The 144,179-nt window shown below is 38.8% G+C and overlaps 1 protein-coding gene and 2 non-coding genes across 3 annotated transcripts; 1 reads left to right on the top strand and 2 right to left on the bottom strand.

The window, feature by feature from the left end:
* Positions 1-23,831: 23,831 nt before the first annotated feature.
* LOC150016555 (U1 spliceosomal RNA) lies at positions 23,832-23,995 on the bottom strand. The gene has a single exon (XR_016510374.1). It is a non-coding gene; the product is annotated as a U1 spliceosomal RNA (small nuclear RNA).
* Positions 23,996-55,384: 31,389 nt separating this feature from the next.
* ALDH1A2 (aldehyde dehydrogenase 1 family member A2) lies at positions 55,385-142,491 on the top strand. Its single transcript, XM_090270664.1, has 13 exons — positions 55,385-56,260; positions 91,871-91,975; positions 92,116-92,256; positions 95,070-95,199; positions 105,530-105,591; positions 107,597-107,725; positions 107,852-107,965; positions 129,441-129,543; positions 131,426-131,610; positions 133,018-133,182; positions 133,788-133,945; positions 134,246-134,320; positions 140,664-142,491. Exons 1-13 carry the CDS (start codon positions 56,144-56,146, stop codon positions 140,734-140,736), a joined length of 1,557 nt encoding a protein of 518 aa, XP_090126790.1. The 5' UTR covers positions 55,385-56,143; the 3' UTR covers positions 140,737-142,491.
* On the bottom strand, positions 103,616-103,721 carry LOC150016554 (U6 spliceosomal RNA). The gene has a single exon (XR_016510232.1). It is a non-coding gene; the product is annotated as a U6 spliceosomal RNA (small nuclear RNA).
* Positions 142,492-144,179: the final 1,688 nt, after the last annotated feature.

Below are 144,179 nucleotides of genomic sequence, written 5' to 3'. Positions count from 1 at the left end.
TTAATGTACAGTACTCCACTTTCATGAATTCAGAAAACCTAAAGCTGTCTTTACCAAACACACAGGTCATTTCGCAATAAAATTATCATCATAGAGGTACAATTTAATAAATATTTATGGAGAATCAAGTATGGGCAAAATGTTGGACCTGTTTTTATAGTTCTTTACAACTTATCAAATATTAATTATTTCATTTTTATTTACATAAATTATTTGTATGTCCAAACAGTGTTGTAAAATCAAAGGGGCAGATATAATTTACAATTTCTAATTATTTGGCTCTCTCTCACTGTGAAGTCCTAGAGGGTTAGAAACTGTTGATTGTTAGATACCTAGTAACTGGCGTGTCCATGACACACAATCTTTGAGCAAACACAGGTGGTGTTAGGGAGTGAAGAGAGCCCTCCCTTTACAGTTGAGAAAACTGAAGCCCAAGAAAGCAATGACTTGTCCAAAATCATGCAGTTAATAGGAGAATGAGGATTCAAGTTGGGACCTTGGACTCTGGATCCACTATACCTTCTACCATTGCTCAGGCACAATGGAGAAATCCCATTTTGTCACAGACTGAAAGGAGATTTTGGCTTATGGATTGATTTTTGTTCAACCTTTCCTAGTTCCTTTATGAGTATGCTATTTCACATAATGAATACATTATAACTGGGAAAAGGTTCCTTTGGTAGAATTTCAGGTCTCTGTGAGAGTGAGGCAAAGGCCAAGGGCTTGGTCCTGCAAATGATACTCAGCCCGGATGGACTTCACAGCCCCAGCCATATGTTCCCCAACTACAGTCAGCTGATCATGCAAGTTGGGAGCGATCTTGTGCAAACTCATCTCTGGAGCTGAAAAAAACAAAACAGAACACAAAAAGCACGTGCCCTGCTGATAGTGCATTAATAACAACAGCTGTGTATAGAGCAGTTAGTATTACATAACCACAATTTGGTATTTCAGAAGGCTAAATTATTCACCAGATTAGAAAATCAGTGTGAGGAGTGTACGATCCACACATTTATAGTGGACTAAAAATTTTGGATGTCCCTTCCCCTGGCAGTCCATGCTTCATCCCACTAGCAAGGATGCTGGACACAATACACTGAGAAAGTCATTGAAGGTGCCCCAACTATCACAGCAGCTGACATAAGAGTTCATTGCTTGCTTTTTTAGCTCTGCTAGGAGAGTGTCCCAAACACCCACTGATTACTGTATAATAGTCCAGCATGCTTTCCGTATAGTCCTGAGAAGCTGGGCATTCCTGCTTGTTCTGGTAAGTAACTATTATTCTTTCAGTTGGTTATATTGTCAGTGATGTCTACAAAAGTGCTAGAGCAGAAGGCTTTTCTTCAAAAGCTACTCCACAAATCACAAGTGTTTTGTTTTGTTTTGTTTTTGGCTAACACAATAGAAATTTATTTCCTATGTTTCTAGAGGCTGGGAAGTCCAAAATCAAGGTGACAGTATGAGGGCTTTTGTCCTGGTTTGCAGATTGCTACCTTCTCACTGGGCCCTCACATGGCAGAGAAAGACAGAGAGCCCACAAATCACAATCCCAACTGCTCCATCAAGTGCAGAGCAGACAAGAATCTGGTTTTAGAGCTCTTTTCAAGGTAACCCTCTTCTCCTAACATCATATATGTTGTAGCACAAGGGGGAGCGACAACAGTGGTCACTAATTCATTTCTCCATGAAGGAAAAAATAAAAGGTGATCTTAACTTTATTCTTAGAGAAAACATGGCATCCTAACCTAAAGAACATCCTGGAACTCTCCATAAACTTCCCATGAGACAAAAGGCACACATGCAAGGTAAGTTTCTCTTATCTGTGAATCTACCACAGGTTTTATTACTACAATTAAAATTAACTTACTAGTTGGTGAAAAATATATTATAATCAGCTCTAGAAATTGTAAAACAAAATCATATATTTTATTATGGAGTTAACTTTATGAGAATTTTTTAACTGATTTTAGAAAGAGGGGAAAGAAGAGAGAGAGAGAAAAAGAGACAGAGAGACAGAGAGAGAGAGAGAGAGAGAGAGAGAGAGAGAGAGAGAGAGAGAGAGAGAGAGAGAAGTGAATTGCTGTTCTATTCATTCACACATTCATTGGTTGATGAGGTATATGCCCTGTCCAGAGATCAAACCCACAACCTTGGTGTATTGAGACCATGATGTTGTAACCAACTGAGCTACCCAGTCAGGGCTATATATTTTCAAATAGACCATTATCTAGAAACTCACTACAGAATATGACACTGGTAACAAAACCTTCATCCTTGGTCGTGAATTAAAAGGTGTTTTGAAATGACATATTTATCAATGGACGTACACTCTCAAAACTCCATATAGATCCTACTCATACAGATCATCTTTGCAGATTAATGTCTGAATAATTGATCAAATTCCTACATAGCTGAGTGGCTTTGACAGTTGAATTGATCAAAGTAAACAATCAACTAATGATCACATAAACAGCAGAGGAAAAAAACTTTTTGGATGGATAATTCTATTTTATTATTAAAATCCTAAAGCTGACACTTTGAACAAACACATGGTTTAAAAACATGTAGTAACAAAAAATACATAATAATAAGTTTCCCCACCTCCCATCTATGTTCTGTGTATAACACCAACAAGATTTGAGCAGTTTGTCTATTTAGATTTGGGTCTTGACGAATATTGTAACATTTCGAAATTCAGACAGGCAGTATACGCATATACCAAACTTCTCTGAAGATAACAGTGTTAATAATGATAAATACTTTCAACTAAGCAACAACTTAAGACTTGCTATTTACATCTGTTATATTTTTTATCCCTTATAATGACTGGATGAGGTGGTGTTATTATCTTTCCTAGGAAAAAAAACTGAGATTCAGAGAGGGTTGATAATATTTCCAAGGAAATGAAAAACATGCTCACAGTTCTTTTTATTTCCAAAAAGAAAGGGAAGGAAACAATTAAGTACCAGATACCTAGTACATGCCTGGACCTTTTGTGTAACTATGTTGTTTAATCAAAAGTAGGAGTTATGAAACATTATAATGTGAACCTTCATGCTTAGCACTTTGTATTATTACAAGAGTACAATTCTGAGTGGCATTTTAAATCAGATAAATTTTCAGTGTGTTATAATGACTTTTCCCCATTGTGGTATTGCATTTTATAGATAATGCTTTAGTCCTCGACCCTATAAAGAGCTAAAGGAATTGTTATTTCACATCAAGATGATTTCCCTCTCATTTAATGACTGCTGAAGCATTTCTTCTCTGCAAATCAGCTTGTAAAACTGTTGGCCTTCACTTTAAAGAAGAGAGTTTCCGGGAGTTAGGTTCTTGACCTGTGTACATTTGTTGTGATCATAGTATTAGCCTTCCTTATTTTAGCATCCAGGCATAAGCAAGGGCCGGACATGTTGAACTTGCTTAATGGTAGCTTCTCTAGAGAGCCTCACTCCCATTTGTCGGTTAAAAGTTGGTGAGCAAGTTTTGTTTCTTTTTGTGGTCAAGCACATTGATGTGACTACCTTGAGGTGAGTGCCTCTGAAGTCCTTAGAGAAGAATCCTTCCTGGCCTCTTCTGAGTTTCTGGTGTATGCTAGCAATCCTTGGCATTCCTTGGCTTGCAGCTGCATCACTCCAATCTGTGCCTCTCTCATTACATGACCTTCTTTCACAGCAGAGAAAACATTTAAAATCAGTTCCGGTTTGACTGAATGGTCTGAATGAAACACAGTCATGAACAGTGTGTGCTTGCTAAAGGGGTTTTTTACTCCATGCGTTTCATGTCCTCTCTGATCTGAGTTCACTGATTCATTGATCTTCTGGGTACAAAGATGAAAAACATTTGTTTACCCAGAGAGAATTTGTTTAAGGGAAATGTGTTGACTAAATGAAGCAAGGTCACTTTTGTTTTTTGTTTGCTCTATGATAGCAAAGGGTTTTGACTGTTGAAATGTGTGGTATGCTATTAAAGGACACAGTCAATTATATTTATCAAGTGAGCATTTAATCTGTAATTTTTAAACATCTATTATATTAGGTACATGGAGAAAAGTAAAGTGATATCTTAAAAGTGGTATAATCCACTATCTGAAAACATTTTGTGGCATATTGCCTGTGTTATCTGTAGTACGATGTATTGTTCTTACCCACATGGATTTGGTGCAGTGCAGCAAACATTTTTTGAGTGTGTAAGTGCTTGGCACTGTGGTAGGTCCTGGGAACCTGAAGGTTCATAAAAGTAGTGTGGGTCTTCAAAATGATCTCAGTCCAATTAAGAACCACATAGATTGTTGATATGAATGATAGAGCTGAGTAAACTCTTAGTACATAGAATTCCTGAAACTTCTTGCCCCTAAAAAGATGTTAAAGAGGCTGAGTAACTCTCCTGTGAAAGGAGAGTGTCCTTTGAATGGAATCAGCTAAGACCCAGGATGTTTTCTTCAGCTTCACAGCTGTCAAACTTAATTTTATTGTGTCATCCAACTGTGACTAAGCCCTGGAGGACTGAGTCAGTTATGAAATTCACTGAATGCTGACTAATAAGTGAGATGCCTGCTTATTAATTTACAACGTGAAAAACAATGTTACTCCTCTTGGCTGATTAGCACACACCTCTTCAGTAGTAAAATCTTCATAGAAGCCAAATTACTCTTGCAAGTTTTGCTAACTGGAGCAGAATAAAGGAAATGGGCTGCCTTAAAATCTGCTCCTTCCATCCACAGGCTGGCTTACTTCAAGAAATTATTTACTTCACTTTCCACACTCAGGGATTCTCTCTCTTGGCCTCATATCCTTCTAAATCTGATGACTGCACCTTGTTGGCTCTGTTTCACACTCTCTTTTCTTCAAACTGGCTTCACCTTTAAGTTCATTTGCTTTGGGACAGATATTTCCTTAGATGGTCCCTGGTTCTCAACCTGACTTTCACTCCCCGCTTCTGTCCTACAGATAACTCTTGGCATTGACTTTGCTCATTTGCACAGCTATCCCAGTAACCAGAATCTTTCTCCAATCAATAGTTTAGTACCCCCAACTGATCGCTTTATCCTGGAGGGGATTCAGAAAGTTATGTGATTCTTGTATTTATTTCCACTATGAAGATCTATCCATGGAAAGAACAGAACATTGTCTCCATTGGTCACAACTTTGTCTGGAGGTCATTCCTTTTTTTTGAGAGAGAGTGGAGTATGGAGTTGAACTTACAGACACTGGAGTTAGCCTGGGTTTCTAATTCCCCTTCACTGCTTTGTACGGTAACTGTGGGAACTTGGGCAAGTTATTAACTGCTTTGCACCTCAGTTATTAGCTGCCTTGCACCTCAGAAACTAAAGTGAGTTTCCTCACTTGTAGAAGGTCGATTGTAATAAAATATTTCAGACTTCAGAGCATTGTTCTGAGGAGTAAATGAATATTTTTGAGTAACAGCCTATATAGTAAATAGTAAGCTCACAGTACTTGTTGCTGCTCTTTGTACCTTTTTCTAGATCCCAAGCAGTTCCTCTCCTTTACGACAGCACAATGACTTCAGATGTTTCACAACTCAGTTGAGTAGGTTCTAGTTTCAGAGTAACACCCTCTTGATTTGATGCAGGATTTGATTAAATTAGCACATTCATATTGCATACTATTTCCAGGGCATACAATTTAGCAGCTGTCTAATCACAATGACAACAACCATCACTTATTAAACACTTTATATGCCAGACACCACACAAATTGCTTCATGACTATTACCACAGGTGATTCTAGCAATATCCTTGTAAAGGAAGGTATTGTTTTTGCAGTTCTAAAGATTAGGAAACTGGGCTTCCGGCATTAGGACATTTGCCTGGGGTGGGCAGCAACTGGGAGTAGCCCTGATTTGAATTGTGATCTTCCTAATTGCAGAATCCATGCTTTTCCCCAGAATTCTCTCATCTTTCCCTCATAAATTTCAGAGTGACCCTTTCCTTAAGTTGTCTGCATATTGTAGGGGCACCTTCTTATAGCCTCCCCAAATGATGACATATACCTCATTGTCTATAATCAATTCAGGCCAGATGCCCAGAATTTCTTAGGACAGCCTTGGTTGTACCTTTTGGCACTGGGCTGTTCTGCTTTTTGCTTATTTGTTTTGCTTCTATTGTTATTTTGGCACCAATTCAGGATTCCTTATTCCAAACAAAAACCAGTTAATCAAACTTTTCTGTCTCAATAGCCCTCTGACTGAAGACCAATTTATTAATCTTTGAATTAAGTTCTTGACCTAGAGTTCCTAAAATCCCTTCCTCCTAGGAACAAAATTGGTCCTGGGTAAACTCCCCCATAGGAGTCAATCCATCATGTTGTTTAAAATTAATTAATCCATTATTAATTTTTTATTTTATTAATTTATTTATTGATTTTGAGAGAGAGAAAGAGAGAGAGATTCATTGCTGTTCTGTTTAGTTATGCATTCATTGGTTGCTCTTGTATGTGCCCTGACTGGAGATTGAACCCACAACCTTGGCATATCAGGATGATGCTTTAACCAACAGTGCTACTCAGCCAGCACTAAAAATTTTATTTTTCAGTTATGACTTACATTCAATTATAATTTTGTATTAGTTTCAGATGTACAGCATAGTGGTTAGACAATCATATATTTTACAAAGTCACAATCCTCATTATCACCGTTGTGGCTCCATGGTGATCAATTTCCCATCCTTTCTCCAGCTCCATCAATTCCTGGCTGGGGAGACAATCCCCAGAGAGTCTGTTCTTGGCCACTCCCTAGAGCCTGAGTCTTTCATCTGGGTTTTCAGCACATACTTGGAGATCCTAAGTCCTGAGATGAACTGGGAACTTTGATTCTGGCCCCACATGGCAGGCTCTGTAACGCTGGCTTTATCCTCATCTTTCCCTGGCAAAAGTTCTTGTCTTCTCACCCTCTCCGTTTCTTGTTAGCATATCTTTATGCTCTTGGTCTTCCAGGTTTACAATCTTAGAGTCACCTTTTATGTATCTCTGTGCTTCTGCTGCATATTTCGCCTTCTACCAAAATATCTCTTTCATTTATACTATCTTTTCCTACTTCATGGACAGCCCTCAACTTTTTCATTATATGTATGAAGTATTAAAATAACTCCAGAGTTTTAAACCTGGGAACCCAACGCTCCCTAAAGCAGTGGTTCTCAACCTTCCTAATGCTGCGACCCTTTAATATAGTTCCTCATGTTGTGGTGACCCCCAACCATAAAATTATTTTTGTTGCTATTTTATAACTGTAATTTTGCTACTGTTATGAATCATAATGTAAATATCTGATATGCAGGATGTATTTTCATTGTTACAGATTGAACATAATTAAAGCATAGTGATTAATCACAAAAACAATATATGCGTTTTCCAATGGTCTTAGGCGGCCCCTGTGAAAGGGTCGTTCAACCCCCAAAAGGGTCGCAACCCACAGGTTGAGAACCACTGCCCTAGAGGGTTCAGAGATAAATTTTAATGGGTCTGTAAAACTCATGAAGTTAGTTTTAAAAATATTGGTACACTAATGTGCATACATTCATTTTTTTCTATCAGTCTCTCAAAGGGAATTATAGGAGTTGTATCAGTTTCCTATTATCTCTGAAACAAATTGCCAAAAATTTAGTGGGTTAAATCAATAGAAATATTTTCTCTAACTGTTCTGGAAGTCAAAAGTCTGACTTCCAGGGCTACATTCCTTCCGTAGGCTCCTTTTTCTCTGACTTAATCAGTTTCTAGGGGCCACCTGCATTCTCTGGTTTGTGGTTTCTTCCTTGCAGTACTCCCAACTCTTGCTTCTGTTATCTTGTCTCTTACCATTCACTGTGGTTTCCTGCCTCTCTCTTTTAAGTACTCTTGTGATTATGTTGGGCCCACTCAAATAACCCAGGAAATCCTCCCCTTTGAAGATCTTTAACTTAGTCACACTTTTGCCATATAAGGCAACAGTCACAGGTTTCAGGGATTAGAATATTGGACATGTTTGGGGGCCATTTTCAACCTACCACAGGAGCCTATACCCCAAATATGCTACCTTGACTGGCTTCTTTTATTTTTCAAACATCACTCTCATCTTGCCATCTCCATTATAAATTTATAATGACTTCCTCTTACCTATCAGATCAATGCATTCTCTGACCCCAACATTCAAGGCCATTAGCCAACAGGCCCCAACTGATCTTTCCAATATCGTCCCAAACATTCCCCAGCTGGGACACTCTTTCTTGGAGACTACATTATTATTCCCAGCTGAACCCCTGTTTCCACTGTTGGCCTGCCAAGAATAACTTCCCAACTCACTCCCTACCATCACTCTAATTTTCTTGGTTTCATCAGACTTTCCTCCGTATCATTTATCATGATGTTTTCCTTTATGAAGCCTTGAGTCATTGTTGACCAATACTATAATCATCCATTATTTTCACTCATTCTTTAGCTGAGGATGAGTGAATATTCTATGGAAAAAAAGTTTCTTTTTTTTAATACATAAAACAAGGTTATATATTTATCAGTTGATGAAAATGTGAGAAAAATAATTTTAAGGAACTTAATTTTAAGGTGCTTTCTTACATAAATAACCAAAATCATGAGTAAATAAAAAGAACAGGATATAAATGTACATGTTTGTCAAAACCGGTCTAACTGCATATTTAAACACGGTATATAAACTGTACTTCAACTAGTTGATCTAAAAAATGGGAATACATGGACTCTAGAAAGTATAAACTTAATAACACAAAACTATCAAGGTTAAATCCCACACAGAATTACTATAAGAAAAAAGGTGCCCATTTATTAAAAAGGAGAAGCTAGTAACTCTACAATGGAAAATCTAATAAACCACCTGAATCAAGTGATCAAAGTGAACATCACCAGTAATAAAACATATCAACAGCATGTATCCCTGATATGATACACTGGGAAGAACACAATATTACTTCTCTGTTATTCTTACCAAAAATGTATAATTTCAGTCTAAGTTGAAAAAACATTAGGTGAACCCAAATTGAAGGGTATTCTAAATATAGCTAACCAGTTTTCTTTGAAAGTGTCAAGGTCATGAAAAACAAACGAAAAGAGTGATGAACCATCCTAACTTAGAAAAGACACAGGATATCAGACAACTAAATGCAATGTGTGATCCTTAATTAGCTCATTGACCAGAAAAAGGCATTAGAGAGAAAGCAACGAAATTCAAATAAGGACTTTAGTTAAAAGTATTGTAAATGTGTCAATTTTCTGGTTTCTATGAGTTATAATATGTTCTCTAAGATGTTAACATCTGAGGAAGCTAAATAAATGGCGTATAAGAAATCTCTGTACTATTGATGTAACTTTTCCGTAAATCTAAAATTATTCCCCCCAATTAAAAAAATACAATGTTACTTATAAGGGTAATAAAATAAAAATTAGACTTTTCAACTGCAGTGCTTAATGCCAGGAAAAATAGAATAATATTTAAGATAGTGAAAAAAAGCAAATGTGAACCAAGGATTTTATATCTTCAGTAAAACTGACCACAAAGTATAAAGAGCACATTATAATACATAAGAAGTCAGGAAATATTGCTCTCATGAGCCCTTCCTGAGCAATGTACTCAAGAACAAGCTTCAGAAAATCAAAGTAATCATGGAGATATCAACATAAGGACTGATGATAAACATTAAATATATAGTTCTTATATATCTAAGATTAACACAGATTAAAAGAAAGAGATTATAGTTTGCAATGGCTATGTTATATTACAACATAGTCTTAGAACATAAATACGGTATACCCCTAAAAAATAAGGGAAGACTCACCCTTTCCCTGCTTCTCTTTCTTCCCACCATTTTGGAAAACAGAAGAATGCAGTCTACAAGCCAGGAAGAGAGAGCGCTCTCACCAGAACCTGACCCTGGTGGCACCCTGATCTTGAACTACCAGCCTCCAGAACTGTGAGAAAATAAATGTCTGTTGTTTAAGCCAAAAAGGGGGTTGGGGGATTGAGGATAGCATATGCCTACCATTTTTTACTTTTAAATTTTATTTTTCAGTTACAATTGACATTCAGTATTATTTGATATTAGTTTCAGGTGCACATCATAGTGGTTAGACAATTACATAATTTACAAAGTGATCTCCAATAATTCAAATACCTACGTGGCACCATGCAGAGTTACTATAATATTGTTGTCTATATTCCCTTTGACTGACTTTATATCTCCATGACTATTTTATAACTACCCTCTTGCACATTTTAATTCCTTCATCTTTTTCACTCAGTCTCCCAACCCCTCTCCCCTCTGGCAACCATCAGTTTGTTTTCTGCATCTGTGAGTCTCTCTTTTGTTCATTTATTTTGTTCATTAGATTCTGCATATACATGAAGTCTAATGGTATTTGTCTTTTGCTGTCTGACTAATTTCACTTAGCGTAACACTCTCTATGTCCATCTATGTTGTTGCAAATGGTAAGATTTTATTCTTTTTATGGCTGAGTAATATTCCATTGCATATATGTATCACAACTTCTTTATCCACTTCTCTGTTGATGGGCACTTGGGTTGCTTTCCTATCTTGGCTATTGTAAATAACACTGCAATAAACATAGTGTTGCATATATTCTTTCAAATTAGTGTTTTGGGTTTCTTTGGATACATACCCAGAAGTGGAAGTGCTGGGTCATAAAACAGTTTCGCTTTTAATTTTTTGAGGAACCTCCACACTTTTCCACAGTGGCTGCGTCAATCTGCATTCTCACCAACAGTGCACAAGGGTTCCCTTTTCTCCACACCCTCACCACCACTTGTGGTTTGTTGATTTATTGATGATAGCCATTCAGACAAGTTTGGTGTGGTATCTCATTGTGGTTTTAATTTGCATTTTGCTAATGATTAGTGACATTGAGTGTCGTTTTATATGTCTATTGGCCACCTGTATGTCCTCTTTGGAAAAGTGTCTGTTCAGGTCCTCTGCCTATTTTTTAACTGAATTATTTTGTTTTTTTGTTTTTTGGTTTTTGTTTGGTGTTGAGCTATATCAGTTCTTTATAAATTTTGGGTATTTACCCCTTAGCAGATGTATCTTTGGCAAATACATTCTACCATTCAGCAGATTGTCTCCTCGTTTTGTTGATGGTTTCCTTTGCTGTGTAAAAACTTTTTAGTTTGATGTAGTCCCATCTATTTATTTTTTTCCTTTGTTTCCCTTGCCCAAGGAGGTATGTCAGAAAAAAAAATATTGCTAAGAGAATGTCAGAGGTTTACTGTATGTGTTCTTTCCAGATTTTTATCATTTCAAGTTTTAAGTTTAAGTCTTTAAGCCATTTTTAGTTTATTCTTATATATGCTGTAAGAAGGTGGTTTGGTTTCATTTTTGCATGTATCTGTCCAATTCTCCCAATATTATTTTTTTGAATAGACTGTCTTTACCCCATTGTATATTCTTCCTTTGTCATATATTAATTGACCATATAAACATGAGTTTATTTCTGGGATTGCTATGCTGTGCCATTGATCTATGTATCTGTTTTAATGCCATAGCCTTGTAGTACAGTTTGATGTCAGGTAGCATGATACCTCTAACTTTGTTCTTCTTTCTCAAAATTGCTATGGCTATTTGGAGTATTTTGTGGTCCCATGTAAATTTTTGGATTATTTGTTCTAATTCTGTGAGAAATGCCATTGGTAATTTTATAGAAATTGCATTGAATCTATAGATTGCTTTGGATATTATAAGCATTTTTAAGGATGTTAATTCCTTCTATCCATGAACATGGTATATACTTCCATTTATTTGTATCTTCTTCAATGCCTTATAATTTTCCCAGTACAGCTGTTTTACCTCCTTGGTTAAATTTATTCCTAAGATTCCTGATGTAATTATAAATTGGTTTGTTTTCTTAATTTCTCTTTCTGACAGTTCATTATTGGTTTATATAAATGCAACCAAATTTTGAATATTTATTTTGTATTCTGCTACTTTACTGAATTTATCAGTTCTAGTAATTTTTTTGGTGGAATCTTCAGGGTTCTCTCTCTATAGTATTATGTCATCTGCAATTTGGATGCCTTTTTTTTTTTTTTAGCTAAATTTTATGTTTTAATCATTTTTTATTGTTATTCTATTACAGTTGTCCCTATTTTTCCCCCTTTGCTCTCCTCTGCCATTCCACCCCCTGCTCCCACAGTCAATTCCCACCCTGTTGTCCATGTCCATGGGTCATTCATACATGTCCTTTATCTAGTCCCTTCCCCTTCCCACCTCCACTCTGGTCACTTTCAGTCTGTTCCATGTTTCCAAGCCTGTGGTTCTATTTTGTTCATTAGTTTATTTTGTTCATTAGATTCCTCTTATAGGTGAGACTTTTCTTTCACTGGCTGGCTTATTTCACTTAACATAATACTCTCCAGTTCCATCCGTGCTGTCACAAAATGTAAGAGTTCCTTTATTCCATTGTGTAAATGTACCACAGTTTTTGATCCACTCATTTCCTGATAGGCACTTAGGCTGTTTCCAGCACCTGGCTATTGTAAATAGTGCTGCTATGAACATAGGGGTGCATAACTTCTTTTGAATTGGTGATTTGGGATTCTCAGGGTATATTTCCAGCAGCAGAATTGCTGAGTCAAAAGACAGTTCCATTTTTAGTTTTTTGAAGAAATTCCATACTGTTTTCCACAGTGCCTGCACCAGTCTGCATTCCCACCAACAGTGCACTAGGGTTCCTTTTTCTCCAAATCCTTGCCAGCACTTCTTGTTTGTTGATTTATTAATGTTGGCCATTCTGACAGGTGTGAGGTGATATCTCATTGTGGTTTTAATTTGCATCTCTTTGATGACTAGTGATGTTGAGCGTTTTTTCATATGTCTATGAGCCATCTGTATGTCCTCCTTGGAGAAGTGCCTATTCAGGTCCTTAGCCAATTTTTTAATTGGATTGTTTGTCTGCCTGATGGTGATTCATATGAGGTCTTTATATATTTTGGAGATCAAACCCTTGTCCTGTGTGTCATTGGCAAATATATTCTCCCATATGGTTGGTTCCCTTTTCATTTTGATGATGCTTTCTTTAGCTGTGAAGAGGTTTTTTAGTTTGTTGTAGTCCCATTTGTTTATTTTTTCCCTTATTTTCCTTGCCCTAGGAGCTATATCAGCAAACATATTGCTATGTGGAATGTCTGAAATATTCCTGCCTATGTTTTCCTCTAGGACTTCTATGTGTCACGACTTATATAGTATTTTATCCACTTTGGGTTTATTCTAGTGTATGGTGTAAATTAGTTATCTAGTTTTTTGTTTTTTGGTTTTTTGCATGTACCAGTCCAGTTCTCCCAGCACTATTTATTGAAGAGGTTACTTTTACTCCATTTTAATCTCATGCACACTTTGTCAAATATTAATTGACCCTAGAGACTTGGGTTTATTTCTGAGTTCTCTATTCTGTTCCATTGATCTATGTTTCTGTTCTTATGCCAGTACCAGACTGCTTTGATTACAGTGGCCTTGTAGTATAGTTTGATATTAGGTATCATGATCCCTCCTACTTTGTTCTTCTTTCTCAAGACTGCTGAGACTATTTGGGGTCTTTTTTGGTTCCATGTACATTTTTGAAATATTTGCTCTAGATCTGTGAAATATGCCACTTGTATTTTAATAGGAGTTGCATTGAATCTATAGATTGCTTTGGGTTGTATGGACATTTTAATGATGTTAATTCTCCCAATCCATGGGCATGGTATATGCTTCCATTTATGTGTATCTTCCTGAATTTCTCTCTTCAGTGTTCTATAGTATTCCAAGTACAGGTCTTTTACCTCCTTGGTTAAATTTATTCCTAGGTACTTTCTTTTTATTATTGCTATAGTAAGTGGGCTTTTTCCTAGTTTTTGTTTCTGATATTTTATTGCTGGTGTTCGAAAATGCCATTGATTTCTCAGTATTGACTTTGCATCCCACTATTTTGCCAAATTTACTTATTAATTCAAGTAGTTTTTTGGTGGAAACTGTAGGGCTTTCTATGTACACTATCATGTCATCTGCAAATAATGACGGTTTTACTTCCTCCTTTCCAATTTGGAAGCCTTCTATTTCTTTTTCTTGTCTGATTGCTGTGGCCAGAACTTCCAGTACTATATTGAATAAGAATGGTGAAAGCAGACACCCCTGTCTTATTTTTGCTCTTAAGGAGAAAGTTTTCATTTTTGCCCATTGAGTATAATGTTGGCTGTAGGTTTCTTGTATGCTCCCTCTATTCCCACCTTACTGAGTTTATTTATCATAAATAGATGCTAGATTTTTTCAAATGCTTTTTCAGTATTTATTGATATAATCATGTGATTTTTTTTGTCCTTCATTTTGTTTATGTGGTATATTACATATATTGACTTGTGAATATTGTACCGTCTTTGCATCCCTGGAATGAATCCCACTTGATCATGGTGTATAATCTTTTTAATGCATTTCTGAATCTAGAGCACCAATATTTTGTTGAGGATTTTAGCATCTATGTTCATCAGACATATTGGCCTGTCATTTTCTTTCTTTGTTGTGTCTTTACCTGGTTTTGGAATTAGGATGATACTGACTTTGTGAAAAGAGTTTGGGAGCCTTCCCTCTTCTTGAATTTTTCTGGAATAGTTTGAGAATAGGAGTTAGTTCTTTCTTAAATGTTTGATAAAATTCACCTGTGAAGCTATCTCATCCAGGGTTTTTGTGTACCTGGAGTTTTTTTTAGTGCTGCTTCAATTTCACTAGTTGTTATCTGTCTAGTCAGGTTTTCTGCATCTTCTTGATTTACTTTTGGAAGATTGTACAATTCTAGAATATTGTCCATTTCACCCAGTTTGTCTAATTTCTTGACATATAGTTGTTCATAGTAATTTCTTAAAATCCTTTATATTTCTGTGGTATTGATTGTAACTTCTCCTCTTTCATTTCTGATTTTGTTTTCCTGGGTCCTCTCTCTTTCTTTCTTGATGAGTCTGGTTATCTTTGCAAAGAACCAGCTCCTGCATTTATTGATCCTTTGAATTGTTCTTTTAATTTCTATGTCACTTAATTTTGCCCTGATCTTGATTATTTCCTTCCTTCTACATGCTCTAAGCTTTGTTCATTGTTGTTCTTCTAGTTCTTGTAGGTGTAGGGTTAGGTTGTTTATTTGAAATTTTTCTCTCTTCTTTAGGTGGGCTTGAATTGCTATGAACTTCCCTCTCAATACTGCCTTCACTGTGTCCCATAGATTTTTGAGTTGTTGTGTGTTCATTTTCATTTGTTTCATTTTTGATTTCTTTCTTGATTTCATTGTTGACCCATTCATTATTTAATAACATTATTCAGTCTCCATGTATTTAAATGTTTTTTAGTTTTTTCATTGAGGTTGGTTTCTAGTTTCAATTCATCGTAATCTGAGCACATGCTTGGTATGATTTCAATTTTCTTGAATTTGTTGAGGCATATTTTGTGTTCTATCATGTGCCGTACATTGGAAAATATTCCACGTGCATTTGAAAAGAATGTGTATTTTGCTTCTCTGGAGTGAAAAGTTCAGTATATATCAGTTGAGTCCTTTTGATCTAGAGTGCTGTTCAGTGCCACAATATCCTTCTTGATTCTTTATTTGGAAGGTCTACGCATTGTTGACAGTGGGTTGTTAAAATTCCCTATGATGACTGTGTTGTTATCAATATTTGGGCTTTGATTATTGATGGCTCATTTGTTGGTGGGTTCTCCCCTCCAACTGGCTGACTGGGAGTCACAATCCCTGCCACATCTTGTATGTTGTTGTACAGGTGCTGGTTAACAAAGTCATACTACTCATAAAACCAGACCCATGCCAACAAAAATATCCCCTATCACATCAGCTATATCAACAGCAATTGAGTAATGACTAATAAAGATGGAGAGAGATTAAGAATAGTATTAGGTAGGAAAAAGAAAATATGAGATGACTAAAGGAGAGGAAAATGATTTTGGATGGGAAGAGGCAGGAGAAATAATGAGAATAGGGAATAGAAACAAAGCAAAGAAAGAAAGAAAATAAAATTTAAAATGTAAGTAGACCAGGGAAGGGCAATGAAAAAATGGAGTAAGTAAAGGGAAGAGTGTAATACAAAGTTTGAAATAAAATTTAAAAAGTAGTGAACCAAAGGGAACAAAATTACAGAAAAACTGCAACAGGGCCAATAACAATGACAGCTGAACAAAGATTAATAAAAGTGCAAAGAAAACAAGAATATTATACAAAAGAGAAAAGAGAATATGAGATGTCTACAGTAAAGAAAAATGACTTTGAGAGGATAGAGGGAGGAGAAATAGTAAGAGTGAGGAACAGGAACAAGGCATAGCATGGAGGAAAATAAAATTTACAACAAAAATTAGAAAGGGCAGGAAGAAGGCACAATGGAGTAAGACAAGGGAAGGGTACCATGAGAGATTTGAAATAAAAATAATATAAAAATCTAAATAAAAATGAATAAACTAAAAAACAAAGAATGGTGAATTAGTTGGACTACAATTGGAGCAAAAGAAGTATTTAAAAGGCTATATGAAAGAGAAATAAACACAAGTTCTGAAGAAAAGTGAGGTGGAATTTGTCTCAGCAGAGTTTAGTGTTTGCCTTCTGTTTTCTCTTTCTGGGTCTGCCTCTGGCTTTTTATCAGCTCAAGGTCTGGGGTGTGTTGTGCAACTTCTGGCTGCATCGCCTGCATCACCTTCACCTTCACCTGCCTCAAGAGGGGGCTTCTGTTGCAACCAGAAAGGTGGGACCCCTAGCTCTCCCCTGGGAGGCACTGTTTAGTCTTCTGGGAAAATCGTGGGTGTGTTACCCTGCCCCTGCACCACCCTTCTTGGTCTGTCCCAGCTGATTTCCAATAACATACAGTTTCTGATGAACTAGCTGTCCATTTCAAGGGAGGGGCCAATCTGTGTAAGAGGGTCAGCTTTTTCCTGCTTGGTGCTGATGACAGCTCTGTGCATGAGCTGAGGCTGGGTGGGGCCCTGATGCCCCCCTTGCTGCACAAATTTCAGATCTCCTTGCTTTGCTGGCCTCAGTGGAATAGGGCCCAGGACAGAGATGAAAGAATGCTGCAGCTTTTATCTGATCAATGCTTTCCCTGAATTCCAAACCCCTTACATACAGTTTTCTTCTTATAAAAAGGGTTCGTTTAAAATGGAAATTAAGACAGTCTGTTAGGGTACAAATCAGCTGTTTTCTCAGATCGCTGACCATCTGAATAAAGTGCCTATAAAGATTCAATCCCTGTTTCTGCTTATTGGGTCTGGTAGGTGACAGGCAGCACTGACACTGGCTTTTCCAGTTTCATGGCCTTTTTAATGTATTGCTGAATTCGGTTTGATAATATTTTGTTGAGGAGTTTTGCGTCCATGTTCATCAGGAATATTGACCTATAATTATTTTTGGTAATGTCTTTATATGGTTTTGAAATCAAGATAATGCTGGCCTCGTTAAAGGAGCTTGGAAGTCTCCCCCCTGTTGAATTTTTGGAACAGTTTGAGAAGGATAGTTTTTAGTTATTCTTTGAGTGTTTGGTAAAATTCACCTGTGAAGCTTTATGGTCCAGGGCTTTTGTTTGTTGGGAGCTTTTTGATTTTGTTAGTAGATCCAGTCTGTTCTAATTTTCTGTTGTTTTTTTTTTCCTGATTCAGTCTTGCAAGATTATATGTTTCTAGGAATTTATGCATTTTTTCCAGGTTGTCCAATTTGTTGGCATATCATTTTCCATAGTATTTTCTTGCAACCCTTTGTATTTCCGTGGTGTCAGTTGTTGCTTCTCCTCTTTCATTTCTAATTTTATCTATTTGAGTCCTCTCTTTTTTCTTGATTCTGATAAAGGCTTATCAATCTTGTTTGCCTTTTCAAAGCACTAGATATTGTTTTCATTTATTTTTGTCTTATTTATTACTTCCTTCTTTCTATTCACTTTGGGGTTTTTTTTGTTGTCCTTGTAGCTCCTTTAGGTGTAAGGTTAGATTGTTTACTTGAGATTTTTCTTGTTTCTTGAGGTAGGCCTGTAATGCTATGAATTTCCCTCTTAGAACTGCTTTCACTGTGTCCCATAGATTTTAAGTTATTTTGCTTTCATTTTCATTTTTCTCAAGGTATCTTTGATTTCTTTCTTGAGCTCACTCATTGTTAACTGATTCATTGTTTAGTAACATGTTATTTATCCTCCATGTGTTTGTGGGATATTTTTTTTCTTGTAATAGATTTCTAGTTTCATACCATTGTGATCAGAGATGCTTGATATGGTTTCAGTCTTCACAAGTTCATTGAGACTTGTTTTGTGGCCTAACGTGTAATCCATTCTGAAAAATAATCCATGTGCACTTAAATAGAATGTATATTTTGCTGTTTTGGGTGAAAATATCAGTTTAGTCCATTTGGTGTTGTGTGTCATTTAATGCCACTGTTTCCTTGTTGATTTTTTCTCTGGAAGATCTATCCATTGGGTGTCACTGCAGTGTTAAGATCCTCTACTATGACTGTATTACAGTCAGTCTCTCCCTTTAGGTCCATCAGTATTTGCTTCATACATTTAGGTACTTCTGTGTTAGGTGTGTAAATATTTACAAGGGTTATATCCTCTTGCTACAGTGTGCTGCTTGTGGAGCTAAGTGGGTGGTGCTCTGTTGTTGTCTGAAGGCAGCCATTTGGTGTGTTGGTTCTGGAACCTCTTGGAAAAGACTCTAGTGCAGGTCAACAACAGATGCTTCCTATGATTGACCAATACCTACATGTTAGGAGCTACAAAGCTGTCTGTGCTGGGTCTAATGTGTAAGAGAAGGGCCAAGTTGGAATCTGAGATGGGCCACCACCAGTACGAGGCCTGGGGTAGGTCAGCAAAAGTCTCAAGGTCCTCTGAAATTCACGACTGCTTGCCAGCTGCCCATAAGGCTCAGTCACTAAACAGCCTTGGTGGTACATGAGTTGGGTGAAGTAGGGTTTCAAGGAATCACACAGGGTGGGGTCAGGTGTTTACAGGTTAGTAATAGATTCAAACTTCGCAACAGCACTGATCAGCAGTCTTTCAGCAGAAGTCTCAGGGTACACTGAGGCCAGCTGCCATGTCCTGAGGCCTGCAAATCTTTGTGGTGAGGAGGGTTCTCAGGGGGTCATCAGGGTGGAACTGGTAGACTTCACTAGGCTAGTGCAGGTTAAGAATTGGTTGTATGTGGTAAGGACTCAACACAGGAAAGGTAGTGCCTGTTGGCTATGCAGAAGGCAGCCCTTACCCTGATACCCCCAACCCAGTTTTCTCCTATATGTCTTTGGCACCCCAGAGCTTGACCAGAATTTTTATCACAGACTGCAATTTGGGCCCAGGCTGGTTGCTACCAACAGCCTTAGGCTATATGCGAATTGAGTAGGGTGGGCCTTAGGGAGTCATCAGGGTAGAGTAGCTCAGGTGGCTAATGCCTTGTGGGAAAGGGTTTACCCTTGAGAAGAATTCACCTGTAGGCCTTGTGGGAGGAGGACTCAACTCAGGAATATTGATGGCTGTCCCTTCAGCTCTCACCTCAAAGCCACTAAACTCAGTCTCTCCCTGTGTGACTCCAGTGCCTGTGGACCCACTGTCCCTCCCCTAGAACCCAGGGTGAGTGCCTGCAAGTGAGAGTTTGTGCATTTTCCCTTTAAAAGGATACCTGAGTTTCCACCAGTTTTCTGTCTCACCTGAGGAATCCCTACTGATTTTCACAGGCAGATGTTATGTGGGCTCCTCAAGCCAACACTGACATTCAGCTCAGAGTAGGGCTGAAACCCCTTGCTCTTCAGGGGGCACCTCTGCAACTGAAATATCCCTCTGGATACTCAGCCCCCACATGTGGGTGCAGGGCCAGTCCATGTGCAGCTTCACCCCTCCTACCAGTTTTGATATGGCTTCTTCTGTGTATCCTTAGTTGTAAAGCTTCGGTTCAGCTAGTCTTCAGATGGTTATACAGGTTGATTGTTCTATAATTTAGCTGTAATTTTGATGTGTTCATGCGAGGAGGTGAGTGCAGCTTCCACCTACTCTGCCATCTTGTGGAAGGAATCTCTTGCTTCTCATTTTTTTTGTAACTATTTTCAGTAATCATAATTGGTAGTGAGAGTAATAGACTATAGTATTGTAAATCAGGATAAAGCAAATGAGTGGTTATGGGATATTGTAATTCTAATTTTATCGCCCCTTATGTTCTTGAAAAGCAAGATTCTCGTAGTGAAAATGTATACAGATTCACCCTGACTGGTATAGCTTAGTCAGTTGGTTGTCATCCCACAGATCAGAATGTCATCAGTTTGATTCCCAGTCAGGGCACATGTCTGGGTTTTGGGCTCTGTTCCTGGTTGGGGGCTGCCAATGTTTCTATCCTTCTCGTTCTCTGTCCCTTCCACTCTCTCTAAAAATAAATAAATAAAATATTACTAAAAAAGAGTATACAGATTTAATATAAAAGAATTAGCCCTGGCTGGTGTGGCTCAGTGGACTGAGCTCTGGCCTATGAACCAAGGAGTGGCTGGTTCGATTCCCAGTCAGGGCACATGCCTGGGTTGTGGACCAGGTCCCCAGTTGGACACGTGCAAGAGGCAGCTGATTGATGTTTCTCTCATATGTCCTGGTTTCTCTCCCTTTCTTTCTCTTTCCCTTCTTCTCTCTCTAAAATATAAATAAAGCCTTAAAAAAAAAGAATTAAGTAAAAATTCTGTAGTCCTGAATATGACCTGGAAATATCAATATGTATGTGTTCATGTATATGTATATATGTATACTTTCTGCTCACTGAAAGGTCCTAGAAATAATGACCAACTTATTAAAGATGAGGTTTTGAAAAATCTACTTTCCATTAAAAGGAATAAATGCTTCTTGGAGAAGTGGCTGATTTCAGATCTGGGACAGGAAGTGTACCTGAGAAGCAAAGGCCATCTTGACATACCAGATAGTAAGCATGCTATTGAAGAGTACTAGAATTTGTCAGAAGGACTTAGGAGTAAACTTGAGGGGTTCCCACTGGCAAAGATTAGACTACTTGAGCCTCAGTAAAAATAAGAATTGCAATGGATTAAACTCCATCTAATATGTTTAAATCCATGAGATCAAAATGATTTAAAAAATAAATTTATTACCTGAATTCACTTACTTTAAACCTTTACATCTGGGTAAATAAAAGAAAAAAAAGTCAAGCATTTGTTCCCCTCACTTATATAAACTATATCACTGAGTAAATAATAAATAAAGCAAGGTGTCTTCCTATAAACCTATTCCAGTTGATTCGTGAAATCAAAATTATAGAATTAGAATATCAACGACTTGCAACCCCCAATGACTTAATGGATCTAGGCATTGAGGGACAAAGGCTGCTAACGTGAAAAAAAATTAGACATTATATGACTTGATGAAAGAACACAATGTTGTATATAGCTTCTTCTTCTTCTTCTTCTTTTTTTTTTTTAGTATGGTAGTAATTCATTTTCCTACAAAGTAATTGTAACAGTAAATTAAAATCTTTCATCAACATCTTTCAGTATGAACAGTGTCTAAGCTAATCTGATTTCAGAATTTTGTTATTTTTAAACAATTTACAACAGGACCAATTTCAGTTATGCATGTTGATATAATATGTTGCAGGAAGAAAATTAAACTTATGACAAAGAGGAAGAGTGAAATATACCAAAGAAATTGAACTTCAGTCTGGTTCAGTCTCTGGATCCAGCTCCCAATTCACAGAAAACACAAAGGACAGAAAAACAAGCTGAACAGCACTGTAAGGATGTGATTAGTAAAATCCAGACTTTGAGAAAATATACGTTGAATGACCAGGTTCTTCAACAGATAAATTATAAGGAAAAGAAAGGAATTGAGAGGGAATCTATGGATTAGAAGAGACATCAAAAGTTTTTTATTTTTTTAAAAAAAGGAAGATTAAACAACTGGATCTGGGAATGTACACTTGGTTCACAAAGTCAAGCAAATGCCAGGAAGGAAAATCAGGACAGAGAGAGGGGCAGGGTATTTAAAGGATGGAGCACCAGGGTGGGGCCCTGAGGGGGGGTGCAAAGGTTCTATTTATAGAGCTGGGTAATTGTTAAAAACGTGTTCCTCACTTTCCTTCTTTGTCTGGTTTTCTGAACCTGTGATTTTATTGTTTTTAAAGTTTAAAAAAAATGTTTCTTTTATTTTTATATCCCACATATGAGTGAAATCATATGGTTCTTAACATTTTCTCTCTGACTTATTTCACTTAGTATGATAGTCTCAAGAACCATTCAGGTTGTTGCAGATGGCAGTATTTCATCTTTTCTTATGGCTGAGAAGTATTCAATTGTGTGCATGTACCACACCTTCTTTATCCAGTCATCTATCGAAGGATACTTTGGTTGTCTTCATGTCTTGGCCACCATGAATAATGCTGCTCTGAATGTAAGGGTTAGCCCTGGCTGGTTTGGCTCAGTGGATAGAGCGTCGGCCTGTGAGCTGAGTGTCGCTGGTTTGATCTTCCAGTCAGGGCACATCAGAGAAGGAAAACTCTGACTCCAAAAAACCTCCGCTGCCTTGCGGCATACCTCTTCAGGGGAAAGGCTAAGGGAGTAAACCCTGACAGAAAATCCGGAGCCGGAGTCCCTAAGGCGGTTTGACATTGTAGTCAACACCGGCAACTCCTGCGGCGCACCTGAAGCCAAGCTGTATTGACTCCTTCTTTCCCTTGGACCCTTCAGCTGCGAAGAGGGGGGGGGTCTGCTGCATGGGCAACAGCAGACCCTCCATATCACCCTGCCCAGGCTCTGTAGCTTCAGCTTCACTGGAGAGGACACTCCAGTATCATCCCAAGATGTCGATTTAACACGGGAGGAGACAGATACCGTGTCACTCCCGAGTTGGACTGCACAGCCATTCTCGGCGGTGCAGATAGACTCTTAAGAAGCTACACCATCGTCTCTCGAGACGGATGGCTGCCGAGAATGTAAGGGTGCAAATATCTTTGTGAATAAATACACAGAGGCTGTATCATAGAATTGTACACTTGAAACCCATATAATTTTGTTAACTGATGCCACCTCAATAAATTTAATTTATGAAGTTAAAAAATAAATTTTACCATGTGTTCATTCAATAAGCGAATGTAAGAATGCCTGTGTGAAGAAACAAATGAGAAGCCTAACAAACTATGAGGCCTTAAGAATAGCTCTCATCTCTTGAGCTTGAATTCCCACATTTGTGAAATGCTTAGATCAAATACTTGAGGCCATTCCAGTTCTGCCACTCTAACAGCTAACACTTCTTATAGCAAACATTCATTGATTACTTACCTCTGCTAAGTGCTTTGTATATGTAATTGAATCTTTTGAGGGAGGTTTTATATATATGTATATATTATATGTATGTATGTATATATTTGTTATTGAATTTATTGGAGTGACACTGGTTAATAACATTATATAGGTTTCAGGTATACAATTCTATATATATCAGCTGTGTATTGAATTGTGTGTTGACCACCCCAATAAGTCACCTTCCATCATCATTTATCTCCCTTACCCTCTTCTACCTGTCTCCACCCCTGTTCCCTCTGGTGATCACCACACTGTTGTTTGTGTCTATGAGGTTTTTTTTTTTTTTTTAATAGTTTAACTATTCATTTATACAGAGAGGGGAAGGGAGGAAGAGAGAGAGGGAGAGAACACGGATGTGCGAGAGCTACATCTATCAGTTGCCTATCGCATGCCCCCAACCAGGTACTTGGGCCGCAACCTAGGCATGTGCCCTGACTGGGAATTGAACTGGTGACCTTTTGGTTTACTGGCCGGCACTCAATCCACTGAGCCACTCAGGGAAACTTTTTCTCTTTTTTTTTTTTTTTTTACGGGAAACCACGAACGCAGTCCCCCACTACCACAAATATTGCAGCCGTGTTTCCCACATTTGGGGAAATCGTGGGGGTCAGCACATCTGGAGTGCAATGGATAAGCCTTGCCCTGGGAAAACAACCTGCGTAATCATGGTTTCTCCCCTGCCAGGGAAGTTTTTGTTTTGTTTTGTTTTGTTTTGTTTTGTTTTGTTTTGTTTTGTTTTGCTTTATCCCTTCACCTTTTTCACCCAGCCCCCTTTCCCTCTGACAGCTGTCTTCACAAGAGCCAAGATTTAGAGAGTTTGTGTAAGTTGACCAAACACACTGAACGAGTAAGTGCTTTGGATTCAGGGCCAGAGTTCCCCAAACGTATCTTGCTATGCTGAAATGCTGTTGTGCTGATGGTGGTGGTTGTTTTTGTAATAGGGTCATTCTTCCTGGACAGCAAATTAAAAGTGAAATAATGAAGAGATAAGTTAGATTCTAAACATCAACCTTGTGAGTTCAAATGTCTCCACCACTCAGCATTTGTGTGAATTTGGGCAAGTAATTTATACTTGCTTTGCCTCAGTTTCTTTGTCTATAAAATGGATATAATAATTGTATGTACCCCACAGGGATGTTGTAATGATTATACATTTAAAGTGCCTGGCACATAGTAAACATTAATTGTTTACTATTATCATCAAGCAATTTGTTGCTTTTAACTGGGCTCATATATAATCGCTGTTAAGTGTGTCAAATTAGCCCAGGGCTAAACTTTTAACTTTTTAAAATACCTAATAATTTTCATTCTTTACCCAAATTCAAAGATATTCACAAATTTTTGAAGTGCTAAGCTTTGTTTTAGACAGGGTGACTTTAACAGCAACTAGATATTACTTTCAGTTCCACTAGCTGTTTTTCTATGGAAAAAGTCTTCAAGTGGCCACCTAATTGCATAAGTTGTCCTTTTGCCCTTTCGTTTAATTCTGAACCATGTATTTCTGGTAATGCTACTTTGATGGTGAGTATTAGCATAATTTACTTAGGCTCTGATCCATTTTGCCTTGTACCTAGATAAGACTTCAGATTGCCTGAGAAATTTTTCAAAATTCCTATTCAATATAGGCTCACGTTTGTTCTGCTTTTATTATTTTTTTGCTTTCTTCCCTTTAGTTACATAAATATACTGAGTTCTTTCCTGCCACAGGGCCTTGACACATGCTGTTCTTCCTGAAACACTCTTCCCCTATCCTGCTTTCTTCTCATTTTTCAGCTCTCAGTTCAAATGTGACCTTTTCAGAGATACCTTCCCCAAGAGCCCAGTTTAAGAAGTTTATTCCCCCAACCAATCTCTATTAATCTGAATCATATACTTATATTTCTATATGGCATGTAATCACAACATGTAATATATATAAAATTTTTATATGTATAAAATTGGAGATAACATATACTTACATGTATGTATTCTATGTATCTGTGTATTTATAAAGAATTCTATTGAGATATTTTGTAATTATATAAGTATATATAAAAATTAATATCTATAGTAATGTATGATTATGGCTACTTTAATATTCACTTACATAAATAATATAATTATATTTATGCAATTTATAATATACATATTTTATATAAATACCATGTTAACTATATATTTATACATACTGTATACGTAAGTATAGCTCTCTTTTTCTTTTTTTTATTTTTTATTTTTTTAAGTATATTTTATTGATTATATTGTTACAATAGTTCTAATTTTTTCCCCTTTGCTCCCCTCCACCCAACACCCCCCTTCCCCGACAATCCCCTCCCCAAGTCCATGCCCATGGCTCACCCTTTCATATATTCTTCTTCTTTTTTTAAAAAATAATTAATTAATTAGTTAAATATTTTAACAATAAAAAATAACAATCCCTCCCTCTCAGACTTAAGACCCTTTACAATCTTATAAAGGACAATGGACGAAGGTCTCAAGCTCCTCTAGTTGCTTCAAGCTGGACATGGTCGTCGTCCTACCTACCCTTGGGTCAAGAAATCCCTAATAAGAGTGGGGGTGTGGAGGGGAGGGTGGCCTTCCCACAAGGGGAAGGATCGTGCAGACTCCAGGTTGGTTGGCTGTCTCTGGACAATGGCATGCTTGGTTTAACAGGCTGGCATCCTTGTTGTATTCTGGGGGCAACAGGGTTAAAGGACATCATTCAATCCGTAACCACTAGATGACAAAAGACAGGTATTAATTTTTCAATGTCCCACATTAGGGAAAAGAAGGGCTTCTTTGGAGGAAGGTATGCCAGGTACATCTCACCTGTCCAAAACCCTTTTGCCCATTATACTTAGTTTGGACTGAGGGAAATATTTTAGGTTTCCCCCCTCTCAAACCTCTGGGCTCTTTCTGTCCAAGCCATTAGGATAGAAAAGAGAAACCAGTTTTAAAGTGAAGCCCACAGACCACACCGTTCTTCACCAACCCAGCCACTTAGTTCAGCCAAACCATTGAGTTTCAGGAGGCAGCAATGCAGACAGGATTAAGTGAGGCCTATACGTACAGACAATCACTCAGGTAATGAGATCGTAGCCTTATGCCCTTTGAAAACAGAAAACACATGTTAATTTATGTAACATAACCCACACACAAGTTTATAGATCTGTAGGACTGTCTTATCGGAAAGACATCCAGTTGCAAGGCATTTGACATTCTTCTTGCCTGTAAATTAAACATCTTTGATAATGCCACAGACATAGTTTAACTTCCAAATGAAAACAAATTTTAAATGAAAAGAAACTTTAAAGACAGTTAGCTGCACTACTTTATAGTCTACCACTAGGCATTGTGATCTTCCTTGAATCTTGATTTTTCTCCCTAAGATTACCCTCCTTGTCATTAAAGGGACTGCATTAAGTTCATTTTTAATTTATCCTGTTCATTTGCATAAACACAACAAGAGCAGCAAATGATCACTTATGATCTTTAGTTCTGCTTTGCTGGAAGTTACGCAAGGAACATTTAGGGTCACCTTCAGTCTGCCCTTCAGGGCACAGAAGCTGAGCCACATACCTGCCATTCAGCCTTGCTTGTAAACACCTGTCTTTTCCAGGTCCTCCTGGTTTTCCATTGTGCCTTAAGGTCCCTTCTAGCCATCTTTCAGGAAAACAACCTTCGTTCCTTCCCTGGAAAGATTGCTATGGACCGCTCATCCATCCAAGGTACCAGGCATTTTATCTCATGGACTTTTATTACCTTTGAAAGTCAGTCCCAGTTGCTCAGGGCTTTTTGGTAACAACCAAAGCCCAAGCATGTCTCCTTTAGGCATGACATTCCAGTCAAAGTCTTAGTCAAAAAATCGTTATTAACAACGGTCTTCTTAGTTTTATGCAAAGAAACTTAGGTCATTACTTACTCCTTTAGAATGCCAAATTCTGGAGGGATCAGATAGGGAGAAAATATATACAGTGTGAAGGAAAATCCTTGTCCTTCTAATATTCACTGAACTTGCATTTCTATTCTTTATATTTTTATTTTTCCCCCCCACTAAATATTTTTCTGTTTGTTTGTTTTTCCATTACAGTTGTCTCACTTTTTTCCCCCTCTTGCTTCTCTGCACCCTGTCCCTCCCTTCTCCCCCATTCAGTCCCCACCCAGCTGTCCATGTCCATGGATCATTTATACTTGTTCTTTGACTAGACCCTTCCCCTTCTTACCACTTCTCTCCCTCCCATCTCCCCCTTTGTTACTGTTAGTTTATTCCTCGTTTACATACCTCTGGTTCAATTTTGCTCATTTGTTTGTGTTGTTCATTAGTTTCCTTTAACAGGTGATAGCATAAGGTAATTTTCTTTTGTTGCCTGGCTTATTTTGCTAAGCATAATTCTCTCTAGTTCCAATCATGTTGTTGCAAATGGTAGAAGTTCCTTCTTTCTTTCAGTACTTATTCATTGTCATTTTCCCCCTTTGTACTCGTGTTCCTCTCTGTCTCTCTCTGTTTCTTCATCTTCTTAAAGCAGACCCTTTAGCATCACTTGCAATACTGGTTTGGTGGAGATGTATTCTTTTAACCTTCTTTTGTCTTGGAAACTCCTTATTTCACCTTCCATTTTGAATGAGAGCCTTGCTGGGTAGAGTATTCTTGGTTGTAGGCCTTTGTTTTTCATTACTTGGAATATATTTTGTCATTCCCTTCTGGCTTGTAGTGTTTCTGCTGAGAAATCTGATGATAGCCTTATTGGTGCTCCCTTGTATGTTATTAGTTGTTTCTCTCTTGCTGCTTTTAGGATTCTCTCTTTGTCTTTGAATGTTGGCATTTTAATTATGATGTGTCTTGAAGTGGGCCTGTTGGGGTTCATCTTCATTGGGACCCTCTGTGCTTCCTGGACTTGCATGATTCTTTCTCTCTTCATGTTAGGGAAGTTTTCTGTCATTAGTTTTTCAAAGAGGTTTTCTATCCCTTGCTCTTCTTCTTCTCCTTCTGGAATTCCTATGATATGGATATTATTACGTTTCATGTTGTCCTGCAACTGTCTTAGAGCGTCTTCAGTCTTGTTCAGCCTTTTTTCATTTTGTTGCACTGTCTGTGAGTTTTTGTCTACATTGTCCTCCAGCTCGCTGATCCGATTTTCTGCTTCCTCTAGCCTGTTTTTAATTCCTTCTACTGTGTTCTTCAATTCAAAGATCGTATTCTTCATTTCCTCCTGGCTCTTATTGATAGCTTCCATGTCCTTTTTGATGCTGGTATAATTCTCAGTAAGTTCCTTATAGGTCTTCTGGAGTTCACTGTAGTTTTTCTGGAGTTCTTTGTAGTTTCCACTGAGCTCATTGAGCTTCTCCATAATCCATGCTTTCAATTCCATATCTGATAGTTTGCTCCCCTCTATTTCATTTAGCACTCTTTCTGGGGACTCAACCTTTCCTTTCGATGGGGGGTTGTTTCTCTGTCTCCCCATTTTTGTGACTCCTATTGTTTGTTGGTGCTTCTTAGAATGATCTGCACTTCCTGGATCTGCCCCTGGTGGCGTCAGATCCCGAGAAGAGACTTTTTAAATGTCATCTCCAAAAACTTCTTTCTGTCTTACTTTTGAGGCTTTCTAAAATAGAGAAAGCAATTACCTTTGTCTTTTCTGTTTCGTTTTCTCTAATTGCTTTAATCTCTTTTCTTTCATTTTTTTTTTTCTTTTTGATTTACTCTGAGTAGTTCAAGATTTTTCATTTCCAGAACTGCAATATAATGAATTTATGTTTTTTTAAGCCATAAGTTTGTGGTAATTTGTTGTAGCTGCTATGGAAATGAATACATACATCCTCTCTTGGGGCTCATCCTCCTGGCCAGGGTGAACCCTGCTTCTGTGGGTGCCAGCTGATTCTCCGAAACTCAGCAACCTGCCCTGGAAGATGGCCACTCCTGCGGTCCTTCCAACTTCTGCTAAGGTTTCATAGTGACATATATAGAGCGTCTGCTTTTTGGGCTTTTGCTTAGTGTCTACAAAGGCTACTGACTTGTTGCTACTGTAGACTTCTTACAAATAGGAGAATATTCGTGAGTATCCTCAGGACTGGGTTCCCTCACCTTCTCCGTTCAGTAGGTCTCTGAGCAGTGAGGGCAGGGTTAGGGGCCATTCTGGACTGCCTCAGACTCAAAGCTTCTCCATGATTTCTTCTGCACCATGATTTGAAGGTTGTGCCCTGTTCCTTGATCAGTTGCTGTTAACAAATCCCTTTCCCCTGTATATTTAATTTCCAAAAAATTAAAATCAAGTTGAATTTAGATTTGTCCTCTGCAATTCTTAACACCAGTATATAGAGTAATAAATACTTTTTTTTTTTTTTTTAAAGAAAGGATAATTTATGACTGAATGCGAAGTGTGGCCCTTTGGTCTGCTTTCTTGTGGTGAGCTCAGGCAGCTGGGTTCCACTCCATCAAGAAACAGGCCTACAGTCTGGAACCATTCAGTTCAGAAAAGATGTATTAGAATACTATTGTGACTACAAATTTAAACCACATGCCCCAGTTTATTATAAAGCTAAATTAAAAAAAATTTTGTCTAAAAAACTCCTGTGTCTCATTCCTTAATTGTTTCTGAAATTAGCCTTCTAAAATTTTTGGTTTCTTAAATAGATTCTTTGGATCTCAAATAAATAGGCAAGGACTGATAGGCACTATGGAGTCCAAAATATTGGGTTGGCCAAAAAGCTTGTTTAGTTTTTTCCATAAAATAAAAGACACCTTTTTAATTTTCACCAATTAATTTATTGATTTAGATATTTTTGAGTATGTAAGCTATCTTGTGCTTTTGGTTTCTAGTGAGTAGAGGCCAGGGGTACTGTTAAATATCTTCCAATGCAAAAGACAGTCCCACAGCAAAGAATTATTTGGCCAAGATGTCAATAGTACCAAGAAACTTCACAAACCACTTTGGACATGTTTGATAAGTCACAGCACCTTCTCCATACACTGCACAAATCTTTTTTTTTTTTGTATTTCCATTGCATTTTTACATTTCTTGCAGTAATAAAGCATAACATGCTGAAAATGTTGCATATTTCCTCCCATCTTCAATATTGAAATGGCTGCACAAAAATTCAGCAATTTTGATAATTTTTAAAAAATACTTGCTGATACGATAGCTATCAAATAATACCTAACAAAATTGTTTCGAATGAAGTTAAAGACAACTAAGCACTACTAGAGCCATTGTATGGAAAAAACGAAACAAATTTTTTGACCAACCTAATATCAGGTAACAGGCTTTTGGGGCCCTAAGACTCTAGTGTTTGAGGTCACATGCTTTTTACCTGTGACAGTTTGAGAGAATTTGTCACTTGGCAAATGATCCTAGCTGTGCAGCTATTTAAATCTGGAGCGGGCCAGCACAGGCTTTATGAGTACATGTAGTATGTGGTCCTTTGTGCTGGACCTTGATATGACCTAGGCAGGCATAACATAACTTTGGCCTAAGCATTCAGTTTAGCTTCATCCTGGTTGAAGCAGGGATCAGATTATTGGGAAATATGTCATAACCCTAGGAAAAGTCACCTCAGAGTAGGCAGAGCTTCAAGATCCAGGTGTTTTAGGCACTGGTTTATAGACCAATTTTCATTACCTTTTCTTGGTTTATCAGTGAGGTTAGAAACCATGACTTTACACTGTAAAGATACCTATGTCAGTTCTACTAGGACTTCAGTGCACTAATATGTGAGCTTCTCATCAGGCCTAGTTAGGGAGAGCCAGATAAACGCCTTTGTGTTTGAGCTATTACTAGGGCCAAGAGAGGTAGTCCCATTTATTAATCTTTTCTTTATGGATAATGTTTTTTGCCCATGTTTAAATAATCTTTCCCAACACTAAGGTCATGAAGACATGAAGATACTCTTCTATATTATCTTCCAAAAGCTTTATTGATTTATCTTATATATTTAAATATGAAAATCACCTAGAATTGATTTTATGTTTAATGTGAGAACTTTTTTTTTTTGGCTCATATGGATATTCATTTGATCCAGCATCATTTATTTTTATTTTTTCAGCACCATTTATTTTTAAAAAGTGTCTTTTCTCTCCCTGCTTTGTCATAAACCAAATATATCCAGCTGTGTATGGGTAGATCATTCTCTTTAACTGATCTCTTTGTCTGTCATTGCACTGAGACCACAATATCTTAATTACAATAGTTTAAAAAAAAGTCTCAATAACTGCTGGAGTAAAAAAATTAAAGTCATAAGTTTTAGCTTCACCCAGAAATTCTTGGTAAGGTCTATTTTTTGTTCTATTATTTCTATTTTCCATTATGAGTTTTTAAAGTTCATCCACTAGTAGTCTAGAGAGGTCTTTTAAATTTTGAAATGTAAGGAATTTTATAAATACCTTTTGTGTTAATTACAGAAATTAATTACACTATGGTCAAAAAACATGATATTTCCCTGGCTGATGTGGCTCAATGAATTATGCACTGGCCTGCAAACCAAAGGGTCACTGGTTCAATTCCCAGTCAGGGCACATGCCTGGGTTACAGACCAAGTCTCTGGTTGGGCGCATGCAAGAAACAACCATACATTGATGTTTCTCTCCCTCTCTTTCCCTCTCCCTACCCCTCTATCTAAAAACAAATAAAGTATTAAAAATCAAAAACAAAAAACAACAACAAAAAAACCCCCATGATATTAATGTGATCTCAAATTTAAATTTGTTAAAATTTAATGTGTATTCTTCAAATGGTTAATGGACATTTGGTCCAGTCCAAAACATCCATGGAAGCCCCCAAATTAAGGACTTTTTGGCATGGACCAAGTGTCTCAGTGAACATTTTGGACAGCAGCAAGTGTCCTGAAAGGAACACTGATATTTCTGCTTGATATAGCAACCTGAGAGACTGAGAGTTATGAGAGGCTTGAGCCAAAAAATTCTCAGCGTGATGGTGAATTTGTCAATTTCTTGTGGTTTGCCAATTTTTACTTGATATACTTTGAGACCTTATTAGTATATATAATTTTAGAAATGTTATTTTCTCTAGTAATTCTTTTTTTCTTTTGCCTTAAAATGTATTTTGTGTGATACTAAATCAAATAAAAACCAGCTTCATAATTTTTATTTGACTTTTTTTCAAGTTGCTTGGTTGTTTGTATAGTTTCCTATATATATTCAAGTCTCTTTTTTACTTCTTATAACATTTTAGATTATTTGGTAATTTAAATATTTGAAGTCTTTATGATTCTAATTCTGCTATGTATTGTTTCTGCTGGCTCACCTTCATGATAATGTATTTTCTTGTGTTTTATAATTTTAATTGGAAATTCATAAGTGGGAATTCTTTGAGACTCAGGCTAAATTTGTGTTCCTTCAGAAAAGATTTTTGCTAGCTTCTGCAGGTTGCTGGGAGGGTCACCTTCCCAGGATCACCATATTTTTATTTCAAAAATAATATTTATATTTATATTTTTGAAACAATCTCAAACTTATTGAAAAGTTGAAAGGATTGTGCAAAATACTTTCTTTTCTAATTATTTGAGAGTAAGTTGTGGAAATGATGCTCAATTACTTCTATTTACTCTAGTGTTTTCACAGACAAGGACATTCTCACACACAGACACAACATGGCCGTAAAAATCAGGAAGTTAACATTCATATATTATCTAATATTCAGACTCCATTCAAGTTTCAGCAGTTGACCCAGTAACATCCTTTATAACAAAAGAAGCCAGTCTAGAATCATGTGTTATATTTAGTTACCATGCTAATTCTTTAGACTCCATCAATCAGGAAGAGTTCCTCAGTTTTTCTGGACTATCTTGATCTTGACACTTTTAAGCATTATAAACAAATGATTTTATAGAATGTACCTTAATTTGGGTTTTTCTGATGTTTCTTCATGACTCAACTAAGAAATAACACAATAAATCAGGCAAGATTCTGGGACTAAGAGTAGAAAGTGAGCTCAACAACTCAGGTGGACAGGCAAACCCTAGATCAAAAGAATGGTTTTCTTCGGAAATAATAAATATTACTGAGAAGATTTTTAATGCAAAATGTTTCTTTATGAATGTGAAAATCACTGTGCCTTCTTTTTTCTTTCCTTCCTTCAGTAACTACATGTCCTATCATAGGCACTATGGAGGGACTCCATGGTGAGTAAGACAAGACTCCTGCTCTCTATAGGTTTGTAAATTCAATGGATAAATCTAAAGATTATTTATGTTTTTAACTCTTCCTTTGTTTACAGTAACCTAGCACATTCCAAACTGGTGATGTTTGCCCAGACAGAAATGAGTGGAAAGTTGTCCTCATTAATAATTGAAGCAATTATGCCTTCCAACTTAGTGAGCTTTATCCTCAATGCAAAAGATGGAATACAGACACACAGAACTCCGTCAGGATGTGGATGTGATCGTAGTTGTCATTCACCATTCCCTGTGGTTTCAGCCGGGCCAGGCAGAGAAATGACCTTCCATCCCACTTCATCCGTGTCCCATAGAAGCATGTGGTGGTGGTCCTCTGACACCTCTACCTGTGGTGTTGGCCAGCTTGAGCAAGAAGCTAATTTTCCATCTTATTTGGAAAAAGGAGCTTTGCCAATCGATGAGAACACTTGAAAAATAAATGTTCAGGCTGAGTAGGGAGAAGTTGAAAGAGCTCGTGTCCTGTGACCTCACCCTTCACTGCCAAACTTCTCAAAAGGCAATGCTGCCTCTGCTTCCTCCTCACCCACTCACTTCTGCTCCCACAATATCAGAGAAAGTCCCTTTTTAAAGGTCACCAATGAATTTTTAATCATCAAATTCCATAGCCTTTTCTTAGTATTCCATCTCCTTGAACTTCCTGTCAAAACTGATACTATGGACAACTCCCTTCACAATGTTTTTTCTTAAACAGCTAGATTAAGATATAATTCAGATATTATCCAGTTCATTCAGATAAAGCATATAATCCAATGCCTTTTAATATATTCAGAGTTGTGCATTGATCATCACAATCTGTTTTAAAACACTTCATTATCCCAAAAGAAACCCCCTTCTTCTTAGTTGTCACTTTCCCAACTCCCCATCTGCCCCTCAGCCCTAGGCAATCACTAATCAACTTTCCATCTCTATGGCTTAGTCTCTTTTAGACATTTTATATAAATGGAATCATATATGTAGTCCTTTGTGACTGGCTTCTTCCACTTAGCATGTTTTTAAGGTTCATTTATGTTGCAATTATGTATCAGTCTTCTATTCCTTTTTATGGTCAAATAATATTCCATTGTATGGCCATGACAAATTTGCTTATCCACTCACTAATTGGTGGGTATTTAACTTATTTCCACTCTTTGACTATTGTGATTAACACTTCTTTCCTTCATCTTAAAACACTTTCTTCTTTTGACACCACCCTATGTCATCTTACTTTAATGGTTACCTTCTGGAAGGAAGAAAGGAAGGGAGGAAGGAAGGAAGGAAGGAAAGAAGGAAAGAAGGAAGGAAGGAAAGAAGGACAGAAGGAAAGAAGGAAAGGGAGGTCAGGCTGATATTTAATCTTTGTGATGTTGATCTGCTTTTCTGTTTCTATATCCTATCTCACCCCATTACCTAGAAGCAAACCATATCCAGTAATTTCAAACCTCTGGATTTTTAGATATTTCCTCTTTTTAAAAAAAATTGAAATATTTTATTGTTTATATTATTATAGTTGTCACTATTTTTTCCCCTTTGCCCCTCCACCCAGCATTGCCCTCCACTCCCACAGTCAATCCCCACCCCGTTGTCCATGTCCATGGGTTATTCATACATGTTCTTGGACTAACCCTTTCACCTTCTTTCAACCAATCCCCAACTGCCCCCTCCTCTCTTACAGCTGCCTGTTCCATGTTTCTATGCCTCAGGTTCTATTTTGCTCATTAATTTCTTTTGCTCATTAGATTCCACTTATAAGTGAGATCATATGGTATTTGTCTTTCACCAACTGACTTATTTCACTTAGCATGATAGTCTCCAGTTCTATTCGTGCTGTCGCAAAACGTAAGAATTCCTTCTTTTGTACCGCTGTGCAGTTTCTCCTTTATTCATTCTTGCTAAAGTCACTCTTCTCCATCTTTCAGGGACCCAAAAATCCTATCAATTTTTCAAAGTTTATCTTGAATGCCTCTGAAAACTTTTCCATAATTTTCCTAAGCTAACTTTTATGTACTTTACTTTTGTTACTCTTATGTCACATACTTTACATTATAACTATTTATGTATTTACTATCTTCCTTACTAAATTTATTCCTGAGGGCAGGAACTGTATCTGACTTTTGTATGTTTATAGCACCTCATAAACTTGATCTATTTAAAGTAGGGGCTCAATAAATATTTCCTTGTGAAATTAGTTGAGAGGATCTTGTGAATTGAGTCCATATTTTGAAAGAATATCTGGATAAGTGGCGGGGGCAGCTATTTTGGGATTCTGCATTATCTAGAACCTGAAATTTCAGTTTTTAAAAAAAATTTATTTATTGTTTTTCTATTACAGTTGTCCCACTTTTACTCCATTGCTCCCCCTCACTCTGCCCACTGCTTTTCCCACAGTCAATCCCCACCCCATTGTCCATGTCTAAAATTTCAGTTATTTTTAATTTAAGGCATGATCACATAGAAGATGATTATTGTCCTCTGAATAATTTCTATCATATTCTATGTGGGACAATGACTTATTGTTTTAAATATACTGTGACTCAAAGGTAATTCTACTATGTATATGAAGCAAACAGTGACTGACTTTTAAAAATAGTTGATTTACTAGACTTAGGGGCATCATAGTTTCCCTAAAAATACTAGATTGTAGCCTCTTACGAACAAACAAAAAGCAACAACAAACCAATACAGACATATCCAATGTCAATATAAGTAAGCTAAGTTATGTAGTCAGATAAATGAAACTACCACTGAGGTTATGATATGCCTGGTTTTGTGGCAGAAAGATTTCTAAAACTGATTTTAAAATAGTTAAAAATATATTAGTCATCCTCAAAAGATTGCTATCGCTAACACCACTTATAAAGTATTCTTGTTTAAAAATTTGGACACAGATCTAATCAAGCCTCTAGATTCAACAACTAGTTTACAGGACACACAGGAAGAAGAAAAACAAATTAAACAAGAACATGAACCCAGTACAATAGCTGAATCCAGAGGTAAGCCATTCCATAACACTAATAACATTTTCTGTTTTTAGCAAATTAATGGCATAAAGTAAAACAAACAGACAACAACAACAACAAAAACGAGATTGAGAACTATCTTAAAATACCTAAAAGAAAGCTGAGAGTCATAATAAATGCTATGTGTGGACCTTGTCTGAATTCTTATTCCAAGAAATAGACTATAAAAAATCTTTAAGATAATCAGGGTCTATCTCAGGGGATCCATCAGTATTATGTCATGAACAATTTTTGCTCCACATATACTGGGCAACTGGCAACAGTTAACAAGTCTTGTTCTAAGTGGTGAATGGCATTGTACACTGAAAACTATACAACCAGCCCTGGCCCAGGTAGCTCAGTTGGTTAGAGTGTTCTCTTGCACACCAAAAGGTTGCAGGTTCAATCCTGGGTTGAGGCACATACCTAGGTTGTGGGTTGGATTCCCAGTCAGGGTGTGTATGGGAGGCAACCAATCAATGTTTCCCTCTCACATCGATGATTCTCTCTTTCTCAAATCAATTAAAAAAAAACATATCCTTAGGTGAGGATTAAAAAAAAACTATATAACCAAATCATTTGTATTAATGAACATATTGTTAATCTAATATTTAAAATCATCTTTAGGGTCAAAATTGCACACAACTGTATAAATCATATAAGTCTCATTGATGCTGGAGGGCTCATGGGAAGGCAAAGAAAAGCCTCAATCCAGGGACATTGTCCAGGTTCTTGTCAGTGGGCAAGAAAGGATTCGAGAGTGAGAGAGAGAGATTCAGCAGAGCACAGCAGATTTCTTAAATTGCCAGTACACACTGAAGAAGGAGGGGAGTGCAGGAAAACTCAGGAAGTGAGTCATGCAGAAGGGGTCTAGGTGGAGGTTTTATCAATTATTGGCAAGGGGAGGAAAGGAGGGGTTTCCTGGTCTCTGATGTTGGTGAGGGGGGGATTGGCCCTGGATGGTGGGTCTTTCTTGGAGGGCAGATCAACTGCAAAACCACGATGTAGATCAATATAATTGTCAACTCTGACTGAGACCAGTTTTTTGTTTGTCTCAACTATTCCTTTTTTTAAAACGTATATTTTATTGATTTTATTGTTACAATAGTTCCAGTTTTTTCCCCTTTGCTCCCCTCTGCCCAGAACCTCTCCTCCCCTATCAATCCCCACCCCGCCAAGTCCATGCCCATGGGTCATGCATACAAATTTTCTGGCTTCACTTTTTTTTAAGAATAAAAAATAACAATTCCCCCTCTCAGACTTAAGACCCTTTATAATCTTTTAAAGGACAATGGGCAAAGGTCTTATGCTCCTCTAGCTGCTTCAAGCTGGGCATGCTCATTGTTCTACTTACCCTTGGGTCCAGAAATCCCTAATAAGAGTGGGGGTGTGGAGGGGAGGGTGGCCTTCCCACATGGGGAAGGATCTTGCAGAGTCCAAATCAGTTGGCTGTCCCCAGACAATGGTGGGCTTGGTTTATCAGGCTGGCATCCTTGTTGTATTCTGGGGACAACAGATTTGACAACAGGGTTAAAAGGCATCATTCAATCCATAACCACTAGATGACAAATCAACTATTACCCCAGGAAATTGGGAGTGGGGACAGTAAGGAGACAGATGTTTAGTTACAAGTCTCATCTACAGTGCTCTAATCCACAGATGAGCAGTGGGGGAGCAGGTGTCCAGCCACAAGTCAATCCGCGGTGTCCTAATCTACAAGACGAGGAAAGGCATAGAGGCTGTGGCCTCTGTTCCCTATGTTAATTTGCCTGCCTCATCATGATTATCATCATTATACTCATCTATGTTAAAAAGGCCATATTCTACCTCCGCAACAGTTGAGATCCTCTTTCCCTCAAACATGTCCTTCCATGCCCCCTACAAAACCTCAGGGCTAAGGTGTCTTCTGAACCCTGATGCTGATGAGCTAGAGACAACAGAAACTCTAAGTCATGAGACTGTCAAGGAGAAGACACCAACTAGAAGGAGTGTGCTGTTAGTCTCTAGACGTCATTAAGTAGGAATGAATGAACCAATGAAGTAGACTTGCCACTCATTCTACACTTTCAGTACTGATCTTCTGTTTTGTTTAATTTTTTCCTCTGAACATGACAATCTTTTCTATGCTTCTTTAACTTTGTATATGCTGTGATTATGTTTGGAATATCCTGCCTTCTCCCCGTTAACTCCCTAGAGAAAACCTTCTTGTGCTTCAAGTCCAAACTCATTTGTAGCATCTCTGCAAAGCCTTCTTGTCCAAGGTTAAAGAAGGTTCATTACAATATTTTCTTCACTAAGCCCCTGTATGTGTTATGCATATCTCTATCTTACAATATCTGTTTAAATTTTATCATCACCAAACTTCGAGCAGCTCAAAGGACCAAGCCTTGTTCTCTTTACGCATTTCTCCTCGTCTCTTCCAGATGTCAAATATTTAACACTGTGCTTAACACAAGTTTCTCACTCATTAATGTGTGTTGAATGGCAGAACAAAACTTTTAGGCAACCTTTGAAAAATTATCCTTTCAAATGCAAGGCGGCTCCCTAGACCTTCTACTGCAATTTTTTTTTTAGCTCTACTATTGTCTGAAATACTTTACTTCTTTATTTTACTTTATTTTTTTTAAATTTCCAATTACAATTAACATTAAATATTGTATTAGTTTCAAGTGTACAGCATGGTGGTTAAACAGTTATATCATTTACAAAGTGATCCCCCAGTAAATCTTGCACCCACCTGACACCATATATAGTTATCACAATATTATTGATGATATTCCCTAAGCTATACTTTACACCCCCATTACAATTTTGTAACTGCCAATTTGTGCTTCTTAATCCCTTCACCTTTTTCACCCAACCCCCAACTCCACTCGCATCTGACAACCATCAGATGAGGGGGTGGGGGTTAATCTCTTTTTGTTTTATTTTTCTATGAGTTTGCTTCTGTCTTGCTTGTTTATTTTGTATTTTTAGATTCCACATATAAGTGAAATTATATGGTATTTGTCTATCTCTGTTTTATTTCACTTAGCACAATACCTCTAGGTATATCCATGTTGTTGCAAATGGAAGACCTCATTCTTTTTTATGGCCAAGTAATATTCCATTGTTTATATATACCACTTCTTCTTTATCCACTTGCTTTTTGATTGGAACATTAAATCTATTTACTTTAAAGAAATTATTGATAGGTGTGTAGTTATTGCCATTTTAATAATTGTTCTGTGATTGTTTTTATATTTCTTCTCTGTTCTTTTTTCTTATTCTTACTCTCTTCTCATGATGATGACTTTCTGAAGTGTTGTGTTTGGATTCCTTTCTCTTTATATCCTGTATAGCTCTTGTAGGGTTTTGGTTTGTGGTTACCATGTACTTCATAAATACTAAGCTATGTTTATAGCAGTTCATTTTAAGTGGATGGTCACTTAAGTTCAAACACATTCTATAATCACTGCCATTTTACTCACTCTCTCCATGTTTCTGTCATTATTTTTTACCTCTTTTGTGTGTGTGTTTGTGTGTATCCCTTATGTTACTGTTGTAATTACACATGATCTGCCTGCTTTTTTGCCTTTTAACCTTTGTACTAGCTTTAGTATGGACTGATCCACTGCTTTTATTATGTGTTTGCCTTTGTTAGTGAGAATTTTTTTCTTAATGATATTTTCTTATTCATAGCTTTCCCCCCCCTTCTTCTTAAAGAAGTCCCTTTAGCATTTCTTGTAATATTGGTTTGGTGGTGGTTAATCACTTTAAGACTTTTTCTTATCTGGGAAGAAATATTTAAAGCCTTTAATTTATGAACAAAGGAGATGGACACACACACACACACACACACACACACACACACACCCCTGGGAGTAGGGGTGGGAGAGAGGAAGCTGGATAGTACTAATGACTGGTCAAGGCCAAACACTGACTCAAAGTATGGATGGTGAGAAGCCATGCCATGTCTATGTACCTAGGGAAGAAAGGGCTGAGTACAGGAATACACTGGGGGGATGAAGGGGTGAAGCCACTAGCAAGGGAGAAAAGAAAACAGAACAAGAAGGCTGTAAATACCAACAAGTATTGCTGCTTTCACAATTTTGCCCTCAGGCAAATCTTGCTATCTTCAATGTTCTCTGAACAAATAGAAGCTGGGGGAGGAAGTACCTTGCTCTGCCTGATCCTGGTTCTTCAGCAGAATGTAGCCCAGGATTTTCCTCCCTCTCCTGCTCTCTTATTGACTTCTCCAGCCCCTGTGGCCCAAGAGTTACTGCTGTTGTGTCAGAGGACACAGTCAGGGATATATAAGCAGCAGCAGACATTTTAGCTCTCACGCTCTCTCTCTCTCTCTCTCTCGCTCACTCTCTCTCTCTCCCTTCATGTGGTTTGGAGGAGGGGGCTCTCCAGGTTGCTCTCTCTCTCTCTCGAGCTCCCTCCATGCGGATTGGTGAAAGGGCCTTCTCCATGCGGTTTTGAGAATCGAGGGAGGTCTCCATGCAGATTAAAGCTGAGTTCTCCATGCGGTTTTGAGAGGGCTCTCCAGGCCACTTGCAGAGGCTCTCACCATGCAGTTTTGAGAAGGAGAGGAAATCCATGCAGTTTGCAAGAAGAAGGCAGTTTACAAGGAGGCTGAGAATCCACGCGGTTCTGCATTAAAAGCTGGAGGGCACCACGGCGCAGAAAGGACCTCCCCAATCAGATTTGAGTGATTTGCAGCCACTGGTAAAGCTGAACTGTGCCTAGGAAGTAGGGAAACGGTGTTTCCGACTTTTCTAAGGCTGACCTGGTTTGGTAGGGGGAGGCAGAACTATGTGTTTGTGGGTGTTTTAAAGAACATAAGACTCAACAGCAGAAATCCACAAATAATCTAAATCTATTTAACTGTTAAATAAACAGTTCTTTTTCTTTTCACTAAACTCTAGTACTGAGAGTTGTAATTCTGGCAGCAGGCAATCGGGCCCCTAACTAAACGGCCTGTGAGTTCTGTTTCAACCGGAACAGCCCAGAGGTCTGTTACTCAGAGACCCTCTTGGAGGAGCTAAGGGTCTCAGCCCCATACCAGGCCTCCCAGCCCAGGACTCCAGTGCCATGAAGAGAGGTCCCCATAACTTCTGGCTGCAAAAATCAGTGGGGACTAAGGCTGAGGGATATAGAGGTCTTCTGGAGTTCCAGACGGTTCCTCTTAAAGGGCCTGTGCACAGACTTACTTGGACTCACTCTAAGTTCTAGCACTGGGCAGCAGCTTGAACCACAGCAGAGACATATGAGGAAGTCAGGCATCAGGACAAGGGCTGTGGGATAGCTTTCTCCCAGACAAATGCTGGCAGAAGCCATTGTTCCTTTGATGAGCCCTCCCCCAACAGAGCCGGCAGGCAGGCACCATATCTGAATCTCCATTAACCTGGCTAACAATGTTTGCCCTGCCCTGGTGATTACCTGAGGTCCTGCCCTGCTCAAGATTCAGGCCCACCCACATTTCACAGGAACTGATCTAGTGTCAGTTAACTTTAACTGAAATTCATTCTCACTTTGCCTTTTCTGATGGCCCCAGAAATTCCTCTCACACCTGGGAATCCTTTGATTCGTGTATAGACCTTTTGGGACTTTTTCCACTTTGCCTGACTATAATGTTGAATGGAATCAAATTACACATCCCACTTGTTTAGGACTCACATAATATCCCAGTGTGACAAGGATGGAGGAAGAGGGAGGTGGGGGTTGGGGGGAGGAGAGAGAGAGAGAGAAAGAGAGAGAGAGAGAGAGAGATTTACTCTAGCTCCTCAGTCTACTGAATCAATTTCTTAGTCTATCATCTATGCATATTTCTTATGCATTCCCTGACAGGTATATTATACTTTGCTTTCTTTTCCAAATTTTTCTCTAGTCTTCCTGCACTATGCTAGTCTTGCCTATGTGCTCTCCTATAATGTAGGCACAGCTCAAATGCCATCCTTCTGAGTCCCATAAACACTTTCTCTTCTTGTCTCTATAACACTGCACACCTAGTAGAGCATGATATCACCACTCTGCTCCCTGCTGGTCTGAATGAACATACAACTCCTTGAGATGAGATGATGGTTTACACATGTCAATAGTTCTCAGTTCCTAACACTGTTGTGGTTGTTTTTGTTGAATTATGAAGATGTAACATAATGATCATAATTCACTTATTTCACAATTTGTTTAGCTCAGTTGTTGCCTTAATTCTTTATTCCATAATTTTGAGAATAGCATTATAATATAGGTAAAGAGTTGAAATTGTTTTTCTTTTGTAGTTTAAAAAATAATGCCGATATCCTAATATAAAATTTGTCATCTTATCTTGAAGATATAGTCACATTAGCATGAACATTGCCTATTAGGGAAAGTAGGAAGCATTTTCAGTGGCTCAACGCAGTGAGTAAGGGAGTAGCCAGGAACAGATTAGGGTTTCCTGACCTGATCTGGTGCCCTTCCCATATTGAAATAAGGTAAATGAACAAAAATTATTAAGAGGTAGGAAAAAACCCAACAACCTTGATTCAATCTGTTAACGATACATGAAACCACTTAAAAATGAAGCACCAATTAACGTATTGAGTTCAAATTCAAATAATGCCTCTAGAAACACTCAATATGCCTTTTCAGAAAAAAGTCTTTAAAAATAGTCAGGAGAATTATCACAGGACACTAAACAAAAGTAAGCAGTACAAACTGACCAAGTGTGTCTGAGAAGTCACATGGAGTCAGTAGACAAAAGCAGCTTCTTTTATCTGGGCCCACCCCTAACATTTGTAGGGTCCAATGAAGAAGATAAATCGAAGCCCCAAACTATACATTAAAATATTTTACAATTTTAAACTAAACTTACAAATTCTTAAATATCATGTTCTATTTTGAATTATCAAGTAGACCTTCATAATGTCAAAAAATTTAAATATGTAAAGCTATATTTTTTATTTGACTAAAAGACTACTGAATTTCATTCACTGTTATGTAATCTTTGTGTTCTGTTGATGCACCAGCAATTTTTGAGTAAGAAATAAAATAAAGATAAGCATATTCATAAGTTATATATTTATTTGACAAAATGTAGCTTTTGCTTTGATTTTAACTAAATCATTATATTGTTATGGCCAAGATTTTCATATAATTTATTGATTTTCAGAGTAATGACTTAAAGGTTCTTTAAAAATTATAGTTAAAGTATACAAATTTGAACATATTTCACCAAAAAAGTGAATTAAATAAAAATAGAAACATTAAAGTATCTCACAGATATTTTCAAAAAGTTATTTTCTAAAATATTTTCTATTTTCTATTAAAGCCAAAAGGTAAAACAGAAATTAATGTGTATTAAATTTATAAATAAAATTATTCCATTAAAAATATAATTACATCTTACCAAATATATTTTTAATTCTATTTTTCAATTATGGCTTATGTTCAATATTATTTTGTATTAAGTGTACAGTATGGTACTTAGACAATAGTATAATTTACAGTGTCTCCCCCATATTCCTAGTTCCCACCTTCCATCATATAGTTATTACAATATTACTGACTATATCCCCTCTGCTGTACTTAACATTCCTGTGACTATTTTGTAACTACCAATTTGTACTTAATTTCATCAACTTTTTCACCCAGTTCCCCAATCCCTGCACCTCCAGTAACCTTCAGTCTGTATCTATGAGTCTATTTCAATTTTGTTTGTTTATTTTGTTCTTTATATTTGTTTGTTTTTCTCTGACTCACTTATTTCACTTAGCATAATACCATCAAGGTCATCCACACTGTTGCAAATGGTAAGATTTTGTTCGTTTTTATGGCCAAGTGGTATTTAATTGTATATATGCACTGCAGCTTCTTTATCCACTTCTCTATTGATGGGCACTTGGGTTGCTTTCAGTTTCACTAGTCTCAAGGTATCTTTTGATTTCTTCATTGATTTAATTAATTGTTAACTAACATGTTATTAGTAACATGTTATTTAGCCTCCATGTGTTTTTTTTTCTTGTAATTGATTTCTAACTTCATACTATTTTAGTCAGAGAAGATGCTTGATATAATTTACAAAGATTTGTTTTGTGGCTTAACATGTGGTCTTTTATTGAAAATGATCTTTTATTGGACATGATCTTCTCCCTACGCCAGCTGCAGGAGAAGTGTCACGAGCAGCATAAACCACTCTACCTCGCCTTTATTGACCTCACGAAGGCGTTTGATCTGGTCAGTCGAAGCGGACTCTTCAGCTTGCTACGGAAGATTGGCTGTCCACCACATCTGCTTGCTGTGGTCATGTCCTTTCACGACAACATGCACAGCACGGTGTCCTACAACGGCGCAACCTCTGAGGCCTTCCCAGTCAGCAGCGGAGTAAAGCAGGGCTGCGTCCTCGCGCCTACGCTGTTCGGAATCTTCTTCTCCATGCTCCTCCAATACGCCTTTAAGGACTGCAGCGAGGGTGTCTTCATTCACACCAGATCCGATGGCAAGCTCTACAACCTGGCCCGTCTACGAGCCAAGACCAAAGTCAAAGAGGTGCTCATCCGTGAGATGCTCTTCGCCGACGACGCAGCTTTGACATCACACTCTGAAGAGGGACTCCAGCAGCTAGTCACTTGCCTTTCCCACGCATGCAAGGAGTTCGGACTAGCCATCAGCCTGACGAAGACGAATGTTATGGCTCAAGGCACGGGGACTCCCCCATGCATCACCATCGACGGATACACCCTGGAGGTTGTCAACGACTTCACTTACCTCGGGTCCACCATCTTGAGCTCTCTGTCAGTCGACTTGGAGGTCAACCGGAGAATCGCCAGGGCAGCCACAGTTATGGCCAGACTGAACCGGCGAGCGTGGAACAATTCCAGCCTCACTGAGAAAACCAGACTGCGCATCTACCAAGCCTGCGTACTCAGCACTCTCCTCTATGGCAGCGAGACGTGGACCACCTACGCAAGGCACGAAAGGAAACTCAACAGCTTCCACATGAGGTGCCTGCGACGCGTCCTGCATGTCGCCTGGCAGGATAAGGTCCCCAACACCGAGGTGCTGAAGCGAGCCAATATGAGCAGTTTGCATGCAGTTCTTAGCGAGAGACGCCTCAGGTGGCTCGGCCATGTCAAAAGAATGGATGCAGGCCGTATCCCCAAAGACCTCCTCTACGGCGAGCTAGCAGAAGGCAAGAGGATGACAGGGCGCCCAAAACTGCGGTTCAAAGACATCTGCAAAAAGGACATGACACAATGCTCCATCAATCTCAACACATGGGAAGTTCAAGCAGACGACCGCCTAGCCTGGAGGCTCGCGGTCAGGCAAGGTACGTCACGCGCGGAGGCTGCGCGCAACGAGGAGGCGGTCCAGAAAAGATCGAGGCGGAAGCAGCGTCAGCAGCAGCAACAACAGCCATCTGCCTTCACCTGTACCAAGTGCGGCAGGGATTGTCACTCCCGAATCGGACTGCACAGCCATTCTCGGCGGTGCAGATAGACTCTCAAGAAGCTACGCCATCGTCTCTCGAGACGGACGGCTGCCGACGACGACGACGACGACGACGACGACGACGATCCATTTACACTTGAAAAAATGGTATATTCTGCTGCTTTGGGGTGAAATGTTCTAAAAATATCAGTTAAGTCCATCTGGTGTGGTATGTCATTTAAGGCTGCTGTTTTCTTGTTGATTTTCTGTCTGGAAGATCCATCCACTGATGTCAACCCCCTTCTAGGCCTGTATTACTATCAATCTCTCCCTTTACAACCATCAAAATTTGCTTTATATATTTTGGTGCTCCTACATTTGATACATAAATGTTTATAAGGGTTATATCCTCTTATTGTACTGCTCCCTTTATCATTATGTAATGTCCTTCTTTGTCTCTTATTATAGTCCTTGTTTTAAAGCCTATTTTGTCTAATGTAAGTATTACTACCTTAGATTTTTTTCATTTGCATGAAATATTTTTTCCACCCCTTTACTTATTCATTGCATGAAATATTCTTTCCAACCCTACACAGTTGCTTGTGTAGCTTTCAATTTGAGGTGGGTCTCTTGTAGACAACATATATATGGGTCTTTTTTTCTTGTCCATTCAGCTACCGTATGTCTTTTGATTGAAGCACTTAATCAATTTACATTTAAAGTGATTATTATAGGTATATATTTATTGCCTTTTAATTCTTTACAATTATGTTCCTTTTTTCTTCTTTATCTTAAGGAAGTCCCTTTAACATTTCTTGTACCACTGGTTTGGTGGTGATAAACTCCTTCTGCTTTTTCTTGTCTGGAAAGCATTTTATTTCTCCTTCATTTTAAATGATATCCTTGCTGGGTAGAGTAGTCTTCATTGTAGGTCCTTGCTATTCATCATAAGGGATTTTGTGCCAATCCCTTCTGGCCTGAAATGATTCTGTTGAGAATCCGATAGTCTTATGAAAGCTCTCTTGTAGGTAACTATCTTTCTCTTGCTGCTTTTAAGAATCTCTATTTGCCTTGCGACAACATGGAAGGAACTAGAGAGAATTATGCTTAGTGAAATAATCCAGGCAATGAAAGAAAAATACCATATGCTATCACCCAATATAGGAGACTAATGAACAACACAAATAAATGAACAAAATTGAACAAGAAACAGAGTTACAGTTATCAGGGGGGAATGGGGGAGGAGGGAAGGGGGTAAGTAGGGGAAGGGTTTAGCAAAGGAACTAATATAAATAACCCATGAATGTGGACAATGGGGTCAGGAGGGCTGGGTGGGGGATAGCAATGAGGGAAAAAGTGGGACAATTGTAACAGAAAAACAATAAAAATAGAATTAAAAAAAACTAAAAAAAAAAAAATAGAATCTCTCTTTGTCTTTAACCTTTTGCATTTAGATTATATTCATTTGTGACTACCTGAAAAACTACCAGTTGGAACACAAAGAAGATCAGGAAAATGGGCATTTGGCAGGCTTGGAAAACAGTACTTCTGCTTTTGAAGAATCTTTTGTATTCGTGCCGAGAAGAAGGATTTGATAGGTTAATTCATCTGTCTTTTCTCTCACTTACGTGCTCGAACTGCTCATATCCTCCCTGCCCTCTAATGATGACAGCGTTTGACACACTAATCTTCCAGCATTCAGTATTGTCTTGTGTTTTCAGGACACAGAATGAGAGATGAAGAACAGCATTTTCTTGAGGCCTGAACAGTGTTAGTCACGACAGTAGATGTTCTGGGCTACTGTCACTGAGAGTCAGATCCTTAACGATTCTGTATTAAGCTTGCCTTTGGGGTATTTGTAACTGCAGGGCTCTCTGCCTCCTCCTTACTCCGCTGCCGCTTATGTGTTCTCCTTCTAGTCCCCTGACCACACCAGGGGCCTCTTTCTTTCTCTTTTCCTGTGCTCCTTCTACCAAGAGCAGCATGGGGAAGATTTATTCTCATTGGCAATTCCTTTTTTTTTTTTTTTGGCTACTAAAGAAGGTAAATCACCCTTGAAATACATGAAATCTGGGTATATTTGTTGTCAGTTATGAAGATTTTCCTTATGAGAATAAAATTATGAATTCTTTGAGGTGTAACCAGACCTTATAATTTTATTTTTCATGCCCTCAGGGAGTCTAGCCAGTGCTAGGCACATAGGAGGCCATTAGTGTTAGACATATGAATATTGCAGTCACTCACTTTTACAATATTTGATAAATGCATACTTGCTACTCTAGCAAAGATATTGGGACCTGAACTTGAATAAATGAATAGAAAAAATGTCATCTCTTAATAATCCAAGTGTTAGCTTGAATGTAAGGCATGTAAAATAAAAAATAAATAAAAAGATCTGTGATGCCACAGTAAGTGTAGCAATGTCCTGAAACACTCTTACTGTCTCACTGCAGACATAGGTTCAAAGTCACTTGTTCAATTCATGCTTTGATGTGGAAGATGTCACATGCTTTGGAAGTGATTTCTGGCTATTTTCCTCACAGTCTTGTCACCTCTTAAAATAGTTTTTTAGTGAATTCTAGCTCTCACCCACCTTTCCTGAAACTCATGACTATTTCATGATTACTAAAAATCTCTGTTTATTCACAGCCAGAGAACTAAAAAGCCAGAATATTAGTAACTAAAAATACTGTGAAAATTCATTTTAGATCTCTAAGTTATCTAGATTCCCAATATAACTTTCTATGGAAACCTCTAGTTTCCAAAATAATGTCTGACCATATCTTTAACTCTATCAAATCACATGAATTTAGAATAATCCTAAAGAAGATGATATAGTAAATTAAAGGTTTTGTTTAATTTGTGATATTAATTTTCTCATTGAGTTTATTTTCTTAAGCATTTGAAATGACAGACTAAGCCTATACATTTTTATATTGAGATGTATCTTCAGATCTGTATTTCTTTTGCAATTCTGATTCCCATTTTCTCTGGAAAGAGAGCATCTCTGGACAACAAATTGCCTTTCCTATGTTGGCGGGTCCATGAAAGTCCTTAAGAGCATAGAATAGGAAGAAATATTAAAACTTGAAGTTCAAGGCATTTTAGTTACACAGCAGACTCTTTTCTTTTCTTGTAGCAGAAAAGTCTGAGTCCTTCCAACTGCCAGGCAGATGTTGTCTAAGTGTGGCCTCCATATTCATTAGGCCATAATGAATCTATTAATTGAATATGTAAGTTTGGCTAATTAGATGTAAGACATTTCTTCAGATTTAAAGGGTAATAATAAAAAATTTAAACTGCAACACTAGATCAAGCATTTAAGAAATGATAAATGTGAACTGGAAAGTGCATAATTCTAATGTAAATTAGTTAATTGCCTCTGTTAATTTAGGTGAAATACATTAGCAGAAAGGTCAGTCCATTTGAGGCTTGATGTGTTTTTCAAATAGTAAATTAAAAATAGCAAATCAAAGAGCACTACCAAATGGGAAGCATGGAATCCACTTTTCCAATCCAGAGGTTGCAGAGTGGACTCAAGTAGCCTCACAGAGTTAACCTGCTATGAGGTAAACAGTGATTCTCAAATCAGGCTGTGACAGACACCAGGGAACTCTGTTAAAAATATCAATGCCTTGGGCCCCTTCTAGACAACTGAAATCTCAGGAGGTGGGACCAAGCATCCATATTGTTAAAAGCTCCCTAAATGATTATAATGGGAACTTGGGTTCAAAACCATTAGACTCTTCCATGAGTATCTGACCCTCCAAAAAAGCAGGAGTAAAGTGGAAACACCAACCTACAGCAGGGATATAAGCATTAGAAACACGAACTAGTGTGCTACTTAATGCTCTTTTCTTCCTAAGTGGGGAAAAAATAAGCTGCGTTGGTCCTGCCTCTATTTTCTATTCTGGCTAGGTCTCTACCATAGGGTTGGAAGCTTGAGAACATTCAGCTTGGATTTGGGGAATAGGAGGCAATCTCAGCTCCAAGTATTTGCGTTCAGGAATTCCAATTTTACAAATAGTTAAACTTAACAGATAACATCAGTTATCTTTATACTTAAAAAAAAAGAATAGTCAAAGGATTTCTTTGTAGAGACCTGTTTTGCAAAATGTTATCTTTATACCCTGTATCTTATGTCCTCCACAGCACCTCAAAGGGTATAGGTCCTTGGCAAGCCCCAACAAAACTTTTTGTGAATAGCTTGTCTCCCCTCTGAATCCTCTTTCACTTTCACTGTGCACTGCATATTCTGACTTCTTCCCTGTCTTATGACTCTTGAGTAACTTTACATATACAATTACTGTTATTCTGCAAACTTCGTTTTTGTTCTTCACCAACTAGGTCATTGCTTGGCTCATCAATGAGCATTAGCATTTATTCAAAGTCATTTGAACGATAGAGGGAGAAAAAAAATCCAGGTTTAGCAGCAGCAGTCGAAGCATCACAGATACTTTGAAAGGGAAAGGATGTGTGCCTGAAACAAGAGACCCCTTCTCTGTAGTTTGACAAGGAGGCTGGCATTCCCCCTCTGTTGTCACGACATCTAAAGTGTTCCTCATGATCTTTTCTGTGGCTCATTCCTCCATGTAAAAGAGGAAAACACTAACCGTTCATTTAGTCTCATTTTCTAGCGAGCATGAATATGGATCCCTGTCCCAAATATCACCAAAGTTCACGTGAGAATTCCTTATGCACAGAGACCCTTTGGGTGAATGACTGTATATTATCAGGGCAGAAGGACTTGGAAAGAAGCTTATGTTCTAAGAATGGGAGAGTCCTAAAATAAGTAGTAACAACTAAGAGTCATGTGTGGATGTAAAGAATTTTAAAAGCAAAAAGAAAAATGCAAACTAAGGAACATGAAAGAAAAACCAAAGAATAAATTTAACTTAATTACATCCCAAGCACTTATTTAGGTGAGAAGAGAAAAAAAAAAAAAAAAAAAGATTCTGGAGCTTGTCTATTAGTAACCCTTCCTCATCTATCGTGATAAAAATAGATGCTTTCAATCTGAGACACATCAATGTGACTTGCTCTGGGACTTCATGTTCTGTGAGCAAGACTATAGTGTTCTAAGTACTTCACTTTCTATGGTAAATAAGGCTAATGAACATTCTTTTCTTAAAAGTCAAAAGGTCTTTTAATGGAAGTTTCTCTCCTAAACTAACTGTAGTCTCAAATTTGTCTACATTCTAAGATTTTATTTTCCTCCACAGTAATTAAAATAAAAAATGTAACAAACTCCAAAGATTTCTCATCAGTAGCAGATAAAAACATTGAATTCAAGTTATTGCTTTTTAAATAATATTCACTTGCACATACTTACCATGAACTGCAGAGGGAGCTAATGCCTTTTTCCTCAGGTCTGTCAGAAAAGGGGGCATAGCTGGGTTTATAATTTTTCCCTATGCCTCGTAAGTGTGATTATTGATACAGTACTGAGCTCATCTCTGTACCTAGATTGGAGCCTTTAAACATATAGGAGGTGGAACTAGGCTTTACAACAAAGACAAATCTCATTTCCACTTTTTAAATAGTCTCTTGAGGTTCCCAAAAGGCAGAGGATATATTTCAAAAGGGAAGAATTGTATTTTGTATCAAAACATAATTTTTAGAGTCATAACCATAAGGAATATACTCCCTACTACCATAAATACACCTTTTCATAGACTACAGTGACCAGAGACCACATCGGGGCATGAAGGATTTAATATGTGAAGGTTTTTATGGTTAATAAATGCCACAATCTCAGCCTCTTTTCTTGAAGATATTGAAAGGAAAAGAAAAATTAAATATGCATTTAGATCCCAAATAAAAAGTTAAATAAAAATATAAGCACAATTTTTTTAATAGAAGTTTTCATAATGAGTCCAAAATACTTCATTAAGCATTTCTGAATTGGAATATGTAAAGCTCTATATAAGCTTTTGTTAATAAATTAAATACCACTTCTCTATAAATATACCATGCATTAAGCTTTCCTGTTATAGTTTTCAGGAAACATTTCACATAAAGTAGCCCAGCATATCCCATTTGAGACAAATGAGATCATTAGGAAACACTTATATCTGAAATAAGCACTCATTCTGCACACAACCCAAGGGCCCTAATTCTTTAAATATTTCAAACAATGTGCCCCTTTCAAATCATTAGACTTAGAGACATTTAAGGAACTAATTTAATTAGCTCAGAAGAGAGAAATGCTATAATGTGTGATTTATTTTTGCAGATAAATTAAAATGCAAGTGTATCTGTTAGAAAAGGTAGGCTGTCATCACTATTAGTGATGGGAACAGGAGGGCCATTAACCAGGGCTACCTGAGGTTGAAATAGCCCCTGAACATGGAAGCTTGAAGTTCAAACTAGGCATTCAGTTACTGTCAAAATTAAAAGTATTCCTTTTTGAGGAGGAACCTTTATGTTCCATTCAGTTTCCCTCATTGATCTCTAAAACATGTTTCTCAAATAACAAATACTTTTCCTCCCTAACTAAAAACTAAAAAGAAGTCTAAATCACTATGGTTTTATACCTCAAAGTCAAACTTTATATAAAACTGATGACTTAAAATTACAATTTTGCATTCTATTATTTAGGTGAGGAAATGTGAGGCAAGAATATATTTTTCTCCTCTACAAGTCCAGGATATTTGCTCCACCAGGTCTAATAAATTGTTTTCATAAGGAAATAAATAGAGCATACTATAGCTTACATTGCCTTGCACAGAGATTTTAAACAATATGTATCCTAAACAATAAATAATCACAGATGGGGTGAGAGTGGAAGAAGGAAACATAAGGATGGGTAAAAATGATTCTTAATTAAATCAGGGAAAAGCCTGAAATTCAAAATGTTAGCAATCTGAAGGTAGTTGTGTGGAAGAGTGCCAATTTAACCATTTTGAAATCTATAGAGGAAACAAGAAGATAATAAGATAATAAAAGAAAGGAGGAAATAATAAGAATGTGAGAAAAGATGCTATGGCAGCTTTAAAAGTAACAGAAGAATAAATCCTATGGACAGAAACCAAGAAGACATATACTGTCCCCATGTTGCATTAAAGAGTTTGGATGTAAAAAATGGGACAACTGTAATTGGAAAACCAAAAAATAAAAAAAAGTTTGGATGTAAAACAAATGGCTGCAATCATGAGCTGAAGATGGGGGAAATTTTTTTTCAGAAGATGATTATATGAAGAAAAATATTCTTAAAAAACTATGATCAGAAAGGTTTATAGGAAAAGATGAGGGCAAAGCAAGAAAAAAATCTAAGATCCGGAAGAGAAAACGTTTCTTAAATAGAGAGCAAAAGAAAGTGACTTCCACTTAACGCTAGAAGTAGTCAAACAGGGCCACAGGGAATGTTTTGTCTTTTGCTCATATTATTCAACAAAAAATCTTATTAAATAGTTACTATGTGCTCCATGTTTTAGGAATTGAGGGAAGGCACAAAAGAAATAGAAGATACAGTCCCTGTGCTGATCACTTTACTATCTAGTTGAGGAGCAAGTCTCTACAAAAATAGCCATCAGGGAACAATTGAAACCAGTCTGCCATCTGTCACTGTACTGGATCTTTTGGGATGTTTATGAGAAGCCAAGGGATCCTCCCTTTCCTTCCTGGAGAAGAAGGGAATCTCTTTATTTGCTCTATCTCATTGTGTAACAAATGCTAATGATCCCATCATACCATTCCTTCTCTGGGAGAGATTTTCCCACCATGGTGATAGAACTGGAGTCAGCAAGCAAGAAGTGGGTCAAGGATAGACAGCTCCATCTTAGGCTCTGAGAAGAAATATAAATCAATGGTTTTTAGTTTGTGATCGTCTTTCTTGACAATAGTCATTTATCAGTTTAATTTTTGCAGATTTCCCTTTTCCCTTCCTTGGAATCATTAGATGGTTTCTCAGTGTCTCAGAATTAAGGTCTCTGCAGTCTTGAGTCAACTGCCTTGCCTGCCTCATACACCCCTCCTCCAGCCATACTGATGTCCCCTAAAAAGTATTCACATATCTCCATGCCTTTGTTCTTGTGGATTCTTCTGCCCATACCGTCCTTTCTTCCCTTGTTGAAGCATCACCTCTCCTTTAAGGCCCAGATGGCCTCCTCCATGGTAGGGCACCCCGAAAGTGTTGTAGATGCTCATTTGTAACTTTCCCCTACAACCTCTCATAGTGATCTACCTCTCTATGAGGAAAGGTTTCAAGCTCACATATGGCAAGGGCTGTGCCTCTTGTTTGTAACCAAGCCTCCAGCATCTTGCCTTGCATTGGAAAGTGCTCAAAATATGTTTGCAGAATTGTTTTACCAGCATCATTGATTTATTTCCCTTGCTGCTACCTCTTCCCTGTCTCCCCAACTAATTCTAAGACCATACTCTATTATTCCTCAGTTGTATCTCTAACCTGCTAATAAAAGTGTATCTCATGAGGCCTGGCCATTGTGGCTCAGTTGGCTGGAGCTTTATGTAGAAGCCGAAGGGCTGAGGATTCAATTCCTGGTCAGGGTACATGCAGGTTCGATGCCTGGTCCAGATGCATATGATCCCCAGTCCCTGCCTCCGGGAAGCAACCAATAGATGCTTCTCTCCAAAAAGTAATAAAAAAATGTCCTCAGGTAAGGATAAGATAATTTTTAAAGTATATCCCATGAACATATACTGTTATTAAAGCATAATATTTGGGTATAGAGAACCCCTGTGAGTCCAGATCTCTCAACTGCCCAGTCTAAGGTCCCTAGTTTCTCCATGAAAACAATTCACTCAGATAACCTTGGGTATATACTTTGAGTTCTGAGAAGCTGAAAGTTATTTCTATAGACCTAATAGTAAAATGAAATATGTGTCTATTTCTATTGTTTAGCATCTAAGAACCGAACATTAGGCAGTTTTAGGTACTGAAAGTATTTAAGGCAAGGTCTTTTCTGGCTGACACATAACATCCAAAGAAATGGGGTACTAAGGGCTCTGAAAATGGCATTTAAGAATCAGTAGGCCCCTGTCAGGCTTACAATGGGAGTGAGGAAGGGAAGTGACCTATAGAGGTCTTTTCATTTGCACCTGGGATTTAACCCACTGAGCTCTAAATCCATTCTGGTATGGCGTGTCTGGGTTCTGACCTTTAGGCTCCCACAAACAAGAAGAAGTCTTTTTGGAACTATGGGAACATTTAAAATATGGGGTGTAAATATAGAAGCTCAGCCCCAAAGAAGTAGTTAAGTGAGGAGCCCAATGTTTGCGGGGTGATAACGGTTACCGTGATGAATAAAAAAAGCAAAACAAGTGTTATTTTTGTGTGTTTTGGGGTGAGGAGCATAAGCACTGGAAGAGGGGACCTGAGAAGAAAGATTGGAGGGGCGAATGAAACATGCAACTATTAGCAGCATGTGAGGACCAAGGCCCGCATCCCCCCAGGCGCAGCCCGGACAGCCTGGGGCGGTCCCGGTCGGCAGAGGGCAGCAGCTGGGCGGGAGAGCCTGCCCAGGGCCGCGCGGAGTCTACCGGCTCAAGGGGATACTCATTTTGAGTGTGGGGCGAGGGACTCGCACTCATCCTTAACCGTCCCCGACCTTGCGGTCAAGGCGAACCTCGGGCTCGGTTGCGGGCAGTGAATGTGTCCGGAGGTCGTTGCGAAGGACCCCTACGTCCCTGCCCGGGGAAGGAGAGCTAAGGGCGCCCCCTTCCTGGTGCCCGAGAGAGAAAAGGACAACCGGAGCCTGGAGGGCCTGGGACGCTGGTGGGAGGGAATCTCTGCGCCCCCTGCAGCTGCGTCCCGGGCTTGTCCCGCAGACACCACGCTTCCTGTTCTCGGCGCCGCGTGAGCTACCGGCGGTTGGGGGACCCCCGCCAGTCCCTTCCCATCCCGCTTCCGGGGCCACGACCCGCGCCCGCCATCGGCAAAAAGTGCGCCTCCCGCCGAGGCTGTCCCGGCTGGAGTGAGGCAGGCCCCGCTCTCTGAGCCCCCTGCAGCCGCGGCACAGGTTCGAGTTCCGCCGTCGAGGACAGTGGCGGCAGCGTGGGCGTGGACCAGCTCCCACAGCCAGCGGCGCTGTACGCACTTGACCGTGGGCCGGAGCGTCGGGGCTGGCGGACGGCAGGCTTTATGTAAATCCAGCTGTGCCTCCGGTCCTAGGTAGGATGGACCAACCCCCGTGCCTCGGCCCTCACGTCCAATAAGAAGAGCCCCAGCTTGACACCTGCCTATATACAGGCGAGCGCGCCCCCGGACCGCGGACCGCGCGCACAGCCCACAGCGCCCGCACAGCCCACGCCGCGGGGCCAGCGACACCCCGACCCGCCACCATGACTTCTAGCAAGATCGAGATGCCCGGTGAGGTGAAGTCCGATCCCGCCGCTCTCATGGCGTCGCTGCACCTTTTGCCGTCCCCCACGCCCAACCTCGAAATCAAGTACACCAAGGTAAGCAGCCAGTGAGAACCGCCCGTCCACGGAGACTTTCTAGAACCTTCCTCACTTTCTCTGCCTGTTAGGGGGTGAGGACAGCCTGACGGGGTTGGGGTCGCCTGGGCCAGCCTGTCACCCCGCGCAACAGAGGGGACACCCCGTTCCCGGTGTTGGGGCTTCTGAAGTGCCACAGGGGCCTTGGGACACTTCGGGGATTTAGCACAACCTGAAGCGTGGCACTGAGGGGTCGCCGTCAACGGCTTTTCTCACAAACCGCATCTGCCATTGCCTTCTTGGGCGATGCTCAGGGTCCCGACCGCTGCGGGAAGGCGTCGGCACCGCATTGACTGCGGAACGGGGGAGGAGGGTGTCCCGCCTGGTTGGCCACGCAGCCTGGCCGTCTCTTCCCGGTCCCCAGCCGTCAGGGGTCTCTTGGCCGCCAGTCCTCGCTCAGGTGCTCGGAAGTTCCGACGGTGCGGAGCGGCTTTACCGTAGGAATTGTCAGACACGCCGCGCTCTGGCCGCCTTCACAGATTTCATGGAAACCTGGCTGCCGAGAGTACAGTAGATCCAATGTCAGCATTGCATTCCAATTTTGTAGGCAGCGGCAGTTTTCCTGGAAAACTTGGAAAGTCTTTTTATTTGTGTAAATTAACAGCTTCGCTTTTGAACTGAAAAAAGTATAATATTCTTTATAACGAGGTCTGACATGTTGAGTTTGCCAGGCAGGAATTATCATTATTTTTTTGCACCACATTAAAGAAAGAATATGTGTTCGCTACCTAATACGAATTGAATTTACTTTCTTTCCATCAATTCTTCATAGAAAATTTTTATTATTAATTGCTCATATGGGGAATTATAGTGTTATAGCATTTGAGGGGAGGAAAATGGGATTTAAAGTCATGTTTCTGGGAGTTCATTTTACAGTTTTCTTGTTTGATTTTCTATTTCTTTCCGTTTATCTCTACCCTAAACTTCTACCATTAACTTAAACACACACTGAGCACACACAGTGAAGTTAAAGTTGTTTTCCATCATGCTTATTACAAGATAAACAAAATTTTGTCCAGAAGTAAATTGTTTGGTTCTGACTTAATGGTTGAAAGAAATACGAAAAAACAACATCAGAATATTGAAGTTTTACTTGCATTGAGTTTTAGGCTACAAATCAGGGGGATTCATGTTTTGAGTGCCCATTTAGATGAATTTGATGTACCTGTTAGCTTTTTTAGGTGGTGTGACAAATTTTTGAAAGCCATTTTAATGAGAGATCGTTAATGGTTACGGCCATTTAGGCATTGTTTGCATAACAATAGTGCCCATGTGTGGCATATCTCTGGGTTCAGGAGCATGCAGGGAAAGCCTACAGCATAAAAGTTTTGTTTTATGAGGGTCCCTAACCTCTTGAGTCTCACTTTAGAGTTCTTAACATACAAGGTCTACCTCTAAGAGAGGACCTAATCCTCAGATTTGGGAAGGTTTGATTTTAGTCTTAGTTTTGATCATATTTTCCTCACAGCTCTGAAAGGAGTTTTGGGTATGCAGTAGGTATCTCGGAATTTAATTTGGAAGCTCTTCCAGTCCTCTTTTTCTCTAACTGTGCCTGCCCTCTTTTTTTCTCTTGTTCTCCCCCAGTAGGAAAGGCAACTGATTTATAGGTAATTGAAGTCTTTAATGTGGAGTCTTTTCGCTCAGGGGAGACTTTTATCCAGTATCCACTTTCCCACTTATTACAAAGAAAAACAATCAGAAATGAAATAATGGATTGTAACTTGATTCTTTAATTTGTGGGGAGGAGGCAACTTATTTTTGGCTTGACAAACAACCCTCATAAACACTGAGTAATACTAATCTAAAGGTGACCTCTTTTCACAAAACCTTGTAAAATCAGATATCTGTGAACATTCCCAGCACCTTTCCTCCACAACTCTTTAGTGAGACTTTTAAATTTTCTGAGACAAGGCTTGTGGGCAAGCAGCTTTTTTAACGTAGAGCAGAAGCTGCTCTTTTGGTAGCCGAGGGTAATGGCGAATGCTGATTTACTTAAAAAGGAAAATAAGATTGATGGAGAGTTTTTTAAAAATTCACTTATGATCAGAAGCGAGGGAAATTATATTAGCAGTTTTCAGCAGAAGAATGAACAAGGTAGAATGGACAGTTAGTCCTTTAGAACACATATCAAATTCACAAGGAATTTCTGAAGGCATAATTAATGGCTAAAAATTATTATGCTGGAGGGCTTGTTAAATAATGCACAAGAAAGAAACCACAATATCTTTGTCAGAAAATGGTACAAAACAAACATAGATGAATCCTAATCATTTTTGTCTTGTTAAACAAATACATCTTTAGTGAGGGCTATTGCTATAGGATTTTAAAATATGACTTGGTAACCAACATAAAGCTACTACTGAGAATTTCAAGTAGCGTGCATTTAGAAAACTTTTCACTGTGACCTGGTAATTTTCTGTAATGTTTCATCATTTCTCACTGTTTTGAATTTTTTAAGTAAAAGGTGAATGGGGGAGATAATTAGAAAAAAAGTTGCTGCCTTTGTTTGCCAAAGGTCTTGTGAAAAGACTCCAAAATTAACGTCCAATCTCCAAGGATCTTGAAAGGGCTAAATTCCAGGTTTTGTATGTATTGACTTTCAGGCAATTACGTTTAGTTTTAAACATAAGCCGATCTCTCTAAGGTCCACTGCCCATTTTAGACTAATAATCAATGGTAATACCATCTTTGGAATACGTCTATTTTTATTTCCCTAGTAAAGCAAGCTAAGACCCCAAGCTTTAAAAGTGACTTCTTATTGCAGAATATGTTAAACAAACAAACAAAAAAAGACTGTTAGTCAAGAAAGCGTGATAACAACACCAGCATGAAGGAGCGAGTGGACTACTTTGAGACAGAAAGAATGTATACTGCCTTGCTTGTGTCCTAAGAAGAATGCTTAATAGCTAGCATAGGAGTGTGATTTCTTTTAGCTATGCTTTTATGAATTAGAGGTTTTCTGGGTTGTTTCTGTTTTATCAGTCTGGTTTTTAGAATTTTTGCATAGCTGAATATATCACAGAAGTACACACATTGTAAAATCAAGTCTAGCACTTGACTGACTGCTTGGAGCTACAGAGGTCTTTTCCGGATTCTCAGGTCTTTGGAAACTTTCCACCTTAATGCCAGCCCTCCCTTCTCCATTGTCTCTATCATCTCTTCTGGTTCTACTAGTTCCTCTGTGCTTCCCCTGCCCCCTACAACCCCACTACACACACACACACACACACACACACACACACACACACACACATGTCTTGCACTCTTTCTCTGTTGATCACTTTTTCAGCAAACTAATAGTAGTGTGAAAGGTTGTTTTACTCCAGCATCTAGTACTGTGTGGAGTTAGAACAGAGGGAGGAAGGGGGGCATTTATGGGCTACTGACCTACTAAACTAGAAGGGAGAAAATAAAAGGCAGTCAGCTGAAAATCAGAGCTAATGTGCATTGCGTGACTACTATTTATTCTTTTATTCAGTTAACAACTTTTATTGAACATCTGTTTTCTAGGGTCAATTTCAATTCAATTGAAACGATATTTGAGTGGCCTTGTTTCTAACAACTGTGTTTTCGTTATGCTAGCTGGGCTGTGGAAGCATCCACCTTCTAGGAGCGTAAGGTCTTATTAGAAGTATTGAGTGTGAAAAATGAGTTGTCAGCCTGGGATGGTTGAGTTGATCAATGTAAAGATAACAATAATGACAATAATACTTAAAATACTTACCTTGTTTATAGGGTCTAATGGTTTACCTAGCACTTTCATATTTATATTACACATATTTATATGTATAATGATTCTTGCAATAACTTTTGATGGAGAGAGAGTAGAAGAAGAAATAGGAATAATCGATAAGGAAGACCTTGACCTTGTCTTAAAAATTGATAGCGTTTTCCTCACTATATCCTTTGCTTTTCCTAATGGTCATATAGTTTTTTGAGAGAAAGAGAGATTAAATCTTTATTTTTTTGTGTTGCTACTACTGCAGACATGGAGAGAATATGGATTGGTCTATGCCTCTTAAGGAGCTTCCTTTTGTGACTTTTGATGCCCTGACTTTGAATTATTATTTTTGATGTTTCTATGGTATTTATGTCTGCGGCAAGATTGTTGCCTATCCCAGGGATCCAGCCATCCTTCCTCCCTTCCTTCCTTTATTACTTCCTTTCTTTCTCTTTCTTTTTTAAGATTTTATTTATTTATTTTTAGAGAGAGGGAAAGGGAAAGAGAGAGGGAGAGAAACATCAATGAGTGGCTGCCTCGTGTGCGCCCCCAACTGGAGACCTGGCCTGCAACCCAGGCAGGTGCCCTAACTGGGAATTGAACCAGCGATTCCTTGGTTTGCAGGCCGGTGCTCAATCCACTGAGCCACACTAGCCAGGGCGGGATCATTTCTTATAAGATGGGGTGGGTCTAGTAACATCCAGGCCTCTAATCAAGAAATTGTTAACCAAACTTTATGTTTAGAGGGGACCTTGTGTTTAAAAAACAACAAAACAAAACCTGTTTTTGAAATTGTGCAGCTTTTTGATGTTTGTGTCATCTCCATTTAACCCAGGAAAGCCAACCAGCTTCATTGCGAGACCTGAATTAGGTCATTCTCCTGAGGTCCTGCCTGCCCTGACGCCTTCTGCTGTATGCTCTGTGTTACCATGTGGACTCATCCTTTGCTGAGGCACTTTTGTCTTTCTTTTTCTTCTATAAAATGAGGAATTAGTTTATTGATCTGAGGTAGAAGATAATATGATGAGCCTGTTCAGCGAGCTCTCATTTCCTTGTAGCAAGGCTTACGAGAAGCCAGGAGTGCATAATTAGTATTAGGCAAGCAGGATGATTAAACCCTGACCAAACCCAAAACATCTCAAATACCAACACACACAGTTCTCTCTCAAGTCCTTCGCAGTTGGGTAATGGAATACAGATAATGGTGCACATATCTGTCCTTTTAGTTACCTTAATGACAGCTTGCAGGGGTCAGCAAACACATACTGTCAGCCTAATTTTGTAAATAAAGTTTTATTGTAACACAGCTGCACTCATTCAGTTACATATTGTCTATGGCTACTATTGGAATACAATACAACAGAGAACACATGGCCAGCCTTTTAAAAAACTTTATAAGCCCCTGACTTAAAAAGAAAGGCTCTGAGTTAAAATAGGCCTTTATTCAAATCTTGGTCAGATATGTGCTTAATTAGCTATGTGAATAGTTATGGATGGTGTCTCCTTCACTGGGTGTCAATTTCTACATCTGTCAAAATTTGGATAATATTATCTACCTTACAGGGTTGTTGTCAGGACTAAATAAGCAAGTGTGTGAAAGTAAATGGCATGTAATCACAGCCAAGAGCTAATTTCATTTCATTTTTGTAAAGTGATGATTATATTTTTAGTTCCAAATTATACCATTAAGTAGGATCAGAATTGTATGATCAATCAAGTGTTATGAACAGGCCATTGTTTACTATTTCAGTTAGTTGTAAGAGTTTAATATTCTGCAAGGTGTGTATGTTTACACTGGATCTTCATCAAAGGTTTCCCTACTAAGGTCTCATCTTTACTAAAAAGTCACCAAATCAAACAGTTTCTCAGCCAGTCCGGTCTTGTACCACACAAAGGTGGTTAGGTCAACAAGGGACCATTTACTGCAGTGGTCCTGTAAGATTAAAATGAAGTTGAAAATTTCCAATCCCCTAGTAATGGTGTAGCTGTCATAATGCTGGAGCCAAAGGCATTGCTGTTATGTGGCATTTCAGCCTATCCATAGTCATGCTGTCAGCTAGAAGTGCCTGGGGCCGCTTACCTGGCCCTGGGAGTTTCCCACGTGCCCCAGGGCACAGGAAGGTCCTGAGTAGTGAGCGCATACCCTAGGACTTCACATGGGGTCACTCTTTATTGGTGAATTTAAAGCATAAGAGGGGGAACTTTTAAAAGCATGGAAAGATTTAAAAAAACAACAACAAAAACAAGTAGTCTAAAATGGTCAGTTATCTTAATCAGCCAAGATCTCTAAAAAAAAGGAGCCGAAGTGAGAGGAGGTGGACTGACTCTTTATCCAGTCACATGACTGGCATTGTGTGCATTCCAGATAGCCTTACTAGAAGTGGATGCCTCAGCAATCGCAGCTTAAATCAGGCACTTGCATTATAAAAAGAAAAGTCAAAAGATAGGGCTTAAATTAGAATTACCCGTGTGTTTGTGGTGATGCCGGTGTAAACAAACCAGTCGTATTAAAGTAAAGTGCAGCTTGGGGAATATAGTCAGTAATTTGTAATAACTATGTATGCTTCCAGGTGGGTACTAGACTAATCAGGGTGATCATTTCATAAGAGATATAAATTTCTAATCACTATGCTGTACACCCAAAACTAATATACTATTTGTATGTCAACTGCAATGGAAAAGTAAATTTTAAAAAGTATAGACACACATTACAGTAGTAGGCTATCCCATCAAGGTTTGTGTAAATTAACTCAACATTATTCACACAAGATCAAAATGGCCTAATAATGCATTTCTCGGGAAGGTATCCCCGTTGTTAAGCAATGCATGACTGTATTTTAATAATCAAATTAGGTTTCTGACACTTGTGCCAAAATCCAGAATTAATATGCCTCAGTATACCCAACTGACTGGGCCTAAATGTCAGATTACAAAGAACCATTTCTAGTATTTTTAAGGAGTTTGGACGAAGATGGTGCCAAATCATTGGTGCATAAGTCTAGGAAATATGGCAGCATATGAGGACATTCTCAGAAAGAAGATGTTATTTGGAAATGGGAAGGTATATTAAGTTATACAATTTAAAACTGAGGAGACTTTCACTCATCCTAACTGCCCAATTTTGCGGCACTTCAGCTTCCAGAAAGTAAAAACACCATGCAGTGATTATTTTGAAAAACCTAGTATTTCTTTAATTTCTTTTTTGCTGTAACAGGTCATTTCAAAGCCAATCATTTCCCTTCCAACACCAAGTCTAATATATACAGAAAGGATTGTCACGATGTCACCGTGCTTAATTTTTAATTGCCTTTTCAGACATGTCTTTGAGCTTTATTCCATTTACCTTTCAGATATATGAGATTATTCATTGGGAATATCTCTTGCATTTCTGTATTGCTTGATTTTTGGCCCTAGTTATGTTCAAATTGTTTCCCTTCAAAATCTTAACTCTAAATGAGTTTATTTACAGCAAGTCTCTGTATGTCACCCGATTTGGAAATAATTCCAACCTTTGAAAATTCCGGGCATAATAATAATTGGGTGCTTCCAATTATTTCCCTCTGTTTACAGAGGTCAGTAAACACAGGGATTTACTGACCTCTGTAGAATGTGATTGAAAATTAGAATGTCATGGGTGAACATCCTAATTTTTATTATGGAAGGAAACTTTCCTTTTCCTCCGGTTCAGCTTCTGTTACCACTGGAAGTAGTTATCTGCTCTGTTTCCTTTCCCCGTCACATGTTGTCCCTTGAGTGCCCAAGTAGCAGTTTCTTTATTCCTAAATCTCTGGAAAGATAAAACCTATTGTCCAGCTGAACCTGGAACCATCTTTCTCTTATTTAGAAGAATTTAGGATATCATTGATCCCAAAACACATTCCAGTCTTGATTAAAAAGTATAGGGAAAACTTTTAAAATAATTAAAATATATTTTTTGTGTATTTGACTCACACATAATTTTGATTTGTCTAGACTAAGTTTTCTGATTTCAAATTCAATGATTCTTAGGATTTTTTGCCCCAGGTCACGTCTAGGGGTTTCTTTTTTAAAAATAATTTAAATATATATATTTATTAATAAATAGAAATATATTAATTATGTTTTTCCATTTTATTTTATTTTAATTGAATTTATTGGGGTAACACTGGTTAATAAAATTATATAGGTTTCAGCTCTACAGTTCTATCACACATCATCTGTATATTGCATTCTGTGTTCACCACCCCAAGTAAGTCTCCTTTCATCACCATTTATCCTCCCTTTACCTTCTACCTCCCTCCAACCTCTGTAGAGGTTTCTGAAAGATTAAACTGAGTCCAAAAAATGGTATAGGTTTTGTGACCTTTCCCAAAGGTAGGATAGAACCTCCACAGGTAGGATGGAACCTACCTCCGCAGAAGTGGATCTGGTAAAATATGGTGGATTTAGTAAATCCACTAACAGGCAAAAATAAACTATTTTCCTCCTCCCCAATTCCCCAGCACCAAAACACACACCTGATCTGTGGGCTGAGGTGTGAGTAATGGTGGAGAGTTGATAGTGAGAAGGAAGAGGGGAAATAACACCTTGCCTGGGAAGACAGAATGATGAAATGTCTAAAGAATCTACAGAGGATATCTTAAAGTCTCATTTCCCTAGGTATGAAAATTGGACTTCCTCACTGAATCCTTTTTAGGAGGACATCAGGAACCAGTATGAGACTGGTTAAATTCCCTAGCAAGCTTGAAACCAGTGAATTCTGCCTCATTTATAGTTTAGAGTCTGGTACCCAAACGTACCAATGTAACTTTTCACAGGGAAGGTTATATCTAATTGTATTATTTTGGGGTCATTTTTATTTTTAACTGCAGCCAGGGCTACCCATTTGCTTCCCTGAATTTATTTATTCATTTATTCATTTGACATTTATTAGGGCCTCTTGTTTATAAAGCACTGTTAGTCACTGTCTGGCACGAAGATACACAGATGTGGACTGTGCCCTAAGGAGGCCGGAGAGGACTCCCATTTGCGCATGGGCTGAGGACGTGCACACAAATAACTATGGTGCGAGACAGAAGATGCTAAAGGCTTGAGATGAGTACACTGTAAGCACCATGGAAATTCAGAAGGTAAAGAGCTGTTTGTGGCTCAGCAGGTCACCAGCATATTGTGTTGTTAGACATATTTGACAGGAGATGAAATATTTCAATCATATAGAAGATGACAGACAATATAACAAACATGTACCTATACCCAGATTTGTTAGTTCTTAACATTTTGCAATGTTTGCTTCTATTTTTTTTTAAGAAATACAGTGAAGCCTCCCCTGTGAACTCCAATTTTTCTCTCTCCTTTCCCCTTCCTTCCTCGGAGTCATTTATCTTTCCCGTTCACTAATAGTATATACTACTGTTTTGCATGTTAAATCTTTGTGTATAAATGGTAGTATAGTGTATATATCCTGCAATTTCATTTGTTGGCTTAATATCGTCAAGATTCACCTATGTTGTTCCATGTATTTGCAGTTCATTCATTGTAATTGTTGCTTAGTATTCCAGTCCTTGAATGTATCACCATTTTTAATTCTTCTGCTATTGACATTTAAGATACTCCTAGCATTTCACTATTATAATAATGCTATGTTAAACATTCCCAACTGTATCTCCTTATGCACCTGTGTGAAAGACCTTCTAGGATATATACTTAGAAGTGATACTCCTGACTCATGGGGTACACGTACCTACAGTTTAATTACAGATTGCCAAATTTCTGTTCAACACAGTTTTCACTGCCACCAACTGTATATCAAAGTTTGCATTACTCTGCATCCTCGCCTGTACTTAAGAGTTCTCATGCTTACTAATAATATAAACTATAGCTATTAGTAGCTATTAATGATAATGATGGGATATTATATTAACATCCCCATTTTATAAGTGAGAAAACCAAGCTAAATAATTTTTCCAGGCTGAATAGCTAGTAGGTGGCAATTTCAGGATTCAAATAATCCTCTTCCCTTTCTTCTCAACAGTAAGAACAAGTACAAGAACCACAGCAAAGGCAATAAAATTTGAACTCTTAGTTTAAAGCTCTGCTGCATGTTTTGCAAGGTAATCCCGAACTCAGTTCTCTGACTACAAAATCCAAACTTAATTCTAGCTACCGTTAGCAACAATTTCAACCTGACATAAAGATGAGAATGCGCATTCGAAGTAAAAGAAGTATTGATATACAACACTTTAGGTATAGAATCACCTGGGTAGTTGCGGATTCTTTAGGCTATGATAAAGAACTGTGTTTTTAGATTCTCACTGATTGGGTAGTCACACATGGCCCTTATTAACGTCTGCTTCTTTGTTTTTTCATTCAATAAGCGCTTTTCTTTCTTATGGTTATTAGATTGACTTGCGAGTGAGGAGGATATGTGAGACTGTTGAAAGCGATTACATTCTTTCTAATGTTTCTGTTCCCTGCCATAAGCCATCATTTCATTGGAGAGACACTTCTCAGAGAGTTGGGTGGTTATCTTCCATATTGTCTTTCATGAACAATCATTTTTCACTAAAGCTTAACTACTATTAGATCTGCCTGTAACCCAGTGGGGATGCAGAATAGAGAAACAGAGTAGTCCCCAGAAATTCATGGAATGTCCAAACTTTAATAGAGTTTCAGTGACAGAGGGTGGTGGTGATTGGGACACACAATTAATGTTTCATTGTAAATGGCTAAGAAATCCTATCTAAAGAAACTGCTGACAAGTTGTCTTCTTTAAGCCAGATCTTAAGAGTTTCTAGATTTCTCTGTCTTCACTTCTAGAGAGAACACATTTGTCTTTCTCCTGTACTTCTCAGCTAAACTTGTCCCTTCTTATTGTTTTCATCTCCTTTCTTATTTTTATGCACTTGGGCTTTCTCTTTTGCTTCCCTAAGTATTTCTTGCAGGACAGGCCCTTGATGACTCTCTTTCCTTGGTTAGACTCATTACCTGTTTTCATTAAATGGCTAGTTATGCCTGGGAATCTTTGTAGTCGCTCTTCCAGCTGTTTGGCCTAAATGGTCCTTTGGGAAACCAGAAGCAATGAACCTGGAATAAGCACATTTGACTTCTGCGAGCCCTCTTGAGAATTTAGTAATTACTTAATGGATTGAATTGGTGACATACAGTATTCCAGATAACACCCCAGGTTGCATTAAATTAACCTTCACAAATGGGTATTTATTGGTGTACACTTAAAAGACTACATGTGTTGGCTGTAATTGCTCTTTCATGCTTCTCCATGCTGATAGTTCATACTGAGTGAAAAATTTCTCCGATTGAAACCTGGGTGGCAGTTCTGTCCACTTAGTGATGTGTGTCATTGTGCTCAGCACATTGAGCATAAATCCTGTCCTGTAAACAGCAGGGAGACTAAATGAGGTTTGCCCACATTCTGATATCATTACCAGGAATTCCAACCAAAAAAGACAGGGCTTAGAAAAGAAGTACACAAAACAGAGATTTTTGGAACTCTTGATGATCTGAATTAAAGAGAGAGGTTATTGTTCAACATTTAGTATAGATGCGTACGGACAAATATGGGTACAGAAACTACATTTAGCTAAAAAAGAAACCAAACATTTTGCTTTTAATGAACACTTGCCAAGTCACTGACTCAGTTTTACAGAGAGCTTATTTATGTGTCTAATTGTGAGTGGTATAAAAGGATGGCTATTGAAATAATGAAGCTATTAAAACGATGGCACACTTTTTGCATTCTCGAAACTCCTCGTTATTTCAGCCAACTAAAATTTACACCAATTTTAATCTTACAACTTTTGGAGTTATCCTGCAGTTTTTTTATAGTGACAAATTACATCTGAACACACCAGCTCTTTTGCAAGAAGCCTTTAAAATGTGTCTTTTTAGGTTTATTTCAGATCTCCTCTTTTTGTTATTACTGTTAAATAACTTGTACATTTGATAATGTCCCATCACGGATCCCAGGGATGTCCTTATAATTACCAGTAGTCGTCCACAGAAATCTTTGTTAAAGGTTCTCCTCATATATGTGAGTGATTTAGCAGTGTCATAGAGATCCACTGGAAGTCAAATTTTTTTGTTTTTGCTAAAGACTTATAGGACTAGAAATTAGAGCAATGACTCCCAAGAGAATTTGTCCTTAAATCTTAGGGAAAACTAATTTTAATGCTTGGCAATAGCAGTAGAATGAAGAGGTTTGTTGGCACTTTCTTCCAAACCACATCAGTAGTTTTTCTATTAGCCTGAGCTCATGAAAACCGTGGCTGGGCGGGTTGGGTAAACTCTGCAGAGGGAGCTTGTCAGAAGCTTACAGCTTTTCACTTGAGGCTAATAGAGACTTAGCACTTCGCAGGTCAGTGCCACTGCTATTTGTCTCTGACCTAAGAGATCTGGAGTTCTTCACATCAAAACCACATCTTGCTGAGCAGAGATCAAAAGTAGGAAGGTAAGGATTCTGCCAGTGATTTATCATGCCAGGGAGAGTGATCAGGCCATATGGGGCCACTGCAGATGAAGTTGACATTCTGGCAGTTTCTCATACAGGTCTCACATGTAGTTATGGCTAGTTTTTCTTGTAAAGGAATTCCGGGTCAAGTGGCAGCTTTCAGTGGCATTTCTTAGCAAGACATACCTCCAACGTGAAGTTTATTTCAAAATCAAACCCCAGTAAGGTTTTTCTCCTGTTTTATTTAAATGGCAAACAGGCATTTCTCGACCAAATATTTGAAGCTTAATTGAGCTTTTCACTTGATGTTTCCTTTTCTTTTTCCCTTTTCTGGGAAGGTGCCTATTTTAAAAAAGGAAAAGAAAATTAAAGAAAAGAAAAGAAAAATTAAGGTCCTTTGAGGTCTACCAAAAAAGCCCCAAACAAAACAAAAACAAAAACACCAAAAACGAAAAACCCACCTTCCTAAATATTAGATGTGATTTTAAGGTAATGAAATTGACTCTATAAGATATGCACATCTAGGCTTATTAGTTCATCATCATATTTTATTAACTCAGAGGCTTTGGGAATGGTTTACTACAACTATTACAATATAATTCTAGGGTAAGGAAAGGTAATGCATAGACCTTTTTGCATAGTTGCATGACCAAGAACCAAGGGGAAGAATTTAATCATTTAAGTATAAAATAGGTATAATTATGTTTGAAAATATTTGCTAAGATTTGAGTCAAGGGCAAAAATTGTAATTTTAATTGAAAAACAATTTAACAATCCCTCTTTTCATTTAAGTATATTAACATATACATGAAAACAATCATGCTACATAAAATTCAGCTTGCTTTTTGTTACTGTGACAAGCAAATGTTTAGTCTCCTGTGGAGAATCACTTATTTATTGGTTCAAAGGCTTCTTCAACCTTAGGATATGCGCTGGGGTGTTTTAGCCCCCCTTTGGAACAGGATGTTTGCTTTGTAGCATAAATGAAATATGATATTGGCATTTAAATGCAGTAGTTCATGACATTAACTTCTAATTCAATTGAAGATCCCAGTTGTCTCTTTTGTGTTTTACTTTTTCTTTTCTAAATAAGATGGCCATAAATGGAATTAATTATCATAAACGGAATGGGCATTGGTGGTTAGAACTAGATCTCATTCTGTAGTCAAAATTCCCTTGATTTCCTGAGGTATCAGTTTATCTGTTTATATACTGGGAATTACTTTGACTGATGAAGTACGTACGTCAGCTCTGCTGGGAGCAAGTTTAAGTATAATAATGAAATGGAATTACTCCTGGCATCCTTGGAACATGTACACATTTATGAAAACCTGGTAGGGTTGTAAATAAAATATATAGCAGTTGAATTTTAGGAAAATAATGAATACTTTTAAAATAAAGTACTCCCCATGATTTGCAAGTGATTTGGGACATACTCATACTGAAATTTAATTCATTGTTTTTCTGAAATTCATATTTAACTGGGCATACTCGTATTTTTATTTGCTAAAATTGGCAATCTTAAACTGTTAAACACATGGTTTGTGACCAGCAAATAAACATCATTTTAATGAAAAATTAATTGGCGATAAGATGAAAGACCAAAGGGATCTTTTAAAATCTTTGCACTTGAATAATGAAGAGTGTAGTAGACTTTTTTTTTAACCCTAGCAGTACTAGTGAATAAATAGGTCAATAAGACCCATTGTAAAGACAGCTTAATCTCCTAAATGAATTGCTCCAGCCTTTTAATTCAAAATCATACAAACAAAAACACTGAGATAAGCTGGGTGCTTTTTCAAATGGGACCCCTGTGGCTTTGAAAATAAACACTTCAGCCTCTGCCACCACCACCGCCACCCCCAACACCCACACCCGCACTCACTAGCCTTTCTGATGTCTTCCATTTGCAAATGAACAGGCTGAATTCTGAGAAAGACAGAAGACTAATTAAACCTAGGGAAGATAGGCAAAGGAACATTTGTCTCCAAGCCTAAAACAGAAAGAAATCACTTTATGTTCTGCTTTCTTAAATCTGGAGGGAGGGAGCTAACGCCCTTTCCCTGGGTTTCCTCTGCTCAGAGCAAATTTTCTGCAGCGCCAGCTCAGACCCTCGAACCGGTGCTTCAGCCTGTCTTCTTGGCAGTCAGGAAAGGGTAGCAAACAGACATTCCAGGGGAGACCAGTTAATGCGTAGGATGGCCTTCACGATCCTAACCTTCTCCCCCATGCTTTCGCTCCGTGTGCCTCTGATGGTTTGGCTATAGAGAGAAAGTGAATGAATGAGTAAGCAAATACAGTGCAAGGGGTGACTAGCTTTTTAACAGCACTAATTGCCTTGAATTGGTTGTTTACATTCAGAATTAGAACGAGTTAAAAGTTGGAGTGCACACTATGCCAGGTTTTTCAGTAATCAATATGTACCTTATGTAATCCTTGTGACCACGGTATGGCATGGGTTTATTATCCTATTTTAGAGATAAGAAAATTGAGCCATAGAAAGTATAAATGACACATCTGAGTCACACCATGTAGTGATCTTTATACACATAGGATTCTGACCCATTAAAAAATTATATAAAGCAATGGGGAGGCAGAACCTGCTTTTAGGACACCTTTGCCCATCGTTGTGGTTAAAGAACCAAAAGACCTCCATGAGATTCAACCTAGGTGCTAGTCAAACCTGGTCATAGGACTAGGGAGCCTGGGAAAATCAGACACTCTGGGTCTGTGGTAGCGCTATCTGGCCACAACGCTTGGAATCCCGAATCAAGTGGACCACTAGGTCTGCCCTCATTTGGATCACAGGTCCCTAGAATTACCCCGAGAGCTCTTTAATCTGAACGACCCAACAAGCCTTATTCTGGGAGCAAGGCCGGGCCCCACCGCCTTACTTCGCCTCCCAATTTACTTGTCCCCAGAAAGACTGGCCAAACTGAACTGTCCTCTGGGGAACATGACTAATGACCTTTTGTCTCTGTCCTCTCATCAGTGTCCTTTCACTTTCAGAAACAGACCTTGAGGTTAGATGTATATGACAGAAGCTGGGTGGATTTCTGCTACCAAACTGCTAATATCTTCACCTATTTCTTTTCACAACATCAACACAGTTTGTGTGATCATTGCACGTTTGTGTAATGTCTTGGCATACAACATTTATTTTAAAATACTCTGGCACACTCACTTTAGATTAATATTTTAAAGCTGTTTTAAAATGTTGCCTCTAGTTTCTTATTTCTTTTGACCTTGTGCTATCTGCATACTTTGAAAGTCTGTTTTGCAGTCTTTCTTACAGAAGTCTTTTCCTTTTTCCTGCCTTTCAGCCTAGGACTCAGGATAAGTGGGGTTTGGGGCATCCAGTATTGGGTCCGTTACTTAAAACCATTAATTGATTTAAAATTAGATTTAATAATTTAGTCCTTGTCAAAGCAAACTTTGTAAAACCATGGTTTTTAACGAGTAAAATATTACACCTATTGAACAAAGACCGTGTCTTTATAATATCAAAACATTGACTTTAAAGTAAAAAATGCAATCAATCATCTAGGTGTTTTCCTATACAATGCCATTTGGGTGTTTTTTTCACTTTTTAGCCAGATGTTTTGGCGTGAAGCAGAGTGAAGAATGGAAGTCAACAGAACCACTTTTGCTCTAAATATCTAGATATTTCAATAAGAAGGCCCCCCACCCTCCATCACTGATCTGATCATTTGCTTCATTATTTTACTTTATATAGGTAATCTCTTTAATTAGAAGTAAAGTAAGGTGGGGATTTCTTCATTCAAGTTAAAAATACTTTTATTACTTTTGATTATAATATTCATTTATATGCTGCTTTACAGAGTAGCATGCTTAGGTGATCATCAATACAATATTTTTACAACAACAGAAATTTAATTTTATATAGTTAACTGGTAATGCTGTTCTTTGTTGTCCATAAATCTCTTTAAACTACATCCGTAGAAACAATGGATCAATCATGTAAAAGGAGATAACTAACATGTGACAAGTCCTCAAACTACTTTGTACTGCTCACTTAAAACTAATTGAACTTTTTTCTATAAATAGATCAGTGTGATTATTGATTTGCTATCTGGTACTCTCCTTTGAGGAGCCAAAAGCAGTTTTGTGGCAAGGTGAGTAAAATTCAACTCTCCAAGGTACAATTTACTGCAGGGTTTAATACAAATCATTTGAAACATTTACTATTAAAATAACAAAACATTTTATTGCTGAAATAAAACATGGCAGCTTTATGTCAAAGATTCATTTCGGATAGGAAATTATCTACACCTCACTCCTATTAATGCCTGCTGCTTTGAGAACTCAGGGATTTCGATTCCCCAGTTAGAAAATTCATGGCTGCCTCTCCCTGTAGTCACGGCCACTTAGCTGTGGGCCGAAACATGTGGTGAGCCTGACTTGTCCTGGATTATCTGACTGCAGAGGTGGCCAAGTGGTGTGGCTTGGCCTGCATGGCTAAGCTTCACTGTTTTGAGTCTTTATCCAAGTAACTGCTGAAACTTATAAAACAACTTAAAGCAACTGTAGATGAATTGGATCCCTGTTAACAGCCAATCTGAATTCCTTATCTCATCTTCACTTCTTTGCCCAGTACTATGATTTATTTTGTCTTTTGAATACTGATTACATGTTAGAACATGGGGGAAATCAGATGAAGCCAGGAGATCTTTCTTACTTTCTTTTAAAATTAAAACTTTTCTATATTTTTAAAAACTTAAAAAAATCTTTAGTGTATTTTTTTCCATTTCCCTTTAGTCCTCTTATAATCCCCTCACCCCACAGGAGATCTTTCTTTAAGGAACATAGGAAAGGGAGAAACTTCCATTTTAACCATTAAGCCTTAGGCGCATTCACATATTATTACCTTGATTATACAACAGCTTGGCAAGGTAGATAGGCCTTTTCCCCCTTATTTTTACAGAGAAGGAATGAAAACTCAGAGTTTGAGAGTCTAAGATCCTTCAGGATTACACAAGTAGTAAATGCAGACTGGTATTTAAGTGGTGATCTTTCAACTCTAGTATTTCCATTCCTTATATAAGGAATATAAGGGATGCATGCAAGATACCTCAGTCTACAGTGAATTTCCTTATTTCTCTATAATTTGTTTTTCATGCATAGACATAGTCCTCATAACATCGAACTTTCATGATTGAATAAATTAGACAATTTACTCAGTCTCTACACTTGTCTTGGAGAGAATGGACTTGCATGTTACTTTGTTATTCTGATGGTCTCTTTTGAAAAAAAATTATATAAACCAGCTCAGACACCTTGAATTGGCTTTCACAAATCTCACCTTTATGATCTTTATGTTTTAATCAAGGGATACAACTGTATACTCTATTTAGGCTTCAGACCCCGTCTCTTGGACACTGTGAGACGTATACGAGTATTCCTTTCAGGTGCGGGAAGGAACACTTTTGTTTGACAGAAAGCCTTTGCTGCAGCAGAGTACCGTCCTTGTTAGAGTTCTCAAAAGCATTTCACCAGGAAGTAAATAAAATTTCTCAGATGGAGAAAAATATATGACATTTCCTGCCCAGGTGCCCAGAATCTAGGATGCTATGAAATATTTAAAGAAGGAAATTGTACTCACAGTTTTGTTTTTTTTTTCTTTTCCAAATGCCTGTGTGGAGTGTCCTAATAAAGTACCATTATGAATTTTTATTTTAATTCCCTTAGCTGGGAGAAGAAACTGTGAGCCAAACATCTGTGACCATTTTATAAAGACTTTGGCATTTGATGCCCTTTTCTTATTCAGCCTTGGATAACTGTATTCTGCAGAGAAATGAACATATGAAAAAGAAATCACTTTGATGCATGCAATCGTGAGCAGTTCCTAAATCAGTCAAGGTTGGCCATTCCCTTTTTCCTCTGCTCATCCCAAACCAACCCTCCTGTAAAAAGTCATTAGGATAGGTTTTGAAGTCCCTTTCAAAACCTTAACTATAGCCCTGTGGTTGTAAGAGTACAAATCTGTTCCTTAATATGCCTAGGAAAATAATTTTCTATCTGAGGATCACAATGGTCTGGCTTCTGTCTGTCCTCTGGCAGAAGTCCCTGGTTCTGTACCTGGGAGACCACGGCACATGTCCCAGGACCTCACCTCTATACAGAGTCACGTTAGGAATGTAACTCACCACTGCTTCCCTAACACATTTTGCTTTCAAGAAAGGAAATGAAAAATTATTTTGCAGTCACCTGTGTTGATTGTGCTGAAGAAAAAGGGGACTCAAGCACACTTTCTTGTGCTGAATAACTTTCAGGAGGCATTGTGAAAGAGATGTGGTGAGGATTGCTCATAGTCCCTGGCCAACCATCAAGTCTGCTTTCTAAGGAAACATCAGCAAAAATTAAATTTAGAAAAAGCGCTGGGATGAGAATCAGGATATGAGGATTTCAGTCCCTATTCTGCCATTAATGGGGTGGGTGACCTCGTGCAAGTCACTGGATTTTTGACAAGTTCATGTAACACTTTCCATGTGCTTAGGTTATGTCTAAGGCACCCTGCAGTTCTGTGTATCTCTTTCTTCCTAACCAATGTGGCCTCCACCATATTTAGACCAAGTAAAAGATATTCACTTATTAGTGCATTTTAAAATCGTGCTTCGTAAGACTTGGCCGTTGAAGTATGATCTTGATACACTACTTGGTTTCAAAACTAGAAACTAAAACCCGTTCTTTTGGGGGGAGGTGGGATATTTCCAGTTCTTGGTTACTTCGCATAGGTTTTAAAATGTTTGTTTTCCAGCTAAATTTCTCTTTTTTCAAATGGTATCTTTCTAGTACATGAGTTGCTTGATCAAGTACTAGACATAATTGGAAAAGGAGGCAGACACTTTTGAACCCAAAGGATGGACTCTGCTGTGGGCACGGAGATATGTTATTCAGATGGTTATGAAACATCAACACGCACAGAGAGAAGGAACAAGACAAACCTACAGTGGTGTCACAGAACTTCTGATAAACTTTCTTATTGAGCGCCCACTAGTGGCCACATGTGTTCTATAGACAGTGCTTTAGATACACAGTATTGGAACTAGGAACTCTTTAGGTATGACATCTTCCATTCAGCTGGTTGCTTTCTAAAGTGCCATGTTAAAAGAAGGAGAAGAAGGAGGAGAAAGACGGGGAGGGAGAAGGAAGGATGGAAGGAATGGAAGAAGAAAGGAAGAAAATTCAGAAGTTCAACCAAGAAGTGTCGTAATCAATTAACCATGTCTGTGGAGGTGCTGAACGAAAGATTTATATCACAAGTGTCTTTGGTTACCAAGTCTGGTTCTCTCATAGACAGAGAAGCGGGATTGGAGAAGCTGGGAATATTTAGTGTGAAACTGAGACTAGAACACAAGCCCTTCACCTCCCCCTCCTATCAGGCAATAGTGGCTCCTGGTTATATTTCTTTGAGGCACACAGATGATCTGTCTAATATTTTACAAAATTAGAATATAAAATATATTTTCTTTGGAGCATATTCGTAGTAGGTATTCAATAATAAATATTCTGAATGTTGTGACGACATCATGGTATTGGAGCTGTTGGTGTATTGGTTTTCCCCACTCCAGTGCGGAATGCTTATTTCAAGGACAGGGGCTGATTCTTACTTATTTCTATATCCCATAGTGTTTGACCTATAGTAGGTGCGTAAGAAATGATTATAAATAAAGGAAGAATTAATGACTTCTAGGGAGACAGAATAAAGGTGCTAACTGCCTCTCCTTTCACCTGTAACTCTTGTCCCTCTTTTTTTCTTTTCTCTCTCTGCTTTCATTCTCCCAATAGTCAGTGCTGTGAGTCGCCTACTAGCTTTAATACACCTTTTTAGAAGATAATATTTCTTTCATTTCCTCTCTTCACAGAAATGAAAGGTGACATGTCTTCATTATAAAGAAATAGCCTCAGCAACTTCTGGAAAAACTCTAGTGGTTAATCAGTTACTTTTAATATAAATATATATGCTTAATGCTGAATTACATTGTAAAACTCCCAGGCTGATTTATGGCCTCAGTCTGCCTTAATTAACATCGATTCTAGGGGAATAGTAAATGGGAATGGCCTTCACAATTGAGGTTGAACAATGAACTCTCTGGGTGTTGTCCAATTTGTAACATGATTTACATGAAGCAAGCCCTTCCCTTCCTGGGGTTATCCCTTTTTCATCTGGTACTTAGGACAGGTTATATATAATCCATAGATAGGAACATTTGCTGTCAAATACTTTTGCTGATTTAGAGCTAGGCCACAAAATGGTCACTATTAGTAAGGAAGGGGGAAAAAACCTAATCTGAGGCTTTGCAGGGATTCCAGCTTCTCACTATGTGTCATCGCTTGTCCAGTCTCTGGCGTTTTTACGAAGTGGCCATAATGAAAGTCAGATTAAATGCATGGGATATATACATTTAATCAACAGGCATTGGAGTCTGCAGTGCTGGAAGAATTATAAGAGCCCTGTGAATGCAAATTTATTGCAAAAGAATCCAAGGGGTGGGGGAATGAATGTCTGCTGAATGGTACTACCTGACACGGGACACCAAAAAACTTTCCAGAGTGAGTGATTTAAGTGTAAGGTTTGGCTTGTAAAGCTGCCAGCTGCTTGGTTTCAAAACTTGAAACATTTCCAAAACATTGGATGAGGCACTTTATATGTGCACTAGAGTAAATACTCTGGTTTTACTGCCAATTTAAATGTGCTCAGTTTACAGTAATGAGCTTGTATAGGCATTACCTTGTTTATAGAAAGTGGAACAGGAAGAAATGAACATTAACCATTACCAGTAGCAATTCCCATTGCCTTCTGCCACAACACCCATGGCATGTATAGTTTCTCCCAATGTGGGAACATGTCACAACTGACATTGGTGTGTACTTGGCTTCCATGCCATGTTGCTTCAACAGAGGAACAAATTCTGTAATTCAACATGACTTGGTCAAGGCTGCTCAGACCAGTGGACTGTTTCTTACTTCTTTTCCTAAAAGAGATATCGACAGCATTCTCAGATATAGGAGTCATGGGACGGTCAATAGGTTGGTACCCTGATTACACATAATTGAGTTTGTTTTAGCTAACTCTGTTTTCTACAGTTGAATCAGTCGTGGGAATTCTTTTTCTCTTACAAAATTATTTGGGGGTGCTTTGATGCTCTACATGGAAGCAGGGGCCTTTCTATTTTAGGATGGCTGGCATAGCCCTTTTGTACTCCTGGGATGATGTGCTGGAGACAGGCAGATATATTTAGCCTGAAAGATATAATTTGCTCAGCCTGGAGATGGAAGAACATACAGAAATCTATGGAGACAATAGCAAGTACAATGCCTAGAAGAGAGTAAGACACTCAGTAAAAACTGCCAAAGGAGATAAGAGAGGAAGGGAAGAAGGGAAGGGATGGTGTTAATAGGAAGAGACCATGGAAACCCCGTATCTTAAGATACATATCCTCATGAGTTCAGTTGTGTTTAGACTAGACTCTATGAAACAAAAAGGTCCCTACCAATTACCAGGGACTCTTTGTCTTTATTTCTGCAATTCTTGCATGGCTTCTGAGAACCTTTTGGCCCAAGTATATATGCTTATGAATATCAGGGTTATGCTACTGAAGGAATAACACACTTCCCCTACAGTATGACTCCTTCTCCGTTGTGTGGGGATACTAGCGACATGCAGAAATTGGCCAAGAGCATGATGCATTTCTGTAGATAGCAGTGTTCTGATAGTCTGTGGCTATCAAATTGTTCTCATGCCACAGGCTCTGTATGTTTTCTAGCCGGTCTTGCTTTAATGCTTTTTCTAGCAGTATTTTCATGTTGATAAGAAGAAAAGAAAGCTGGTCGTTCAGCACTGATTAGTATAAAATATTGAATACCTGAACTTATATGGGAAACAAGTTCCGCCTCTTTCTGTTTTTTCTTTTGTGTCCTGTCTCTGTCCTTCTACCCTATACCTCCCTTCATCCTTGGTTCCCTTCTCAATTCATTATTTCTCAATATGAAACATATAAGGCTTATTTTTCTCAGTCTCTTCTGTCTTAACAGAACTATATATTTTTAAAAATAAATATTTGTTTTCTAACACTTTTTCAGTATTCATTTTTTTCTCTTAAAAGTCTCCTCTTCCTGTTTTTTTTCTACATTATTGTTCACTCTCTTTAATCACTGATCTTTCTAAATGTGATTAATTTATAACATGTTAAAATTTTTTCTTTTTCCTTGTGCCTTCATTTCTATGACTGACAAGCTTTATGAGTTTTTGATCTGTATACCCTGACTCTGGAATTTCATGATTTCTGGGCCCTGCTTGCTTGAAGCCACCCTGCTTACTCTGAAGTCAGTGCTGTGGTAGAGGCTCGTGCCCAGGGCACAGGGGCCACTCAACCACTGAGACTGCTGGTAAGGGTCTGGGGACTTTGTAGAGGGCAGAATAGAAACTAAACTTGATTATCTTCCTCCTCTGTCACACTCCTGAAAGCAGGCTATCGGATAATCTTCAGAGAGGAGCTAAAGTTAAGGAAGTTGGGCTGGTCAGGCTAGCTGAATCATTTTTATTAGGGATAGAGTTTCTTTCTTCTAACTTATCCATTCCCTACCCCAGGTCAAACTCCCTCATTATTTCTTGTTTCCCTGAAGTGTTCTAACATGTCAGCCCACACCGATATTTTCCTTCTCTCAAGAGGAGTCCTGCGAAGCTTATCTCTACCATTCATCTTGGCACTAAATCATAGAGTGTCTTGCATTATTTAACTTTCCTGAAAGTAATCTTGTCTTTGAAACAAGATTATCAGCTTCAGGATAGCAGAGTACACATCTTCTGTGGATTTTCAGAGTACCTACAAACAACTCAGTGTTTCGAATAGCCCTTTAATAAACATTTTGCAAGTTTTTCTGTGAAATCAAATTTCTGCTCAGCTATTCCTTTCTCTCTTAGTTCCAACTCACACTATTTTTGTTCTATCAACCTGTTTCACAAAGGAGGATGTGGGAAAGAGTTCTGCAGGTCCCTGAATTTTATGTATTGGTTGCATTGCAACTAAGAGCCATAAGTCTTCTTCAGACTCTCTTTTTAGATTATTATTTCTGAATTTGCATAATTTTAAAGGTTACTAGTTGCTGGCTGCCAAAAGTTGCTGCCCAGGATTTCTGCATCTGGCATTAAAGTAAATTATATACTTTAAAGGATTTCTCTGTCACATGTACTATACCTTGGATGAATTAATGCATGTGTATAAATATGTGTACTTAAATTTTATTGTCTAGGGATTTGTTAATAGTATATCGGTCTTGTATTCTGGGACTTTGTTAAATTTATACTTCTACTATTTTTTTTAAGATTTCTTAGGAATTTCTACACAATTATGTCATATGAAAAAAAAGACCATATTATTTTATTTTCAACCTTTGGGATTTTTATTTCTTTTTCTTGCTTTATTACATAGTAGAATGTCAAATATTATTATAGCATTAAGTAGAAATAGTGAGAGAACCTATTCTTGCATATATTTTAAAAAATGTATTGATTGATTAAAGAACAGTGATCTGAAAATGAATCAGGGAGCTGAAAGGAAATGCAAAAACTGGGTTTTCTCTAGAAGCAAATGCCAATACCAGTTCTCAGAGTGGTTTCTCGGAGTGGTAAAGTAAACCATCATTCAACAGAATACACATTTTTCTCAAGTTCACATAGGGCATTCAATAAGATAGACCACATTCTGGGCCATAAAACAGACTTTAACAAATCTAAAAGAGTAGAAATTATGCAAAAAATTTACTCTCAGACCATAATGAAATTGAACTAGAAATTGATAACAGAAAGGTAGCTGGGAAAATTCTCAAATATTTGGAGATTAACAGTACATTTCTAACTTACACATAAATTTAAAAAAAAAATCTCAAGAGAAATTAAAAATATTTTACTAAATGACAGTACAACTTATCAAAGTTGAAGAGACACAGTGAAAGCAGCATTTAGAGGGACATTTATAGCATTGAATTCATGTATTATAAGAAGTTTAAACTATACCTTGGAAAACAAAAATGAAGAGCAATGTAAACCTAAAGCAAGCAGGAAAAAAATCATTAAAATTATAGCAGAAATCAATGAAGTTGAAAACAATAGAGAAAATCAGTGAAACCATAGGCTTGATCTTTGAAAAAAAATTAATAAAATTGGTAAACATTTAGCTTGGTTAACAACGAGAAAAAGAGAGAAGACACAAATTACAGTATCAGAAATAAAAAAGGGGCCATTACTGCTGCTTCTATAAACATTGAAAGGATAATACATATTATAAACAACTCATGCCCAGAGATTTGGAAACTAAGGGGCCAATTTATTGAAAGACACATTCTACCAAAATTCACACAAGGAGAAGTAGATAACTTGAATAGCCCTATATATAGTAAATAAATTGAATTTGTAACTAAATAAATATTCTTACAAAGAAAAAAAAAAGGTCTAGATGCCTTCACTAGTGAATTCTATCAAATATTCAAGGGAAAAAAATGCCACTTCTGTACAAACTCTTCCAAAAAATTGAAGAAGAGAGAACTCATCCTTTGAGACCAGCATTACCATTATATGAAACAAAAGCCATTACAAAAAAAAAAAATCCTTAAAATTTCAATACCTATTAAAGTGGCACCATTCCTAAGATATTCATCACCTGTTGCCTCCTTCTCTACAGTTCTTTTGAAAAGAAGTTCTCTTGATCCATGACTTGACCCTTAAATGGCCTCAAACTGTACTACATGATTTCCTTTTTCCTGGTTCCAGATGTTAGGATCCAAGGGCAGACATTTAATGTACTGCTGTTGACTGATTGGAAAAGATATATAGGAACCCAATCAGATGCTGTTCTTAGGAGGTTAACCCAAGAGTCCCAAAAGAAAAGATTAGTTGTTGGTGGCAGCTAAGAGTGGAGACCCATATTGACTAAGCCAAGATAGGTCTATATGTTTAAGAAATTGAATTAGTAATTCATAGTCTTTAGCCCTGGCTGGTTTAGCTCAGTGGATTGAGCGTCGGCCTGCGAGCTAAGTGTCGCTGGTTCGATCTTCCAGTCAGGGTACATCAGAGAAGGAAAACTCTGACTCCAAAAAACCTCCGCTGCCTTGCGGCATACCTCTTCAGGGGAAAGGCTAAGGGAGTAAACCCCGACAGAAAATCCGGAGCCGGAGTCCCTAAGACGGTTTGATGTTGTGATCAACACCGGCAACTCCTGCGGCGCACCTGAACCCAAGCTGTATCGACTCCGTCTTTCCCTTGGACCCTTCAGCTGCGAAGAGAGGGGGGGTCTGCTGCATGGGCAACAGCAGACCCTCCATATTGCCCTGCCCAGGCTCTGTAGCTTCAGCGTCATCTCAAAATGTCGATTCAACACGGGAGGAGACAGATACCATGTCACTCCCGAGTCGGACTGCACAGCCATTCTCGGCGGTGCAGATGGACTCTTAAGAAGCTACACCATCGTCTCTCGAGACGGACGGCTGCCGACGACGAGTCTTCAAAAAAAGAAAGCACTAAGTCCAGATGGTTTCACTGGTGACATCCATCAAACATACCAATTCTCTACAATCTCTTCCAGAAAAAAAAGCAGAAGGAACACTTCCTAAATCATTCTATGAAGCCAGCATTACTCTAATACCAAAACCAAAAGGAAAACTACAAACCAATGCCTGTTATTAACATAAATGCAAAAATACTAAAAAATGTTAGCAAATAAAATCCAACAGTGTATAAAAGGCGTTATACACCAAACCAGGTGGGATTTATTTCAGTTATACAATACTGGTTCAATATTCAAAAATCTATACTATAATCTGTCACATCAACAACTTAATGAAGAATGATTACGTATCTATACTTACAGAAATAACATTTCACAAAATCCAATACCCATTCATGTTTAAAACATCTCAGCAATAGGTACAGAGGAGAACTTCCTCTACACCTACATAAAACCTATAGCTAACATCATAGTTAATGATTATAAATTGGATGCTTTCCATTGGGAACAAGGTAAGATGTTTCCTCTTGCTACTTCTGTTCAACATTGTACTGGAAGTCTTAGCTAATGCAATAAGAAAAGGAAGTAAAAGGCACACAGACTGGGGAGGAAGAAATAAAACTGCCTTTCTTCATGGATGACATGATAGTCTAGGTAAAAAATCCGTAAGATAACATAGGAGAAAATATAGATGACTTGGGTTTGGCAATGAGTTTTTAGATACAACACCAAAAACATGGCCCATGAAAGGAAAAATTCATATACTGTATCGGACTTTTTAAAAGCAAACAACAACAACAAAAAAAACCCTTTTGATCTGTAAAGACACTGAATGAGAATGAAAAGACAAGCCACAAACTGGGAAAAAAGTGTTTGCAAAACACATATCTGATGAAGGACTTGTATCCAAAATATATAAAGAACTTCTTAAATTCAACACTAAAAAATCAAACAACTTTAACAAACGGGCAAAAGATCTAAAACTCCTGACCAAAGAAGATATACAGATAGCAAGTAAGTATGTAAGAAGATTCTCAACATCATATGCCATTAGAAAATTTCAAACTAAAATGAGATGCCACTGCACACCTATTATAATGGCTAAACTCCCCAAAATTGACAATACGAAATGCTGACGAGGAGGTGAAGCAACAAGAGCTCTTGTTCCTTGCTGGTGGGAATGCAAAGTGGGTGCACTCACTTTGGAGGACAGCTTGGCATTTGCTTCGTCGTCGGCAGCCGTCCGTCTCGAGAGACGATGGTGTACCTTCTTAAGAGTCTATCTGCACCGCCGAGAATGGCTGTGCAGTCCAACTCAGGAGTGACACGGTATCTGTCTCCTCCCGTGTTGAATCGACATCTTGTGATGACGCTGGAGTGTCCTCTCCAGTGAAGCTGAAGCTACAGAGCCTGGGCGGGGTGATATGGAGGGTCTGCTGTTACCCATGCAGCAGACCCTTGGCATTTGCTTACAGAGCTGAGAATAGACCTACCATGTGATCCAGCAGTCGCTCTCCTAGGCATTTACCTAAAGGAGTTGAAAATGTATGTTCAACAAAAACCTGCACATGACTGTTAATAGCCACTTTATTCATAACTTTCCCAACTGGAAGCAGCCAAAATGTCCTTCAGAAGGTGAATGAATAAACCAACTGTCGTATATCCATACAATGAAAAAAGGGGGGTGGGGGTGGGAGAAGTAGAAGAGGGTGAAGGAGTTATAAATGGTGATGGAAAGAGACTTGACTTTGGATGGTGAACACACAACACAATATACAGATGATGTATTATAGAGCTGCACACTTGAAACCCACACGTTTTATTAACCAATGTCACCCAATAAATTCAATAAAAATTATAAAAATAAAGGAAAACTGATTTAGCCATTCACCAGAAAAACATCTATTCTCAAAATATTTTTTTAGGGTTAGTTTTTAGCCTACAGAAATACATTTCTTTTAAATGGCTCTAAATAAGAGCCAGATACATGTGTCAAGGTGCTGCACCAGAATTTCATTAAAAGTTGTTTCACAAGCTATTGCTTATTAGAGACTGACTCCTAAATGCAGAATTAACATTAGAATCCAAACCAAAAAAATACAGTCATGCAACCATGTAATACCTGTAGTGATTCTTCCATGAGGATTATTCAAAACCATATCTGTATGGACAAGGGTGTTTAATGAGGTAAACATGGGCTCTTAATTTTGAGGAAAAAATATTATATGAAAAAAACCTTGAAAACATACTTCACATATTATGAATGATGTAACATCTAAAAACAGAACAATTTATTATTTATTGTTTCATCTGTGATTCCATGAAGACATTCAAAGTTTATCAGAACTAACAAAACTGATAGAGCTGCAGTTTTTTCTTTTATCTGTAACTATTATACAATCTATCAACCTTTAAAAATCCAAAGTTTTCTTTAAATATTATATGTATCTTAAAACCATATTACAAGAGAAAAATAAAACCTTTGTGTGTGAATATATTTCATGAGAAATAGGCCAGCATTATTTAAGTTGAAAATTACACTTTGTACTTAGGAGAGACATGAATAGTCTCTTTCATTAAGAATTGGACAAAAAATAAGAAATGCTCATTTATTACAAACTATACAAGAAAATTGCAAAAGAAAAAAGAAAAGACAAATCATTAACAAAGATGGTAATCAGAAACTTAGAGCAGATTTCTCATAAACACCATTGCAGGATAGATAATATTGGAATAATATCCTCAAAGTAGCGTGAGAAAGTAATTGTCTTCTGGGGGTATCTTATGAGATTGAGAGTGGAGTGCAATAAATACATGTTCAGGCTTGGAACTTGATCCCCAATAAATCTTTACTAAATGAAAATTTAAAGGGTCATGAGAATAAAATAAAAACTTCTTAAAATTTTTTCTGTATAAATAATTTTATAGCAAACTCTTGGATTAAGCAATTAGATTGAGTGTTCTAAGCCCCTTGTAATTGTTCAGGAAGAATGTTAAGATATATATTAATTTTAGACTTCAAGTTGTTAAATATGCATGATAAAATATCATGGACAACCAATGAAAATAGAAATATAATGTACCACTTCCAAACCAATATAAGGGGTAAATTGAATTGTAAAATGAACAATGGCAAACATTAATCAACTTGTAAGAAGAGGCAAGAAAGGAGAAAACAGGAAGTAAAATAAAGCAAGATAAATAAAAAGCATCAAGGCCAAATATCACAATAAATATAACCATGATAAATGCAAATATATTAAACTTGCAAAAGGACAGAAATTTTCATATTGAATAAAATAAAATCTAGTCATACATTATTTAAAGAGACATATAAAATGAAGATGTAATTAAGAGTAAAATGATGGGAAAAGCTATATTAGGAAAATACTGAAGAAAAACTTAGGTAGCTTTGCTCGTCGTCGGCAGCCGTCCGTCTCGAGAGACGATGGTGTAGCTTCTTAAGAGTCTATCTGCACCGCCGAGAATGGCTGTGCAGTCCGACTCGGGAGTGACACGGTATCTGTCTCCTCCCGTGTTGAATCGACATCTTGCAATGACGCTGGAGTGTCCTCTCCAGTGAAGCTGAAGCTACAGAGCCTGGGCAGGGTGATATGGAGGGTCTGCTGTTGCCCATGCAGCAGACCCCCCTTCTCTTCGCAGCTGAAGGATCCAAGGGAAAGACGGAGTCAATACAGCTTGGCTTCAGGTGCGCCGCAGGAGTTGCCGGTGTTGACTACAACGTCAAACCGCCTTAGGGACTCCGGCTCCAGATTTTCTGTCGGGGTTTACTCCCTTAGCCTTTCCCCTGAAGAGGTATGCCGCAAGGCAGCGGAGGTTTTTTGGAGTCAGAGTTTTCCTTCTCTGATGTGCCCTGACTGGAAGATCGAAGCAGCGACACTTAGCTCGCAGGCTGACGCTCAATCCACTGAGCCAAAACCAGCCAGGGGCTGGTTTAATATTAGCTTTGCTAATATTAAACAAAATAGGCTTTAAGAGACAAAGCTTTATCAGTAATGAAGAGGGTCATTTCATGTTGATAAATGGTTTTGTTTTACCAGAGAATCTTAATACTTACAAACTCATATTCACTAATACAATAATATGAAATTTATAAAGATAAAAATAACGGAACTGAGAAATATACTGACAAATCTAAAGTGTGAGCCTTCGATACAACTTTCTGAATTATTGATAAGACAAGCAGAAAAAATGTTAATGAAGATCTAGATGAACTGAACAATGCATTTAGCAAGATTGATATAATAGATACATTTAGAAACCTCTACCTAATAGTCCATAGAGACAAGAAAAAAAAAAACTATAAAGAATAAAAAAGTTAAAAATTCAAGATGGTGGTTACCTGTAGTGGAAAAGTGGGTCCAGTAGGAGGATGAGATCAGGAAAAAACACACTAGTGGCTTCAGTGATATTAATAACATTTTAGTACTTGAATAGTGTGTTCATTATGTGTTTTAATATACTGCATATTAACTCACATTTACATTACATATATTATTATGTATATATTAAGTACAGTATAAGAAAACTCTACTGCCTAAATATATTCTTCATTCCTTAGTGTGTTTCATATTTTATTTTGGTGTAGGAGGGATTATAGTTTTAATCATATCAGGAAAGGTGTTAGACAATGATTCATGTCCTCTTCCAGCAGACATTCTGTTCCAGTTAACATTAATTGAGTGCTCACCACATTCCTTATGTCTTTTAATACCAAGAGCAACCTCTAAAATGTCAATGGACAGTGCTTCACAGTCATAGAAAAAAGTTTTTTGAACTAATACATCTGTTCCCCTTAGAAACCTAGAGCAGACCAAGGACCTTCTTTTATGAGTCATCTGCTCTTTTGCTTGGGATTAGAGCATCACAGAATTATTACAACATTATATGTCGATATTTGTATGTTTTACAAATGAAGAAACTGAGCAAGCTGAAATGACTTAGCTAGAGTCAGATATCTTTACTTTTAAAGAGCTCCAGAGTAGAAAAGCCTACATCTTTCTGATACCTATTCTGAAATTCAGTTAGTGGAAAGCAGAATTTTCTAGTTTCTTGTACAGTTATTAACAATGATTTGAATTGAAATAATTTATAAATTTAAAAGGAGTAATTTTGGCAGCATTGGGCCATATTTTAAAGCAGAGCTTGAATTATTTTATTTGCCACAAACTCACTTTTAATGATGAACTTTTGTGAAAAGAAAGGTGTTAAGTCTTCATTCTTCATTTAACAAACTTGTTTTCATCATTTGTAGTATGAAAGGTGGGCACCAGGGCAACTCTAACCTTTTCCTTTTTTTTCCCACTTTTTATTTTGAAATAATTTCACATTTATTTTTATTTTTATTATTATTATTTTTTTCACTGCGTGGTTGCCTCTCGCTCGCACCCCCAACTGGGGACCTGACATGCAACCTAGTCATGTGCCCTGACTGGGAATCGAACCAGCGACACTTGGCTCGCAGGCCGATGCTCAATCCACTGAGCCACAGCAGCCAGGGGACATTTATTTTTAAAAGTTTCAAAAATAGCGCAAAGAACTCCTATGTACCATTCACCCTACCTAATCCGAAGACTTTATTCAAATCCCACCAATTGTCCCAATAATTTTTTTTTTTTTTTCTGAATCAGGAGCCAATCCATAGTTATGTGATTCATTTATTTTTATGTATCATTAGTGTCCTTTATTTTGGAACAGTTTTTTAGTCTGTCTAGGTCTTTCATGACTTTGGCACTTAAAAAAAATAAAAAATGAAGGCAACTTAATTTGTAGTATGTGCCTTAATTTAGATTTGCCTGATAATTTCCTCATGATTAAATTCAGGCTATGCCTTTTGAGTAAGAATACCACAGCAAGATCTGTGTCCTCAGTGGATCATATAAGGAGCACATGATACCAATTTGTCCCATCACTGGTGACATTGACTTTGATCATTTGATTAAGGTGCTGTCTGCCAATTTTCTTCAATGTACAGTGACTATTTTTCCTTTGTAATTAATAAGTATCTTGAGGGGAGATACTTTGAGAATACATAAACACCCGAATTTTCATTATACTTATGCCCACTGAGTTTACCATCTGTTGATGATTTTTGCCTAAAGCAGTTACAACTCTTGTGTTTGACAGATGGTGATGATCAGTCCCATCATTCTTTCACAGCTGTTAGTTGGAATTCTACTGCGAAGAAGAACTTTTCCTTACCCCTAATTTATTTAGTTCTTCATTTAAAATTTTTACATCAGTATGCACTCTTGGAGGCATTTTTCATTCTATGAATAATAACTCATTAATATTTTTACTTGTTTCGTTGCTTAAATGATCCTATTATTGGCTTTTGGGAGCCCCCTCATGTTGGCTCTTGTGTCCTTTCGATATGTCTCCTCAGTTTTTGAATATGTACTTGATTTCTGGCAGCACAATAGTCCAGGATCACTTTGTGCTTCCCTGCTACAGCTCTGAAATAAACTATTTCTCCAAGGAGCCCTGGTCAGAGAAGAACACTTCAGACAGCCTTCAAAACTTTTGAAATGGCCCAGAGAAGCTGAAAACCTTCAAATACTGTGGTGGTATCTTCTATCCTTTGTACCAACAATGATGTCAGTACAAGTTTTTTAATTGCCATACTATATGGCTAGGTCTAAAAAAAATAGTAACATGGTAAAAATATAAAATATTTTAATCTTTATCATACCAGGAAAAATAGTCATCACATTTACCATTTGGGCCCAGTGGACTTCTTATATTTTAAATTTTTAAAATTATTTTATGAAAAATTTATAGAACTAAATAAACATGTAGCAAAACCAACAAATTAAGAACTTAAACATACCAAACCAAACTTTCTTATGTGTTTTTTCTGGTTTTGGGGCTATAGGAACCTGAAATAGGCAGTGCTCCTGAGTGCATCTATGTGTTCAGCTTTCATGTATGAAATGGGAAATATCAGTCTCAAATACTGATTCCAGATTTTTAACACATTTCTAGTAGATTATAACTTATTATTTCTTGCTTTTCTTGCATGTGCATTATCACAATGTAATGGTATTGAAAAGTTTGAAGTCTCGTAATTTCATAGAAAGGAGGATGGCCATTTTTTTGTTTCATGATTACAAAAGCATTTTTATTTTTAGTTTTATAACCATAAATTAGATCGATCAATTCAATGAACTTTTAAATTTTTACATCTGTCCTTCCAATCACCGTTCAGCATTTGTCCATTTATGAATCATAGCAGGTCAATTTTTATCCACACATATAATAAAATATAAAATAGTTGTCACATACCCTTTTTTCAAAACAAGATGCTCCAGGTTCTTGTTGGAAAATAATAAATAAGTTCTTCCAGATGAATGACTGGTTAGAATATCATATTTCCTTTTTGTGTTTCTTAATGTATTGTTTGCTCTTTGATTTTTTTAATTTAGAAAATTAATTTAACCTAAAGACTCATAGTCCAAGATTTTGCTCATTCAGTGAATGTTACCCTCATCAGTAGAGTCTGTAGTGTTTCTGTCTGCCTGCCTTCATCTTCTGGCTCATCTAACAACTGTGAAATAGCTTTGTTAATTTTCTTCTCTTTCCCATTGTAGATGGAAATGAAAAATTCTGAATTCTTAGCTGTGTTCAGTGAAAGCTAAAAAGAATATGACAAAGACTTTTTAAATATCCTTTTGAAATATGATACATTACTTTGGACAACACAATAAGAAAATCAAAGGATGATGAAATAATGGTGATCTATTTATTCATCTCTAGGCAGTTCTGTAATTTTTGGTTTCCTTATTATTTTAGGACTTTTTAAAGCACAGTTGGAAATAATTGATGAGTGATGATTAAATAGTTTCTAGGATGATGAGATAGCAAAATGTTTCAAGATCTAGGAAAAGATCACTACGATTCCATAATGTATCTTAGATTTGTAAAATGATCAATAGACCTAAATGATAATAAGAGAATGAGTTTTATTCTATTAAAAATAAGTAATTTTTCTTTTTAATCTTTGGAAGACCTCTAAGAAACAATAAGTCATAAAATACCAATCCTTACAAATAGTTAGAACTGCTCAACAAAGAAGCTTAAGAACTAAAATTGGATTGTGCTGATAGTCCAAAGATTAAGAAGTGGATAAATACTGGATAAAAGGAATAAGGAATAGTGGCAAGACCCCTTGTTCCTTAAACCTGATAATATTCTAGATGTGAATTCTAGATGTGAATCTAGATATGATGAGCTGTGAACTGTTCGGGAATTTGTTAAATGGAGTGAAAAGAGAACTAGACCAGAAGTCCAAGGACTATAGCTCAGACACTAACTTAAGGAGCTGTGCTTCTTTGAGCTGAGCAGTCCTAGAAACCATGCTGCAGTGGAAACAGCAAGAGATTTTGAATCAGAGACGCTATAAGAACCTACTTCATAGGACTCTTAACTTTCTGGCCTCTCAATTGTCTCTCTTTTTTTTTTTTTTAGAGATAATAAAATTCTGCTGTTAGAGTTGTTGTGCATATTTAATGACTACTAGAGACTGTAAGACCTGGCCTGGAGGCTGGGACTCTAGTCTAGTCATCTTTCTGCTCTTGTGTCTAGAAGTAACTAAGTATTTACTGAATAAATGAATACATTATGTTATACATGTTTATAAATTACATATTAAAATTATAAAATGTGTAAGGTTACAAGCTTATTGTGTTTGTGCTTAATACATTTGTATTAGGTGCTATATGGATATAAGGTCTTTTTCTCCTTTATCTTAAAAAGCCTTCAGGAAAAGAAAACTCCTTCAATACAAGCTCATTGTTTTATCAAATCCAGGAAAAAAGCAAAGCTTTGAAATAATCTAGAACTTAAAATTGTAGCTGTATACTCATTTAGCATCATCTGTGATTATTAAAAATGGCAGACAATATCAAATCAGCTTATCATTGTATTTGTTCTAAGTTGGCTGACTGAGTCATAAGTTCAAAAATTTTCATTATCATGCCATGAGTTTATAGAGTAAAAATATCTCTGTATTCTTTGAGCTTTCGTAGTCTAAAATTATTAGTTTCTCTATTAATTTCAATATGAATTTTAAAATTTCTTTGCCTATATTTTCTCTTCTAACTCATGTCTTACAAACCTTCTGAGAAGTTGACCTGAATAATTTCTTAAATCATTCGTCTCTACGCTATTTTATTAAAATCTTCATATTTTTATGTAACACCAAGGCTCTTAAGAAAGCCTAAAGAGAACAATTTGAAAGTTGTAGACCTTTTGCCTTTGCTAAGCATATATAGCCTACCCAGCAAAGAGAAAGAAAGCTAACTTGGATTTAACTTGTAACTTGTTTAATTCACTAGTTTGGTCAGAGTCATAGCTCAGTTTAGGGTCTGACTGTAAATTAAGTAAATGCTTATTCCAGTCGCCTTCAAGTTTCCCTTGTGAAGACACTTCGGTCTCTGACAGAGAACCTAGGAGCTGAGGTCTGACCGCTGTCAGTTTAACGCATGATTTACTCCTTACAGGTACTGGCTAGAGCTTGGGCCGTCAGTAAATATTTTCTCAGCCTCAGTGTCTGTTTTGTACGTTTATGAGACTCTGTTCTCTCGTTCTTGTTTGGCTCTCTCACTGGCTGACAGTTTCACTATATTTTATCTTCAGATGACATTGAGGTAAAAAATATTATAGAGGAAATTCCGGAATTGGGGGTGAAGCTGGACTGCATACTGTTTAAAGGTCTTTTAGAACTCCTCAGTTCTGTACTTTAATTATATACCAGCAAGCATATAGAATAAACATTACTACCATGATAGTTCCATAACAGTTTGCCTTTGACTGACTTCCTATCACTTGTCTCACTGATGCCGTTCTGCTGTCTGCTCCTTCAGATTTTTATTAACAACGAGTGGCAGAACTCCGAGAGTGGGAGAGTGTTCCCTGTCTATAATCCAGCCACAGGAGAACAGGTGTGTGAAGTCCAAGAAGCAGACAAGGTATGTCCTTCTTAGAAAAAAAATTCCCTGTGAAATTGTTTCCCAGACTCCACCATCTTTTGCACAAGAGCAGACAGATGGTTCTTCCTTTATTTGGAGTGTTGTGTCTCTTCAGTTGTGTGCCTCTTTCTCTCTAACAGGCAGACATAGACAAAGCAGTGCAGGCAGCCCGCCTGGCTTTCTCTCTTGGCTCCGTGTGGAGAAGGATGGATGCTTCAGAAAGAGGACGTCTTTTGGATAAGCTTGCAGACTTGGTGGAACGAGACAGGGCAGTTCTTGCAGTAAGTAGCCTAAGAGAACATTGTCTTTACCCCAAATTTACCTTTCCACTGGATTTTAGAATTCTCAGTCTTTCTGAAAATATGATGTGAAGCAGACCTGGGGAACAAGCTAAGGAGTACATAATACACAGGAAAAATGAGAGATGTTCGGCTTTTGCGTGCAGTCAGGTAGGGGAAGTGGAGGACCAGCTGAGTGTCTCATCTTATTGAATTTTGAAGAACAAAACCATATCTTCCCATGACCGCTAAGGACCTTCCTGGCTTCTTCCTTCCTTTGACAAATAAAACAAAATGGTTAAGCAGCAGGAGATTCATCACGCTCTTTGCAGAAAACCAACACCAAATAATTCACTTCAGAATCAGAATGGACAGTTTTTACCTCCCCAGTGTTAACCCCACCTGACTGGAGAGAACCCTTCAGAAGCGCAGGGCATGATAGCACTTACGCATTCCCGCTCCCTTTGTCCTTCTGTCACTTTCAGCAACTCTCCTTCACCAAAACAATCCCTTTTTCACATAAGGAACTTCCTTCTCCCAATAGTTTTTGTAGTTTCTGCTGTTGTTAAAGTAAAAGTTGTTCCATTAGAGAATACAGACTTTTTGGAAGCTAGAACCATTAGGGAATGTCTGTTCTGTACATGAGGGATCTCTACAAGGATGACCCCACATTTGGTCATTTAATATTTAGGGAATCTTTGTTCACGCAGAGCATTCAAACAATGAACACTATATCCCACTGTCTGCTTGGGAGAGCAGATCACTGGGGGGCTTGCTTTGGGAGAGGGAGGCATCAGTACCCTTCCTCAGGGTCACTTCCGCCATGGCTCCTCTCACCTCCCTCCTCCCCCAGGGATCTGCTCAGAGTATGGGAACAAAAATAAATCCCTTATGGAGATGTAACATTTATTTGTCTATAAAACAGTTTCTAATCTGGTACTTCAAGGAGGTGTTTGTGCATATTGTGAGAAAGGTGTTTATAGTGAAATGGCTCTTCCTTGGAGATTCACAAAACACCAAGCATATTAAAGACTCTGAAAAGCCCTACCCAGTGTTTCTCAAGCTTATTTAAGTAAACCTCGATATTATTATTATTATTACTACTATTATAATTATTATTTGGCTAACTTATCAATACCAGGAAAAACTGAATTCTTTGGAATACCTTGGGGAATGCTAGCCTATATAGCCTGTCTCTTCACTGGATTATGATTTCTTTGAGATTGAAAATTGTATTTTACCTTAAAAAAATTCTAGCACAGTGGCTCGCCCATAAATGGTCAGTGGAAGGTACATTGATGGTCTGTAAGGGTCAGTTTTATTGACTTAAATATGTACAATGTTTACAACATCAGATTAAACAACACTCACTAGATGATATATCAGTCACTCATTTTTACAGTTATATTTTTATGTTATAAAATTCAAATGCCATTCTTTTTCTGACATATGTCTCATTGTGATGACACCCAAATGGCATCCCTACTTTTAAACATGACCAAGTCATGACAGGAGAGAGTTTTAATAAGAAGTAGTTTCTGGAATATAGGGGAGCTTCTGACTAGGAAACTGAGATTAGTGCTGTATTTAAGGAAACATAGTTGAAAATAAACCTACGCTGGCAACAGGGGAATTTGGCTGGTGTCAGTAAATCACAGGGACCATTGAGGTGGCCCAGATTTTGGTCATTGACTCTGTTCCACTCTGTACTGTGTAGATGATTCTATCCTAGACATGGAGAACATAATGCTCGTCTCATGAGCACATAATGTTCTAAAACTTGCTGGAAAGTAATTTGACTCCCTTTAATAAAGGTGAGCTAATATACAGTGATAAATATTGTAGCATGATATTTTAAAATGATTTTCATCTTATACACATAGTAAATGGATAAATTGCACTGCAAATAATAGTATTTTCAAGTCATTGAATGGAGAATATTTTAATTTTAGTTTTGTTAATACTCAGTTTTCACACCAGTGTGTGTTATAAAATGTTCTTATAGAGAAGGACATGAGATTACAAAAAGTTTTTATTTCATTTGTTCAACTTGTAACACCTTTAATATTTCTCAAATCAAAATTCTCTTCTCATTTCATTGTGGTCATTTGAAATTCTTTTTGTTACCAATTTAACCACTTTAGGAACATATGATTAAAATAACATTTATAATCTAAAACTGCTTAGTATTTCTATTTTTATTAAATGAACCAGACACTTCATTCTTAATAGATAATAGTTGTTAACATAAATATTTACAAAAAACCAGCCCTCAAGTTGTTAAAATCTGAGCTTCCCTAGAGGAGATCTTGTTTATTTGGTGGCAATAAATAAACCCACTGTGAACCATGGATATTCCATTTCTCAGCAGGGGTCTTGGCAGCTGTGGAAAACATTTTATATTCTCATCAGTTGCATAAAAGCCCATATCCCTGTTCTTCTTTATGGATTCAGATTACTGGTGTAGACTCTGAACCCCCTCATTCCCCCCAAAGCTCTGATCATTAATATAACAGAAGCTGGTTTGACAAACAGTATTTCTTTATCATCAGTTGGAGAACTCTTGTGTTTATGTATGTAGATAGTGATTGCTGGAAACACACAGGCACAAGAACATGCACATATACATTCCCTGTGGTTTTACTGGAAACTAAACTAAACTGACAGTACTGAAATCTTTGTATTTGAGAAATCAGAGTTGGCCAAGTATGCATCACTGTTCATGTTCATATGCATTCTCTTGCCTTATTTTTCCTTCTGCTCCAGCAGTTATTTAGTGTATTACTGGAAAGTTCTCTCTGTTTCTTTTCCTGCAGACCATGGAATCCCTCAACGGTGGCAAACCGTTCCTGCAAGCTTTCTATGTGGATCTGCAGGGGGTCATCAAGACTCTGCGGTATTATGCAGGCTGGGCTGATAAAATTCATGGGATGACCATTCCTGTAGGTATGTAAAATTTGAATGTGTTGTAAACGGAAATGTGAGGCTCCACCAGAAACCCACTTTCACCACCAAACACAAGCAGCAGTCACAGAGAATACGGATACGAGCACACTTAAGCAGCCTGAACTGAACAGAGAACCAAACCACTTACATCACTCTGATAACGTCCCTGTGTCTTTATGTAGACAGTTCACATGTAAGTGCAGGGTCAAGCCACTTATACTGATACATCAGTCAGCCTGAGGAGTAGGTCTGTGTTTGGCAGCTGCTGAGTGCTTAGCACTGTGCTGGGTTAGGTGCGGGGGTGTGGAGAGGCCTTGGGCCTGGGAAGTCAGGGAAAATTGTGAGAAGATTAAGATTTAGTTCTTTCCCTCCTGAAACATAAGATCTACTTGTTTGGAGGGAAATATTCTAAAATGTTAACAGCTGTTTTCTCTTGGTGGTGAGAGTATGGATGATGTATTTCTTCTGAAAAAACATTTTTCTATATTGACCATGAACTACTTTCACAATCTGTAAAAACAACCACCACCCTGACACCTTTTATTTTTTTAAGTCTCATGGTTTAGCCTATCAGTGTTGTATTCCTTTAAAGGAGAGGGAAAGTATCTAAACTAAGTTAGCTGGTGGAAAGTTCTTGGTCTGAGCGTGAGTACTAGGGATAGCTAATTCCATGTTGAGGGCTTGCCCAGCACCCCAAAGGGAAGGCACTATTATTAACATCCTCTTTGAAAGAGGAGGAAACTGAGGCCTGGAGAAGTTAAATATTTTTTCTAAGTAACCCAACAAATAAGTTGTAGAGCCAAAATTTTAACATCAGAGCCTGGTGACTCACTTCACTAGAAGATCAATTTACATAACAGGAGGAAGAGATACCAGGACAGGAGAAAGATTGACTAAAAGAGCTGAGTGGCTATCAGGAGTGATGAGTAGATACAAGGAGAGAAAAGACATGTTTATTGAGTGGCTCTTGGATGCTGCTAATACCGTGCCAGGTACTAGACCCATGCGCTCCAGAAAACAGCCTGCTTTCCCTGTGCATACTAGGAAGAGTGAAAAGTAGCGCCAGGAGCTTGGGGATGCCTTGTAAGGGTCTTCCCAGACTGAAGAGGACTGGTTTACAAAACGGAGATGGTTGGCTGATAGTGAGTGCAGATGGCTTAGAGCAGTTCCTCCCAGACTTGATTGTGTACCACCTGGGCTCTTCTTCATGTGCAGTTTCTGATTGACGAGGCCTGGAGTGGGGCCTGAGATTCTGATTTCCTAACCAGCTCCCAGGTGTTGCCTAGGCTGCAGGTCTTCTCCTTGAGTAGCAAGGAGAGGATAGAGACCAGCGCCAAGCGGGCGACTGCTGTGATTACTCATTCAGGCACTGAGCAAGAAGAGAAGAAATCACAGTGAGAGTAGAGAATGGACAGAGATGAGACTTCAAAGGACTATTTTAAAATTGCCTCCATGAGTCATGGTGACATGTGGAATGTTAGTCTTTAGAAAATGAGCTTTGAATTATAGGCACTCTTCCGCTATCCAGAAGTTTTGCTTGTTCAGCAGACTTAGAAGGATGGAGAAGCTTGCCCTTAGGGAGTGTCAGCATCTTAGTTCAGTACTGGCTCTAGGAATATCACAGAACCACTGTTCTCCAGCATCACCTGCAGGATTTGGGAAAGGCCTAAGCAAGGCAGAGTCACTTTTGGTATGAACAAACCTGTTGTAGGACCTAGGAATTAAAACCTTTGTCACAGACAGGACACATGTCAGCCTTTCTAGGTTGGCCTTCCCTACTTCAGTGCTGAAAGGTAAATTAACAAGGTCAAAGGCCCTCATTTTTTTGTTGTTGTTCGTTTGTTCGTTTGTTTGTTTTGCCTCCACCCCAACCACCATTTTACTATTAAAACAAAAAATATGTTTCAGGCATTTAAATATGTTGAAATGTTTTGCAAATATCTTAGGAATAAGGTGAAACAGAAGGCTTATGTATAAATCTCTAGCTGGCCTAACCATGTCTTGGTTTTCTTTGCTTCCTTAGGAGAGAAGACCCTGATTAGATAACATATTATTGAAGTCTCTGATAATGTTTGATGCTTTACTGCAATTTTCTCTGGCAATAAAAGTGGCTAGTCCATAGTGTAACTGTTTTATTTCATAGCAATGGTGAGCCATGAATTATTTTAAATAGATGAGTGCCTTGATCAAAATTGCATTTTAGAAAGAGCACTTTGATTACATGATGAGTAATCAGTTGGAGAGAGCAAGTATCTGCTTCTCTCCACTCCCTCTGCAGGGTAGGCTCCCTCTAGAATATTTGGGAAGAAGAGAAAAGGGTTATGGCACAACCACTTTTGAGCCAGCCACTGGACAGCTGTTTCTCCTTCTAACTTGAGAGCCTTCCCCATTCCTCTCCATTACATCCCACTCAAGGCCCACAGTTGGGCGTCATCACAGAATCAGGTGGTGTCAGCTCGATTCATAAGGGTCTTGATGTTCTCTTTACAGCACTCTCTGATATTTCCTGCCGTGACACTCAGTGGAGCCATTGTTTCTGACCATACATCCTATGCTCTGATCCTTCTACTATGGCATCTCTTAATTATGATGATAAATAATAACCATTATTATGATTTATTGAACACTTTATTTGTGCTCATTATATTATCTCTAAACTCATAGCAGCCCGGCAGGAAAAGTATTGTTTTCCCCATTTTGATTCTTTTAAATCTATATCAGAATCCTCAGTTCCTCTCATGTCCACAAATTCCTATTGACAGAGGAAGGATCAAAGGTTGTTTGCAATTAGTGGACTGAGAAGAGGAAGTTAATTGACTTGCATATGCTTTTCTTCTGTAACTAGTGTTGATTTGATTGGTTTTGTGATATATAAGCAGAGAAAATATAGTTTGTGCTTTAAGCTGAATTCCAACATAAAAATGGCTTTATGATACATTAGCTTATGGAAAAGGTTAAAAAACTGTCCGGGTCATATGTAATTATTTATCTGCTTCCATACCTTTTCAGTTTTACCTGTTAAACTAAAGAATAGGTTAAAAATGCTCAGACATTGACTCAGATCCTAAGGTTTTGTCTTCAACAACTAGATCTAGTTTAGTGTTGTCAACAAAGAAATGCATACGGTGAGATCTTATTGTTCACTCTTACTGCTCACTGAGATTGAGGAGCTGTTTTCTCTGCCCACCTAAGAAGAGCCCAGCGTAGTTAGTGGGGCCTGAATGGGTGGTGAGAGGAAGTCATAAAGTCTGTTTCACATGTAACTTCTTTGAGAGATTCAAGGCTGAAAAAGACCTCAGGGATCCCGAAAGGCAATCCCCCTGTAGTACAGGCCTTCCCCACTAGGTAAATGTTCTAGGAACCCATCTGTTTCAGAGTACCAGGTGGTGTTGTTGTGAGTGGCTGCGTTCAGCTTCAGTGAATTTTTTTTGAAGATTCTTTCAATGCATTTGCCCATTTCCTGTGGGTGGTTTATGAGCTCACCTGGCCACAGTGCACTGATTATTCAGAAAATTTTGACCAAAATCAGAATGACCCCTGTGCTTCACTCTCCCTATTCACCCAATCTCACGCTGAACAACTTTTTTTGTTTCCCCGGATGAAAAAAGTCATCAATGGGAACTGTTTTGCCCATGTGAAAGAGGTGAAACAGAGAATTGCAGAAGCACTAAAAGGCATCAAAATCGATGAGTTCAAAAACTGTTTTGAGCAGTGGAAAAAATGTCTCAATAGGTGTATTGCATCAGATGGAGAGTACTTTGAAGGTGACTAAAGTTTAAACATGTAAGAATAAATACACAATTTCTTATAAATAAATCCTTTTTTCTTTTACCCCCTGGTAATGTAAAGTCTATGTTTGTATAAGTGTTTATAGTTTATCATTATAACTGTAAAATGTTCAGCAAGGTCTGTTCAGTGTCACAATACGTAGGAATCTGCCAGGGGACATAATGGAATAGTTCAGTGTAGCTGGTATAATTATTTAATCCTGGAATAATCAAAAGGGTTTCTCGCTCCTCAAGAGGTAGTTCTGTACACAGATTAGAGATTGGAAGATGGCCTCCCATTCACTGAATTACATTACAGATTTTCATGCTATCAAAGAAACTCGGTTTAAGTGTGACCAACTATATAAAATTAGCTGCAATTCTTGACATACTCTTAGTGTTGTAACTGAGAGCTAGTTCTTGAGGTCCATTTAGGATAAATTTCTCCTCAGTTTCTGGCACATTGCAGATTTTTCTGATTTCATTGACTGTAGCTCAGTTATACGCTGTCTAGTTTTTGTGTAGGCTGTGCCAATGTCAGATATTCTTATGAGAATAAAAATTCTGTCAAAAAAACTTTTAAACTATAAAATCTGCTTTAAAAAGTAATATTTACCTTGAATGAATAATCCAAATAATTTAATTGTTCTAATTAACTAAATAATGCTGTCTTCTGTGTAATTTGATGAGCCCCCCCATCAAAGAACATAGAACAGTGGCTCAACTGTAATACACAAATACAGCAGAAACTTATTCTAACACTCATTTCTAGGGGAAAACAGTTTTTTAAATATAATTCTAGAAATGTCTCGATCTACACATATTCAGTAAAATTTAATCCATAATTCAACCAAATTCATAGTATGATAAAGTATTTAGTCTTAAGAAATTTGTATTCCTTATGAGGTGTAAACACTCAGGTGTAAAAACACATCAGAGAATATTATTTCTGGGTGTATCTTAAAAATAAACTCCTGTAAGAGAACTAGCTGTTACTCTGTAATTTTTTCTTTCTGGAGTGAAATGAGAAAGAGGCAGAGAGATCAAAAGTCCGACACATGTGATTCAGTATTTCTCTTTTGGTATCTCTTTTTTTCTTTAGTTTTCTCCACCATAGTTATGTTCTAACTTGTTGGCTCAGATTGTGATATTCAGAACATTTTTTGATGTCTTCATCAAATACAGCCCTTTCATGCTTTGTCTGAGCTCTCTCTGCTTCATATTTGGTAGGAAGAGCTAGGATTGTCAGAGCCCCACATGGAATGTCTGTGTGTGGGTATAGACTTTTTTTCTACATCAAGCTGGTGCGCTTAGTAGCACAACACTAGAGAAATGAAGGGGACAACCTTTTAAGTCTTCTTGCCATGTTTGGAGAGCATTAGTAACATAAAAGATGGGGAAATGGGTTGTAATTTTTCTTCTAGTAGAGAAGAGTACTTATTACATATCATCTTAGGTATAGTGGAAGAGAGAGAAAAGTTAACACACTTGCCCGTTTGAGTCAACTCTGCCTAGAGGAACAGGAGAGAGGTGCTCAGTCTTGGCTCCCCCAGTTGAGGGAAGGGGGTGTCGCTCTGCAGTGTTCTCTTTGTAACTTAAGATACTGGAGTTTATGTAGTTCTCTGTGTCCACATACCAAATCCTCAAAGAATCATCTTCGCCTTTCATGAAAGTTTGTTGTTTACCCCCTTTGCATTCCTTGTTAACGTAATACTGAGTTTGTGGTTTGTGATATCTACCTAAATCCAACACCTTACTCACAAAAGAACCTTTAATATGTTTCTAAGAGTAATGAACCTGAAGTCTGATGACCCAGATTCGAGTCTGAGAGTCACAAATTAACCAGTTACATGACTCTGAACTTAACATATCGGTGCCATATTTTCTCTTTTTATAAAATGCTGATAAGTTACTCTGTTTTTTTCCTCATAGAATTGTTTTGAGCATTAAATATTGAGAATGCGAAAATATTTTGTAAGATGCTATAGAAATATATATATTTTGTTCTTATTTTGCTATTTTATTTTTAATCTTTATTGTATTTTTTTCCATTACCATTTAGCCTCCTTATATCCTCTTCCCCCGTAATCACCACACTGCTGTCCATGTTCATGACTCCTTTTTCCTTTTTGCTCCATCCCTCTATGAGTCTGTCTCTATTTGCTTGTTAGTTCATTCAATTCCATGTATGAGTGAGATCATATGGTATTTGTCTTTACTTGACTGGCTTATTTCACGTAGCATAATGTTCTCCAGGTCCATCCGTGCTGTTGCAAAGGATAAAATCTTTTATTTTTTATGGTCGAGTAGTATTCCATTGTGTAAATGTCCCATAGTTGTTTTATCCATTCTTCAGACACTTGGGCTGCTTCCATATCTTAGTGATTGTAAATAATGATGCAATGACTATAGGGGTGCTTATTTTCTTTTGAATTAGTGTTTTAGGTTTCCTGAGATGTATGAGGTCTGTCTGGAAAAAGTCCAGCCATTGTTAATATAATGAGAACAGTTTGTGCAACATTGATGTAACCTGGCAGCCAAGGAGAGTGGACTGGAATGCACATGTGTGAACAATGACAGCTTCACTGTACTAGTCAGTAGGGGGTGTAGAGGCCACTGAGTGAGCATGGGTACTGTGTGGCTGTCACATTCAAAATGAGCAAGTAGAGCAATGAATCTGTGTCCAATTTTGCTTTAAGCTTGAACATTTCCTCCGCGGAACCTATTTGGATGATTCAGAAGGCCGCAGCTATGGGTAGCTTCATCATGACCGTGTGCCCACTCATGCGTCACATCTTGTACAGAGGTTTTTGCAAAACATCTAATTACCAAGTTGACTCAGCCCCGCTACAGCCCAGATTTGACACCCTGTGACTTCTGGCTTTTCCCGAAACTAAAATCACCTTTGAAAGGGAAGAGATTTCAGACTGTTGATGAGATTCAGGAAAATATAGCAGGGCAGCTGATCGCGATTGGGAGAACTGTGTGAAGTCCCAAGGTACCCACCTTGAAGGGGACTGAGGTGTCATTGTCCTATGTACAATGTTTCTTGTATCTTGTATCTTCAACAGTAAATGTCTCATTTTTCATATTACATGGCTGGATACCTTCTAGACAAACCTTGTATTCCCTGAAGTGGAATTGCTGGGTCAAAAGGCAGGTCCATTTTTAATTTCTTGAGTTATCTCCATACTGCTTTCCATAGTGGCTGTACCAATCTGCATTCCCACTGACAGTGTATGAGAGTTCCCCTTTTTCCTCATCCTCAGCAGCATTTGTTGTTTGTTGATTTATTGATGATGGCCATTCTGACAGGTGTGAGGTGGTATCTCATTGTGGTTTTAATTTGCATTTCCCTGATAATTAGTGATCTTGAGCATCTTTTCATATGTCTATTGACCATCTGTGTGTCCTTTTTGGATAAGTGTCTTCAGGTCCTTTGCCCATTTTTAAATTGGATTGCTTGTTTTTTGGTTTTTTTTTGGTGTTGAGTTTTATAAGTTCTTTATAAATTTGTATATTTTAAAAATATTAAAATACATCAATCAGATTCTCCTACTCTTCAAACTCCTTTAGGCAAGTTAATAGAGTTACCAGAGAAGCAAAAAATAAATAAATAGAAATGAAGTCAGCAACTGTAAAGTGACTGTAGGTCATCACAATACCTGTGAACTCCCCTTTAGCCTCTTGGTTCCTTTGAAACTCACTATGCAGAGTGTCATCTGTAGATCAGAAGCACCAGCATCACCTTGTAGAAATGCGAAGTATCAGGTCTCACACCAGACTTAGTGATTCAGAGTCTGCATTGCAACAAGATTTTCAGGTGCTCTGTGTATACATTTAAATTTGAGAAGCACAGTATAGCATACCACATGGCAGTGGCAGCGTGCACAATGACTGTATACAATAAAGTGGTAAACATTTATTATTTTAGTTATAGGTTTGAAAAAATTAGAAGAAAATATTGCTAACTTACAAAATCAGTTGTCTCATAGGTTTTCTTTAAGGTGAGGCTAACACATAGTTGTTTACATGTTTTTTAAAAGATGAGTTGATTTAAAAGAACTATTAAGTAAGTAATACTTGGGTATAGCAGGAATTCTGAAGATGGCTCTTGAGTGATTCGTCTATGGGTAACATTAGAAGTTTGGTGGGATTTGAAGTGAGTTCGTAACAGCTGTGAAGAACCTCTGAGGTGCCTTTAGCCCTAGACAAGGGTGCACTCAAAAAGCACAGCTCTTGTGTTTGCCGGGCACCCCACGTCAGACTGGGTGCGCAGAATCATCTTGCCCTGACCAGATGAGGAAGATGGAACTCAAGGTCTAGGGCCCTTTCTTAAACGCTTTCACTCAATGCTCTGTTGGAAAGAGTTCAGGCACCAGAATACCCTGTATTTCTTTATTAACTACTTAGAGGAACTGTAGGGACAGTAGATTCTTCAGTTCCTTTTCCTGTGAACAGTTTACTCAAGAAAGTTTCATTCCTCATAACTCAGTTTCTTTTGGCACACAATTATGGAGTTGAGTTTAGTTCCCCATGAGGTCAGTTTTTTAAGATTTTCCCTACACTTTTTTTCTTCTCTTATTTCTTCAGTAGCTTTCAAAATCATATATAGGTAATACAACTAAATTCTTAAGCACTTCGCATGTAAAGGAGGGGAATGCTTCATGAATCACCATGCTGTGCTTGTGCAAGGGCCTTGTGAATTTTCTCTGAGCCATTTCAGCTTCCTACCTGTGCTGCTAAAACAAGCACCTGTATTCTTCAGTTTGTGTTCCCATTTTTTTCTCAGCCTATTTGTGCTATAATTTGACATTATACTCCTGATTTTTATGGTCTGTGATTATCCACCTGAATCTGTCACCTTAGCCATATTGTAATTTAGTTGGGAAGGATTTCCTTGGATGTAAAACTCTTTAGCCAATTGGCTGGTGTTATTGCTTCTCAATGGAAAACCTTCCCCAGAAGAAGAGTCTGACATCACATTTATGTCTACTGAAAAAAAAAAAACAATTTGAAACATTAAAAGGCACTAATATTTTTTAAAAAAACACCTTTCTGGGGATTTATAAATTGAAGAAGGGTAATCACTGGCATGAAAATTCTTGAGTTGTCTGCACACAAAACTAAAATATATATGATAGTGTTTACAGCATTATTTATAACAGCCTAAATGGAAAGCAATTTCTGTGTCTTTCAGGATATTTTATAAGTAGTACCATTGTTGAGCCAGTGGAATAACATTCAGCAGTTCAAATTGTTAGATTCATATGAAAAAAGTGGGAAAAACAAAATATAGAAGGCTGTAAATAACATTCCATTTGTATTTTAAAAAGGGGTGGTGGTGGAATAAAAGGATGCTACAAATACTTGTATGTGAAAAAAAAGTTCTTTGAAAAGATGCACTAGTAAGACAGCTGTTAATTCTGGGAAGAGGTCCAGGAGAAAGAGAAAAACCTTTAATCACTTTAAAATGTATAATTTTGTACTTAAAACACTTCTGTGTGATAAATACTAGTGATTCAGGTGTGTTGAGAGGTCATGGTAAACAGTCACATTATTTTCTCTTCCTCCAACCCACACACTCTGCCCCCACCTGCAACTCTACCTGTCCCTAATAGTGATGCTCTTCATGAGTATTAACTGAGTGTCTTCGCTTTTCCAGGGGGAAGGCTTTTGAGAGGGAAAACAAATATCAGTGACAGGGGCAAAAGGCTGGCAACTGGGAAAAAACAAAGACTTTGCCTAGGACCAGAAATGAAAGGCCCTGTGCTGAAAATGAGCCATTCTTTCTTTGGTTATTTCAATTAGCCATTTAAAATAATTCAGATAAACATAATGACATATTCCTAAAGAATAATTTGGTTTAGTTTTCCTGGATAATTATTCCAATTATCTTTTGTTCCTATAGAGAAAACAAGGTTATTAAATCATCCTCATTACCATGGCTCGTCTGTGGGTGGAGGCTTTGGGTTATTGATGGGATGTTCTTTGAAGTGGACTTTTGCCTTCTTGAAATAGGCCAACATGCGCCTGCATTCCTCCAGTGCCCAGGAAGTGCATTTGATACCTGGACTGAGTTATGAATAGATCGTACTTTTACTCCTCACCTTTTCTTGTTGCTTAGCATTTTTAACTTACCCAATAGCATTTTATTTAATTTTTTAATATTTCAGAAAGTTATTTAAAATTTTGATGTACCTCAGTTTGTAAATCAAATAACTGCTCTACATGTTAGTATCATTTAAATATTTAATATAACATTTAGTAAAGAATATTTTCCAGTTTCTAGCTCCCCCACATCCTCCCTCCATACCCCAGGACTGTTTCTGGAGTCACCAGTCTGCCCTTTGTTTTGCCTTAGAGGTTAGTGCTCTGGGTGTCTGGGAGCTATATCTGGACATACTTCATGCCAAGTAATAGCATCTACCAGCTTTTGTACACAGTTTAGTAGGATGTTTTTTCAACTTTATTTCTGTTTTTTGCTGCCACCCAAGTTCTTCCTCTGCATTTTTTTCTTCTAATCTGAATTCTCTAGTAGTGACTGTGGTCGTTCCTTTCAGATGGCGACTATTTTACCTTTACAAGACACGAACCCATTGGAGTGTGTGGACAGATCATCCCGGTGAGTGTATCTCCTTGTGTCTCATATTTATTTTCATTTGAACCAGTTCTCTTCAAGATACATAAAACATTGATCTCAGCGATGTGTGTTTTCCATTACTGGGGGGGAAAAAATTGAGCTCATGTTGTTGACATATCTTTAACAGCCTCCCTGCAAATGCTTATTTGAACAGGTTAATAGGGTTTCAGCTCCGTTACCAGGAGTTGAGTTCTCAAGTCATGGAATTCTCATGATTAAAATAAGCAAAGCCAAGCCCAATGTATTAATAACCTGCCCTTGGTTATGGATGTCCATTCGGCTTATGGAAAATTAATGCTTTGTTATATTTGCTTGTTTACTTTTTAAAACTGTGACTCACCATCTTTCCAGGCATATTGTTTTATATGGTCTTTTAATCCCATTCTTTCCCACTGTTTCTTTTCACAAGAATCTAGATAGAAGACTACAGAAGACACAGCAGTACCATTAACGTCACGGTCATAATTGAAACCATGCCGGGCTGTTGTGTGTCTTGTAAAGGGAAATAGATGTAGTGCTTAGTGTTTGGATTGGAACATTAAACATTCTCTCTCTCTCTCTCTCTCTCTCTCTCTCTCACACACACACACAAACACACACACAGAGCCTTGGCATTATACAAAATATCTAATCTTCCAACAGTACTAGCTAATTGTTCTGGCAGGGATTTCAGGGGAGGCTCAAACTAAACTCTTATACTGTAGACAAGAAGTTTTCTTTTTCCAAAATATAGGAGAATGAGTTTAGATAATTGTTGACCTTGGGATGGGGGGGGGCAAAGATTTTTGAGAGGTATTCATCTTCTTTTCATGATCTACAGACTCTGGGTTATTGGGAAATTTACTAGATAGTGAAAACAGAAAATGAGAGGTTTGGTTTAAGTTCTGCTCCTACACCACCCGGGGAAACCCCACTTGGATCAGAGCAGGGATGAGGTCTGTCACCTTAATTGCAGGAACTGAAACCTGCTCTTCTTGCCCTTCCCAGACTCTGGGAGCTGCAGCTTTCACTGACAGGATGAGAGCTGCTTGTCAACCAGCTCCAGCTCAATTACCGCACTCCAAGATTTATATACTGTAGATGGAATTAAAACATCACTGTGGACTCCCAAGTTTATAAACAACTAAGGGGAAAAGAAATTGGGTGTTTGGTGAAGGCAAGACACTTGTATATTTTTGCAAGCTTGCCAGGGCCAGTGAGAATCTTTCAAGGATGGCAGCTGAGATGCTTCAGGCAGAAACACATTGTGGTCACGGGCTGAAGCCAGGGGACCAAGATTTCTGTTTTCTTTCTTAATGAAATTATCAACAACACCTGATAGTCCTTAGGCTCATGCCTACACTTACGACAATACAAGCTTAATACTCTTTTAAAAATCATTTTTGGCCCCAAAATTCAGATACTCACATTTTTTGGTCTCTATTAGATTATTTTGTAGTAAAAAAGAAGCAAACTAAAGCTTCTGCATACTCAAAAAATAAGGATACACTTTATTTTTATAGTCATGTTTTTGTAATAATACATGTATGTAAAGAAAAGGCACTACCTTGAAATATGCATTGACTTAAATATCATTCACAGCTGGAATTTCCTCTAATTCTTTTACACTGAAGAGTTTTCATCAGTCTGAAATTCCTGGTGTAAAAATCACAAATGCAAAAAAAAGTTTTCAAACACAAGAACTTACTGGAACTGAAATCTAGTTTTAAAAACATACAAAATAACAATGAAAAACCAAAACAAAACAAAGACTCCCTTTTCACTGTGTGATTTCTTTTGCTTGGTAGTTGGAATATAGTAATTTGGATTTTCAAGGTCAGTCTCATTTTATTCTTAATGAAGTAATTTAAAAATCCAAACATCTACACTTGTGGTGGGACAAGATTTATGTTGAGGACTAGTCTGAGAAATCTGAGAAGTCACAGCTTGAAAACAAAGTAGCAGAGGGTATTTTTCCATCTATCAACCTTGAGTTTTTTCCTTTCAGTGGAACTTCCCCCTGCTGATGTTTGCTTGGAAAATTGCTCCAGCTCTGTGCTGTGGCAATACAGTAGTTATTAAACCAGCAGAGCAAACACCACTCAGCGCACTCTACATGGGAGCCCTCATCAAGGAGGTGAGAGAAAGCACCTTCAGGAGTGACCCCCGCTCCCCGTACGGTTGGGGCCCACTGGAGCATATCTGATTTAATGGGCTTCTTCACCTCTCACAAGCCACGTTTCCTCCAATTCTGTTTTGTTAGGCTGGCTTTCCACCAGGAGTCATCAATATTTTGCCAGGATATGGGCCAACGGCTGGGGCAGCAATAGCTTCTCACATTGGCATCGACAAGATTGCGTTCACAGGGTCTACTGAGGTAGGTACCTGGGAAACCATGGGTTGAGGAACAGTCCTGCAGATGAGTAGAGGGTTTAAAAGAAAATTGAAAATGTTACTCAGAGGCTGGACACCAAAGGAGCCGTGAGCACTCAAGCCCTCCAAGGGCAGCATTGGTGTCACAGCTGGAACACTGGCAAATCTCAAAGTAAAGGCCCACATTGACCATTGATGCCACAGATCCCCAATCTTTTTCATGATTCCATCTGGGTAAATCCTGCCCCTGAAAAATAAACAAAATGCTCTTATCATTTGAAATAAAAGGAACACAGAGGCAAAAACAAATTTAAAAAACTTTCAGAAGAAACTTTCTGAATACTTGGGTTTCTGAACACTTCCTTGAGTCAAGAATAATGGCAGAAGCAAGTTAAGAAGCTGGACATTAAACTAATCTCTGGTAGAGATTAAAATGGGAAGCTTTTCCTTCTATTTATTTCCACCAGATCCTGCAGATGCAACTGGCAACTAACTATGCATCATAAGGGGTGACATAGAGCTATGATCAGCAAGCTCTTTCCTGTAAAAGGCCAGGTAACAAATAGGGTAGACTTTACAGGCAATAAGGTCTCTGATGCAGCTATTCAACTATGCCCTTGTAACACCAAGTAGCCAAGGTAATGTATAAGCTGAGCCATGGCTACAGGCCCATAAAGTTTTTTTGAAAGGTACTGAAATTTGAATTTCATATAATTTTTATGCCTCACATAAAAATAATAATTTTTCCCCCCAACCATTTAGAAACACAAAAAGTGTCCTTAGTTTATAAGCTATACTAAATATGCAGCAGGCCAAATTTGGCCCCTAGCCATAGTTTATTGATCCCTGAGATTGAGTCACAAGTCTGCTTAGAGAGGTTTCTAACAAAATGTTATCTGACATGTCTTGGATTGAGGGAACAGAGGTGATGAAAAAGAGTCTCAATCACTTTACCAAGTAGACTTCACAGATGACATCATCATTGAACAAAAGCTGTTTGCAGGTCTAGAACAGTGCTACCTAATAGAAATGTAATGAAAGCAACATTTGTAATTTAAAGTTTGCTATTAGCCACATTAAAAAATTTAAGTAAATTAACTTTAGTAATATATTTTATTTAATCTGATATTTCTATATTATCATTTCAAATTGTGATCAATATAAAATCATCACAGTACTTTGCATTCTTCTTTCAATATGAAGTTTTCAAAAGCTGGTATATATTTTGCATTTACAGCACATCTCAATTCACATTTCAACTTTTCAAGTGTTCTGTGTCAGCACAGGTCTAGGGAGTTGAGTATATCAGCTGATACAGTTAATAATACTTAAACTGACTCATGTTAAAATATTTCATAAGAGATTGATTAATAAACCTGAGTGTTAATTTATAGTTACAAATTATTAAGTTTTATGTTTGTCAATAGTTAACTTGTTTCCAAATCTTTTATTTTAGTTGTACTGGTTTAATAATTTCAAAATTTCAATAAAACATATAAACCAAAATGTGAGCGTAAACTAAGTCTAATAATTTGAAAAAGTTTGCTAAGGGCTAGTTGCTAAAAACAACTGCAATCAATGATGAATGAGCAAGGCAATCACAAAAGATTGGATAAAAAGTATAAATCTAGATAGAACATGCACCTGGATTGTTTTGCAAACGTTCTTAAGTCCTCACTCCATTTTAAAGAAACTGAAACCAGAAATCTTAAACAGTATTCTAAGGGCATGACTTAATCTGAAAGTACAGGTGGACCCATAATTAAAGGAAAGTCCTTCGTCCTAGATCCAAAGACTAGAGAGTGAATGTACATATTTTAAAACTAAAATGAAGTACTTAAAGTTTCTTCCCATGCTTCAGCCTTTTTTTCATTAACCAACCAGTGGTCCTGATTGAGTCATTTGAGAAGCTTGGACTGTATAATATTTTCTGATAAAAATGAGCTCATAATATATAGATCACCTTCATTCATTTTAATAGCTGAGTAGCATACTCTCACACCAGTGTGTCATAGTTTAATCCTCATCCATGTACACTTCATAATTTTTTCACTTTTTCCCGTATTACACAGACTGTTGAAATGAAAATTTTTGGAGATCCAAATATATGCACACACACGCGTATGTTATTCTGTTGGATATGTATTAGAAGTGAAACTGCAAGACAAATGGATAATTATATATTAACTTGCTTATCACCAAGAATGCATTAGAGTGATGGTTTTATTTTTAAGGTCTCTATGTATTAAGTAGGTCAGTCTTCTATTTCTTGTAGAATTTACAAATGTTCCCAGTTTGTTCTTTGCTCTCTAATTTAAAAAATAATAGACACGTCATGCAAAAGTCTTTCTCTTAATGGCTTCTGGTCTTTCTCTCATCTTTAAAGAAATCTCTTCAAGATTATACAAATGGTCCTTAACATTTTCTTTCAGTACCTTTATGGTTTTGTTTTTGTTTAAATCTTTAATCTGGTTGGAATTTATTTTCATGTATAATGAAAGATGAGGCCTAAGCTTATTTTTTTAATAAATGAGTGTTCAGTTCTTTCCACATCATTTATTAAACGATATATCTCTTTGCAGCTCATTTGAATAAAACATTAACATTATATGATAATTTCCATATATACATGTTTCCATTTTGAGACTCAAAAGTTTGTCTGCTCTTTCACCAGTGCCAGATTCCTTTAATTGCTTTAAATACTGGTTTTTAAGAGACGTGTTTCAATGTGGTAGGCAAGATACCTTGCTATTTGGTTTTTCAAAACCTTTTGGCTCTTCGTGCCCATTCTTTCAGATAAAATTTCAAACTCATTTTCTAAACACATTTTCTTCCAAAAAAATCTTCACTGGAATTTTGATGGGTGTAACATTACCTGTCTATATTGAACTAAGAGTAGTGCTTTCTCTACAAGATTGACTTTCATTTAAGAACATGGTATAAATCTGTTATTTGTCCTGTCATGTTCATCACTTTCTGGTCTTATGCATATCTTGATAAATTGAATTCTAGGCATTTAACTTTTTCATCCAAGGATATTTCAGTCTAAAAACTGGACACCCTTTTTAAAAAAAAAATTTAAGTCACAATATCATGTATTGGAAGCTTAATTGAATGGATGACCCACCCGATCTTTCAGGCCAGACAAGATGTGGCAGGCTTAGTGAATCAGTATGGACATGAGGCTTGTTTCCAGGCTGCTTGGGTTCAAATCTCTGTTTTAACATTGAAGATTTTTTTTAACTTCTAAAAAGACTTTACTGAAGTATGATTTACATACAACAAAATGCATCCATTTAAGTACCAAATTTATACACTCATGTAATCATCAACCAGATCAAGATATAGAATTTTTGCATAACCTAAAAAGATTTCTCATGTCTCTTCGTGGCTAACACCCTTTGTCCCAGGCAGCTTCTCCTTCTTTTTATTAATTTTGCCTATTCTAGAATTTCATATAAATGGAATCATACAATATGTACTCTTTGGTGTCCATTTTTGTTGTTTAGTATTTAATGAATTATTGATATAATTGCATTTAAATATCCCATCTTGATTTTTGTTTTTTTAAATTACTTACACTGTTTCTAATGAAAAGTTGGCAGCCATTCTTATCTTTGTCTTACTATATGTAATGTGTTTTCTCTGGTTGCTTTTAAGGTACTCTATTTTACTGGTTTTCAACAATTTGATTATGATGTGATTCTGTGAGATTTTGTGTTTTTGTTTGTTTCATACTAATTGGAGTTCATCGAAAATTATTGAATCTGTGAGATTATAGTTAGATCTGAGTTTATAGTTTTCATCAAATTTGGAAAACTTTGACCATTATTTTCTTCATATATATCTTGCTCTTCCTCTTCTCCTTCTGGCACCCTTATGATTCAGACGTTGGTATGTTTAAAGTTGTGCCAGAGATGCCTAAGCCTCTCCTCATTTTTTTTTTTTCAGTTCTTATTTCCTCCTTCTGTACTGGTTGACTGTTTATTTCTTCCTTATGTTCAAAATCATTGATTTGAACCCTGTTTCCTTCCCTTCACCATTGGTTTTGTGTGCATTTTCCTTTGTTTCACTTAGCATAGCCTTCACTTTTTCCCTTCTGCACTTGCTGTACTAAAACATATCTGTCAAGTCTGTGAGCATCTTTAACACCAGTGTTTTGAACTGTGTGTCTGTTAAGTTGGCTATCACCTTGTCACTTAGTTCTCCCACTGGAACCTTGATCCATTTCCTCTTTGGGGCCATACTTCTCTGTCTCCTCATCTTTACAGGCTCCTGTGTTTACCTCTGTGTCTTAGGTAGAGCTGTCACACCTGTTACATTGTAAGGGGCGGAGCCTTAGGTATTTGTCAGTACAGGGTGACCTGTTTCACCACATTGTGGCACTGTATGTGGGGGAGAGGTCAGAGAGGGAACAATGCCTCTTACCCAGTACTCGCCCCTTTTCCAGGCACTTCTCCCACTTCTGTATGAGACTGGTGCCTCTCTAGCTGTTTCCCTGGACATAGTTCCCAGAGTGGGTGCGTTTGCAGATGTTCTAGGACCATGGGGGCCCTCTAAACAAGTGGACTCTAATGAGTGACCAGCAGTTTCTTCCTCTGCCCCAAACCCCACTTGGTTTCATAGTCAGAAGCAATGAGGCTTTTTTCCCCTGGCACTAGAACTGTGAGCTGCGCGGTCTGGTCTGGGACTGGAATCACTCTCCAGGTGTCCCTACATTTTTGAATGTGTTACTGTGCTTCCTGCCTGCCACCACTACCACGGCCACACTACTTCGTTTCTGACCCTCCTACCTGTCTGGATGAGTATTTCTTCTTTATATTTTTGTTTGTTGGACTTCCATGCAGCTCAATTTTCTGGAACTTCTGGTTGTCTCCAGTTTTGAGGTAGCTGTAGTCCTTCTTAATTGTGGAGGGAGATGCAGCATGTCTGCCTATGCCTCCATCTTGGCCGGAAGTCCTTTTTCTTGAATAAGTTCCTTTAACATGTCATGTAATAATGGCTTGGTGATGATGAACTCTTTTAGCTTTACCTTGTCTGGGAAGCACTTTATCTGCCCTTATTTTCTAAATAATAGCTTTGTTGGCTAGATTAATCTAGCTTGTAGATCCTTGCTTTTCATCACTTTGAATACTTCTTGCTAACCCTTTCTTGCCTGCAAAGTTTCTTTTGAGACATCAGCTGATCATCTTATGGGAATTCTATTGTAGGTAACTCTGCTTTTCTCTTGCTGCTTTTAAGATTCTCTCTTTATCTTTTAACCTTTGGCATTTTAGTGATGATGTGTCCTAGTGGGGTCCTCTTTGAGTCCAACTTGTTTGAGACGCTTTGTGCTTCCTGGACTTATATGTGTATTTCCTTTGCCAAATTAGGGAAATTTTCTTTCATTATTTTTTCAGATAAGTTTTCAATTTCTAGATCTTCCTCTTCTCCTTATGATTTGGATATTGATACTATCCTCATTTAAAAAAATTTTTTTTTCTTCTTGCTGTTCTGGTTGAATGCTTATTTTTTCCTTATGTTCCAAATCATTGAGTTGAATCTCAGCTTCATCCCTTCCACTGATGGTTCCCTGTAGATTTTTCCTTATTTCACTTAGTGTAACCTTCATTTCTTCCTTTATGTTCTTGCCGTACTCAGTGAGTCTTTGAGCATCCTGATCACCAGTGTTTTGAACTCTGCATCTAATAGGTTGGCTTTCTCCATTTTATTTAGTTCTTTTTCTGGGGTTTTGTTCTCTTCTTTCATTTGGGCCATATTTCTTTGTCTCCTCAACTTGACAGCCTCCTTGTATTTATTTCTGTGTGTTAGGTAGAGCTCCTTTGACTCCCTTTCTTAGTAGCATGATCTGTTGTAGAAAATGCACCGATAAGTTGTGTGGTGCAGAGTCTTAGATAATCACCAGGGCAGGGCAACCCACTTTACCGCTTTGAGATATTTCTGGTATTTCTACTGAATGCTCCCAGTGTTCAACAAAGTCTTTTCCACTGTGGCTGGTCAGAACTCAAATGTCTCCCAGCCCTGTGGGAGCTCGGGGAATTTTTCAGCATACAAATTACCTGGCCTTTGTTTCTTATCTAGTCTCATAGAGCTTCATCCTATGTATTCCTGGCTTAGCTTTCACCCAGAGACTGAAGGAGACTCCCACGGAGATTTCTGGACATCATTCTCTCCCTCTGGTACTAAGCGCTTTACATTTTAGCCACCTCAGTCTCCTCTTGCTGCAATCTAGAAAGTATTTTGACAGAAGGGGCTTTCCTTGTTTTTTATTTATTTATTTATTTTTTGTTTGTTTGTTTTTAATCTCTGGAATCCCAGTCCCATGTTGCTTGATGTCCCATATGAAGAAAGAAATTGACCTGCTTTTCCAGCTGTTCACAGGGAAAGGGCAAGTCCAGTGCCAGCTCCTGCACGACGGCCAGACGCAGGAGCCCCGTTGCATTGTTTGGTTTCTTTTGATGTTGTTCTTCGATTCCTTTCTCTAGGTTTCAAGTAATCACTTACCCTCATGGTTTATCATTGACTCACATGGGATATATTATAGTGAGTGAGGTTAAAAATGTATTTACTTCAGTTGACATAATTAAAGTCTTTATAATTCAACTCTTAAGACATTCAGACTCGGAAAAGTCTTTGGTTTGTTTGGTATGTAATAGTTTAAAAGTACCTTAGTTCCTTGTGTGGGGGGGGGAGTAGAAGAAGGTATAGGGAGGATAAATAGTAATGGAAAAAATACAATAAAAATGTAAAAATAAAAAAAACTACCTCCCTCCCATAAGTAACTCAGTTTTAATCTCTTTGGGTGAGCTGGTTTGCTTATCGGTTTAGTGTTGATGTTTTTAGCTTTAGTTTCAGAAGATGACAGTTTTTGCTCATGTAGGTAACTTTGGGTATGGACTAGTAGTCTCTTTGGAGAACATCCTGTATGCATTTTCTTCACTATCTCAAGTAGTATATGATGTGTATGTAGTCAACATGTATTATAGATATTTGTTAGTTACATGAGAGGAAAGACAATTTGAGAAATAAATGTTTCATCTCAGAGCTAGAAGGTGGTATGTCAAATGGAGCACTTCTCTTCTTTTTTCCTGCAACCAAAAGCTTAGGGTTTAATATCTTTTACTTTGTGCCTATACAGTTATGGACCAGTCACTTAATTTTGTACAAATTTGGTTTATAAGAAGTACATGAATTTTTCAGGGTTGTGAGAATTAAATGCAATATGAGTTTTGTATATTGTAAGCAGTAACCAAATGTTAGTTTGTAATATGACATCAGGATCCCAAAAAGGGAGAGGTTTCTGGGGACTGGATCGTTTGTCAAAGCTTGAAGATAAAAAGGGATTTGTTACAGGTGTTGTAGAATATGGATACATAAAATGAATTGGGGAATAGGAGCAGTATTAGTAAACAACTAGAGGCTGGAGAATATAGAAGCTCTTAGTAGAATAGAGTGGGTATTGGGAAGGGATTGGGGAGAAAAGTGGGGAGGCAGGTGAGCTTGAAAGTAAGATGCTGCAAGTCAAGCCTCTGAGAAGAATTCTTGGTTAAAAAATTAAGGTTGAAGTATAGAGATCCCCTTGACAAAGATACTACATGAAAACTGTACATCAATATCCTGTATTAATTATAGACACAAAAATACTAGGAAACAATTCAGTGACATATGAAAAGGATTATTCACTGTGACCAAGTAGTATTTATCCCAAGAATACAATGTTGATTTAACATCCAAAAATCAATGTAATACTCCGTATTGATAGAGTAAAGGACAAAAATCACACAATCTCTTCATACACACATGGAAAAAAATATTTGACAAAATCTTAGCACCACACAGGAACTTTTACAGAAATGTTATTCTTAATTGCTAAAAAGTACAAACAACCCATGTGTCCATCAAATGATAGTTGATAAACAGATTGTAGTATATCTATATCCATGCATTGGGGTATTAATCAGCCATAAAAAAAGGAATGAAGTACTCATACATGCTGCAACATAGATGAACCTTAAAAACATTATGCTAAATGAAATAAACCAGTCATAAGAGACCAAATGTCCAGAATAGGCAAGTTTATAGACAAGAAAGTACATTTGTGGTTGCACGGGACTGATAGGAGGGGAGTACGGGGGTGACTGCTAATAGATATGGGGTTCATTTTTGGAGGGATGAAATGATCTGGAATTGGATCACAGTAATAGCTCTCTGAATATATTAGAAACCATCGAATCATACATGTAGCAGGTGGCTTTTATGGTATGTGAATTACATCTCAGTAAAGCTATTAAAATAGATTTTTAAAAAGCATTTAAGGCTTTAATTGTGGCCATTAATAGCCACTATTGATTGAACACTTACTGTGTGCCAGATACCTGTTATGTGCTTTGCATATGTAACCTCACTACATCTTTACAGGTGAGCCAAGTGTGGCTGAGAGAGGTTAAATTACCTGCCGTGGTCACGTGCTAGTAAGTTGTAGGTCTGAGAGAGTCATATCAGAACCTGTGCTACAAATCACAGTGCTGCACTGTCTCTCTGGATAAGATGCTGTACATCCTCCCTCAGGAGGAAGGAGCCATTAAAAACAGAATCACATAGCAAAGGAAGGGTACTCTTTCAATGGAACATGTTTTGTTCAAAGCATGGTCACAAGTATCTAATTCTGAAAGGCTGCTGTTCTAACTCAATTTTCCCCATTTTTTCCCTAAAATTTACTTTAAAATTGCATCTTTAGCATCTTTAAATCTTATTTGATATATTATACTTCCATCTGACATTTTGGGGTATAGGACCTAAAGTTTTAAACCTAAGCTATCTTAAGTCAGTTTCACAAACATTTATTGAGGACTTAATTAAGTATCAAATACTATGTTAGACCTTAGAGAACTTGTGTAATTCAGTCTAACCCAGGTGATTGAATATTAGCTACTGTGAGCACTAATATTGTGTGGTGAGTATGGGAGTGTGGAGGAAGAGAAAAATAATTCTGCACTACTTAAATATTTCCTAATTTTGAAGATGTTTTCTAAGATCAAGACTAGAACAAAAATTCTCTTGCTCAACATACTTTTCAAATGTATTTGTGCATTAAGAAGTATTGCTATTTGAAGATATTTAAATTTAAATGAAAAGCTACTTCATGCAAAGATAACAATATTTAGGAAAAAGATAATCCTGCACCTTAATTCTACAGTTGTTAATACTCACAAGTGGGAAAATGTAGGTCTAATTCTTTTTCTCTTTGGAGAAAATGAAATCGTAGAGGTGTGGGAACCAAAGTGTAAAAAGGACTTGGAGGAACCCCAGCTGGAGGACCCTTGTGAGCAATGTGTTGCTTGATATTGGCAGATAATCAACAAATACTGGTATTGTTCAATTCTCAGAATCATTTCCCTCGTCTGATATTAAGGACCAGCACTTTCAAAAAGCCTGATACATATTTGGCTGGAATGTAAAATGGGAGATTAGATTTCACTGTTGCCTCTCAATAACAAATGCAGTTTTCTTTCTTTCTTTTTTCTTTTCTTTTCATTTTTTTTTTTTTTTTTTTGTAATTTCAGGCAGCTCTACTTTTGACAGGCGTTTGAATTCCAGAGCTGTAGATTGGATACTGACACAGTGTGTATCCTTAAAAATTTCTTCTGGAAGTGAAAAGCCTCACAGAGGTTGGGAAAAGAAAACCTTAAGGACCTAAGTCATGACAGATGGGATGTGTTGAGGAGTCAGTGTGGGTCTGATTTCCTAGTGCTCTGGACACTTGGTAGGTTGGGCCAACAGTGGACACCAGATGTTCAGTGATGGCTAAACACATAATCCCAGTGTTCTGGTGAAAGTATTTAATATGTAAGGGACACAAAAGTGTGCAGAAATTAGATAAAATGTCAGGTTTTCTCCTATAGCTCTGTCTTATCAATCATTTTCTAATTCCCAAATTATATTACTCTCACCTACATTCAGGCCAAGTTAATTTTCATCCACAAAACTACCCAGTGGCTTATCATAATGAGCTGGATAGTTAATGATCAACCTAATGATCAACAAAGACCTCACAGAATTTTAAATGAATTTAGTAAGTTAAAGCTTTATGTAGTTCAGCTTATATTAATTTCTTTTAATCCTTTATTTAGGGTCTATTAAAAATAAAGTGTTCCTCATTCTTTTGCTAAAACGGAAGTTTAAAAGGATGTTGCATTACACCATATTCTATTTTTAAAAAAACTGTAGGAAATCATCAGTTTTTCAATAAGAAATTCCGAACAACATCTTCAAATCATACTAAAAGCAATCAATGATGATTAAATAAGATATGTCATATCAATATCAGAAAGCTAGAGGTAATTTAAACCTCTGCAATGATAGTATGGAGTTGTTTATCGTACATGTTATTAATATTTAATTTTCCCAGCCTTCAGATTTTCTGCCTATAGATAAGGGGTGATTACGCCTAATTCATAGATTGTGAGGATGAAATAAGTTAGAATATCTAAAGTGTTTAGAAGAGGGCCTGGTTCTTAGTAAAGTGTCAGTAACTATTAGCTGTCATTGTTTTCTGTTTATTTTTTAAATAAAATTTATAGAACAATTTATACTTATGAAACTGTGGTGTAATAATAGAAGGGGCTGAATTTAACAGGTCTTGGATCAAACACACCTCTCCTGCAGTGTGACCTTGGAAAATTATTTAATTTTTTCCAATCTCTCATTTTCTTCATCGGTTAAGAGGGGCTATGAATAAGTTCTTATAGGTTTATTTGTGGATTAATTGAGGTAATGTATTTAAAAGTTTCAGTTCTATTGCTGGGAACATTGTAAAAGCTCAATAAATATTAGTTGAATTTGAAACTTCCATTTGTAAAGAATATGTCTATCAAAAACTAATTCCTTCTTGCCTCTGGCAGTTTTACTTTCCTTTTGTTTGTTTTATAGCTTTTATAAATATTTTACAAATATTTCTGTCTTCTAGTAAATGTTTGGGTTTTTTTGTTTCTGTTTTTGCTCTTCTATTTCGCTTTTTGGAAGATTGCCCAGGTGCTTGCTTGGATAAACCGATTTTGAATCCTTTTTTTTTTAAGTGGTTTAGAGTACTGGATTTAGAGATGGTGCTGGATGAGGACACTCAATACCTATTAAGGAACTCGCTTATGATCCTGCTATGGCCTAGACTGGGGGCCAGTCCTTCCACTGAGTTTGCCAGAACTGAATTTTGGTACGGGGGAGATTCCTTCATGGTAAAGTGTAGTGTAGCTACCATCGTTTCCCAATAGTTGTTCCAGGACTACCTCACCTAGTGATGGAGGGAGAGTGGAATCGGGGTGGGGGGAGCTTATTTAAATGCAGATTTTTTGGCACCACCCAAGATCTCAGGGGTCCAGGAATTCTCATTTTATTGGGTTTCTAGTGATTGTTGTGTTCATTAACATTCAAGAATCACTAGTTTATATACAATTTAAATAGTGGGTCATACTCCAGAACATGTTCCCAGGTCCTTTTAAGGAAAAAACTGCAGCTCTGAGTTTGTTAACCTGTGCTAAACACAATGACTGTGTAAACTGACGGGTACCGCTCCCAGCGTCCGCTGTGTCTGTCATGCTGATTCTAGCAGTCATCTCTCTCCTGAGCAGCTGAAGGAAAAGAAGTTAATTCAGAATCAGTTTAGCAAAGCCAGGACATGCTCCAGAACATTCTCTACATCCTTAAGCTACTCAACAGAGAAACAAAAAATACCAGTATTTTATTAAAAGTTTACAAATATTTCCCAGAGTTCATACATATTAAGAAACTCTACAGTATTGGCGACCTGAGAAAACAGCCGACTGAACGTGGGGAACTAATTGCAATGTGAGCAGTTCTGCTTTGATTGTATTTCTCAGACGCTTCCACTCACACAGTGCAATTGTAAAGTTCTAAGACTTCTTTCTATAAGCCACACCTCATGAACAAGCAATTCCTCTGCCACTTTTCAGTCTGCGTGTGGTTAATTACATTTTCCCACGTTCCTGCTCCTCCTGTACTGGAGCCATTCAAGAGCCCAGAAGGGCACTAACAGGCTCGCTGGCTACAAAAGAGAGATAACTTTGATCATCTCAGAATTAAGATTTCTGTTTCATCCAGTTGATATCCTACTGTGCGCCAGGCACTGGTGAGGAGATCATTAAGTCACTTCTTACTTTACACATGGAACAACTCAGGACTTCACTCAGCATATGAGCGTAGAACTGATTCCTGGTAAATAGAACTGAGTTCTTCACGAGAGTATTCCTCCCTCTCTACCTCTTCTGTGCTCCAGGCATCTTCTCCAGAGGATTTCGTAGGTTTAGCACAAATCTAGTGCTGCTGCCGAGCATCATTTTGTCCTCGGGACCATTTGTGGAGAGGCTGTTCAATGAAGCACAAAGATTTGTAGAAAATTTTGATGAATTGGTAGAAAATTTTATCTTCCAGGCTTAGCTGGCTGTATTTTCTTCCTATAAACAAGTTTTGTTCACTTAGCTCTTATCTGCATAAAAGCACTATTCCTAAGACAAGGTCCAAAGTTTATTTCTGTCATAACTACTGGTTTCTGAACAAATTAACCACTACTTCCCTCTCCAACTCTCTTCTCTATAAAACCATCAGTATAGAAGATTTTTCACCTGAAGTAACCTAGTTGATCCACTTAATTTTTTATTTACCAATATGAAAGTAATCAAATGAGTAAAAGTCAACACCAATATTTCATTTAGAATATTTCCCTGAAATAGCTCACTTATAATTATTAGCCCCTCTTCTGAGCTCCAGACTTCTATGCCTAACTGCAGAGTGGGCATCTCTGCCTGGAGGTGCAAATTCTAAGGCAGCAGACAAGCCGATTCATGACTTTGCCCTCGCGCCTTCCCCTGCTCTCTAGCCTTACCAGACTGCTTGCCAGCCCCTCTCACAGTTCTGTGACTTTGCAAATGCCATTTCTTTTGCTAGAAATGACTTTTCTTCCTACCTACCCAGTGGGTCATTAGCTCAATGATTTTGTTCTACCTTCTGTACAGATAAATAAGAACTAACTTTTATAATGAGTACAATGCTTTATTCTTGTTTAGATTCATACTCTCAAATGTTGCCTCCTTTTAGTTCCAAACATAATATCTTTTATTGGCCTCTGATACGTTCTTTATTTTCACCACCTTTTGTTTCTCTTAGTTTCTTTTCCCCCCTTCACTTGTTCTCTTTCCCTTTCAGCTCTAATTATTTTAAATATTAATTATTCAGTAATTTTATTTATACTGCTATTTTAAAATCCACCCATTTTGTTGCATATATTAATACATCATTCCATCATTTTTTTTATGCTGAGTAGCATTTCATTTTATGGATATATCACAATTTGTTTATCCAATTACCTGTTGACGGAGATTTAGGACATTTGGGTTGTTTCCAGGTTGCGACTACTACAAATAAAAGCCCCTAAGAATATTTCATGTGCGTGCGTGTGTGTGTGTGTGTGTGTGTGTGTGTGTGTGTTGTGTCCTTTTCTTTGGGTAAATACCTAGGAATGTAATGACTAGATCGTATTAGGTTAAGAAACTGCTAAATTGTTTTCCAAAGTAGGTGTACCAGCTTACATTAATAGCAGCAGTGTACAAGACTTCCAGCTCCTACACATCCTTGCCAGCATTTGGTATGGTTGGTCTTTAATTTTAGCCATTCTAATAGGTGTATAATGTTATGTCACTGTAGTTTTATATAATATAATAATTTACTTATCTTCATAAGGAGAATAGTAAAAACTAAATATGCAGCCTTCAAAGATGCAGATATTAAATGGGGTAACTTAGAGAAAGAGAGAAAAGAGAAAATTTGACAAAGAGAATAAGGTGGAAGGTGATCCTGTGAAGTGTTTTGTTATCAGAATTACTCACACAGTTTGGTAGTTTATAGCAGGGCGAATAGAGGAAGTTTCAGCTAAATTTTTCTGACAGAGTCTACATTTGATATTTCTCTCTCTAGAGAGACTACATTCACTTGGATGAGAACCAATCCTGTGGCCTCTGGAGTATCTGTTAGTATCTCCTCTGTAATGGTATCATTGACAAACAGTAGAGGACCTGAGGGAGAAGCCTTTGTCTAGAATACAAAAGCCAACTTATATTTATCCATACTAATGATGTCAGGTGGACAATTTTCACAGGCAAATCCTCAAACCCCTTTTCAGCTCATGTATTTTTACTTCTTTATCCATCTATCCTTTCTTAATTTTGTAGGCTGCTTGGGAAATTGTCTAGATGTTTTCAGAGGGAACATGTTGCTTAAACATGGCACCTGTAACAATTACCCTAAGGACAGGGGACTTGTTGGGACATCACAAAATGTCTAACAGTCAGCAACAAGAAGCTTATTTCAGGTGGCTGCTTTCCATTTACTTTAGCACAACGCCTTTAAAAAGCAAACAAAGTTACTAAGATTAAAGATAGAATTAATTTCTACTTGTGCAGCTAAATACATACGCAATACACGTAAATATTTAATAACTGAATATGAAAGGGCTCTAACAAACACAGAGTCAATAAACAACCTCGGTGAAGTGTAAGAGAACAGTTTGCATTTTGCTTTGTGTGATGTTTTCTTTATTCAGTTAGATTAACAAACCATGATTTCATCATTAGTCAACAAGATAGTAGAGAGACCTTCAAAGCGAACTACAGGAGAGTCCCGATTGATTCGAGCCAAACAAATGTTTGTAGCTAACAGCTGTATTATCACTGATTCTAATTTACGCAGCTGGGGTTCCCCTTTCATTTCCTAAGTGAGGTGAATGTCATGGTGATACAGACACCCTTTCTGCTGCTTGAGTAATGAGTCAGGTCAGTCTCTTCTCTGTGCAGCCTCTCACTTTTTCTAAGTGGGGAAGCAGCATGCTCCAGTTTTAGCTACTTTTTAAAAAACAATGAATGGGCCTCTTTCTAAGGTTGTGTGAGTTCATGAGTCAATATCCAGCATTTGAATCAAATATACCAGTTTGATGTGTCAATACCATTGGCTGTACAGCTTTTAAATCATAAGCTTTCTTCCTTTTCTTCTTTAGTACTATAATCTAAAAGTGAGTACTGAAGAATAAGAGAAAGTATCCTGTAGTCTTTGCCTGGTTGCTGGGATTCCTTGCCTATATGTAGGTTTCTCCCCTCCGAGCTCAAGCTGAGCATGAATAGGTCCTAAGATGCTCACCCTGTAGTTCACCTCATTAGTGAGACTAACATGAAGTAGCTTTAACTTGAGTATTACTCACCAGGCTTCTTGAAAAAATCCAAACTTGATTTAAAAATTCATCTGAAATAGGAAGGGAGAGTCATATGTAACAAAAGAATGCTAAATATACAGGGCAGCCGATCTAGAGTATCTGTTGGTTGTGGGTAGTGTATTTAGTCATCAGAATTCTGCTCGTGGCAGAGGGGACCTAACCTCCAGAAGGACATCTGGAGAAGAGAAATAAGAACCGTAGAGAGAAGCTGTTGTGCAGCAAAAAGGGCCCTAGGCTTGGAGTCCAATCCTGGGTGCCTGTCAGCAAGTCATCTCTTGACCTCTCTGAGTCATGGTTTGTTTTTTTATTTTCAGCTCTAAAATGAGGTAATGGTTCTTGCCTCACAAGACTGTCATGAATATTATAGAAAATAATGAGCACACAATTGGTGCTCAATAAACGATTGTGTTAAACACTAGGAAACAGAACCAATAGTGAAAGGTTAGGGACAGTGTGATAGAAATTCCCTTCAAGAGTCTTTAGTCTCATGGTTCTTGACCCTAGCAGCACATTGAAATGTTCTCGGAAATTTTAAAAACTTATCCACACCTGTGTGTCCCACTCTAGACAACAATCAGACTCTGGAAGTAGAGCCCAGACATAGAAAAAGCTTTTAAGTGCGTGGGGATGCCAATGTGGAATCAGACCCACAAAGCATGCCCTTCATTAAAGATGCAGAAATTTAAGTCAAAGGGAAGTAAGGAGAGGAAAACTAAAAATCATGCTGCTTAGTTGTGGCAAAGCTAAGCCTTGGAAGTAGAAATCCTGTGCTTCAAAGACTTCGCGTTCTCTGATTTCCAGAGACCTCAAGAGGAACTGTCATGTGCCGGCAAATGACTTATCAGACGTTGTTGAAAATTGTGTGTGTGTGTTTTCCCTCTGCTCACAAATTCAGCCTTCTGGGGAAGACAGCTGTTAAACAAAAACAGTGTGTTGGTTACGTGGGATCAGCCGGTGGAGCTGCGATACCAAAACCTGTGGGGAGGGTGTGTCTGGAAAGCTAGCTTTTCAGGGGAAGTGACAGAGAGAAGTCTGAAAAAATCAGTTTCTCAAGTAAACAAGAGGAGGAAAGGCATTTCAGATGAAACAGCATATTCTGGGATGGACCAGAGGTTTCATGTGGCTGCAGTGATGGGTGTGTGGCGGTGGGAACAGGAGGAAAGAGGCTGGAAATGTAGTTAGTGGCTACATTGATTTTCATAATTTGAATTTCACAGTGAAGTTTTGAAATTGCTGTTACCACTTTAAGTGGTCCTGTTACTTTCTGGTGGAAATCTGAACAGACTGATTTGGCCTGTTATTTCTGAATATTTCAGAAAGACAAGAAATACCCAATAATACACATTTTTGCCTTTTCTGTTTCCATCATAGTTGGAACCAAGTGAGCACAACCATGAAAATTAAGAAAGGAGAGAAGGGTAGAAGCATATAGTCAACCTGTTTGGGGTTTAAGAAATGAAAATATATTGCAGAAAGCAGTCATCTTCAACTAGTTTATTGAAATCTTGACTAGAGATTTTTCTATTAAAAAAAAAAGTGGAATATCTCTGGGATGGAATTAACCCTAATATGCACAATTAAGGAACCAAGAAAAAGAAAAATATCTTTGAGAAGAAATTCATCCCAATATGGATAATTAATTAATAAAAAGAAAAATTTTACCCAACTTTAGAAACTCTGTTCAGGGAGAACCAGCCTTGAATAAAGGGCATGAAATGCCGTTGTGTTCTCTTCAGTCCTGCAGAACAAGTTACCTGCTTTCCACGCAAAGTGCCAAATTGCACTTCTGCCCTGTTGCATTGCCATGAACACGATCCCAGTACATTTTGGCTCATCCAAGGGATACTCCTGATATCAATCTTGAAGACTATTCAAAACCAGGATGGGAGTCAGAGTTGATCTGTGCCAACATTCCTGCTGAGAATCAGCCCAGTTCTGTGATGTGTGGGGGAGCCCCAGTTCCCTGCCCTTGCCTGTTTGGGGTACATGGATACAGCTGAGAGACTGTAGGGATTGCAAAGTTGGGAAACCACATGGTAGGAACTCTTGTCACTTTTTCATGATGTGAGAAACAAAAAATGTTTGGATTTTTCTGCCGTTCAGTGCAGCTGTGATGCTTCTATGAAAAACTACTTCTGCTCTGTAAGGCTGGAAGAAGCAGAATTGTGCACTGACTCTCCAAATGAGCAGCGGCTCCAGGAGCGCTCTTTGTCTTTGTTTAACTTCAACAAACTGGAGACCTAAGGGACAGATGAAAAACTTGGCTTGTGCCTTCGTTCACCAGATGAAGAAACTGAGGCCCAAGGAGCTGAAGTGGCTTTCCCAAACTGAAGATGAGTTTTGGGTTAGGAGCCAAGCCAGAGTTTGTAGTACCGAAGCCTTCTGACTCCTATGGGCCAAACTGTAGTCCACAAACCTGAGCATGGTTATATAACCAGGTTGTCAGAGATGGGGCAGGAGGTATAATAAGAGTATACTGTGAAATCTTTGCTGATAGGGAAAAAAAAGATAATGTTGAACTCAAAATTTGGTCTCCTTTATCCTGTTTAATCTATATTCGCTTACTGTATGTTTCCCAAACTATGTGTTTGTCTGTTTGTCTTACAAATCTCCTGTTTGATCAGAGTAGGTCTTGGTTTTATTACGTCAACCCCTGTTGACTTGACTTTGTACCACTCGGGAGGCTGAAACGTCCTTGCAGCCTTGTCTATCTCACTGTGCACTTTCACCTTAGAATCACATGTTGTATTAAGGGGTTCAGTATGACCAGGGCAGTGCATGTCCCCAAGGAACCCTACCCAGGACTTTCCATTTAAGCTTGTCCAGTGAATCCCAGGCCTTTTCTTGATGTCTGTATTTCCTTTGTTCTTAGACTTTTTAACCTGGTAGGTTTTAGTTTGGGAAACCTTCGCATGGTATTCGTATAAGTGATGGGTTAGGTTGGTTTGCATAGGACCTATCATGTTTTATAAGCAGACACTGAGTCAGTTCTCACTTGAGCTCATTGTTTTTAAACGTTACTCTTTCCTATTAAGAATTACTTACTTTGGAGTTGCATCTGCCCTCCTTCCCATCGCCCCTTCCCCCTCAAGATAATGATAATGAGGCATGCCTCCTGTTTGGGGTTACTTAACCTCGCTCCACTGGCAGGGAGAGTTCATGAGTAGTAATATATTCTCCGAAGAGAGTCTGACCTGGAAACTGAGAATGTCATGGGAAGACACACAATGCCTGATCCCATAAGTAATGAAGATTTTGCATCCAATGGGTAAAGCCCAGAGTGGTCTGACTCCGGGTTATAAGGGAGTGCTACAGAACCATAATTTCATCTGTTCAGATCTAATATTAAATCAGATCCATATTTTCATCTAAGTGGACTGAAAAAAATGCCCTTCCTGAGCACCTGCTGGGGTTACATGGGAGTCCTCTCATCTGTGAGTTCTGTGTCGCCAAGGGAGTGCCTGGCACTGCACCTGGCACACAGTAGGAGAACCAAGACTATGTATTGAATGAAGGAGATTGGTGAAATCAGGTTTTTCAGAATATCCTGTCCCGAGGCCACTCCAGATGGAAGTGGTTCTCCTGTCACCTAAAACATCCAGTTCTTTCTTGAAGCTGGGTGCAACTTGATCTTCTTCCAAAGATGAAAAGGAAAGGCATTCATTATTCATCTGAGATTTACCTTGCAGTGTTTAGCACAAATTTGGTTTCTAAGGAAAGGCTGGCAAAGCATTGACAAAGGAAAAATTATTTTAAAGTATTCTTCTCTGATGACCACAGACTGAGCAAGATTTTTGAATAATTACTATAGATACGAAACTAATCACTGGACAACATTCCTAGTGGATATATATATATATCAACCCACAGAGGGTTTGCTGAAAGTCAGGGAATAGGGCTAACAGAAATGCAATGCCAACCAGACCAGCACTCCCTTTACCAACTCCAAACATTTATTCGATGTTTACACATTTCTTCTTGCTTTTGCTTATTTCCTGAATGTCGATCTGAAGGCAGAATATAAGTTCTTTTAACTGATTTATGATCATCATTTGTGTCTATAAAAGGTGATATTTCTGCTCACTTTGAAATCAGTTTGGAGTTCAAGGATGAGATGTTGGTGGTATGATATACACATTAGATACTCAGTATATATAGAAAGGAAGGCAGCAAGGGAAGAATGTGGGGCAGAAGGGAGGGAAGGAGAGGGAGTGAGTCCAGCCCACCTAGAGTCCAACAGGTTCTGCCTGGAACCAGCTGGGTAACCTGCTAACGTCCATTGACTTCTAACTCTTGAGTTTGCTTTTTATGGTTTTTGGGAGCCTTAAATGAGAGAATACATATAAATGTCTGATACAGACCAACTCAATAAATGTTAGTTTTTTAATACAGTGATTAATAATGTTCATGACTTGCAGGAATTATCTCCTTTGAGAAAGCACTTGTCTATCTTCCTAGACTTTAAATTAAGTCCCCATCAATTAATACAGTTTCCTCGGGGCAGAGAAAGCCTCACACACTAAGATTCCTTAGAACAGGTGGTCGTAGACACAGCCTCCTCAGGGACGCGCCACGGTGCTGTTGCCCCAGCTGCCTGTGGTGCCGGCTTTCCCTCTGTCGCTACGGTCTCAGGCTAAGGTCATAATTCTCACCTGGTTGACATCCTCTTGGCAGAACAGAGGGCCAGATTCTCCTTTCCTTTGTGTTCATGTATTTTCTTCTTGAAGGGGAGAGAGCATGTTTGCTTCAGAACAGGGCCTCTACTAGCCCGTCTTCCCAGGGAGTTTACCTTGTGGTAGAAGAGACATGAGCTGGCAAGGCAGGGAGAGGGCGTTGTGGCTTGGTGGGCTGCATCTGCCCATTCATCTTCAGGGTCAGATGTCAGTGTTTCTCCTCCCCTTGGTAAGTAACATTGTTCTGCAAACCAAGAGATTCTAATTTTACCTCAAGGTTAGCTTTCCTAAGAATGAGAGTATATTTCCTAAAATTTTTTGCCATAAAGTAGAGTTATAAAAATACAAACACACACACACACACAAGCAGTTAATCCATCTAATGAGTAGTACTGAAGATGGGTGAAGTCACAGAAACAGTTTCCCTAGTGTTCCCTGAAACAGTTGATACACGTAGAGTTTGGAGATGCAGGACGAGACCTTAGCATCACCCCCCTTTCTCTGCACTGAAGGTGGAGGAAAAGGGGCCCCAGCTTCTCACACTGGCATGTGGTTAACATGTGTAGTCACTTACGGTGTGCCCGGCCTGGTTATAAGGGCCATATATCTTAAAACGCTTAGTCCTCAGGACAACTAAATACTGAGGTGGGCACTACTTTTAACTTCACTTACAGAGGAGAGGATCTAGAGGCTCAGAGAAGCTAAATAAATTTCCCAAGGTCAAACAGTAAGTGATAGATAGAATCAGTAAAAAAAAAAAAAAAGTCAGGTTCCAGAGCCTTTTTTCTTAACAACTACTTTGTCCTGCCTGAGGCATTATTAGTTCTACTGGAGGATCTCAACAAATGGCTGGAGGAATCAAATGTAAATTCAGCATTTCTCTTCTCCAGACTTAGAAAATACATAATTTTTGGTAGGATTTGAGCACAAGTAGCATTTTTCATCTCAAGAGCAAACTGCCTACCTGGGCTCCAGAGCAGCTCGGCATTTTCCGTCTCGTGGCCTCTGCCCTCCAGTGGAGCAGCACCTGGTTGGTGGTCAGGTCCTGCAGGAGAAGTCCCTGAGATGCCGTTGGCCTGCAGGTCATTCATTAGGTTTCCCCGCTGAGGAGGAATGGATACGGGAAGTTGAGCTGCAATGCAGGCCTGACAGCCTCAGCCGACCGCGTGTGGCCTGGCGGAGCATGTGTGGTCTCAGAGTTGTCCTGTGGTGGACTGAAAGGGCAGGGTCTTTATACCCCTGCCACCATCGGTGGGTGGATGTGGGACACCCAGGGGAGGGTATCCCCTTGGACGAGAGAGCTCTTTTTAGCTGAGGCAGCCTCTGAAGGAGCTGACAGCATGCCTGGTCACTGAGGCAGTGACTTATATCTTGTCCACACAAGGTGACCACAGGAGTTGTTCCCGTGTCATCCAGCAGACAGGTTTGCCTTGCAGGGTGCATTACTGCTGCGTACCGCTGCTGCCCAGAGCTGGTTCTGGCCATTGCCCATCTCAGCCGCACGATGTGCAAAACCTCTGTCCATTTCCTTTCAGGTTGGAAAGCTTATCCAAGAAGCAGCTGGAAGAAGTAATTTGAAGCGAGTAACTCTGGAACTTGGAGGGAAAAGTCCCAATATTATTTTTGCAGATGCTGATTGTAAGTAACTGCAAGTCTCACACATGTTCCGGCACACCGTCCTTTGGTGCTCTCTCTCATGTCCACTTCTGACAGGGCACTAATTCAGGAAGGAGAACATGAACCCTCCTTTCTACAGGGAAAATAGTTTAATATTGGGGAAGGGCACCTACCGATTGGAAACTGAATAGGGTTTGTTTTCTAGGCACCAATAAACCCTTTTCACTGTGTGATGTAGAATAGGGTGGAAGGGGTGAAGGCTTGGTCAGTGCTGTATAGTGGAAAGACCAATGCTCTAAGCATCTGAACACCTGAAATATAACCTCCCTACCTAGATTCAAGGAATCTGAAACTTTTCAAATGTGCCTGGTGGATCATTAAAAAACTTCTACTTCACTAGCCCCACTGACATTTTTTCCAAGCCCACACCCCTTTCTCTGGTTAGTCATTCCAACCCCTTTCTGTGGTTCCCATGACTTTCAGTCGGGATGACCACACACTATGGTCAGTTCTGTATGAACAGACCTAAATTGGAGGTGATTATGCCTTGGCAGTAGGACTTCAGGGAGGCTGGAAGCAGTAACCTAGGAAACCCCATGTCTCTAGGCAGGATACTGTCTAGTTCACTCTGCACAGGTGTGGTCTCTGTGTTTTGAAAAAACTTTCCAGGGAATGAAATTCCCACATCTCTCTCAGTCATCCTTTTTCTTCTTCACATCCTGCCAGGCAGAGCTGCTTCCCTGATTTCACCACTGGAGAGAACAGAAAGCAGATTTCCTGAATTTCAGCCCCAGTTTGGAATTTGCAAAGAGTTCAGCTTCAGCTTTATACTAGTTGTCAAGGGGATCAGCATTCTTATGGCTAAATCCTCCTGAGGAATAGGCACCTCATTGACATGACATTGATGGATTGAGTCAGTCAGTCATTTAGCACCAGGTTTATTAATATTTTGAAGTATAAGAGGTGAAAGCGGAAGTTATATGCTATTATACAATTCTATATAAATATGGAGGAAATTTAATAGCTTCAAAGAAAAAGCATTGCTGTTAGAGTTTTAATTCACCACAATACTATTTAAACATAACAGCCATGCCCTGGCAGGTGTCGCTCAGTGGGTTAGGCATTATCCCACAGACTGAAAGTTCAGGAGTTCAATTCCCGGTCAGGCACGTGCCTGGGTTGCAAGTTCAGTCCCCGGTCGGGACATGTGCCAAGAGGCAACCGATCCATGTTCCTTTCTCACCTTGGTGTTTCTTCCTCCTTCTCTTTCTTCCTCCTTACCACTGTCTCTCAATCAATAAAAGGAAGAAAGGAAGGAAGGGAGGGAGGAAATAACAGCCACAAGGCCCTATAGATTAGGGCTTACATATTGGCAGTCACAGGCCAAATGCTGGGTATAACTACATTTATATGTCTAAATCTTACACAGTGCTTAAAAGAACGATATATTAAAAATACTGATTTCCAACTTTTCTTAAAATTGGATATCTGACAACCACGGGCTTATATCCATGCCCGGCAACAGCCAGGCATAGTGGTTTTCCTTCTGAGCCTCCGTCACACTGTTTTTAGTACCTGGCGGATTCACAGCATTATGTCATCTGCCCAGCCCCTCTGAATATTGGGGGTTGAGAATCCTGTTATAGATGATGTGCTCCAATCCATTTTTTTTTACAGAAGAAGAAAGGACTCAAAGAAGTGAAGATGTCCAAGTTAACATAGCCAGAACATGAGGGTCTCATTAGAACCAGAACGAAGTTGCATTCTCAGTCCTGTTACTCACTGTTGTGCCCTGCGGTCAGCACGACATTATCCCTGGGGCTCTGGAGAGGGCAGAGATGTGGCCATACAGACAGGCCGTTGCAGTGAAGCAGTGTGAGAACATGGCTGTTTCCTCTTGCAGTGGACTATGCCGTGGAGCAGGCTCACCAGGGTGTGTTCTTCAACCAAGGCCAGTGCTGCACTGCGGGGTCGCGCATCTTTGTGGAGGAGTCCATCTACGAGGAGTTTGTGAGAAGAAGTGTGGAGCGGGCCAAGAGGCGCATAGTGGGGAGTCCCTTTGACCCCACCACTGAGCAGGGACCCCAGGTAGAGAAATCATAAACATTTCCTTTTTTTACTTAATCTCTAGTGAGCACAGAAACTGGACACTCCAGTGGGACCCAGCAAAGCACCACCTTTCTGTTTCCCACTGCCTCCTTACTCCTTTACCTCGTCTTCATGGCTGGAAGTATAGCCAGTGGGGCATTCCTTACGTCTTTTGATTCTTTTTCTATTTCTAAATTTTATTTCTAAAAAACTAAAGAATTAGGGTTACCTTGAGGATACTTTGAATTTGTGGGGTAAGTTGGAGTCTCTCATCTCAAAACAAAGAGAACTAGTCATGACAAGGGATCTCGACATTAGCACCCAGTCCCAGCCCTAACCATTGGGCTTCAAGCATCCTTGCAGAGGCCATGGTCAGGGAGGCCAAGCATCTCTCATCTGCAGAAACCAGTTGTCCTTCCAGTGCATAGGGTTCTCCCCTGACCCTGGGCTACCTGGGAGACCATTTGTAGATTGTGAACATGTAGGCCACGAAAGGCTGTCTACTTGCCCCCTGCTGTACGATCGTGTCTTACTCAGTGCTTCATGCACTGCTGTGGGACAGGGAGGCCACGGAAGTCCCCGCAGCCTGTGCGCTTCATCGCTGCAGGTTCTCCACAATCATCAAGGCATATTTCCAGGTGGCATTCTGGTTTTAAACTGTAGATAGAATCTGAGAATCTGAGAACTTTTAAAGGATTATGTGGACCAAATCTCATCTGGATCACTAGATGCTGAACTTTTCTAATAAGAAATAACACTTCCTAAGTTTTGGGGCCATTTGAGAGAAGATTGATGTACTTGCTGAGCATGTCATACTCAGGTGAATGTAGGTTTTTATATTCTTTACCATAATAATTGAGTGATAAGCTTATTACTTTTGAAAAGAAGACTGACCTTATTTTATGGAATAGGAAGCTAGCCCTCACTCTTTAAACTTAACGTTTTCCTCTAAAGGTGTACTAGTTCCATTAGAAATTCACCTCAGTAGGATTAGATGTGTAGTAGCATGTAAAGAGGTTATATATTAGCTCATCTATGTTTCCATCCTTTTAGTATCAATACAACTTGTTAAACTCTTCATTTGGTTATAGAGGTCAGTTTTCCCCCCACACAGTGAATAATAAATTCACCAGTATCTCCATCATTTAGAAGCGGTTAAATCTTAAACTGGTATTTCTCATTCAGCGGTATCATCAGAACTGTTCGTTTACTGGGATTCTTGATATATTAGCTTGAACGATACAGAATTGCCATTTTTCATTGATCAAAAATGTTTACCAGTATTCCATGTAATTTGACTAGGTATGACGAAGCTTTGAAAAAAATTACAAATGATTCTTGGGAACATGCGTATTTCCTTCTTTGTAGAAAGTTTTACTTGGAGTCATTAGATAATTTTTTCTGTAGATTGATAAGAAGCAGTACAACAAGATCCTGGAACTCATCCAGAGTGGTGTGGCCGAGGGCGCCACGCTGGAGTGTGGAGGCAAAGGGCTGGGCCGGAAGGGGTTTTTCATCGAACCCACGGTGTTCTCCAACGTCACTGATGACATGCGCATAGCCAAGGAGGAGGTATCCAATACAGGGTTCTAACAAAAGCCACATTTTCTTGGGATGGTCTTCAGAGCAGTTCTACTAAATGATATTAGTTAAAATGATTTATATTTTGTTTACATTGTACTATAGCAATAAAAACATGGCTATGAAAATCTCTGTTTCAAGAAAAAGTTAAAAAGGAAGGGACGTTAGGTGACATGCGGTACAACTGTGATTGTTACTAGCCAGCAGAACAGTCGGGATAGGCAGTCGCTGGGTCACCAGGCTGTGAACCAGGACAGAGCATGCCGGCTTGGCATCTTCATGTTCGTGCAGGTGAGGGGCCGCCCGTGCACCAGCACAGGGCCGTCCTCCTCGCTCCTGCCTGGGGCTCTGGGACAGGCAGCTGCAGTGCACACAGTGGAGTCAGCGGTGCCAGGGAGGCTGAGGCGTGGGGGGATTACACTCTGTAGGCTCCTGTGTCATCTTATCCTGGGAAAGTTTGGGATATTTGACAGTTTTGTGCTGCTAAATTTAAATATTATTTACATAACAAAGGCAGAGAACACTTGCTTTGAAATGTGGGAAGCAGGTGAAGGAATGACAAAGCAGCCATGTTGGATCAAACTCTTTTGTTCCAGATCTTTGGCCCCGTTCAGGAAATTCTGAGGTTTAAGACTATGGATGAAGTTATTGAAAGAGCCAATAACTCTGACTTTGGACTTGTGGCCGCTGTCTTTACCAATGACATCAACAAGGCCCTCACAGTGTCTTCTGCAATGCAGGCTGGGACTGTTTGGTAAGTCGGTCTGTGTCGTTGTTCTGCTCATAACACATTCCACTGATGGTGTAGGGGCCTTGCCGTTCTCCAGAGCCTGGGTGAAACACACACACACCCTGCGGAAGGATGGGGAAGACCTCACCCTGAGAAGGGTTGTAATCTTTACTGGCTAGATCAGAAAATCAAAGTAAATCTTAAATTATACTTTTTCTTTTTATCTGGAAAAAAAGAAAACTTACAAAGGAGGTATCATACCTGTGGGATTATTTCCATGCAAGCAGAATTTACACTAACCATAGTACTGCTTTCATCTTTCAGGATCAATTGTTACAATGCCTTAAATGCGCAGAGCCCCTTTGGGGGATTCAAGATGTCTGGAAATGGAAGAGAAATGTAAGTGTCCAAAGTTGCTGATGAAACAGGGGTTGTGAAAAGTAACACACAGACGTGTTTTCATTCTCTTCCTCATTTATTCATTAAACAAACATTTGGTTGGTCGTATACCACTATAAGGTAAGCACTGTGCTGCACGTTACAAAAATGAACAAATACAGTTCTCTTACCTTCAGTGGCAATGGAGAAAAATTAGTGTACCAGTAATTCCTTATAATAAGGGCTGTTAGAGAAGTGTGTCAAACTTCTTATAAGTAAAGTGATAAAACCATTTAATTTTGGGGTCAGAGAAGACTTCACAGAGAAAATAACATATCAGTTTTTTAGGAGCAGGCATTCTAGGCAGAGAGAATAGCAAGAACAAAGGCGTGAAGAAACAGCAAATATAGAATACTCAGGAACAAAACAAGAGTTTAGTATGTTTGAAACAAAGCTTACCAACTGCTAGCCCAGGGACAAAGCTGCACAGAAATGCTTTGTTTTGCCTCACATTTAGAAAACTTTACCCGCCACTAAAAAAATGAGGAGGCTCTAAATAAAATCTGGATTCCTTGCTTATTTTCATCTCCCCATAGCAGAACTGCTGCAGCTGTGAGCTCTGCAGTTCGTCCTTTCCCCTCCCTTCCTGTTGGTTTTCGACCTAATTCATTTACACACACCTGATTCACTCACTTGGGTCATCTGCTCAGCGCCTATAGGTTCTCTGAGTCTGGGAATGCAGTGTTAGGCCATAGGATGAGTGAGGGGTTTAAACCCAATCTCAAAGGGCCTTAAGGGGCATTCTGTGGGAGCCGAGGAGACCCCAGAATTTTTAAGACCATGATTTCTGGCACATAGAGGATGTTTTGGTAGAGATTATAGGAAGAAGACCCCCTAGAACGAATTTGCAATAACAATAATGATACCATTAATTACATGCCTGATCTGTGTTTGGCTTTATGCTAACTTCTCTCCTAACATTTTCTGATTTGATTTTGAAAATGATACTATAAGATAAATATTTATCTTTATATTACAGATAGTTCAGAGAAGGAGCTAAGCGTTAAAAGGGTTACGTAGTTTGCCCAAGTCGTACAGCCAGTAAGTGGCAGATCTGAGAACTGAACCTAGGTTTCAGCAGTTCCAAATGCACTTGGTTCCCATAATATCCAACCAAGGAAGGTGGGCGCCAGGCATAAGGACTCTAGAGGACAGAATAAGGCAGGGTCCTGCGATGTTAAGGACCTGAAAAATGCAGTGAACCCATAAGACTAACACAGAGGGTTTACATGCTTTAGGTACTTTAGCTGGTCATTTCTAGCCTGTAGCCATTAAACCATAAAGTAAGAGTAGCTTTGAGGCAAAGAGCAGAATTTCTAGAATCACACTGCTCAGATGCGTATCCTGGCTGTAACCTTAATACCTGTGCAGTTTTGGGCAAATTACTTAATCTTACTAAGTCTCAGTTTCCTCTGTAAAATCTATAAAACGGGAATAGTTATAGTAGCTACCCCAAAGGGTTGCTGTGAGGATTAAATGTTAGGATTAAGTATGCAAACATCCCAGAGTGTCTGGCAAACCTTCAGGAAATATGTTAGCTGTAGTCATCATTATTGATCAAGTACTGTAGATGAGTGTTATGCAGGTGATCCTCCTTTTTCTTAATAAACATCACTTTGGAAGTGTGGAAGAATTTTTCCTAAATTCCAGCTAGTATCACCAACTGTCTCTGCTAATGCCAGGGAGAAACTACTCTTGTTTGAACCTCTGATTCTGGCCTTCAATGCCTCTCACTTGCTTTACAGCCAGAACTGATCTGGATCCTATTTGCTCAATTATTGGTATTCCTCAGCTTTTATAAAGTCTTCATATACTCCAGGTATCTCTTCTTAACTGGCACACGGCCTTACTTTCTGCTTTCACTTGTCAAGCTGCATTCAACTTGTTGTTGCATTTCCTGCCACTGTGCTTGTGCTCCCCCTGTCTCTGAAAGGTTGGAGCAAGCACTGGTTCTGGGACTGCTGTTCACGTCGACTTCCCTGTTACAGATCACGAACAGGATGAATCCTGGGCATAAAATATACTTGTAATAAATAAGCACGGGTTGATGGCTCCTAATCCCAGGCTTGCCCCGGACCCCCATCATGGTCAAACTTCCTGCCAGGATTCAGGCTGTGACGTTGTCTAGGTCCAGTCTATTCCTATCAGAAACATTCCCCTTGCCTAGAAAGACGGTCCAGGAGACAGTGTGGCTGTGTCAAACCCACCCAGAACAGTGGCCCAAGTTATTGAAGAACAGCCTCTCCACTCGCCTTGTAGGTGCTATGGTGATCTGGCCTTCCCAGTGCAGTTAAAAAATAATTAAGAAACAGTGCTCTTTGAAGAGATACATTTCATCTTGTCTAAATTATATGTTGCTTTGCCCTCACTTGCCCTCTAACATGTTTTCTCTTCTTTAACTAACCTAGAAAACTCTTCATATAAAGAACCTGCCTTGTCCTGGCCCCCCACTCTTCCTTCTCATTTAATACAACCCTAGAAACTCCCCTTAACCCTGCATGTAAAAGATTGTTTATCTCATGGTGTGCAAGATCCATGCTGCTTTGGTCCCTGACATCATCTTGCCTACCCCTAAGAGGAACAGAGACAGGAAGTAGCACTTTCTTGAAACAAGCTCACGGAGGGCGTGGGAGCCTCTGAGCCCCCACCCGACAGAGAGCTGTGGAGAGGGCTGCCCTCTGCAGGTTACCTGATGGGCTGGCCTCTAACTCCTGGGGTCAGAGACTTGGGCTGAGTTTCTCTCAGTTCTGCTTGTTCGGCTAATTCCATCTGTTTCACTTGTCCCGCCCTTTCCCTTCCTCCTTTAGGCTCCCCTGAGACAAGGGGTCATAGAGCCTAAGCTATAAAATATGTATCACAACCAAAGGAACAGAAAGAAGGCTGTGAACCTCAGCACTTAAAATGAAGGACACAAGCTTCAAAGATTAGAAGCATTATTAGGGTACTCTAAATAAGGGCTTCTCAAGTCCATGGGTGTGCATACATATGTATTGTGCATGTATGTGCATGTGTATTATGCATTGCACAGAAAGTCACCTGCAGTCTGGGGGAAGGAGTTTGCTAAGCATGCCTATCTGGGGACCCACTCTCAGAGATTCCAATTTAGTAGATCTGGGCTAAGGCCCAGGATCTGCATTTTTTAACAAGCCTCTGAAATGATTCTGATGCAGGTGGTCTGGGGACCCTGCTCTGAGAAATGCTCCTGTGAGCCAAAGAAAAAGTCTGGGAAATACACCCCCTAAGCAGAAATCCCTATTTGTTTAATAAGTGAGTGTGACTGATTTCCTTAAATGGCTGGCTGCGAGATCCCACAACCTAACAGCTTACCTTACCTGTAGGTATGCCGACTTTGGTTCATCCTAGGGAATATAACAGCCTGGCTGAGAAACAAGAATACGGGCTTCTAAGTGCGCCTGTGTCCAGCTATAAAGGTGACCACACAAAGCCATTGGGACACCTTAATAATAATATATATGCCTTTTAGGCAGTAGTGGAGTTCTTCTTTGTGGAACTGTATGTACTCTAGAATTTAATTAGACTAAGTAGAACTTGAGTCGATTTGAGAGAAAGACCCTGGAATGAGACAGCAAAATGGCTGAGGACTGAACTTCAGGCCTTCAGAGGTCTCACAGAAGTATTTCTCAAAGGGTGGGCCAACTAACACCTGTATCACAATCTCCTGGGTTCCTTCTGGACCTACTGAAACTGAATCTTTGGTGGGGCATTCAGGAATCTACAACTGAAGCAAGCTTCATGGGTGATATGTGTGTATGCTGAAGCTCCAGAATACTGCCTGAGAGGTGGGTGAGTGGGTACCAACAGGATGGGGGTGACTTCACTGGAGTCAGAGAGCCAATGAATGGCAGAACTGAGTTTGCACTCCTGTCTGCCGGCCCCCTGCTCCAGTGTTCTTTCTGTGCTGTGTCCATCGCCCTGGCTTTCTTTGATGCTCTGGTCAGTGTTTCTTTCTTTGGCGCATTTGAGTCTCAGAGCAGGCTGTGTACAGACCGTGGTGGCAGATGGCCACCTGGGACCCCAACTGGGAGCACCTCGGTCCAGCAGGACTCCCATTGCTTTGTGCACCCAAAGATGACAGGATCTAACAGTCACACTTGTAAGCAACCATACTGCTTTCTGTGGACTTCCTGTCTACTTTCTGTAGACTTCTGATCCTGGAGACTCCTTCCATTTCTCACAACCTAGTCAGAGATCTGAGCAGGAGAAGAGTGGTCAGGGTCTGCCCCAAGTGCGTGCACAAGTCAGGAAGCAAGAAGGGAGTAACCTCGCTTCAAACAGGAGGCAGATAATGTCCGTGATGACGAGACACATTCGAAATTGCCCAAGGGCAGGAAAAAGTGCAGAGCGAGCCAGAGCAGAGCTGCTAATACTCAGAGCCTGGACAGAGCTAATGAGGAAACAATATACCAAGGGAGGTAATCCCAAGTTCGTTCTCATTCCTGTAAACAAAGTGTCCACTGCAGGCAAAGGAGCAGCTTGCTTGCCCCAGGCACTCCTTGGCTACCCTCTGATGTCCTGGGGGTAGCAGGCATGTCAACTCAGGTGCCCTACATCCTCAGAGGACCTGCTGGCAAAGGACTGGAGCCTTGTGTGTAGGGATGTGGGAATTCCTGGAAGAAGGCAGAAGGAATCCTTAATAGCAGGCCTCCACTGCAAAGCTCAGTTCCAGTAACTTCGTATCTTTTATACAGGATTGTTTTTAAAGACAGGCTTCCTTAATCCCTTTTTTTTCCCCCAAAATATCTCTAAGTGTTCTTTTACTATTTTTTTTCCTAGCAGAGGTGGTATGTCAACAGGGTGTAGAACTGAGGGAGTGGGGATGGGAAGAAGCCTTCTCCTTCCCTCCCTCGCACAGTGATCAAGAGCCCTCTTTGAGCCTGGTGCTGAAGGGTGTGCACTAGGTTTGGTGGAGGACGGAAAGCTCAGGCAGTGAGGTACAAGTCCGTGGGGGAGACGAGATGCTCAGGCAGCCCCGGGTGTGACAGGCTGTGGTAGAGGTGGGGGTACACAGTGCTCTGCAAACCCGGAGGAGAAGGGGGAGCTGCTTCAGGAAAAGCTTCACAAAGGCATGACTTTACAAAGACTAGAAGGGAAAAAATTCAGGTGTTTTAAAGAAAAAATAGAACATGCTTGATTTTGCAGTGAAGTAGAGAAAAAGGAAAAAAAGCAATTAAAGAGGTAAAAACGAGAGGGTCTAGCGAAGAAAAGTGGAGACAAACAGCATCGTAGCCACAAGGCTTTAGTTGCACCCCAGCGTCCTCAAAGCAGTGGTTGGAAAACACCTCTGAGAGTGTCCAGAGGGCTGGGAAGGGCTGCCCCAGTCTCCTGTGGCCACCCAGACAGGTGACCCAGCTCCCAGCCCCTCCCTCTCAGCCCAGCCACCTGCAAGCTCCTCAGAGGCTGGGACCAATTTAGTTTCTCCTTTGCCCAACCCAGAACAGTGCTGCCCCATAGTAATAGCTCAATTATGTTTGTTTACCAAATGAATGACAATCCTTCATCTATGACCAAGATCCCAGAGGTCTCTGGGAGCCAGGAAGGAAAGTGGTCAAAGGAGAGTCTGGAATGGGGGATGGGGAGTTCAGCTTACTATCGCTTCCCAATTCTTTTTTCATCAGTTATTCTGATTGTGTGAAGACTATGGACATTGTTTATTCAGGATTATGTTTCTAAGGCCTTTTAGGTGATCTGTGCTCTTCCGAGGTAGGCCTTTTGGTGTTCATTTTCATTTATCAAATCTAAGGACTAGTGAGGCGGAATTTAGAATCCCAAACTGAGAGGCCCTTAGCCTGGGAATCGCATGGTTTTCTCTCAGAGCAGACCACCTCTCTGGGAGAGCGGCAGAGCACCGGCGCACCCCGGGCGTCCAGTGGCAGAAACGGGTTTGTGAAGAGGAGAGTACACCTTGGTCCTGAGGAGCCAGTGCGTCTGGGGTGGAAACAACCCAGTGTTCGAGACCAGGGCCTGCCGCTCACTGTGGTGCCCACCCAGGAGCACAGCCAGGGCCCCTGGGTGACTGCTTGCCTAGGCGAATGTCCAGGTCTGTTGCTCTGAGTGGTTGGGAATTGTGGACTTTCTGTGTAATGTTGTGAAGACAGGTCATCCTTTACATTTTAGAAAGTGACTGCTCATAACAGCTTTTCCAGCCCTTCAGATGAAGGCTGGGCTTCCATTAGGCATTTTCACGTGAATCCCCAGGACCTGCACCTTCTCCGGACTCTGACCATCGCTCAGGGTGGACTGCTTGGGCCTCGGGTGTCTGACACTGCCCGTTTCTCCTTTTCAGGGGCGAATTTGGTTTGCGAGAGTACTCCGAAGTTAAGACCGTGACAGTCAAGATCCCCCAGAAGAATTCATAAGAAGGCCAAGAAGGAAGATGAAGGCCCGCCTGCACGCCCCTTCCTCTCTGCTTTCCCTGTGGGGCCCAGCTCTCAGGAAGCCAATGCTGATACTCAGTCCTTATTTAAAGATTTGAATGATGGCATGTAGGCCAGGCCGGTCACTGCATAGCTAAAGCAAACCAGTGGGCACAGTTTCTTGGCACTCTGTAAGGGATCACCCTAATGATACCAAATATTGGGATGAAGGTAAGGGGTAACTGTCGGCACATCCAGTACTCTTTCTGAGGGGGAGCTGAATAAGGGAGCCGTACGATTTGATGCCTTTTGTCACAGAGAACCTTCCTCTAAGGAGAGGTAGGCTTTCCATTGTCTTCATTTTCCATTCTAGGCTCTCCCTGCTCATCCTCTGCTCCTCCAAGAAGACCTCAGCTGGGCTCACTTGGGGCAGATGTTTGGGCCAGGGACAATTTTCCAAAGTTCTGCAGCCAAATTATCATTTCATATTATCCGTTTCTTCAAAGCAAAACATGAAACGGTTTCAGTTAGAGCCAGGCCAGACTGAAAAGGCCGGAAGCTGGTACACTGTAAATACACTAGGAAGTAACTAAGAACTTGGGAGAGTCCAGATCAAGTCTGGTTCTCTTACATCCGTAAATAACATGAGTGGAAGATCAGGAACATGGAGCTACAGAGATCATATGCAGTTTGCTGCATGTTTTGGGGGGAGGGGGTGTGTGTGCACATGCATTTAATTCCTTCTTGGTTATTCTAGAGTAAGGCAGAGAGTGAGTGGTTTTCATAGATTAATAAGATCTTTTCTAAAGCTTATCTTTAAAATCAACCAAAAAACAATCTGAGTAAGCTCGAGAATTTGGGAAAAGGTAATGCTGGATGCCTTGCAGAAATAATTTTGTTTCCAATACTGTTTGACAATTTTTAACTAAGTGAATTATCTCTGCAGTTGGAGCTATAGCTTCTCCCCCCACCAGCCCCCACTGCACCAACAGCTGCTATTCCCAGTGCTGTGGGTGTTACTTTGGCCTCTCATGCCTTAAAATGCCCTAATTCCACTGGCAGTAACCTTGGAAAATTTGGTCAAGCCTGGAGGTTTTCGTTTCCATTTGCACAGTTCCAGTGTACCACAGTTGCCATGCTACTGCGCCAGAGCTGCTCTGCCACACGCAGTGGCTCCCCCGCACGCCCGGCTGGCCTCCCGAGGGGGCAGTGAGAAGCAGGCTGGCTCCCTTTCCTCCCAGCCACACACTCCTCTTCTTTCCAGTGAACCCACCAGTGTGATGCGAGCAATGTCAGCTTTCTTTCCTTCTTCCCTCTACGCAGCCGCCGAGTCCCGTCTGGTCTCTAATCGAAATGAGGATCACTCATTTAAAGTACCAAACGTAACCTAGAGTATGTGGAATATGGGCAACACATATATAGCCTTCTGTACGTAACTGTTTTCTGCCTTCTGACCATACCGGTTTTCTGTTTCTGACCTTTGTCTGTTCACAACATTTTAAAGGAATCTCCACTTGCTGTTATCTGCGGACGACAGTGCATTCAGTGGCCCAATGCCTTGAGAGATGCCACATTTCTGAAATTTTCCATGTGACTGTCATGCTCTCCCCTTGTAGTGCGTGTCCAAGTGAACATATCCATTAACCAGCTAGTTACCTTTGAACTGCAATATAGAATGTGAAAATGAAGATTTATTTCTTTTAATTTACTTAAAAAGAAACCTCTGTGCTAGCAATAAAGCATTTATATTGTGTACTCCTCGGGGCTGTTGGGCTGTGTTTCTGAGTCTGCGCCGTACCACGTGCACTTGAGTCCTCCTCAGTGCTGGGTGTTCCAGCTGCGTTGCTCTCTCTGGTGACAGAGCACAGCTCTTAGAGAGCGCAGTAAGGTAGACAAGACCCTTATTTTCTGGCACTGTTTAAAAACTATGTGTGCATACAGTTTTATAACCATCAATGAAGTACATGAAATGACCATTTTCATTCAAAATAACCTACGCAAAAGTGAAAACCTAGAGGAGTTTGGGAGGCCCTAACAACGGGCTACGCAATGAGAGCTCACATTGCTGGTGGTGTTCAGCAGTAGCTTCATTTTTATTTACTGAAGCAAAATGAAGTCAAAGCTGATGACCTGATGCAATATTTTTGCAGCTGTGAAAAGGAAGGTACGGGGTGACTGTACCACCAGCTAGAGCTTGTTTGCTCTCTATGTTCTCAGAACTGAGCTTTTGGGGAGTGGTGCCCACCCTTTAGACCTGGACGTCCCCTCCTTCCAGCCCTTGGAGTCTCCACCCAAGTCCTGTCCAGTGAGACAAAAACAAAAACTGATGGCTTGGCCACAGAGGAAATCGGACTTGGAGAGACGTGTTGCTGTGGACTGGGACTCAGTGCCCTGACTGCCGTGTTGCATCCCTGAGAGGAGCAGATGGTGTGTATGTGGATGTGGTCCCCAAGATACTGGCTTCAACTCGATGTAGAAGAGGTGAACTTCCTGCAAATATCCCTCAAGAAGGAGATGGGCGTAGAGGAATCATTTAAGAATCCTCTGGATAGGTGGCTTTGTAGAGCTTATATGTAGCAGGAATTGGAATAAGATAGAGATACTTTGTTCTTCAAAGCATAAAGTTCCTCAAACTTTATCCTTTATGATTCTGACATAAAGAGAAATGAAGGCAGCATTACAAATGTCATTAATGAAACATAGAGACACTCATCAGTCATTTGTCATCAGCACTACATATTTAACCCTTGAGATTTCCACTGTATCTTCTCCAAAACAGCCTCAGTGCATTCATATTGATGATTTCATTTTTTTCATGATACTTTAGCTAATAAAGGACAAGAATATTGTAATGTAGGGGCTAAAGAACAGAAAGAAAGAGAATCTACTGGACTGTGTAGTAAAACAGAAAGCACCCAAGAAAACAGGATAATTAAAGAGAAGTTTAGTAGAAGAGGTGGGTTTTGAACTGGAAGGAATGGAATTTCAATAGGCCAGGGAGCAAGGAGAAGGCATTTCAGGTAAAAGGCATCCCTATGTGGCTGTGAGGAGACAGATGGGCTGAAGCAGGCATCCTGTGCTGGCAGTTGGTCAGCTTGCAGAGGACCTTGGGGGTCAGCTGCTGTTCCATGTTCGGGTCATAGAAAATAGGGCATCTTCTGAGCTGGAGATGGCTGAAGCAGTGGTTGGAGCACACTGGTGTGGACAGAGCGGATGGGGAGAGAAACAGACTATGAGTGTGGTGTAATGCTTGCTTGGGTCGTGGGGATGGAGAGTAAGGAAACAAACCAGTGGAGAAATCACCAGAACCCAACTGGTGAAAGAGTGTGAAAGGATGAAAAGTAATTGAGGAAGCCTTCAAGCCCAGCTGAGGAAGGAAATGGCAGTGCTGCTGCCACAGAAGTAGAAACGTGTAACAAAGTTTTGGGGAAAGATGCTCACCTTCA

The sequence above is a fragment of the Furipterus horrens genome, unplaced genomic scaffold (assembly GCF_987537825.1).
Source record: "Furipterus horrens unplaced genomic scaffold, mFurHor1.1.pri manual_scaffold_3, whole genome shotgun sequence".
In the NCBI taxonomy this organism is placed as follows: domain Eukaryota; kingdom Metazoa; phylum Chordata; class Mammalia; order Chiroptera; family Furipteridae; genus Furipterus; species Furipterus horrens.
This window is presented reverse-complemented; position numbering and strand designations above follow the sequence as displayed.

Excerpts from the sequence above, each read along its gene's own strand:
- ALDH1A2 (XM_090270664.1), top strand. The coding sequence starts at position 56,144 with ATGACTTCTAGCAAGATCGAGATGCCCGGTGAGGTGAAGTCCGATCCC. Across the intron at positions 107,966-129,440 it reads CGTTCACAGGGTCTACTGAG|GTTGGAAAGCTTATCCAAGA; the intron begins GTAGGTACCTGG and ends ATTTCCTTTCAG. Across the intron at positions 129,544-131,425 it reads TATTTTTGCAGATGCTGATT|TGGACTATGCCGTGGAGCAG; the intron begins GTAAGTAACTGC and ends TTCCTCTTGCAG.